General features: G+C 47.0%; 3 protein-coding genes and 3 non-coding genes across 17 annotated transcripts in view; 5 read left to right on the top strand and 1 right to left on the bottom strand.

The window, feature by feature from the left end:
• The window catches only part of Wdr43 (WD repeat domain 43), a 39,342-nt gene extending 4,226 nt beyond the window's left edge, over window positions 1-35,116 (top strand). The window contains exons 2-18 of the mRNA NM_001037791.2: window positions 3,890-4,027; window positions 4,957-5,078; window positions 8,540-8,660; window positions 10,618-10,754; window positions 12,350-12,452; window positions 15,284-15,348; window positions 16,797-16,968; window positions 18,537-18,623; window positions 19,578-19,709; window positions 20,949-21,080; window positions 24,771-24,857; window positions 26,060-26,091; window positions 26,648-26,711; window positions 28,739-28,852; window positions 29,359-29,428; window positions 33,440-33,489; window positions 33,574-35,116. Coding sequence (NP_001032880.2) covers window positions 3,890-4,027; window positions 4,957-5,078; window positions 8,540-8,660; window positions 10,618-10,754; window positions 12,350-12,452; window positions 15,284-15,348; window positions 16,797-16,968; window positions 18,537-18,623; window positions 19,578-19,709; window positions 20,949-21,080; window positions 24,771-24,857; window positions 26,060-26,091; window positions 26,648-26,711; window positions 28,739-28,852; window positions 29,359-29,428; window positions 33,440-33,489; window positions 33,574-33,747 — 1,800 coding nt within the window. The 3' untranslated portion in view covers window positions 33,748-35,116. The remainder of the gene's footprint in view (window positions 1-3,889; window positions 4,028-4,956; window positions 5,079-8,539; window positions 8,661-10,617; window positions 10,755-12,349; window positions 12,453-15,283; window positions 15,349-16,796; window positions 16,969-18,536; window positions 18,624-19,577; window positions 19,710-20,948; window positions 21,081-24,770; window positions 24,858-26,059; window positions 26,092-26,647; window positions 26,712-28,738; window positions 28,853-29,358; window positions 29,429-33,439; window positions 33,490-33,573) is intronic.
• Snord92 (small nucleolar RNA, C/D box 92) lies at window positions 9,907-9,995 on the top strand. The gene has a single exon (XR_015623590.1). It is a non-coding gene; the product is annotated as a small nucleolar RNA SNORD53/SNORD92 (small nucleolar RNA).
• Window positions 19,168-19,245, top strand: Snord53 (small nucleolar RNA, C/D box 53). The gene has a single exon (XR_015623588.1). It is a non-coding gene; the product is annotated as a small nucleolar RNA SNORD53/SNORD92 (small nucleolar RNA).
• On the top strand, window positions 19,887-19,962 carry Snord53b (small nucleolar RNA, C/D box 53B). The gene has a single exon (XR_015623589.1). It is a non-coding gene; the product is annotated as a small nucleolar RNA SNORD53/SNORD92 (small nucleolar RNA).
• Window positions 35,117-48,586: 13,470 nt separating the features above from the next.
• Togaram2 (TOG array regulator of axonemal microtubules 2) lies at window positions 48,587-109,551 on the top strand. 11 transcript variants are annotated; one of them, XM_087553069.1, is made up of 20 exons: window positions 48,587-48,833; window positions 64,015-64,153; window positions 66,677-66,775; window positions 67,765-68,052; window positions 69,112-69,308; window positions 70,021-70,211; window positions 73,973-74,019; window positions 76,212-76,375; window positions 79,252-79,402; window positions 79,622-79,786; window positions 83,239-83,395; window positions 84,274-84,379; window positions 85,549-85,784; window positions 86,699-86,857; window positions 91,399-91,516; window positions 91,851-91,945; window positions 93,576-93,792; window positions 94,540-94,756; window positions 104,134-104,220; window positions 109,065-109,551. In XM_087553069.1, the coding sequence occupies exons 2-20, from the start codon at window positions 64,126-64,128 to the stop codon at window positions 109,400-109,402; spliced, it is 3,060 nt and encodes a 1,019-aa protein (XP_087409195.1). In that variant the 5' UTR covers window positions 48,587-48,833; window positions 64,015-64,125; the 3' UTR covers window positions 109,403-109,551. The 11 variants fall into 11 exon arrangements, with proteins under 11 accessions (XP_087409195.1, XP_087409198.1, XP_087409196.1 ...); XM_087553070.1 differs by having other exon boundaries at window positions 48,643-48,833; window positions 93,600-93,792; XM_087553063.1 differs by lacking the exon at window positions 48,587-48,833 and adding an exon at window positions 52,010-52,331.
• A 12,642-nt stretch (window positions 109,552-122,193) lies between these two features.
• Window positions 122,194-130,918, bottom strand: Pcare (photoreceptor cilium actin regulator). 2 transcript variants are annotated; one of them, NM_001399236.1, is made up of 2 exons: window positions 127,011-130,918; window positions 122,194-123,220 (listed from the first exon to the last, which is right to left on the bottom strand). In NM_001399236.1, exons 1-2 carry the CDS (start codon window positions 130,613-130,615, stop codon window positions 123,013-123,015), a joined length of 3,813 nt encoding a protein of 1,270 aa, NP_001386165.1. In that variant the 5' UTR covers window positions 130,616-130,918; the 3' UTR covers window positions 122,194-123,012. The 2 variants fall into 2 exon arrangements, with proteins under 2 accessions (NP_001386165.1, XP_087409188.1); XM_087553062.1 differs by having other exon boundaries at window positions 122,194-123,223; window positions 127,011-130,887.
• Between the last annotated feature and the right edge of the window lie 10,274 nt (window positions 130,919-141,192).

Here is a 141,192-nt window from a genome sequence, read left to right as displayed (position 1 = left end):
GGCTCACAAATGCCTGCCGCTCGAGGGCCAAGGATCTAATCTAATACCCTGCCTCTGTGGGCACTTAAATACACATGTACACAACGATTTTTTAAGCCATTGTCTTTTACTAAAGTACACATTGGTCATACAAATAAATTACTAATTTGGTTGATGTGTTAGTTATATGGTGGACCTATAAGATGAACATGTTGAACGTAGTTGGCATTTACTTTGTGCATGTATGCACACGTGTGTGTGCCTGGGATTGAACTTGCTACCTAAATGCTCTAACCCTGAGCCATGTCCCAAACTCCATACTTGTTTGAGATGTGGCTATTTACTCAGTCAGGCCCATGTGGAACTCAGGAGCCCAGGCAAGCCTAGAGCCCATGATCGCCTTTCTGTTCTTCCCTACTCCAGTACTGGGTTGAGATTGTTGTAATCACCAGTGAGTGATCCTTGAAGTTGTACAAAAACCTGCAGTCTTCTGTTTTGATATATTTGTAATTTGGTGAGATGTATACTTTTTCCTTCTTAGGAAATACCTATGCTTCCAGAACTAGATTCTGAAGGTAGAACAAATAAGATTTGATGATACTGTTTAACTTTTTGTTTTATACTTTGAGAAACTTTACTGTGTATATAATTTGGTTTAGATAAAGTAAACATACATTTATTTTGATTTTTTTCAAGACTTTCTCTGTGTAGGCCTAGTTATTCTAGAACTTGCTCTGTAGATCACTCTGGCCTTGAACTCAGAGATCCACTTGCCTCCCCACTCCTGAGTGCTGGGATTAAAGGTGTCTGCTACCACCGTCCAAATATATTAGGAAAGATTTTCTTTGTGTCTACTCCCCCTCCAGATAGGAATTAACTATGTATTTCAGGATGGCCTTGCTTACAGCTGCTCTCACCTTAGCCTCTCCAGTACAGGGTGTTATGAGCCACCATGTTCAGTTAAGAGGCTCCGTCCATCCGTCCGTCCATTCTTTCTTTCTTTCTTCCTATATTCTATATTCTATATTCTATTTTTTGAGATAGACTTTTACTATGTAGCTCTGGCTGTCCTGTCCTGTCCTGTCCTGTCCTGTCCTGGATCTTGCTATATAGGTGATACTCGCCCTTGAAGTCCCAGAGCTGCCTCTGCCTGTGCCTCTGCCTCTGCCTCTGCCTCTTAAGTAAGTGCTTGAAGTAAAGAGAGCCCTTTTAGACAGTTTAGATAGCCTGGGCTGGCTTCAAGCTCTTCTGTAATGGAGACTAGGGCTATGCCACACAGGAGAAACATAGGTAAGGCAGTAGTGATTGTGATATGTTTCAGAATTGGGACCTTTGGGATTTTACAATATTTGCTTTTACTTTACTGAAAACCGAAAATCTGAAACTCTGGGTTAGTGGCCCCTCTCCCCCCAGGTGTTTCTGTTCTTAACTTTGTGTAGAAATCACAAATGTGCTTTGGGGCCATTTAAAATCACTTTAAAAACCATGAAACTAGTATAGGGCTTAGCATATCTCTAATTCAGAAGCTTCAGTGTTTCAAGCTTAGACTGTATTTTGTTTTTTCTTGCAACTCTTGTAACTTCTGTTGGATTTATTAGTATAGTTACATTTCTAAGGACTTGCAAAGATGTTTAAATGAAAAGTTACTTTTGTTAATTTAATTTTTTTAAAATTTATCAATGTTCTATAAATAAAATTCTTAAGATGTGTTCTTTGAAGACAACAAAAAAGAAATAGGGGTAGAGAAAAGGAAAATATGCTTTAGGAGTTGGGGGAGGGAGGAATATGCTTTAGAAATCTTGAGGGACTGGAGAAATGGTTTAGTGGTTAAGAGCACTGAGGGACCTGGGTTCAGTTCCCAGCACCCACATGGCAGCTCACAGATGCCTATAACTTCAGGATCCAGTTCACAGACATACATAAAGACAAAACACCAATGCACATAAAATAAAAATCACCTATCATAAAAAAGAAATCCTTGATCAATTGATTTATCTATCATCTACCTATCACCTGTCCATCATAAAGAAATCCTTGATCAATTGATTTATCTATCATTTCTTTCCCTGTCACCTATCTGCCTGCTGCCTGCCTGCCTTAATTATTTTGAGAGGCTTATGGAGCTTAGGCAAGCCTGGTACTGTTGGCCTTGCTTAGAAACCTCCCAGGTGCTGGATGACAGGCATTCTGTTCTATTGCTGCTTCTGTCCCTTAGTATGCTTACCTGCATAGGCAATGCTGTAGTTTTCATCAGTGATTTTTTTTTTAAGATTTATTTATTATATATAAGTACACTGCAGCTGTCTTCAGACACACCAGAAGAGGGCATTGGATCCCATTACAGATGGTTGTGAGCTACCATGTGGTTGCTGGCATTTGAACTCAGGACCTCAGGAAGATCAGTCAGTGCTCTTAACCACTGAGTCATCTCCCAGCCCTCATCAGTGATCCTTGAATTGAGTGGATTTGTGTTTGTTTTTGGGTTTCTGTGCTGTAGAGCCAAGACCCTCCCTGGGTAAGAGAAGTTCCTTTCCTAGAGTATTAGTCTTTCTTCATGCCAAAAGAATGGACTTCTTGAGCTTCCTTACACTAAAATTTAAATAATTAAATAAGTTGGAAAGGTCTAAGAAATTAGTGGAAGGGGTTGGAGCCCAGCCGTTAAGAAAGAGCATTTCTGGGGTTGGGGATTTAGCTCAGTGGTAGAGCGCTTGCCTAGGAAGCGCAAGGCCCTGGGTTCGGTCCCCAGCTCCGAAAAGAAGAACCAAAAAAAAAAAAAAAAAAAAAAAACAAAGAGCATTTCTCTTCTAGAGTATTTGAGTTATGTTCCCAGGCGCACACGGCAGCTGACAACCACTGTACCTCTAGTGCCCTGGGCATCTGATGTCCTCTCTGGCCTCTCTGGATAGATATCAGGCACACACGATGCACATACATGTTTGTGGGCTCAAACATTCTTATAAAGTTTATGGAGGAAGTTAATAAAATAGAATTTTCAGCATCACAAGCTGTGATGTAATGTTACTCTTAAGTTGAGATCATTGTTGTTTTTCAAGTGTTGAGACAGGCTCTCATGTAGCCAAGGGTGGCCTTGAACTGAGCCTCCTGCCTCTCCTGAGTGTTGGGCTTAGATGGTTGGTATACCAAAGCCTGCTCACTAATTACTTTTGATAGCCATATGTGAGCTGTATTGTGTCAACTTGGAAATAAAGAAGCTTGATGATGTCATTTTCCCACTAGATAGATGCATGCGTCTTCAAAGTCAGTAGAAGCAGCAACCTTTCAGGAAAATACCAGCCACTGACCAGGTCATGCTGCTACTCAAAACGATTGGTTGACTCAGATTGAAGTTAATGTATGTGAATATAAAAAGTTTGTGTTTTCTTGAAAGTGAAGCTAGAGCTTGAGGAAAACGGAAGAGTTGGCTGCTTGGGCCTGGATGTATAGGTTCACAGCCTTGGTGTGTATCTCTTTCCTTGGACCTGCTAGGAAGAATTGTTGGCGTTTAAGAAGAAGGAATGTTGGGTCTGTTGAGAGAGAACTGAGAGCAAATGAAGTGATGTGATTTGCTGCCTTACCTCTTCTATTTATCTATCTATCTATCTATCTATCTTTCTTTCTTTCTTTCTTTCTTTCTTTCTTTCTTTCTTTCTTTCTTTTAGCCTTACCTCTTTCCCCCCTCCCCCCCCCACCCCCCGGAGCTGGGGACCGAACCCAGGGCCTTGTGCTTCCTAGGTAAGCGCTCTACCACTGAGCTAAATCCCCAGTCCCTGCCTTACCTCTTTTTAGAGGGGTGGAAAATGGGCCAGGAAACCTAAGTGGTGCACAGGCACTGGAGTTTATGTATTAGTGATATTTTGGTATATATTTGAAACACTAAGTTAAAATCTTATTTTTACTTTTTTTCCCACAGGAAAGTCATCAAAGGAAAAAAAGGAAATCAGAAGCTATAGGAACGAATGACCAGGCTGACTTGTTGGCTCTTGGTACAGCAGTTGGTAGCATTTTATTGTATAGCACAGTAAAAGGAGAGTTGCACAGTAAATTAATAGTAAGTATATTTCTGTATTTATGTAAAAGATGTGATAAAAACTAATTATTAGAGGTTATTAAAAATACTTCAAAATATTGACGAGCTCTATGTAGCAACAGTTTCCCATTCCATTAAAACAACTACATGATATTTGTTAAAGACTGTAGTAGGTAATGCCTACTGGTGACTTAGAGTACAGAGAATTTTTTTTTTCTCGGAGCTGGGGACCGAACCCAGGGCCTTGCGCTTCCTAGGCAAGCGCTCTACCACTGAGCTAAATCCCCAACCCTGAGAACTTTTGACTAAAGTCAAAAGGTATCAGAAGGACTTGGAAGTCAGCACGGGTAGCAGCTTCAGGAAGACCATTGCTGTCCATAGGAGTTGACTCGCTAACACTGGGAACCAGGTGCTCTGTGGGCTTGGGACACACATTTCAGGAGAGTGCTGCTACTTCCTGATGTCTCCAAAGGGAGAGAGAACACGTTCCTCTGGGTTTAGGAAAATTGTTGGCTTCAGTTTGTCCCACCACAGGTGAAGAAGCCTAACTGTTGGGATGGTGCATATAAGAGGACGAGAGAAATAGGCTCTGTCTGTCCTTCCAGCCATGTCTCCTTGAAACATGTAGACAGTGGCTCCCTCTGCCAGGCAGAAAGAGCTGTGCTGCGGCTCAGCCCAGAGTCTCACACTGTAGAAGTGTGGGCCAGGCGTTTAGTCTGGTACCCTTTGAGGATGTAGAAGTGGGTTTTTTACTATGGAAAAACAGGGAAACAACATTTTCAGATCTTGCTGGTTTACCTCATTTGTTTGTTGGGATACTTAATAACACAAGTAAGATGTAGTTAAGGTCTTAGTTTAAGGACTAAGATTTTGAGGTAAATGTTTTATCATTCCAGGATTCATATTACTATGTAAGACTTTATTTCTTTGTTTTGTTTTTTAATCTGTAGAGTGGTGGGCATGAAAAAAGAGTCAATTGCATACAGTGGCATCAAGACAATGACTGCCTGTATAGTTGTTCAGATGATAAGTACATTGTGGAGTGGAGTACACAGATGTGCAGAGTGAAGTGGTGAGTGCTGCCGGTGCCTGGGAGTGGAAGCTGCCCAGCATCTTTTGGGCCCCAGTAGGGATATATACATTCATAAGGTTATGTAGATGCTTCTCTAGGAACTTTTAGTCAGGTTGGACATACAAGTTTCTGCTGCATCCGAGTGAAATAGAGGGTTAGGGAGAATTGGGTAGTGGGAAAGCAGCTGAGTGGTATACGGTGGGAACAAGAGGTGTCTAAGAGTGGGCAAAAGAACATAGAGATGTGGCCAGAACAAAGGCCAGGGGGTAGAAAAGTAAAAGATTAACTTGGTAGTGAATAAATTAAGTTAGAGGTGGGTGCCCTAGGGAATAGACAGTAGAGGATAGAAGCATCCTTTAGGGGACTTGCCTTTGTCTTTCTGCCATCTTGGCGCCTTTGGAGGCCTGCTGGGAACAGGACTTCTAAAAAATAAGCAAGTATGTCTGGAAGGCTGTGGTGCGAGGCCATTTTTGCTGGCTACAAGGAAGACCTCGGAACCAAAGAGAGCACACGGCTCTTCTTACAATTGAAGGTGTTTATGCTCGAGATTGCTCATGTGTACAAAGCAAAACAACAAAAACAACAAAACAAAACAAAAATACAGTGACTCCTGGAGGCAAACCAAACAAAACCAGAGTGATCTGGGGAAAAGTAACTTGGGCCCATGGAAACAGTGGCATGATTTGTGCCAAATTCCGAAGCAATCTTCCTGCAAAGGCCATTGGACACAGAATCTGTGTGATGCTGTACCCATCCCGGATTTAAACTAGTGGAGAGTAAATGAATCCAAGTAGATTTGTGCTCTTGTATTTTTTTTTTTTAAAGAAGTATTCTTTAGTTAGAGAAATTGGGGTCTGAAGAGAGAAATGGTTTGGTGAGCGTTCATACAACTAAAGTGAAAAGAAAGACCCAGTGTGTGGTCACAAGGAGGGTTTGCCATCTACGGAAGGGTTGAGGCTGGAGGTTCAGGTGAGTGGACCAGTCACGCTTACATGCTGGTGTCTGACCAGAAGAAACCCATGGAAAGTCTTGACAGTGGGCTGGGTGGGGCTTACAGGTATGTGTCTAGATAAGATTGTGGTCATTCATATAGAAACTGCTTAGCATGCTAGACTTAGCATTGATTTTAATTGTAACATCATGAGCCTGGTGTGCCTCTGCTGCACAGTTAAGAAATAAATAGGTTAGATGAAAGCCTGACCTCTTTTCTGCTAAACTGCTATCTCATTAAATAATTGCATTTACAGCTGTGCTGTCCTCAGTGTTCCCCTTTCCTTCTACCTGTGGGTCTGGGATTGAATTCAGACTGTTAGGCGTGGCAGCCTGCACTTTCCCCATTGAGCCATCTCCATATCTCGTGTGTGGGTGGGGGTGGGGGTGGGGTGGGGTGGGGGCTCAGACAGACCGAGACAGACTGAGACCCTTTAACTGTCAGGATTCTGTAGAGCAGTCTTTACGGTGTCAGTTTATGTGGATTATTATTCTGCAACCCGTCAAACTCCTCCAAGGGCTATGTTCTACTCTAGTGCTTTGCTTATAAAGAAAAAATTCTTTGTTAATTCTATTTTCTATGTCTGGGTATTTTGCCTGCGTGCGTGCGTGCGTGCGTGCGTGCGTGCGTGCGTGCGTGCGTGCGTGCGTGCGTGCGTGCGTGCGTGCGTGTGAACATCACAGACTGGAAATGCCTTTGGAGGCTAGAAGAGGGGATCAGACCCCTGGGCCTGGAGTTGTAGATGGTTATGAACTGCCATGTCAGTTCTAGGAATTGAACCTGGTCTTGGAGAGTAGCCAGTGCTCTTAATCACTGACACTCTCTCTTCAGCTCTTCTCTCTACTCTGTTTCATTATGTGAGTACACTGTAGCTGTCTTCAGACACACCAGAAGAGTGAATCAGATGGTTGTGAGCACCATGTGATTGCTGGGATTTGAACTCAGGACCTCCAGAAGAGCAGTCAGTGCTCTTAACCACTGAGACATCTCTCCAGCCCTCCCTCTTTTTTAAAGAACAAGTTTTAACTCACACTGTTGCTCTGGCTGTTGAGGGATTTACTGTGTAGACAGGCTGGCCTCAATCTGCTTGACTCTGCCTCTTGAGTGCTGGGATTAAAAGTGTACTCTAGTGCTTTTTACCTGGCATAGTAGGGTGAGCCTTGGCAATCTGTAATAATGAAAAATTCTCAGAATAAGAGGTAACAGTTTCTTTGGTTGTGGTTGGCAGCAGGGCTTGCAGGGGACATTGGTATCATCCTCTACATATGGGGGCAGCTTTAGGTAGTTTTCCTGGTTTCATGACAGTGTGAGGAATTCATCGTGTGTGTGTGTGTGTGTGTGTGTGTGTGTGTGTGTGTGTGTGTGTGTGTGTGCGCGCGCGCGCGCGCGCGCCAATGTGGAGGCCAGAGTGTCTTTATCAGGTGCTTTCCATCTTTTTTTGAGACAGGGTCTCTCACTCAACCTAGAACTTGTCAGTCTGGCTATACTGGTTGATCAGTAAGCCCCAAGGGTCCTCTTGCCTTAGTGTTGTTCTTTTTAATGAATTAATTTATATTATGGTTATTTTTAATATGAGTCCTGGGGCTTGAACTCAGTTTTTGATGCTCTTGGGGCAAGCGGTTTATTTCCCAAAGCTGTCTCCTCATCCTTTGCGGTCCTTTGCCTTTTAAAAATGTCTCATCACGGTGAATATATAATGAGTGATTATTGTCAAAGAGCCTCACAGTCATGGGAAATGAGAAGAAATTGGGAAGATTGAGAAGCCAGTGAGGATAAAGGGGACTTCTGTACTTTGTTACTCCATTACTAGTGAGTTCCAGTGTTTTCAGCAGTCTTTATCTCATAACTGCCTGTTTCTAACCCTTGTTTTCATTCGAGTTCTTACTAATGCAAAGGAGCTATCACTGCATTTAAGTATTGCCCCTGGTTTATAACATACAGTTTTGATATGTGAAGAGCCAGGCTCCCCCCATTGCTTATCCCAGTATTACTATGTACAGAAAATCAGACATGTGTCCAGGACTTCATAATGCTGATCTAGGATAGAAATAACCTTTGGGGACTTCAGAGAAGCCCCATGTTGTCAAGGGAATTGAAGACTAGCCTGCCAGAGACAGCAGGACTCTAGGGAATAGGATGACCAGCAGAATAGTCCCCTAGGCATAACATTCTACCTCATGGACACAGGGCAACTCTCAATGTTACTTCCTCACTGCATTTGTCCACCCATCTCCTGATACCTACTGCAGGGGGTTTTCATTTTGTGTTTGTCAGAGAGGTCTAACGTTGTCAGGGAGGCTTTACCCAAGTGGTGTGTCTGGGGTTACTGACTTAATGTAAGGTTCTAGGGAATGCACTGGGCACAGGACCTTAAGTAGTACTTTCAATGTCTGACTTATCTTTGTCATTTGCTTTCCTTGATGAAGTTTCCTTAGTTCACTGTGATGTTTTGGTTCTCTTCACAATTCAGCAAATGGAAAGGAGACAATAGCAGCGTCAGTTCCCTGTGTATCAGCCCAGATGGAAAGATGTTACTTTCAGCTGGTCGAACAATCAAACTATGGGTTTTGGAGACCAAAGAAGTCTACAGAGTGAGTTGATCACATTGTTTTTAAAAATTACAGTTCTATAGAGCAAGTATTTTGAAGTTGGAGTCATAAGAATGTTTTTTTTTTTTTTTTTGGTTCTTTTTTTTTTTTTTTTCGGAGCTGGGGACCGAACCCAGGGCCTTGCGCTTCCTAGGTAAGCGCTCTACCACTGAGCTAAATCCCCAGCCAAGATTTTTTTTTTTTTTTTGGTTCTTTTTTAAGAATGTTGTTTTAAGATCCTACCTAGCTTAATTATTTGAAAGCTTGCCTCACATGTACAAGGCTTTGGGTTCAGTCCGAGCACCACAGTGCCCTTAGCAGCAGCGCACACGCACACATACGCTGGATACTTGCCCGAGTTGGTCGTGTGTGTCTGGTGTGTCCCTTGGGAGGTGGAGTGATTAAGTTAAGACTCTAGCTGCTGAGATAACACATAAATGATGTTCAGCCTCAAAAAAAGTAACAAAAAGCTTAGGATCTTTATTGGTAAATCAGTTAAATTGAACAGGGCTCAGTTTTGGCTCAGTTGCTAGAGTTCTTACCTATCAAGCATGCCATGGGGTTTAGTCCCTAGCACTGTGCAAAAACCATATATTGTAATGCATGGCTGTACATATTTCCACAATGAAAGCAAAAGGAGGAGGATCAGGAGTCTCAGATCATTCTTGGTTATATAGCAAGGCCAGCCTGGGGTACAAGAGATCTTTTCAGAAAAATTGAAGTTGCCAAGTAATTTGTTCAGGTAATAGAATTAGGACTGGAGTGCTTAGAGATTGAGAGCACTGTTGTTCTTCCAGAGGACCTAAGTTCAATTCCCAGCGCCACGTTTTGGTTCTAGGGGATCTGACACTTTCTCCTGGCCTCTTTGTGCATCCGGTACACAGCCATACATGTAGGCAAAGCCCCGTATACCCAAAATGATTTTAAAAATAAGTGATAGAATTAATAGATAACGTTTCTCAAATCTGATATTTTTTTACATTAAATTTAGTCTTGTTCATATACATTTTCTTTTTTTTTTTTTCGGAGCTGGGGACCGAACCCAGGGCCTTGCGCTTGCTAGGCAAGTGCTCTACCACTGAGCCAAAACCCCAACCTCATATACATTTTCAAATGAGTAAAACAAGTGGAATTTGAATTTAAAAAAACCTTCCTTATGCAGTGATTATGCTTATGTGTTTTAGTAACCAGCTTCTGTAGAGATTTGCTATCAGGAGTTTTAAGTTGTGCTTAGGGGTGCTGAATCATGGTGCTGTGATGACGTCTTAAAACTGTGGTTCTGACTCACTCACTGAGAGGAGTGTGAGGACCTACAATTCCTTGGCTGTGTCTGAGCACCAAAGCACCCCCTTAGAAATGGTAGAGTCAGGTCCAACATGGTGGTTCATGCAAGGTTGAGTCAAGTCTGGGCTGCATAGTTCTAGGACAACACAGCTTACACAGCAAGATCCTGTCCCCTTTTAAAAAAGGCAAGGGTGGGGCTGGAGAGATGGCTCAGCGGTTAAGAGCACTGACTGCTCTTCCAGAGGTCCTGAGTTCAATTCCCAGCAACCACATGGTGGCTCACAACCATCTGTAATGAGATCTGATGCCCTCTTCTGGTGTGTCTGAAGTGTACTCATATATATAAAATAAATAAATCTTTAAAAAAAAAAAAGGCAAGGGTGGGGAGGGGAGGAGCATAACCAAGATAGAGGAAGAAGGACAAAGTCTGCAAGGTTGATTCAGAAGTGAGAGAAGCTGGTAGTGGGGTAGGGCAATAGGAGAAATCTGGGTTGTGTTTTAATGTCAGGTGTGTCTTTTTCTTCTGAGAAGGAAAGATGAATAGCACAGGTAGATTTTTGTGTAGGATGAATCTTAGCTGTTCTGGCTGTAGGTGCCACTGTTACGTGTGATGTACAAGGACTAATTTTTGCACTGTTTATAGTCTGTCTCCTAAACAAGATTTAACTTCCTCTAGCACTTCACAGGACACGCAACACCTGTTTCATCGCTTAGGTTCACGACCATCAGACCTAACGAGAGCCAGCCTTTTGATGGGGTTACAGGCCTTTACTTTCTGTCTGGAGCTGTACATGACCGATTACTTAATGTCTGGTATGTAGCTGTTTTGGGTGGGGTTCAACTTTGCTTTTTAAGAATCTGTCACCGCTTATGGGGTCAGTATAGATAAGTTGGTTTATTGTATTGATTGTCAGACTTACATTGACAGAATAAGTTTGAGTTAGAATGTACCTTATTAAGAATTTAAGAGTGCTTTTTTATGTAATTTTAACATTTTTGAAATATAATTTTCACAAGAACATATTTATAAGTTAAAGTGTCTGTACATTTACTGCATATAAGTTAATTTTTTTCTGGACTAAAAATAAGATTTAGTAGGAAATAAATTCAAATACTCCTCTTAAGAAAATTTTATGTGCTTTGGTGTTTTCCTTGCATGCATATCTTTGTGAGGATGTCAAATCCCTTGGGACTGGAATTATAGACTGTTGTGAGCTGCCCAGTGTCCTCATGTGGTTTTTATGTATAGCACTGTGAGTTGTGGGTGCTGGGAATTGAACCTGGTCCTCTGGAAGAGCAGCCAGTGTTGAGCCATCTCTCCATCCCTGATCTTTCTTTTATTTTATGTGAATGGGTGTTTTGCCTACATGTAGGTCTCTTGCCTGTGTACCTAGTGTCCTCAGAGTCTAAAGAGGGTGTCAGATCTCCTTGCATTGTACCTCTAGACAGTTCTGAGCCATCATGAGAGTGCTTCAAGTTAAATCTAGGTTCTTTGGAAGAGCAGCAAATACTATTAACATTGAGCTATTACTCCAGCCCTTTAAGCATACTTTTAAGTCATATGTTAACTTTTTCTTCATCATTTAATTTGTACCTAGTTCTATTGATGTAGAGCTTAAAGTGTACAAGTGTACAGATTGAGCCTGGGAAGATAGTGTAGATTATAAGTGCTTGCTATGCAAGCATAGGGCCTGAGTTTGTTCTCCAGATACCACTTTAAAGAGTTGCGGTAGGGCTGGAGAGATGGCTCTGTGGTTAGGAGCACTGACTGCTCTTCCAGAGGTCCTGAGTTCAAACCCCAGCAACCATATGGTGGCTCACAACCATCTGTAATGAGATCTGATGCCCTCTTCTGGTGTGTCTGAAGACAGCTACAGTGTACTTATATATAGTAAGTAAATCTTTTAACAACAACAAAAAAGAGTTGTGGTAGCTGCCACACAAGTGAGGAACAGGCAGATGCGGTCTATAGAGCAAGTTAGAACAGCCAGGGCTAATTAAGTACAGAAACTCTGTCTCAAGAATAAAAAACAAACCAAAAACCAAACCCATAAACAAATACATATCCGTGAATTCACACTTAAAAAGTTAGTCAAACACAATTATGCTTGTGTGAAAAAAGTTAGTTGAACACAGTTGTGCTAGTGTGAGTGCGCACACACACACACACACACACACACACACACACACACTCTTAGGTGCGTTAAAAAAAATCTCTGTGGCTGAGAGTTGGTTCAGCAGTTAGGATACCTGCTCCTCTTACAGAGCTACCGGGCTGTAGCTCTAGTTCCAGAGAACCTGCCCCCTGGTTCCAGCTTGTGTGGACAGAGCATGCACTAGGTGCATACACCTACTTAGTTGTTCTCAGCAGTCTGCCCTCTCACTTAATGGTTGCTTTCGCTATCTAGGCAGGTCCGGTCAGAGAACAAAGAGAAGAGTGCAGTGATGTCTTTTACAGTCACAGATGAGCCAGTCTATATTGACTTGACCTTGTCAGAAAACAAAGAAGAGGTAAGTGGCTTGGTGTGAGAATTTATTTGAGGTTCTACAGAAGTTATGGGACTGAAGAGTGCATAAATTGTGGCTATGCAGATCTCCAAAACTCAGGTCAGAGCTGTGCAGGTGTGGTAGCTGCTAGTATTCCTAGCATTTGGGAAGTAAAGATTCACCAAGGGATCTTGCCCTAATAGATGAATCAGGGAGCAATTGAAGAAGACACCTAACAGCTTTGGCCCTGCATCCGTGCACATGCACTCAGGTCACACACATTTTTTTTTTCCTTTAAGTTACTGAACTTCTAAAAAGATGGTATTTGTGTAGGTGTCTCTCCGTGTGTGTGTGTGTGTGTGTGTGTGTGTGTGTGTGTGTGTGTGTGTGTCTGTCTGTCTGTCTGTCTGTCTGTCTGTCTGTCTGTCTGTCTGTGTAGGTACATGTGCCCATGCATACATGGATATTGGGTATCCTGCTGTCACTGTTACCTAATCTTTTGAGGTGGATTATAATCTTTTTTTAAAAGATTTATCTATTATATCTAAGTACACTGTAGCTGTCTTCAGACACACCAGAAGAGGACATCAGATCCCATTACAGATGGTTGTGAGCCACCATGTGGTTGCTGGGATTTGAACTCAGGACCTCTGGAAGAGCAGTCAGTGCTCTTAACCGCTGAGCCATCTCTCCAGCCCAGGAGTTTAATCTTTTGACCTTGGAGCTAGGGTGGTGATGAGCAAGTCAATGAGGTCCTCCTGTCTGCTCCCTTCCCCTTCCCAGTGCTTGGGTCACATGTGCGCATGCGATCCTGTGTGGGTTTTTATGTAGATCCTGGGGATTTGATCTCAGAAATCTTGTCAGCGTTTGTATCGTCTGAGACCTTGCTCCAGCCTGAGACAGTCTTCCTGCATATCCCCAGCTCAGCCTGATAGCTCCTGTGTACCTCAGGCTGGCCTTGAATTCATGGTAATCTCTTGCCTCAGTCTCCCAGACTCCAGGATTATAGGCAGGTACCAGAATGCCGAGGTAAATTGTCATCTTCAGGGTTGCTGTTCTGTTTTCCTTGAGGTAGGGCCTCACCTACTGCAGGCTTTCTTCAATCACTGTTGCTAATGGTAATGATCTTGGACATCTCATTCTCCTGCCTCTATTTGTAATTGCAAGGGTTAACGATATATACCACATGTCTGGTTGTAGGGATTTAGGATTGAACTTAAGATTCTGTTCATGCTAGCAAACTGCCAGACTGAGCTATCCCTCACCCGCACCTAACGCCCTTGCTGAATGCTGTTTTAATAATTCACATCTCAAATGTGGATATTAGAGAGTAACAACAGAATGTGAGCTGGGTAATTAGGTTAGCTGGATGGCCAGCGAGCCCCCAGGGTCATCTTTGTCTCTTCCTCTCTAGTGCTGGGATTAAAAAGCACATGCCACCATTACTGCTTATACCTGGGTACTAGATTGAACTCAGGTCCTTACACTTGGTTTTTATGTGGGTGTTAGGACTGAACTCCGGTCCTTACACTTGGTTTTTATGTAGGCATTAGGACTGAACTCAGGTCCTTACACTTGTGCGGCAGGCACTTAGCTGACTGAACCTACTCCTAGCTCTTACAGGCTCTTTAAAAACATTTACATACTAAACTGAATAGTGGATCAAGAAATCAAAGTCTAACTCTCACATAAATTTTAAGTAGTAATTACTAATTAGTCAAAAGGTCCAAAATAAAGCCTTGATTCTGATCTAGGGAACACTGGTTGGTTGTCAGTAGTTTGGGGTTAGATGTATCTGTTAGGGCTGTAGAAGAGGGAAGCATTAAGTGTGGTGATGTGAGGATGGCCTTTCCTTGGTGACTGTCGTTTCTTTAGGAGCATCCTTACGTCCTGAGGTCTCATCCCAGAGGCTTCCTGTGCCCTGGGGTCACTGCACTGCCGTACTCGGTGTTGCCTAGTGGGTTGGGCATTCTCTGAATTCTTGTACTAGCCATAACTTAGAATACAAATGGCAAGATGTTGGCAGTACTAAATATTAAGAAAGCTTTTCAGAACTTAAGTTCAGTCCTCTGCACAAACATGGGTGGGAGCCCCAGACCAGGGGGCTATAGGAGCCGACACAATGGGGGAGCCAGTGGGCCCTCCCTCCTTCATGGGTGCGAAGCCGTGTTTTCATCATCCTGGCTGCTGCGGCTGGGGCATTCCAGGGTCATTGAGACATTCTCTTTCTTGTTTACTTTGGAGGCTGCTTTGTGCCTGTGCCACCTTTTTGGGCTAACATTATTTTACAGTCTTCACAAGAACAGTTAAGTTGTGAGAGAGACAGATTTCGTTGACGAATTGTGTATGCCGATGTGATGGTGCACCCTTTTTTTTCTTCTTTCTTTTTTTTCGGAGCTGGGGACCGAACCAGGGCCTTGCGCTTGCTAGGCAAGCGCTCTATCACTGAGCTAAATCTCCAACCCCTGATGGTGCACCCTTTTAATCACAGCCATCCAGAGGCAGAAGAGGCTAGCCTGCTCTACGATAGTTCTAGGATAGCCAGGACTATCCACCTTCCCAGGCTTGTTTGCTTGTATGCATCTGCATGGTCAGAGGTCAGCTCTGTAGTCAGTTCTCCATTTTTATATAAATTCTAGTCGACCAAACTGAGGTTGCTGTCCTTGTATGATAAATAAATGTCTTTACCTGTTGGCTGAGCTATCTAGCTGGTCCTGGATAATGGTTTTTGCATGTGTTGCTGTTTTTGTTATCCTGGTTACTAAGGAGGCAGGACAAGAGTTCAGTTTTCATGAGCTAAACTGAAGACTGGCTATATAACTGACCGGAATTAACCAGCCATGCTTTTCTTTCAGCCTGTCAAGTTAGCTGTTGTTTGCAGAGATGGTCAAGTTCATCTGTTTGAACACGTATTAAATGGGTAAGTAAGAGGTCTTACACTTAGAATCGCTTGTTTCTATGCTCCTCTGGTTATAATCCCACCTCATGCTCTGTATTGCATTCCTTCTCGTCCTTTTAGATTGTTGTGAGAGCAGTTTGGGGTGATAGGCCATGCTATTTCTTTGTGGTTAAGAGAGTGCCTCTCCATGGGTATATATAGTGAATATTGGTGATAGTAATGAAAATTTGGGAGGGACTTGCTTGTGGGCCAGTGTGATCTGGGACTCGTTTTATCTTCCAGGGTGGTTTATTTGCCTGTGTTTGTAGGTATGTCACTCAGTGAAGTGTCCCTGTTCTGTTTTCCTGATTCCAAGGAGTAGGTAGAACTAGGAAAGAAGGGTGCACTTACTGTAGAACATTCTGGAGGGCAAGGATCTTGTCTAGAATACACAGTGCCAGGGCTTGGTCTCTGGCATACCAAGAAGGGTTAGAAATAAAAGCTCAGGAAGTTTGTGTCTCCTTACAGTTAGCTCTCTTAAAGAATAGCATTTCATGTGTAGTATTGAGGATTTGGCTCGCAGGGTGTGCCGGGAATGCTTTCCAGTCGGTAGGTAGTGCTGCTGAAGATTGTCACGGTTCTCTTTGGCACAGGTGGGCCATTGAAGTCTGTTTGTTTGTTTGTTTGTTTGTTTTGTTCTAATTATTTTACAGATGTGGGTGTTTGCCTCCATGCGTGTATGGGTGTCACTTGCATGTCTGGCGTACACTGGGGCCAGATGAAGGTGTTGGATCCCTTGGAACTTTTGAGTTGCCATGTAGAGTCTGGGAATCAAACCTGAGTCCTAAAAGAGTAGCCAGTGCTCTTGCCTGCTAAGCCATCTCTCCCTCCCCCTTGGAAGAGTTTTAGGCAGAGGATTTGTGACCTAAGTAAGGTTCAAGAGAGTTATTCTGTCCAAGATGTTAAAAATAATTTAAACAGAGGCAAAGGACGAGTTAGAGTACCAGAAAGCAGTTGGAAAGGTGACTTAGAGCTGAGATGCTAAATACTGAGGGCTTTTGGGGAAGAAGTGGGGTGGTAAGGCTGGTGCATCGGGGGAAAGGGGGTGGTTGGGGTGCAGCGAAGGGCCTCATTCCAGAGTCAGAAGGCTCTGCAACCTGAGTATGTGAGCCAGCACAGGGCAGTGCCCAGAGAAGACTGGAGGGGTGCGATCAGTTCTTAGCTGGATTATCAGACGTGAGGCTTTGAGGGTAGCTGTGTTAGGGTGCGAGTATGACGCCTGACATTCAGAACGGTGGGAGCTCATTTGGCTTTGTCTTGGTGTCTGACAGTATGGGACAGGGGGGCGAAATAGTTTGAGGGCTAGTGTTGGTAGCATGTGAAGGTTTGAAAGAGACTTGTGAGTTTTTTGGCCACTTGTGCTGTGGAGATGAGGGCAGGGTTTTGTGTTGTGACTTGATTCTCTAATCTTACTTTCCCTTTACTCCTAGACACTGCAAAAAGCCCTTGACTTCAAATTGCACAATTCAGGTGGCAACACCTGGAAAGGGCAAGAAGGCAACACCAAAGCCCATCCCTATTCTAGCTGCTGGCTTTTGCTTAGACAAAATGTCCTTACTGCTTGTGTATGGCAGTTGGTTTCAACCTACCATCGAGCGACTGGTAAGTAGATGCTGCCTCAGATACAACAATGCAGATTTCCAAACAGGTTATTTTGGTTCCTCATTGGAATACTTAGAGAAAAGTAACATTCTCCTCTAATTAGAAAACTTTCAGGGGTTGGTTTTATTTTTCAGAATTTTTTTCATTTTTCTTTACCCAACAAATATTGAGTGCTACCTCTTCCTCTTGTTATTTTGTTCTAAGGAATCTGATGTTTCCTATATAACTAACTCTAAAATAGTCCTAGTTCTTACTTCTACTGCATACTGTTTTTGACCTGGGGGTCAGCGTGAGTGACTCAGGTTGAGTTCTGCTCTTTCTTTTTTTTTTCCAGAGCTGGGGACCGAACCCAGGGCCTTGTGCTTGCTAGGCAAGCGCTCTACCACTGAGCTAAATCCCCAACCCCGAGTTCTGCTCTTAATACAGAAAATGCAATGCTTACTGGTGGCCCTTAGTGGCATCCATTGTATTCTCTGAGTAGAAAGCTACTGGAAGTGCCCTGACATTTTTATACTACAGAATATTCTGTAAAGACTTGCAAGTCCTTAGTCTTGTCCAGTAAGTGCTTAAGTTTGATTTTATAATGTTTTAGTTAGTAAGGCTCCTAGGGAGCCAGCTAAGCTCTCTTGAGTTTATTACAGAACATTCTGTTTTCTTATAATGCTAAGAGTCAAACTCAGAGAGCCTCATTCATGCTAAACCTCTGTACCTCTGACACAGGCTCTTGTTAGTAACCCTGGCTGGCCATGAGTGTGGAAGGGGCTCTACTGCTTCTGCCTCTGGGTGTTGGGATTTCAGGTGTCTGTCAATCCAAGAAATACTGTGAACAATTGACTGTATACATACATACAGTCTAATTAAACGAGGATAAGATGGTGCTGGAAACCCACCTGCTGGCGGTGCGCTCCCTTCCAATAGTAGCCTCTGTTGTCTGTCTTTGGATTTTACAGATACTAACTTTCCAGGCACGTGGTGTTTTAAAAGTGATCCTGACTAGCTCCCAAATGAGACAGAGACTATAAGATTTATTGGAAGTCCAGCCGTATTCTCTCTCCTGCTCAGCATTGGTGGACCAGCTTTTATTGATGGGGTTGGGGGGGGGGGATTGGCATTTGAATAATACAAGAATAGTATTCATATAGTGTACAGTAACATTATGCCCACATAGAACTTTCTGGGACTTAAGTAATTTTCATGTGGCTCCTGTTCCCTCATTGAGCATCGTGCCTAGACATACAGATCCCTCTCAGAACAGCTTGTTAGTTTAGTAAGCAGTGCCATCCTCAGCTTGCTTGTAGGACAGACTTGTTAGGGTAGGACTCAGTGGTTTGATCTGGATACCTTCTTGTGTAAATGAAAGCTATAAACTGATGTGCAGGTTCAAGTGGTCCATAAGCAGGGATGTGAGCACTGTACCAGGGCCTTCACGCCATGCTTCTGCTTGGCTGCCGTGTCCCAGTGCTGACTGGCCGACTGGCCGCGTGCTCTGTGAAAGCAGCGCCATGGTGACTGCTTGGTTTGACAGTCTTCTCTTTTCCTTCCGACTCCCTTTGAAAAACTTTGTCCAGGCTTTGAACTCCAAAGATACTCATATATGTTTGGAAAGAGACATTTCAAATTGCTGGGCTCCAACAGTAGAAACTGCTATAACCAAGGTGAGTACATCATAGGTTTTATGTTAAAAATAATAGATTGGTTAAATTGAGTTGAATATAGTGAGTGCTGCTGGATTCGATTGACTTCATTTATTTTTTTCTTCTGTCTTCTGAGTTAGTTTTGGTATTTGGTCTAGATTAAAACTCGTGATTCTTCAGGCTCAGTGTTGGGGTTACAGGTGTGTGCACTACCGTACCTGTCTCTTGTATTGTCTACTGCTCTCCTCTTTATGCCTCTGTCTTAGAAGTGTGGGACTGCATGTAGACATAGGCATTGCAAAGCTACCCCGCTGTGCTATTGGTGTGGTACATGGTGGTCTGGACGGGGAACTGTGTAGGATTGAATGTGATTAGCAGATTTCAGGATTGCTTATCCAAGCTTGATAGAACACAGCTGTGGTTAGCAAAATGTTTCAGGGAATATCAATCCACAGTAGTGCTGGAGTCCTTGCCACTTGGACTGTCATTGTGGCAGTCTGCTCTGAGTGTGATTGCTGTAGACATGAAGATACCTGTTGGTATGACATGGGAAGGAAGCCAACTCCTGCTGTGATGATATCCACACGGTTTCGCGTCTGGCTGAGTTTCAGAGATGACACCTTTCTCTTGGCTGTCTGAGCATGGTTGGCAAAGATTTAATTCTGGAGGTTGTAAGATGTATAACTTGAACATTTTTAAAAAATCACACAGTATTTGGTAGGCTTTATTTTTTTTTTTTCTTGGTTTGTACTCTAAATGAGATCTTGTAAACTTTAAAACCAGGGGCTTTTAAGCAGTATTTTAAGTTTATTTGCCAATGTTGAGTTAACAAGTTTGCCTTGAACTTCAGTTGTGGTGAGTACATTGCATTTGCACTGTCTGATGCAAAGGCCTTTGGGGGCTGCTTGCTTCTGTTAGTAGGAAGCACAAGAACTAAGTTACATCTTTCCCACACCCTGGTACTGTCTGTGGCAGGTGAAAACACCGGTAATGAATTCCGAAGCAAAAGTCTTGGTGCCTGGGGTTCCTGGACATCATGCTCCAATCAAGCTGCTGCCTGCCCAGCCCAAAGAGGCGGAGAACAAGAGGAAACTGGGCGGTAAAGAGGTAGTGACCGCTTGCTCGGGTTGGAGGGTTGAGAAATTGTGGGGTGTGGTAGGCCGAGCCAGAGCTGGTTTTCAAGAGACCTGCAGAGTTTACTGCTATTCTCCGGTCTTTTAACTGAAAGCAGATTTTATCATTCCTCATAGCTGGGCAGATAATTGAATAGATATAAGTCAGGGTTTGCTGTGATGACTTTCATTGGGTTTCGCATATTGCTGAGTTCCCATGATGCCTCTTCTCTTGGCTGTCTGAGCAACCCTGGCTGGTTCTATGGCCGTTGCTCTAGTACAGTGATGGTCATGGTTACTTACAGGGCTATATAAACTTTGGCGTTTTAAAAGTTGATTATTCTGTGTGTGTGTGTGTGTGTGTGTGTGTGTGTAAGTGTGTAAGTGTGTAAGTGTGTAAGTGTAAGTGTGTTCTGCCTGCCTGCCATGTGTGTTGAGGTTGAGAACAACCTGGCATAATTTTTCTCTTCTTCCACCTCATGGGCTCTGGGAATTACGTCAGGTTGGTGGGTTTGGTGGCTTCTTTGCCTTACCTGCCTGAGCCATCTTGCCAGCCCAACTCTGTTTGCGACAACCTTGAGTTGATGGAGTTGTGAGGGATAGCTGTGTTAGGGAATGCTTACATGGTGATAGCTCTTTGCTTATACCTTAGTAGTAAGATGCCAGGTCCCTTCCTTTTTTTAATCTCCCCCAGAGGACTTGTGATCTATATATTCAGGGCATGTGCCTCTCTTGTCTTTTTTTTTTTTTTTTAAGTAAAATTCTTTAAAATTTTATTTGTATAGGTGTTTTGCCTACAAGTGCATCTGCATGCTGTGTGCAGTGCCTGCAGAGGCCAGAGGAGGGCATCAGAATCATTGAAACTAGTGCTTTAATGATAGTTAGGAGTTGCCATGTGAGTGCTGGCGATCGAGCTGGGGTCCTTGGGAGAGCAGTTTAACTGCTGAGCTATCTCTTCAGTCCCCAATGTGGCTCTTAGGTAGTTGTTTTTTGTGAGACGGTGGGAACTTTTTTCACTTTTTTTTTTTTTTTTTTTTTTTGTTGGTTCTTTTTTTCGGAGCTGGGGACTGAACCCAGAGCCTTGCGCTTCCTAGGCAAGCGCTCTACCACTGAGCTAAATCCCCAACCCCTTTTTTCACTTTTCTTGCACAGTACTGCGGTGTTGAGAATGTCTCTCTGTGCAGGAGGTGTTTAGTCCTTGTCTGGCTAACTTAGCCACATTTGCATTCTATAGGCTACCATCGAGGAGCGCCTTGGTGCCATGGATCTAGATAGAAGAGGAAAGAAGGATGACCTTTTGCAGACAAACAGCTTTCCAGTCCTTCTCGCGCAGGGCTTAGAAAGCAATGACTTTGAAATGTTAAATGTAAGTATTTCTACAGACTTTCAGTGAATTGAGAAAATAAAAGCTATTGAACTGATACTCATAGAATGAGTAGTCATTGTATAGCAACACGTGACTTAATTTTTTGTCAATTTAGTCAGAGGTTAGTTATGCTTGGTGGCAATACACAGTCACCAACCTACCATGGGGATATGTTAATTCTCCTAAACCTGGAATGCATTTTCTCATAGAAATGCTATTTTGAATTGTTGGGTTATTTAGGCTTTAGTTCACAAAAGCCTGTATAAAGTGCAGCTGAACCTTAACACTCAGCATTTTAGATCACAATTTATATTTCTTTCTGTAGGAAAATGCGTTCCTGAGTTTTTACTCTGGATTCCAGAAACTTATTTCCCCTGGCCGTGAGGGGCCAATGAGGTAGAACCTTGGTGATGGGTAGGAGTTTGGGGGGGAGATTGAAGAGGGTGGGGGTTATGTTGTTTGTTGTTCAGCTCTAGAAACTTAAGGAAGCACTGATAACACCTGTGTAAGCTGGCGACGGCATGCGCGAAGCTGCTCTGCTGGGCGCTTAGACTCGAAGTTTACATGGCAGGCCCTAAGCACCGCCTGGTCAGATTAGTGTGACTTCATTCTTTCAACGCTTCCTTCATGACTTAGCAGAATTAGTGCAGTCAGTAGAGATGACTTTAAATTTGTGACCCGTGAATGCTATCTCTGATTTTCAAATTGATTTCAATGTGATTATCTAATAGTTCTTTATAAAATAATTTGTATAAAGAGGAATCCAGCAAATCTAAAAACCTTAAATTACTTTCTAAGTAGTTTCTGATGTATTTTAGGTGATTTTTAGTTTAGCATGTCTTGGAAACCTAGACAAATTTGATGAAAAATAGTCTGTATAAAACACTTTGGCAGTGCCTTTGAATGTGGTACAGATTGCCTGCGATCAATGGTTATGTGATTATGATCTGAAACCTTCCTCAACGGACGAACCAGGTTGTAGAACAGTACAATAGACCATCAGAAACCCACCTGTCAGTCATAAGCTCCCACAAATGCTTGCCTGTCCATCATGTGTTCATGCTTCTGCAGGTGGGGTAAAGCTTAGCAATGGCCAAACGCTGTTCCATCCCTAAATAGGCCTTTGGAATGCCTAGCAAGAGCTAGCAGCAATTAAGAAGTGTTTGGTTAAACATGTGAGTGCAGGTATGTCAATGGAAATCACAGGGTAAAGGAATAAATGATGGAGAATCAGCAGCATCTGCCCTTGAAGACATGTTAGATGCTGGAGATACTCGTTAATCTCAGCAGGAGAGGTGAGGCGAAGATCAAGGCCAGTCTGGTGTGCATAGCCAAGGATAGTCGGCTACACAGAGAGATCCTGTCTCAAAAAAAGACAATGGTAGATATTGTAGTACACATAGAAGGATGAGGCAGGAGGATTGTGCTTTTCTTTCTTTTTTTTTTTTTTTTTTGGTTCTTTTTTTCGGAGCTGGGGACCGAACCCAGGGCCTTGCGCTTCCTAGGTAAGCGCTCTACCACTGAGCTAAATCCCCAGCCCCGGATTGTGCTTTTCAAGCTAGCCTGTTTGTAACATAGCAAGAGGCTATTCCAGCAAACCAGCTCAAAGTGTTAGAACATGAAACAGAATATCACTGTGGCACAGCGTGCTTCAAGCTGAAAATGTGTGCTTACATCACAGAGTTTTTACCCAATGTATAAAAATAACAAGACGTCATTTAAAAAGCCAGGAGAGATATGAGCAAATGACAGTCAAATGGACAAAGGAATGTGTAGCAAGTGTTCGTTGTTAACGTTTACATTTGTTTGCTTGCTTCTTGTAAATGCCAGCGAGTGCCATAGAGGGCATGTGGAGGCAGAGGACAACTTTGGGAGTTGCTTCTGTCCTTCTATCATGTGGGTCCTAGGGGTCCTAGGGTTGAACTTCAGTTGTCAGACTGGGTAGTGAGATCGTTTGCCCTCTGAGCCATCTCACCAGCCCTTATGTGGAAAAGGGTTTGTTTTAATGACATTAATCATCACAGAAAGGCAAAACAAAATCAGTTGAGATTTTGACACCATATATCTGCTATATATTGTTTAAAATTTAAAAAGATGACATTGAATTGTCAAGATACTTTGCAGCTGAGAACCGTGCCTTGCTGTCACAGTGTGTAATGGAGTGAGTCTGCCTTAGAAAAAACTTTTGTTAAATGCGGGATGCAGCTTCTGTGCAAGTCACTGTCGTGCTCAGATCACCAAGAGGCCGATGAGCGTGTTCTTGCAGAGTCTGGTGCCTGAGTGCTCATCGCTGCGTAGACAGCTTTCTAGATCTAGCAATGCAAGGACTGTGTATGCTGCTTGCAGACTGATGACGTGGATGAATAGCTGGGCATATGTTCAGTGTCATTGTTACAGTTTCCTATCAGCATGTTATGCTTAGTAGAGTAGGTTTTTCTTGTTTGTTTTTATTGCTGATGCGCAAACTCAGGGCTCTGTGCTGGTGGGGCGCTTACTGGGTTCCGTCTTTGGTTGCTTTGTTGTTATTGTTGTTGAGTTGGTGCAGAACTGGGCAGTGTCTAGACCTGACCACTGGCAATTGTGTGCAGTTTTTCCTTCTTTTCTTTACCTTTTTATTTCTTTTTCAAGCAGTGCTGAAATCAAGCCCATGGCCTTATATATGCAGGGCAAGTAGTCTACCATACAACTTTAAAACAATTCTTTTTTTTTTTTTTCTTTTTTTCGGAGCTGGGGACTGAACCCAGGGCCTTGCGCTCGCTAGGCAAGCGCTCTACCGCTGAGCTAAATCCCCAACCCTAAAACAATTCTAAGACACTATGTTGGTGACTTGGCCAGTCAGTCTGGCCAAGTATGTGATCTTCCTACCTTAGGTAGCCTCCAGGGAGCTGGGGTAGCAGTGCCTGCCACTGCGTTAACCTCATAGTTAGCTTAGTCAAGAACTATTAGATCAGGACATTCTCTGCCTCAGTTTCCCAATGACTGTATAATAAATATTCCATATGCCTATGAAATTATGTGATGTTTAAAGATAGTATTTGGTGGAGTCGTGTTGGTGTAAAAGTCATTTTTACAAGCAAGTAAAATCTGATGGGGATTCTGAAAGGATTCTAAGGAACAGGAAGAAATAGCTGGAAGCTGACTTACTATGTCTGCCTTTGGTGCCCTGTTCCTTAGATATAAAGCCTTTGGGAAGGAAGGTCGCACGAGTCAATGAGTGGGCTCTTTTCTCACTCTCACCTTTCCTGTTCCTCTGACATAAAACACCGATCTCCTTTTTCTACAACCTAGAGTTGAATCTGGCCTTCTCCCAGAGATAAAGCCTTAAAGGGATTTGTTGAAGCACCTGTTACTGTAATCATTCGATTGGTTTACATTTTTATCAAATGACAACAGTTTAAAAGAGCTCTCTTTGAAACAGAAGCTTCCTTAGGTCACTCTGTGGACAGCTCTAATGTAGTGAAATGTAAGTTGGAGAGCATCCCTAGAGTGGCACATGCTGGTTTCTAAGTGTCTGGAGAGGCCGATGTTCTGAGTGTCACCTGCAGGCAGCTTTACCTGACTTCTCGTTTGATTTGCCCAGTTCAGTCCATGCTCTATCCCTTGGTCTCTCCAGTCCGTACATAAGCATTTTTAGGTACTGTATCCTTATTGGAAGTGTGCTTGTCTTAATTGTCAGTTATTTTTTCACAGAAAGTGCTTCAAACTAGGAATGTAAACCTGATAAAGAAGACTGTGCTGAGGATGCCCTTGCATGCTGTCATCCCACTGCTGCAGGAGGTAACTGCTGCTGTTTAAAGTGAGCCCGGGGATGCTGTGTAGACTGTGCTGGTGTGGGGTTGTAACTAAGTAGCCCACCATGGAACCCCACTTTCTTTGTTTTCTTTCTCCATTTATACCTGTGAAGTACTCTGTGTGTTTTTTTCCCTCTGTTTGGATGTGAATTGGAGAGAATATTAAGATTACCTAAGAGGACCAGCCTCTGACACCAGAGTAACTTGCATGACTCCTGCAAGAGCTAGTTCTGCCTTTTCTTCAGTAACTATTAACTGTGTTAACAAAGACGGGGAGTCGTTAGGCTAAGAGAGGGAGGGAGTGGCACAGTGCAGAAACCCAGACAGTAAGCAGCGGGGGCACCAAGTGTTGAGATGGAAACTCGGGACCAGCATTCATTCTGGGTGTCAGGGACAGTAGATTCCTCAGGCCATCAGTGTGCTGGATTCAGTTTAAGTGTTCATTTACTAGTTATAGTAGGGAAAACTTAATTTCCTTTAAAAGTTTATTTTGCAATATACTTTTATTTTCTAAAAGTATAGTTCTATTGAAATAGTAGAAGACAAGGTGTCTGTTCTTAAATGTTAGACAGAAGGACGAATGCTCTGTGACAGGAGCTGTGCTTGAGAAGTTATGTCTGTGACACGATGAAGTGCTGTGAGAGTTGTTAGCAGTGTATGCTATTTTTACACCATTGGCAGGAAAATTTAAAAACTGTAGAGACGTCAACTCATGTATTGGGTTATTGTCTGTTCCAAATTAAAATCTGCTTTCCCTGCATTTTTCCATACTTTTTATGTATTTTTAAAATGGACATACTGTTTATAAACCATGAAGTTATTAACTCTTTCCTAATATACGATGCAGTTGTTAAAATGAATAACATATTCATACATCGTCTCAGTGTCAATCCAAGAAGCATCTTGTACCCATTAGTGGTGACTGTGTACCCACCCCATGCCTTCCTGTTATAGCAGTCACAGTCTATATTTAGTTGCTGTGCGTTTGTCTGTTGAACTTTCATTCAAACCTTAACCTATATTTCTGTCATGTAATTACTCTTATGAAAATGAATTCAAATTTGTTGTGCTGAGTAAAAATAGCTTGCCAGGTGGGATAGCTTGTACACAGCCATCATTGCATTTGGGGAACTGGTGGAGAAAGCTTGTCTTCGGAGTGCTGATGTTAACTGTATTTCTCTCCTTTAGCTTACGAAGAGGCTGCAGGGACATCCCAATAGGTAAGCTGTTTCAGTGACCTGAGTTTCTGGTTTGACACAGAGACTTACTATGTAACTTACTGGCCTAGAATGCGGGTGTGCGCTGCTGCTCTGAGCTAAACGACTGTTCTGTAGAGGAATTAAGAGCAGCAGCATTCATCCGGCACACACTTTAAGCCTAGCACTCTGGAGGCACAGGCAGTGGCTCTCTGAGTTCAAGGCCGGCCTGGTCTTTATAGGTGGGCTCAAATGTGATTATAAAATGGAAAATCATTTGAGTATATTTGGATGGTTGTTACTGTCCTTGAATAAATTAATTATATGAGGTAGAGCCTGGTCTTCAGTTTTGAAATATTAATTGGGTTTGCGGGGGGTGGGACTGTCCTGCTTATTGCTAGAATCTGCAAAAGCCAATATATTACAGACATTTTTATTAGATTCACCTGTGACAGAACAGAGAGGGCCGGGGACATACAGTGTTTGGCAGGCGCCTTCCTTCACAGATCTCCTGACCTAGTTTGTTGTTTGTTTTGTATCAGTGAGCTTGCCCTTTACTTGCGTTTCTCTTCTTTGCTAGTGCTGTTTTAATGGTCCAGTGGCTGAAGTGTGTGCTGACGATTCATGCGTCATACCTGTCCACGGTAAGTCTTTTCTGAGGGTGAGTAACCGATTAGGCTTTGGTAAGGGTTAGAGACTTTTGTTTATCCATCATCATCATCATCATCATCATCATCATCATCATCATCATCATCATCATGGTTTGGGGTGGGGAGGCTCAGTCTGTAGTCCTGCCTGTCTTAGGATTTGCTCTGTAGACCAGGCTGCCCTGGGACGTAAGGAGCTCTGCCTGCCCCTGCCTCCAGAGTGCTGGGATTACAGGCGTGCACCATCACCTCCTGGGAGGAGGTAGATTCTTACAGCAAGCCTTTATCTCAGCACTTGGGAGGCAAAGGTGGCCTTCTGTGAGTTCAAGGCCAGTTTGGTCTACATAGTGTGTTTCATAATGACCAAGGCTATGTTGCACAGAGAAACCCTGTAATAAAACACCAAAATAGATAAATAAATCAAATAAATGAAAAAGATCTTAATGCCAGGAAAATCATCTTTTTCTGTTACACTGTGATTGGACTCTGCACACATTGGTATATTTGCATATGTTTGCTATGTTTTGAGTTTTTAATTTTAAAGAAATTATGTTGTATGTGTATCTCTGTGTTGGGGGTTGCCCATAGTGTGAAGTGTGGACATCAGAGGACAATGTAACTCTGTACCATGTGGGTTTTGGTGATCAAAGTCAGGTCATCAACAGCTTTACTGTGCCGTTTCACCGGCCCGCATTAAGATTTTCCTTTATTTTATTTTATGTGTCTGAGTACTTTGTCTGCATATATACATTTATGCCAGATGCCTGTGGAAGAGGGCATTGCGTATCCTGGATCTGGAGTTACCAGTGACTGAGCCACCGGGTGTGTTTTGGGACCTCAACCTCAGTCCTCTAACTGCCAAGTCCTCTCTGCAGCCCCATCCCACGGGTTTTGTTTTGTGTTGGGGCAGGGTTTCACTCTGTAGCCTGGGGCAGGCCTGGAACTCTCTGTATGGCCATCTGTTTGTACTCCCGCTGTGTCTGCTGCAGCCCAAGTGCTGCTATTAGAAGCATGAGCCATCACACACAGCTGTCAGGTTGTACCCTACAAACAAAATTATAATTTTATTTGCTTAGCAGTTTATGGTACATTTTCCTGAAAAGTTTTAGCATTTAGCTTAAGGAAAATGTTCCGTAATTAAGTTATAGGTCCCCTCTCCTTATGTGTATATATATCATATGTGTGGGACTACACACGTGCACATGTTAGATTTGTGTGGAGACCCCAGGTTGGTGTCACGAATCTTCCTTTATCACTCTTCCGCCTTACTTGAGGGAAGGTCTCATTCACACCAAGGCTTGCCAGCCCATTCTAGAAGGCTGGTGTTGGGGCGGGTGGCCACTCCTGCCTGACAGTGGCACGGGTTCTGGGGTCTGCTGGTGCAGCTCAGCCTGCCTCTCCTCTACAGGCTCACGAATGTCCTGCCTGCACTGTGGCCGGCTCTTCCTCATCTTAGCTCCTCTCCTCAGTGCTTCTAAATGGGCACACATTCTGTTGTACATCCCGGGTGAACACTGATAGGATGCTGGAGAAGGGGGGAGACAAGCAATAATTGTTTTGTGTTCCGATGTTGGGAATGAGGCCAGGAAAGTCTAACTTAAGAGCAGAGTATAGGATCCTCCCCCATCTACAGGGACAGTAGAAGGTTTCCTGCTGAATTAATTCTTCGGTGTGACTAATAGGAGTGATCTGTACAATGTTGTGGGTGAGGTTCACCTTGTCCTCCATTGCTCTGTCCTGACAGTGGGGAGGAGCTCCTGGTGCCTCAGAGCCTATGGCAAGTGTAGGTGATGTTCTGGATACTGGGCAAGAGTCAGAGGAAAGACCTCTCAGCTAAGAGATGTGCAGTGGTTATCAACCTTCTGTTGAAAGTTTGTTGTTGGAAAGGCTGTGTCCAAACCCTCGCTGTTGCTAGAACTTCTGACACCTCCTTATATAGGGCTGGCTCCTGGGCTAGGCTGAGCGTGGTGTGTCCTCTTGAGAATGTGATGATGCCGAGTGGTTACTTGTCTGTTTTGTTGTAGCTGCCTGACCTGGTGCACCAGTTGGGAACACTCTACCAGCTAATGGAAAGCAGAGTCAAAACTTTCCAGAAGCTCTCACACCTGCATGGGAAGCTCATTCTTCTCGTCACGCAAGTGAGCAAATCAGATGATCTTGGGCTCAGAGCTGGGTGTGAGAGTGGAGAGGGCAATGCAGAGTTACCCAAGCAGTAAGAGACTAAGTTCAATAAGAAGTTGGCAAGTCAGAGCCCCGGCTTTAACCTGTGACTTCCTGAGTGGCAGCAGAGAAGCCTGACTGTCCATGCCTGCTGCTTGCGCAGCACAGGCAAGCACTCACCAACTATATGCCCAGTCTCTCCCCAGTGTGCTGGGCTCAGCTTGTTACTGTGCGCAGTGAGTCACAGGGGCTCACAGGGGCTCGCTCACAGTCTGGTGCAGTGAGGACTCTCACCACTGCACGCGCAAGGCTTCTGGACACTAGAGCCATTTCCCCTTTTGTATTTGTCTTCAGTTTGTTCCAAGTTGGTTTGGGTCCTTCATTCATTTGGAGGAGGGCAGTGGGAGAGGGTGGACTGGATGCTGAGTGTGTTGTTGTCTATATGTGGAATAAGGTTATAATTGCTTTATAACTCTTCTTTCAGGTTACAGCATCAGAAAAGACGAAAAAAATGCCCTCCCCTGGACTTAAGGCAAAATTGGTGTATGAAGAAGGTAAGGGCTGGAGTAGGGCTGGCGGCCAGCGGTCTTCGTTTTCTCTCAGTCATGTGATTCCCTTACCTTTGTAGAAACGCCCATGGACTCTCTTCTTTTTAAATTAATGTTTTAGGTTAGCATTTGGAATGATGGGTTTTGTCATGGAATTTTTAAACATACATGTGTCCTCATGTAGTTTTCACCTGTTTCCCCCACCTCACTGCTTTTCCCCACATCACCTCCCCTCAACCTAGGTAGTCCTCTCTTCTGCTTTGTTACCACTCCTTGAAGAAAGACACTAACCCCAACCCCCAACACACACACCACACACACACCACACACACCGGTTCTTAGGAACGTCTTACTATTTTGCATTTATAAGTTGGCATATGTACACACGTGCATCCTTTTAAACCTAGTTTCTGCATGTAAGTGAGAATGTGAAATCTCGCCGCCACATCTCTTGAAAATAGACAAACTTCTGACAAAACCCAAGAGAAGCAAGCAACTGGCATGTGGTCTGTGACGGGTGCTAGTCAGAGAGGCTGAAGAAGAACTTGAGTGTAGGAGACTATGGTGTTGGTGAACAAGAATGACGATGACCAAAACCGACTTAAAAGCCAGTTGTTCCAAAATGTACCAAGAAATCTGCTAATACCGTGATCAGTTGAACATTCCCCTGGAGAACACTAAGCGTAGAGATGAGTTTGAAAGTACACATCTTCAATGACAAAGCACCCACGGGGTTACAAGGAATTTCCTCATCTTAAGTGGGGAAGCCAGTAACCAGTTAGCAATGTACTTTTTATTTCTTCCCAATGTCAAAGCCCTCCAGACCTTGGACTTCACATACATTATCCTTCGGCACAATAGAACCCGCAGTCGGCTGTTGTTAGTAGGTGCTGTGCACATCAGCAGGTGTCTTGAGCACCAAGACCAGCAGCGAACAGTCAGCGTTACTATACCCAAGGACTGTTCAGAAAAACCTCGTTATAGCAGCAGTCAAAACCAGGAATACTGGAAACATGTGAGGTAGAATGTTTATAGAGAATAGTAATATAATAATAATAATAATAATAATAATAATAATAATAATAATAATAATAATAATACCTCTATAAACTTAAGGCTATCCCGGTAATTTTCCCTGTATTTTAACGTTGTTAGTAACTTCCAAATTACTTTGTTTAATAATTTTGCTTGCTTGAGTCAGTCAAGAAAATCACAGGGATTGTGACATAGAGGAGGAGCAGGGCTGGAAGGCTTCTCTTGCACATCCCGACTGAGCCCTGATGTCTAGAACTGTGCCAGGCTGTTGGTAGGCGGCATCCATGGCAGGCTCAGTGTCAGGTCTGACTGCCTGTCAGGAAATGCTGCAAACACTGACTATGAGGTGCAGAAGACTGCTGTGTCACACTGGTCATTCTGCTTTTCATGCCTTAAAGCCTACGAAATGTAAAAGTGTAGTGACTTTAGAGAAGTGCAAACTACAGCATGAGTGAGGTAGTACTTCATGCAGTGACACATTTTAAATGTCAGCGTTGAGATTCGATGTTGGCAAGAGTTTGGGGTGTGGGAGCTCATGGGGGCAAGGGTATGGATTTATGTGTTTTGTATAGGGCAGCTTTGTAAGGCGTCGGGATTGAAGGTTGCTGTATTCACTTTCATTTGGATGCTTCTAAGAGTCTGACTGAGTGCTGCATCATGGCCAGCAGAGCCTAGGCATGCTTGAGGGACCTCTGATGGGTCTGTATGGTCTGATGTCTTCTGGGCTCTGACTGCTTGGAGCTAGATTTTCTTAAGAAAATTTAAATGGAGTACCAAATCTTCAAAAGTTGGAGGAAGCAGACACTTTTCTCCCCCATCCTCACCCTTTGGAAAAAATTTTTCATTAAAATAGATAGCAGGTAGACAGCATTATTTGTAATTGCATTATATATTTTGACATTTAAAAATTGGATTTTAATTTTTAATGAGATAAGTATCTCATTATGAGACTTAGCTCATAAATAAAACCATTGGGGGACCTCAGGTTTGAAAATGAGTATGTTATGACTGGAGAAAAACAACTTTAAAGCACTTCTGAAAGAAGAGTTATGTAGGTTTGACATCACGGTCTTATTTATGGAATACTGTGGTGACTACAAACAACGGTTCTTCATTAGCGGGGTCCCCTCAGCACACACAGCATGTAATCCGACCTACACAGCTTACGTACGGCTGCAGTGTTCCTCACCACTGTATAGCAGCATGCATGACAGACAGTGTATGTCACATGGTGGCTCTGTAGGGGAATGGGCTCAGATACGGCACACAGTGGCTTACAAAACTTATTTTATTTTGAATAAATAAGTGTGGCCAGGATATTTAAGTTAAAGGGTAGGAATACAGTTTTTAGGTATTAACTGCCTTACCGAAAAAAAGAAAAGCAGGGTTTTCTTTTATAGCCCTGGCTTGAACTCAGAGATCTGTCTGCCACTGTCTCCCGAGTCCTGGGGTTAGAGGCATGTACCACCACGCCTAGATTAATTTATGTGTTTGAACATTTCGCCTCATGTATGTGTGCCCAAGCTGTCGTGTTGGTACTGGCAACACAGCCTTAACTTTATCCAGTGTCAGCTTCCTTTTTTTTTTTTTCCTTTTTTTTCCTTCTTTTTTTTAAAAACCCAATTATGTATAAAATGTTTTTGCTTATTCAAACCAGCCTTGACCTGGCATTAAATCTGGTTTGTAAAAGTCTTTCGTATCTTAATGTTGGAGTGGGAATTTACTGAAGAGACACCATTTGATTCCATAGAATGCTCCTGTGTGTGATTGTGGATTTGTGTTTTGTATTTGTTTGTTTTTTAAGATTTATTTATTTCCTTTATGTATATAAATGTTCTTTCTGCATGTGTACCTGCGTGCCAGAAAAGGGCATTAGGTCACATTACAGATGGTCGTGAGCCACCATCTGGTTTCTGGGAATTGAACTCAGGACCTCTTGAAGAATGGCTCTTTAACCTTTGAAGTACTTTAGTTTGTCCTGTAAATGCTGAAATTGTTTTGAACTGGATGAAGGAGGCTGAGTTGGGTTTCCAGTCCCTTTTCATGTAATGTCCACCCCTGCAGGTGGTTTTGTCCTGCCCTCCTCAAGAGCCCGTTCAGTTTGCTCCTCTACATTCCCCAGGTGCTTAGGTAACACTGTGGCTCTGTTATTTTGCACCCCTGAGCATTTCATTTCTCAAACTGTACAATTAACGGCAGGCTGTTTTCCTGTAACTTGTGCTTTTTTGTTACGGGTCAGACCGTGCAGAAGCATTTGTTTTAGATAGATGCATAGCCCACCATTTCTTGTGTAGAATATTTACACACCCTCTGCCTATTGGTGGTCTAAAAATGATTGACTATTTTAAGATAAGATTTTATAGTCTGTTGATACTTGAAATAATGTTTCTAATCTTAGGGCTGGAGGTGGCTCAGGGGTAAAGAGCATGCTCCATTCCCAGCATCCACATCACATACTTAAAGCTGCCTGTAACTCACCTCCCTGGTGCCCTGGGTTCCTGCTGGCCCTGTTCTTACAGGTGTCTACACAAACGCACGCACATTTTATTTTATTTTAAAATAAAAATGAGTGTTAACAGTAGAAGTAGTAAACCGGGTGGTGGTGCACACCTTCATCCCAGCAGGAGGGAGGGAAGGAGGCAGGCAGAGGCAGGCAGATACATTTGAGTTTGAGGTCAGCCTGGCCAACAGAGTGAGTTTTAGGACAGGCAGGGCTACACAGTGACACCCAGTCTCAGAAACACAAGGGGCTTGGGGGTCACAGTAAAGTTAGAAGCTGAATTTGGAAGGAGTATGCCCTATACCTGTAATCTCAGTTTAGGTGACTGAAGCAGGGAGACTGCAAGCTCCAGGCCTGTCCGGGCCACACAAGCTCCTGCTTCAACCATGCGAAGCGCAGAGCGCTCGTTGGCTGCGCATTTGGTGCTCGGTGGCTCGTGTAAGCATTGCTGTCTTTAGCACTGTTCTGCTATTCTCTTTCAGAGTCTTCTGAAGAGGAGTCTGACGATGAAATTCCAGAGAAGGATTCTGATGTGAGTGGTGTTTTCTGGTCTGTCTGGTTTTTGTCCTCACTGTCGGGAAGCTTCATAAACTCCTTTCTTTGCTGTTTCCACCAGGATAATTGGGATGAGGATGAAGAGAAAGACAGTGAGAATGATGAGGCTGTCGACGAAGACAGTGAGAATGATGAGGCTGTCGACGAGGAAGATGAGGACAGAGAAGCGGCGAGTGAGAAAGAGTTGAATGGAGATTCGGATTTAGATCCTGAAAATGAGAGTGAAGAAGAGTGAAGACAGACACAGCCAGTTACACAAGAATCCTGGCTCGCCTTGCCCAGTGCTGTCTATCGCGTCCTCCCAGGGAGGCTTGCCCAGTGCCAGCAGACAAGAGGCCACCATATGCTTCCAATTCACTGAGGCGATTCCCACACCTCCTTCCTGTCCTGAGTGCCCAGACTGTAACTGTGTAAATAAGAGTGTTTCATTCAAATGTTAATAAACTTTACACAGTAAATAGACACACTTTCTGCAATGTACTGACACGAGTGTCCAATATATGGTATATTTTTATAATATAATACTCTAGTGTGCTTGGTTCTATCGGAAACTGACTTGGGGGGTACAGACATGCCATAGGGGGCAGGAATGGACGCTTGTGAAGGAGTCAGGTCTCGTCTCAGGTTAGTATCTTTCATTCGGTCCAAATGCCAAGCAGCATTAACGAATTGTTTTTAATCCGGCACGTCTCGTTTGATACATTTTCATAAAAGATGAAGGGATAACTAAAAGTTCAAGTGAAAATGGTGATTTACAGAAATAAAGTCACGGTCTCCCTAGCTTAGCACTCACTGTGATCTGATCCAGATCTGTTTGGGTGGTTGGAGGGCTTCCCCAAATAACCACTTATTTTTTAAAGTGTCATGTCAGATATTTTTTAAAACAAAACAAAATAATGGTAATTAAAGAAGCAAAGCTTCAGCCATGCTAAGGCTCTTGTCTGCAGACTGTAAAGGCTCATCAGTACACAGATGAGACCTGCTCATCATGCCATTTGTAACCCTCTGTCCTAGCTGCTTTTGAAGGTTTCCATTTTTATTTAAATGACTAATGGATCAGAGAACAATTGTTTATTTTTTTTTCTCTTTGGTTTTAGATAATAACCTTGCTGGAATTTTTTTCCAAAGAGACTATTTTTATAATTCAGTAATTTAACATTTTGGTTCCTTTTCATTACCCGCTCTTAGCAGGGCTAGGGTATCTGTTTATCTTTCAAAATGATAAATCTTACTCAAGATTTTTTATGTATGTATAAATAAGTATTTTGGTGTGCTACACAGCTTTTTCAAATTACCAGTAATTTGTCTTGTTTCTAAAGAGTGGGCCAGTACTAACTCGTTCAGTCAGGGGTGCAGATGGAGAGCTGTCGTCTGCAGAAGGACTGAGCAGATGCGAGGCTTTCCCACCTGTGACTAAGAAAAGTGCTCCCTGGGAGGACTTCCATCAGGGACAGAGCAGGCTGCACAGCCGAAGCGGGAAGGGCATCCTGGGCAAGCTGCTGGTGCGATTGATGTACAGTTGTTCTTTGTCTATAAATGGAGCTGTTTATGGCAATTTAATACCATTCTCTTTGTAAAGTGAATAAATGCTCATCTTTACCCAGCGCGTGTCTCGTGGTGTGTATAGAGAATGTACAGCCATGTGTTTGGGCTTAGGGATCACGGTGTGAAGGGTTTTAAGGTGGTTTCACGCCTAGACTTCACAGGTAAATACTTTAAGGTTTGCTGTGTAATTACATTTGCAACAGTAAAGCAATTGGCATGTTGTTTTACTCTCTCGCCAGTGACATCTGGTTATTTTTTTAGTCTCATCTGGTTGCGTTGCAACTCGGTATTCCAAGGTTCTAGGCAAACAGGAGGCATTTATGTCTAATTTAGGGATAAGGAGACAAGGGAAGTTTTTGTTTTTTGTTTTCGGTTTAGAAGAATCTACTAAGACCTACACTACTTATTTTCATGATAGGAATATTTCACTAGACAATTGGTAGTCGTGTCCTACCAGTTGAGAATGAAATTTATTTGTGTGGTGCCTTCAGTCTTCCTACTTCTTTGTTGAAAACTTTGAAGCCTGCAACCATTGTCCATGATCACATGTCCTACTTGGTCTCAGCTTGTGTTATTTTTGGTATTGGGGGGTTCATATAAATTGTGTTGTACAGTACTGGGGTTGTGTGCTGGTTGCCTTGGGTATATATAGACAACTACAGAGTATGGAATGTTTTTATGTGAGTAGATGTCAAAACTTCTGGTTGTGAGAGTTTGAATCCTTAATGTGGAAGGTTTGGAATTGATGGGTGAGTTGTGATCCCTGTGAAGGCCAATTCCCAGCATGCCTTGCTACATCGCTCACTTGACTCATCGTCCACTCTACTGGTTCTAGGTGCACAGTGTATTTATATCGATGAACAATGGCAAACTAGCCCATTCGCTTGTCATGGTTTGGATAAATAGATCTAAAGACTGAGGCCTTAAAAGCTAAGATATGCTGTGGCTCCCATCCCCTGCAACCCCAACCCCCTCGCCCTTCTTAGTGTGACTGAGGCTCGTGTGTGTGGACTCACCCTGAGCACTTTGTCTTTAACTTTCTTGGTTGAGGAGGTGTTTTGCCACAGATAAGTTATCTCAATATTTATTACAGTATTGAGCCCATGGCTTGTCGGGGAGGTAGGGATGAATGTGTAGAAAATTGGTACATAAGTGTTGAATAAAAAAAACTTAAGGAGGAAGGGAGTCTGGTAGGAAGGTGTAGGTTACATAAAACAATCTGGTTACTGAAAGATCTGAACATTGGAGGAGGTGGGTCAAGTGCACTCATTCTCTGGGAGAACCTTAGCAAAGGCCTAAGGGCAGGTCACGCTGGAAGGTCAGCAAGAGAGAAACCGTGAGTGAGGCTAGGCCAGGGAGGTGAGCACTGGCTCTGTGGTTTATGCTCAGAAATGGGAGGGAAAGGCTGTTGCTTTTGAACAGAATTCAGTTTTTCCAGTTGAGAATCCAGTTACCCAGGACAGGATGCTTAATGTGAAAACACTGGTGACTTGGACTAAGGTGGTGGTCAGGCGGTTGGAGGGGATTGTTGTTGGGCTGTTTTGAAGTTAACCTTTGTATTTGTTGGGAACGTGTGACAGGCATCAGGTCCACTGCCACAGTTCAGAAAGACTGTCTTGGTAGGACCCTGACTACTGAAATGAGCCATGTCTCGGGCATCAACCTAGCACTGCTGCCTAAGGCCCGTTTCAGCAACTTGGAGTGCTTAGCAGTGATGCTGTCAACTAGTGATGCTGGGAGAGACTAGAACGGGGATAGCAGCTCAGCATTGACACAGATGCACCATTGCTACAGAGCGGTCTCGAGATTCCACGGTGAGTAATGAGAAGCACAAGGCATGGTGTGCTCCAGCATTCCAGCAGGAAAAACAAAAGCAAAACGACACCCAGAGAGAAGTGATTGGTTCTGGCGATCTCTTCAGATCTGAATCCTTAACATCTTAGCTGAAGGTTCTCTGAACTGTGATTGACAGGTCTCCAACTGAACCCACCCAGACAATGATTTTTTTACATTTCCTTTTAAGTGACCGTTTGTTGGTCCCTCCTTTGAAGGCATCTCAGGCATACAGTTCAGATTTTTAGTCTATTGTAGTGGTCTTGACCGTGGTACTTCACAGTACTGCTTGTGCTGACAAAACTACACCAATTCACAGAGCGGTGGGTGGAATGAAGCCACAGAGGCGTTGATGGGTTAACAATTGTCAAGCTTGTTAACGTATTCAGACAGGAAGCCTGCATCACGGATGTGAGCAGTCTATCTGGTGAAAGCTGACTGGCTGAGAGCAGACTACTCAGTAGCCTTTTGATAACAGTGGGTAATTTCTGTTTTGTAAATTGTTTGAGACAATAGCATTTCTAATTAGCCCATGCAAAATGAAGTTTGCTTGAAAGTTGCTAGGAGGTACGGACATCAAATGAAAAGTACAGAAGTTGTGGGTACCTGTTGTAATCACAGTACTGAGGAGGCTGAGGCAGGAGGGTCTTAAACTCACACTGGGCAATAGCACTAAAGCTTTATCTCAAAACCCACAGAGTTGGCTTGATTGTTGTAGGTTATCATGGCTTAAAGTGGAAGAATTCCTGATCTTTACAGGTGTAAACACTTACGGTTCTTAGGAAGAGATAGCAAAAGTGTTTGCCATTGGCCTGTCCCACAACACTTGTCCGTTTCCTAGTTCCTCTTTCCTGGATCTGGGGCTGGTGGTGAGTGGAGGGAGAGTGTGGACTGTTTCAGGCAGTCATGGCGATGAGGCTTGACCTTGTAGCCTTCTTAGCTAGCCTGGTGGTCACTGTGCTAATGTTTGTCATTTGTTCATTAAGAAAAAAGGCCACAGCAGAATGCATGCCGGGTGAGTGTTCCTACTTCCTACACAGGAAAGTTGCATGGTAACCCAGTTTTGTCACTTGATGACTTTGAACCAAGTGTGTGACCTTGCGGTAGAAAGATGGACAGGAAGGTTTTCACAGCGGCTGGTGGGGAAAGCTGTAGTCGCTTCCCCATGGTGGGTTTTGATGTCTTGGCCTCCTTAAGGGCAGTGCTTGGTCTTCTCCCTCTACCCCAGTTCTCCTTTTCTAAGGGGCAGTGACTTAATTAAGATTTGCCCACATTGGGGCTGGGGATTTAGCTCAGTGGTAGAGCGCTTACCTAGGAAGCGCAAGGCCCTGGGTTCGGTCCCCAGCTCCGAAAAAAAAGAACCAAAAAAAAAAAAAAAGATTTGCCCACATTCGGTTTCCTTAGGTACCATTTAAAGCTGTTGGCTAGGGTTGTGAGCCTGGTAGTTTGTTGTGACTGCCGGTTCCCCCACAGTCTGTGTTGTTGCATCTAATGACAGATTCAGTTAGACTTTGATCTTGATAGTTATTCCCAGCCAGGCAAAGTCTTTTCCCCCCGCCTGTGGTAAATACACATGAATAAGGTGAACATTCTAACCAATTTTTAGGTGTAAAATTCTGTGTCTTGGGCTGTCACATTGTACAACTGGCAGCCTGTTTAATTGGTGACTTATAATAGATTTGGGTATAAGAAAGGAGGATCAGCAGAATATGATTCAGTTCATCATGAGAGGAGCCTACCAAGGGACAGAAAGAAACATGGAGTACCAATTCCGGGTTCACAGTACAGCATGAAAACTGTCAATGTTGACTTCATTTCTTTCCTTTTTTGGTGGGAGACAGGAGAGGAACTGCCATGCCATCTGCCTCAAGGATGCTGCAAGAACCCAGTGAGACAGTAAAGGAGAGAACCTCGGATCAAGGGTGGGCTGTTTAAGGGATTATTTTCAGAGTGACCGTTAGACATTTTCCTTCCTAGTATGGGAAGAAAAGAGTAAGGGGTAGGTTATAGAGAAAATTTCTGTTTAAGTCTGGCACTTTAAAGAAATTTAGCCCTTTGAGTAGACAAAGTCTTTCTAAAGCTAAAAACTACTGTTCTAACCATCAACAAATGCTGGAGCCATCGTGGGATTGCAAACTGGTGCAGTTAAAGAAAAAAAAAGCTAGGAATAAATTTACCATATGACCCAGCTCTACCCAAAGGTCTTACCCCACAGTCCCACTCAGCCATGACACCAATGGTCACCATCAACAACCAGCATGGCACGGTAATCAAAGGGTGCAGTAGTGACGGGCACACCTTGCTGGTAACCAACAGCTCTCTAAAAGAAGAACTCATAAAGAGGGAAGCCGTGCCTGGTACCGGAAACCAAGCTAACTAATCCGTGCTAGTGAGGTCATGGTTATTAGAGAAGAACTTACTCACTGATTTACCAAACCAGCACAATCCCTAACAATTTATAGATATTTATCCTTATGGATAGATAAGTCTAGTTTTCACCCCTCATCAAGAAAATTTCTCTTAGTACCAGATGGAGACTGCTACAGCAAACCTTACACCAATCAAAACGCAGAGTTGTGGAGCCACGCCCCAGTGGGTATACCTACAGAACACTCCCATCCGTACCTCAGCCTCAGGGTGCATTGCAGAAAAGGGCTCAGACGAGATTGTAAGAGGTAGAGGACCAGGGAGCTTTCTGTGCGCCTGTGCCTCCTGGTAACGTCAGAAGCTACAACCGTAAAGTCAGCAACATGAGCTGAATGGGACGAGGCCAAGAGACATGCCCAAGTGGGCAGAGAGCCCATGAGGCTGAAACAACACAACCGCAGAACTGAGGAAGCCAGCAATGGGAGAGCTATCGTCCCCCGGGGAAGAGCACACCGATTTGTTGGACAGCACCAACAGTCAACCCTGAAAACATACAAGTAACATTTATGTAGACCAGACAGGCATACCCGTGTACGTACATATATGTGTGCAAGAACAGCGAGAAAAGAGGCCACAAATTTGAAAGAGGGTAGGGTAGGTTTGAAGGGAGAAATGTAACTCAATTATAATTTAAAAAATGTAAAATGAAAGAAAAAACCTATATAGTTCTGAAAGTATGACATTATTGAAGAGATTTTGGAAAATACTAAACTTTCTAAAGGAAACAAAGCTCATTTTTGATAGATCTTACCATTATTCCTCTTTGGGTGAGTGTGCGCGCGCACACACACACACACACACACACACACACACACTCTCTCTCTCTCTCTCTCTCTCTCTCTCTCTCTCATGTGCACTTGCATCTCATGTCATGTATGTAGTCAGAGGACAACTCATAGGCAGATCCGTGTCAGTGGCTGACAGGCTTGGAGGTGAGTGCCTTTCGTTGTTGAGACATCAGGCCAGCCTAACATTAGAAGCTACTTAAACTAGGCAAGTGGTGTAGAATGCACGCTATTAAAGCAGTGGTTCTCAACCTGTGGGTCTTGACCCTTTGGAGGTTGTCAAGGACCCTTTCATAGGGGTTGGCTGAGGCCTTTGAAAAAAACAGATATCTCCATTACAATTCATAGCAGCAGGAAAATTACAGTTATGACATCGCAACAAGAATAATTTTAGACTTAGGGGGTCATTGCCACAGGAGGAATTATGTTAAAGATCCACAGCGTTAAGGTTGAAAGCCACTGCTCTAAAGAGAAGACAAAGGCTGTGGCTTAGGCCAGAGCCCATCACCCCTAATCCTCTTCAACTGCATGTGGAGGCAACAGCAGTTCTTTCTGACCTTGGTCCCTCTTCATCTTTCTCTGTGGATCTGCATCAGACAGATGCGCTGATGAGAGGCAATTGGTTTCTTTGTCTCCACACGGATGGTATCCTATATGTATGTAGCAGTCTGTGGTCTAACTCTTAGGCAATGCGCTTTGGAGAGCTGACCAATTTAGGAACAAAACTTCACCATTCTCAAGTGTGTCAAGATCAGTTCAGGGTGTGGGGACTCCTATACCAATTCCTGTTTGCGATGGTTTAAATATGCTTGGCCCAGGGAGTGACACTATTAGGAGGTGTGTCCTTGTCAGAGGAAGTGTGTCACTGTGGGCTTGGGCTTTGAGACCCTCTTCCTAGCTGCCTGGAAGCCAGTCTTCTCCAAGCAGCCTTCAGATGAAGATGTAGAACTCAGCTTCTCCTGCACCATGCCCGCCTGGATGCTGCCAGGCTCCTGCCTTGATGATAATGGACTGAACTTCTGAACCTGTAAGCCAGCCCCAATTAAATGCTATCCTGATAAGAGTGCATTGGTCCTGGTGTCTATTCGCAGCAGTAAAACCCTAACTAAGGCACTGTCCCACCCTGGAGTTTCAGACTGTCGGAGCATTTCCTGATCCATGACATATGGGCTGTTTTTAGTGCCCTGATAAAATAAGGGCGTTTCCCGGGCCCTTGTGCTACTGTGTAGGTGCTGTGCCAGTATCTTTCTAGGATGCTGAAACTCGACTTCAGAAAAGAGAGCTTGTTTTGATCCACCATTTTGAGGGTATGTGGCCCATCAAGGCACAGAAGGCTCGGCAGCAGGAAAACGGCAGCTGGTCACACTGCTTACCATCAGGAAGCAGGGAGAGAGGAATGCTAGCACTCATTCACTTTCTGTATCCTTTCCTGTTTATTGGGTTTGGGGCTCCAGTCTGTGCGATGGTGCTACCCGAGGAGGGGTATTCCTCTTCAGTTAAACCTCTTTGGAAATGTCCCCACAGGAGTGCCCAGAGTGTCTCCTGGGTGACTCTAAGTGCCGCAAATTTGATAAAGATGATAACGTTTGCAGATAGGTAGGAGTCTGGGTGCAGGCTTTGGTACTTGAGATTTCCATAGATCTGTCATGTTGCCTCTCATCTGGCTTCAACAGATTTCAGGTCAAGTTTCACAGGGCAAACACTCCTGACCCAAATTAAACATAAATCCTATAGAAATTAGATTTGCTCTTTGACAGTCAGTAGGCTTATGAGAATTGATTTCTTGGAATATTATAACTGAATGCATTCCTCTTTGCTTAGAAAGAACTGATTATTATTCTAACCATTTATTTAATAAATTTATTATTGTTAACCATTTAACATAACAACACATTGTTGTGTCTGTGTTGTGTCTTTATGAATATCTGTGCGAGGGAGTCAGATCTGGAACTGGAGGTACAGAGAGCTGTGTGGAAGAGCAGCCAATGCTCTAACCATTGAGCCATCTCTCCAGACCTCTCTTTTTTAACTTTGGAAAAATCATGCCTGTTGCTTCTGCCTTCATAGGTTTGGGTATTTGGGACAGATGACCAGAGCCTGCCAACTCTTACCTCATGAATGAGTGCCTCAGGAAAGGCAGGACAAATAGTTCCTTGATAGAGGTGTTCTGGAAACCTGCAACTAAAACTCCTTAGAATTGAGGCCTTCTGTTAATCTCGGTTAACGGAGAGATTTTCAGCTTGTAAAAAACCAAACGGGTGAGGTGGTGAGAGCATGGCTGTTCTCGGGACCCAGGCCTCCTTCTTCCAGCGGACATCTTGGCTGTGGATTTTGCAGTATAATCCAGTGTGCTGCTCAAGTTTCGTGAACACGGTGGAATTGCTTTTGCGCCTAGAGTCAAGGAATGCCAATGGATGTTCATTCTCTAGGCCTGTCCAGTTGCCCTGGTTTCTTTCTGGGGTCCAAGTGGAAATCGTCAAAATCAAAGTGAACCACAAGGTGTCAGTCTTCCTCCGGGCAACTCTCTTATCAGCACGCCATTACCCGCAGGAAGTGGGGCTGCCTGAGAACGCTGCCCTGGTGAACTTGTCCGCTTTCTCCTACAGCCTTCGGGAATCTCCAAGGTGCTTCCAGCTCTTTTTTTTTTTCTCTTTTTTTTCTTTTTCTTTCTTTCTTCCCCCCCGCCCCCGAAATGCATCCCAGTTTGGAGGACACAGGGTCTTCCGATTGCGCCTTCCAATTCCCTCCAGCTTCTCCGAAGTGGGCAGTGCCTCCCTCCCCCGCCCCCAAGCTGATATTCTCATGTCCTGGGCCTGAACACAGACCCAGTGGACTAGCCTGAGCAAACACCCAGCTTGGCAGAAGCAGCATGGGCGACTTGTAGTGTGTAACAGTGAAGCACCAGAGACTGCAGGCTCCCCCTCATTTCCATAATGGACAACCCCCCCACCCCCGCCCCCAGCTCACCACCCTCTCCCCGCTGCACGGACTTTGTCCATAAGAGATAGGATTACACATTCGCTCAATGGCAGCGTGAGGAATAATTTTAATTGTCACTTGGCTTCTTTTCCAAACTTTTGAAAACTTCAAGTCTACTGAAAAGTGAAAAGAATAAGTCGGGCATGCTTTTAATATCAGCATTTGGGAGTCAGAGGCAGGTGGGTCTCTAAGTTTGAGGCCATCTTGCTCTATGAAGGGACTGAGCTTGCAGAATAAACCGCAGGACAGTCAGGGTTGTACATACTGGCAGAAATAGGTCACCACTAATTTTGATCTTGAAGTAAGCAAGACCAGTGTTATCGCATGTGTCCTTCCAGACGTCTCTGTGACTGTGTGTCCGTAATACAGAGGCCAGACTGACTGCCGCGAGAGGGCTCTAATACCGTGATCCACCCGGGCTTTGCACCCCACGAGGTTCACAGGACAGCACTGCGTTTCAGAGGTGTTTATAAATATAGACTGAGAGATTTCCAGCATTACAAAAACTGAATTTCTTTTGTGTTTAGAGGTCTCTGGGTCGGCGAATGTACAAGTTTATGAGAAAAAGACATTCATTTGTAGAAACTTGCAGTGCATTTTCAGGTTCACAAGGCACTTAGTTCTTTCCTTGTTGAGGCAAGCCCTCACGTAGCCCAGGCTAGTCTCAAACTCTCAATGAGCCCTCTCCCGATCCTCCTGTCTCTGCCTCCTTAGTGTTGGGATTACCACAGTGTGTCATCGGGTTCTGGATACTTGCTTTGTGGGTTTTTTTAAATCAATTTTATTGATGTCTATGTGAATTCGCGTCTCTGTACGTGTGTCTGCCATGTGTATGCAGGTGCCCACAGAGCCCGGAACAGGGTGATGACTGTCTTGGAACTGGACTTGCTGGCAAATGTGAGCTGCCCAGCAGGGTTGCTGGGAACAGAGTTCCAGTGCCCTGGAAAGGCAGGAAGTACTTGTAACTGCTGAATCATCTTTTTAGCTCCAGGTCTTTCTTCCTTCCTTCCTTCCTTCCTTCCTTCCTTCCTTCCTTATTTATTTATTTATTTGCTTTGGACAACAGCTCATATAACCTCAACTGGCCTGGGACTTGCTTTGTGCACCAGGCTGGCTTCCTTGCCTCTGTCTTGTGAGTGGCTGACTTGGTTTTAAAAGCATTGCTTAAGTGAATGGGCAAAACCAGATAACTTTTTTTGTTTTTCAAAAAAAACAAAAAAAAAAAAACAAAAAAAAAAAACAAAAACAAAACTGGGACCTTATCTATTAATTTATTTAATATTAATAATATTATTTATTATTTTTTAAAGCAACACAAGGACAACCATTCTGCTACAAAGAAGAAAAATAAAAGAAAGAAAAAACAAAGAAAAGAAATGGTATACATTAACTCTTGGTAGCTCTTACCGCAAGCTGTCCTCTGTTGGCTCCAGCATAGTTGGCCTGGCCTGGCCTGGCCTGGCCTTCCCTTTCCTGGGAAGGAGCTGAGCATTCTGAAAACTCTACGGTGTCCCGGCCAGGCCTGCCCCTCTGTGGCCTTGGGCGAGCTGTTTACCTCCTGTGAGTGCCAATTTTTCCATCTGCACGTGGAGGACTGGATGGAGCACCTCAGACAGCTCTGGAGGGGAGTTAGAGCGGTTTGTGACATGTCTGGGAACCCGCCCTGCACAGGGCCCATGCTAGACCAAGACCACAGAGCCACCAAGTCCACAGTCCAATCAGGAATCTTCCTGTTTCAAGGACATTTGAATTTATTTAGAAGAGATTTACCTTTATTATGTTTACATTGCGTGTCTGCGTGCGGCTCTGCGCTTGTGAGTACAGGTGCCCACTGAGGTCAAATGTGTCCGATCCCCTGGAGCTGGAATTCAGATGGATGTGAGCTGCCTAATGGGGGGGCTGGAACCAAACTCAGGTCCTCTGCAAGAGCAATATGCGTTCTCAGCCACTGGGCCATCTTTGCAGCACCACCCAAACCTCGTCCATCTTAAAGGTTTGCCTACTTGACTTTGTGTGCAGGTTATTGTTATTGATATTATCGGTTATTGCTGTTAGTTTTTTCTTTTTTTCTTTTTCTTTTTCTTTTTTTTTCTTTTTTTTTAGAGCTGGGGACCGAACCCAGGGCCTTGCGCTTGCTAGGCAAGTGCTCTACCACTGAGCTAAATCCCCAACCCGCTGTTAGTTTTTTGAGACAGGGTCTCTGTTAGCCAGGTTGTCCGGTGCCCAAGGAATCCTCCTGTCTCAGCCTTTCAGGTCCTTGTTCTTCAGATGTATGCAGCCCAGCCTAGCTTTCTAATTCTGACAGTATTTTCCCTCATCCTCTGGGCTTCTCCTCCTTAAGTAAATAAATAATTAACAGAGTCTACCTAGGCTGCTGTCATCATCTGTTTGCTTGTAACACAATCCCTCAGGGTGGGTTAGTTATAAAGACAGAAGTTTTGTTTTGTCTTCTTGTCTGAGGGTCCATTGGCCTGGGTGGCCGTGTCTATTTCTCTTGCCTGCCTGGCCATGGCTATGAGAAAAGATGCTCCTTACATTCAACTGGCAGCTGACAGGTTCCAAAAATTGATTTATATCCATGGTTACTGTCACCCAGGAGAACAGTGAGAAACAAGTCTTTTCTTCCCATTCACATCAAATAGAGTCATTGCCTAAAACTACTGGGCTGCTCTCCCTTTGGCCAGTCCTGACTTGTCTTCTCCTGGAAGACATGTTTGTGTGTGTGTGTGTGTGTGTGTGTGTGTGTGTGTGTGTGTGTGTGTGGTGTGGTGTGTGTGTATGTGTGTGGTGTGTCTGTGGGTGTGGTGTGGCGCGTGTGTAGATGTGTGTTGTGTGTGTGTAGATGTGTGTTGTGTGTGTGGTATGGTGTGTGTTGTTGTGTGTGTGTGTGGTGTATGTGTGGTGTGTGTGTGTGGTGTGTGTGTGGTGTGGTGTGTGTATATTGTGTGGTGGTGTATGTGTGTGGTATGGTGTGTGTGTGTGGTGTGTGTGTGTGGTGGTGTGTGTGTGTGTGTGGTGTGTGGTGTGTGTGTGTGTGTGTGTGTGTGTGTGTGTGTGTGTGTGTGTTTGCCATCCCCACTCACTGTCTCTAGGGAGCCTGTGGTTAGGGCTTGATCCACTGGGGATCAGCAGCTTGGAAAGGAAACCAGGCAGCATCTCTCTGAACCTGAGAGATCGGAAGTGTTTGTCCGTCACTCAGGGGAGGGACTTGAAACCACTCCAATACACTTAGGATGGTGGCTGTTTATAGTTTAACAGACTGGATTGGTAGGAGACATCTTTAGCAATCTTCTCTGTGGTGGCCTCCTTTCCTGGCTCTGGTAGTGGCTTAAGGGGAGTGATGAGGTTGTTTCTGTATCTGCTGGTGGGGGGGGGGCAGAGGGAGGGAGAGAGACAGAGGCCAAGAGATAGAGAGACAGAGAGGCAGAGAGACAGAGACAGAGACAGAGAGAGAGCACCCTGGACAAATGTGTACATTTTCCTGGGGACCTGATTTTTCTTGGAGCCTTACGTGGTACAATATCTGTATTTGAACAGAATAATAAATGTATTTTCGGTTGTGCTCAAGCAGCTCTGGCCAGTTGTCTTGATCCTTTTCAATGTATGAGAGCTGTGATTCACAAGGGCTCTTTAAAACCCTGGTCTCTAGAACCTTTCCTGCACAGACAGACTGGGCTCCATGGTTGTGTGGATTTGGAATTTGCTTCACACTCCAACCCTGTTGGAGCAAAGCTGCGCCCTCCCCAGCTCACAGAGCATCCTTGAGGGAAGAAATAAGCAGAACAGGATCGACTGCCAGTTTGTCTATGCCTCCTCTGTAGAACCTTTCGTGTCTGCTTTCATATTTATTATGCAAAACTCAGCTGGGGAATAGGGAACTGGAGCGCCTCACTAGCCCTGGCCTGGCCAAGGACACGATTCAAGACACACGGGAGGAAAGCATGCGAGTTGCCTGGCGTGCAGGGGACAGCTCCTGCCCTTCCCTCCACACTCCAGAATCTCCGATCTGCAAAGGCTCTTGACAGGGTTGGTAGACAGGTGAGAGGTGATGTGGGAAGAGTCCCGGTCTACAGTGAATATTCTACACTTGATCTTAACCAAAAGGCCGAGAATCCATATAGTGAAGATTCTAGAAGGTGATCTAGCTTCTTGAGCATCTCTAAGGGTCAGGGAAACTGTATCTTTCCTTTGAGTGCTGATGTTAAAACGGTGTGTTAAGGAGTTGACCCTCCTCCACACCAAGCTCCTGCAGCCTTGTGGCCACCATGGCTAGTTATTCTGTTGCAGGATCTTTGATTCTCCAACTGTGAAGACTTTGTGCTATTTTCTGGAAAAACCTGTTTTCAGTTGTGGAGTGGCTCAGCCTTAGCACACATCTTTAATCCAAGAGCTTTCTGCTGGAATTCTGTAAACAGGATTAAAGAAAATCATGTCAAATAAAAATCCACATGTCAAGAGGAGGAGCAAGCAACCGGTTGATAGGAAGTGAACATAGATTATTAAGAAAACAAGGAAGTCAGGAGGATGGATAGAGAGACACACAGGCAGTAGAAGGGAGGGACATTCGGTTTGAAGGAGTTTTTTGTTTTTTTGAGGTGGCAGGAGAGAAGGGATTCATTCTGGGACATGGGTTGAGGAGGAGGGTCAGCCGATGCTTTCTCTGCCTCTCTGAGAAGCAGGCTCTCATGCTTTCTCTGCCTCTCTGAGCAGCAGGCTCTCACCTCAGCATCTGGCCCCCGAGTCTTCATTGGTAAAATCTAACAATCGCGATTTTGATAAAAGGCTGAGTGGTGCTATGACCAACCTCTGTGTCCCCATTCTGTCTTCACCGCTCCTCATGAGATGTGCCCTGGAGGCCCCTCCTTGGGCCTTGTCCTGGCTAGTTTTATGACAGAAGCATTAGAGAGGAGGGAGCCTCCAATGAGAAAATGCCACCATAGGATTGGGCTTCAGGGAAGCTTGTAGGGCATTTTCTTGTATAGTGATTGACAGGGAGGGCCCAGCCCACTGTGGGTGGTGCTGGTGGCTGAGCAAGTCACGAGGAGCAAGCCAGCAAGCAGCATCCCTCATGGCCTCTGCATGAGGGCCTGCCTCCAGGTTCCTGCCCTAGTGTTTTCAGTGATGGACTACAGTGTGGCCATGTAAGCTGAATAAACCTTTTCCTCCCCCGCTTGCTGTTTGATCACGGCGTTCATCACAGCAATAGAAACACTAAGTCAGACCTGCATGGTTTCTGACAGGAAATCCATTATTGTTCATAACATGGTCCTTTATAGACAATGGCCTTTCCCCTCTGGTTGCTCTCAGAATTCTTTTCTTCTCTGTCTCTAATTTTCTGAGGCCTGGTTAGGGCATGGCCTTTGCCTGGCTGTGGTCCAGGTTGGGTAAGTCAGTAGCTCGCTAACCTTCTCCCTAGAGGAGTAGCTCTCGTCTGTGTTGGGAAAAGCTCGCCGACGTCCACACTGATGACGTAATCTGGCTTCAGGTGGGTCGGATTAGGTTGTCAGGGCAGTGAGCAGGATCTGACAGGCTTTCTGGTCAGCCACCGCATTCTCTCCTCCACAGCCCCCGGGACTCCCACACAGCTGTGTGGTAGACATAACCGGGTCTAAAAGAAGAAGGACTTCACCAGTCGTTCTTGATCCTGGGCTCAGAGTGACCTCCTCTCTGGACTTCCACCTTCATTTTTTTTTTTTTTTTTGGTTCTTTTTTTCGGAGCTGGGGACCGAACCCAGGGCCTTGCGCTTCCTAGGTAAGCGCTCTACCACTGAGCTAAATCCCCAGCCCCTCCACCTTCATTTTTAACTTCTGTTCAGTTCGTACTTGTGTATCCATTGACTATGTGTTCGCACGAGTGTCTCCTCCATCATTTCTCCTCCCATCCATAATTTCCTGATGAACAAAACCCTCCTGTCTTCTGCTTTCCTATCCCGTCCCATCTGTTTAGTCTATCATGTCTGTCTGTCTGTCCCTATTCATCTATCCATTTCATCCTCTCCTATTCTATTCCACTGACCCCCCATCCCATCATCCCCCTCTGTGTATAGCTGAGGAAACATCCTCCCTTAAACCCTCTGCTGTGACCGTGGGATGGAAGTTGTTTCCCCTCTCTGACCCTGTTTGGAGGGTGGGGAGAACAGGTACATATGGCTCACCCCATGGAGGCGAGCAGTGGACCTCATAGGCCAGGCTTAGGGGTTGGGGGTTCTGGTGAGGATATAGGAATGAGATTTAGGGGACTAGGAGCAGCAAGGTCAGTTTGGAGGTGGTGCCTCTTGCCTCTGTCTCCGTCTGAGAAGTGGCATGTGGAGGTGAGGAAGAGTCCCCCTCTCTGGCTGATGGAGGTCACCCAGCATGTGGGGTTCTTAGATTTGAATGGCAGGTTGAAAGCCTGGGGAAAACATGGGCTCATCAGAAACCACAGAGTAAAATCTCTCAGGTCCCCTTGTTTGGCACTTGTGATAGGAAGGGAGTCACAGCCCAAGCGTCCTATCCCTCTGCTCCACATGTTTCACGTCACCTCCAGCCATGGCTGGGGTCATCCTGCTTTGTCATGGGAAAGTCAAGAGGATCAGAACTCCACAGTCCACAATGTTCAAAGCCCAGGTTCTACAGGCTAGACATAAGGTCTGGACTTGGGGACAGTGGCATGTGTCAGAGAAAAAGGAGTTCTTAGGGACGAACTATACCCTCTCCCACTACAATCAGAGCTCTCTCCAGTCCTGTGAGAGCCTGGCTAGTGAGTGCTATGAGATGTGACACAGTCCCCAGGAGTCACAGCATGGCAGGTGGCTGTGTGTCTGTCCTGGGAGCCAGTGGATGGAGGGAGCTATGGAGGGGATGCTCTTTGTGTGAGGTGGGTAGGAAGGGTCTTCAGGTGGAGGGAATAGAAAGGCAAGAGGAGGCAGGACAGTGGTACCCAGAGCTTACTGGGCAGGGCAGAGTTCCTAGGCTGAGCCTGTCTGTGTGATTTAAAGGTTGTCCTACACTGTACCCCAGGTGGTGTGCTTGCCCTGCTGTAGGGCATGGGGTCAGGACACCTACATCTTTCTATTGCTAGACATGGACATCCCACCACTTCGCAGATTGGCAATGGCCAAGAGGATCCTCTGTGACATATTTGCTGAAGTTTTAGGCCCTTAACAGTTGGTTCTCAACCTGTGGGTTGAGACCCCTTTGGGCAGTCAAAGGACCCTTTCACAGAAGTCAGCTAAACTATCAGAAAACACAGGTATTTACATTATGATTCATAACAGAAGTAAAATCACAGTTATGAAATATGACTAAAAATAGTTCTATGGTTGGGGATCATCACAACACGAGGAACTGTTTTAAAGCTTTACGCTGGATCGGGGTCAGAATCATTTTCCATTGACTTAAGTTGCCGGCCCAGGAAGTGACAGAGGCCTTCTTCGGAGGCTTCAAGGTGGAGGAAGTAAGTCCTTGAATGTGTCGGTGAGCTTGTGAGGCTACATCTTTAAGCTATGTACTTAATGTATTTCAAGTGCAGAACTTTCTGTGAGGCTGGCACACCTTTAGTCTTAGCATTCAGAAAGAAGGTGCAGATGCGTTTCTCTGTGGGCTCAAGGCCAGCCTGGTCTTCACAGAGAATTTCAGGTCAGCCAGGGCTACATAGAGAGTTCTAGGCGAGGCTGGTTACATAGAAAGTTTCAGAACAGTCAGGGCTGCATAGAAAGTCTCAGGACAGAACTACCTACATAGAAAGTTTTAGGACAGCCAGGTCTACATTGAGAGACCCTGTCTCGGAAAGAAAAGAAAAGAAAGAAAAGAAAAGAAAAGAAAAAAGGGAAGGAGTTTCGGTGGAGGTGATATGGCTCTGCATGCATAGTAAACCGTCTGGTCGCTCAGATCCTCCAGGGGCAGCCTGTGCTCTCTGCGGTGTCTCCTGTACCCTGGAGGAGGCCCCTCAAGCTCAGGAATTTGGCAGCAGTCAGCTTCTCCCTCAGAGGGCCCTGCTGGCGCCCTCTGGCGGGGTCACTGCTCTCTGCAAGTAGAGATCTAGTACTTTTTTTTTTTGTTTTTAATTGATATTTTTGAGACAGGGTTTCCTTTTGTAGCCCTGGTTGTCCTGGAACAGACTGACCTCAAGTTCAATCCGCCTGCCTCTGCCTCCTGAGTGCTGGGATTAAAGGCGTGCGCCGTCATCGTCCTACGGATTTTCCATTCTTACTGGCGTGCCAGGATTGGCCTCTCTTGCTCTTGGAGCTTGCTCCTTAGAGAGGCTTGGGGTGACCCCCATGGACCGCAGAGAGAAAAGCCTTGCATTGGATGCAAGCTCTTCAGCAGCTAGGCTTCCCGGGAGCAAGGCAGCCTGTCCGGACTCCTCTGCTCCCTATTCTTGTGTCTGTCAAACTGACTCCTCTCTAAGAAGTTGGAGGGGGGGGGGGCTCACCTAAAAAATCCTTAGTCTTTGCGCAAGTGGCTCTTTGAAGAGCTCTATGAAATCAATGAAACCTCCTCTCCTCCCCTGTGTGCCTTGGAGGGTGGGCTGTAGCGGATCAAGAGAGGGCAGGGCAAGGGGCGGGAGCTGTTGCTGTCTGAGGGGATGGTACACCAGCGCAGGGAGGGGCACCGTGAGGAAGCACACACAGATTGACGGACTTCATATTTCCCAAGTGTTGTGCGGGGAAACACGGCTGGGGAGGACACCACGGCTTTCTGCTATGTAAATATTTCTGGAGAGATAAACAGAGGGCCTACTTTATTCTAGACAGACCCCCATGCTGCTTCTTCTTGGCAGCTATTTAAGCCTGATATCAACTCTACGAGGACCATTTTATAGACGGGGAATCCTACCTGGGCCTCTGCTCACTAGTTTGCCTCCGTGTGCATAGATTCAGTGCCTATGGCTCCTGCCTCAGTCTGCTATACGTTTCTCGGTGCAGCCGTTACCCAGTGGATCCCAGCAGACTCTAGCATGCTTGCGTGTGTCATCCCTCCCCCATGCCTCACGGCCCTAGAGGACAGTTTGGCCTCTGGGGCATGCCCAGCACCTGGGGGAGCCACGGGGGAAATGAGACCGAGGGGAAAAGTCTTAGCTCTCTCTCTCTCCCCCACACGGGGACTTGGGCTCCTTCAGAGAGCGGTTGCCATGCAGCGGTGTTTATTCAAGAGGAGCCTGGCAGAGAGCAGGAGTGTGCCAGCAGCGGCTGTGGGCTTTCTTGTACCTGCTTGGACGGGAGGCCGTGGCCTCAGGCTCCTAAGCTGGGCCAGGGCCAAGGCAGGCCAGGTGGGTGATGCTCTCCCTGCTCTTGCCTCCCTGTATTGAGGGACGGCATAGTCTCAATAGAGACTAAGGACCCTGGATTCCTCCACTGACTGGGGATTGGCCTCTGGACGGAGAGGTGAGAGATAATGGCTTTCGTTTGTTTGCTGAGCTGTTTGGATGGGAGGGCCAAGCCTCTGGAATCCTTTTTGAAAGGGGGACGAGATCCTAACTTGGCGCAAGCAGAAAGAGTGCGTAAAGAGGGGAGAGGGAAGCTGTGTGACTGTAGGAGATCCCTGCCCCTCTCTGGGTCTCTCTAAATGAGGCCCGACTTGCTGCTGTCTGGCTGGGGTGAGCCAGGAAGATGGCTGCTCTGGGCTGTTCCCTTCCCCAGGGTTGTGACCTTAGGTGGTGGTTGGTTCTGCTCCTCTGGGCTAAATTCCCTGGGGAGGAGGGGTTCTGAGAATGATGATGGTGCTGGCAGTAGTGGGGACAGTGGCTTGGGGACCAGAGCACTGAGTTACAGTGAAGGTTTGGAACGATTCTGCTCTGGGTTTGAATTCTAACACCAGACACACTTGTTAGACATACGGGGCTGGAGTTTGCGCTTCTGAGCCTCAGTTTCCTTGTATATTCTCTTGACTCTGGTTTTGAGGGTGGAGATAGGGGGACACTTGGCCAGCCCAAGGGCAGAGTGAAGTTTTTATTCTTTTGTCAGTGTGTTTCTTGCTTGACTGATTTTGGTCTCCCAACACTATGGTTCTACTGGCCGCCATCCAGAACGATTTCCACACTGATGGTAGGGGATTTGGAAGGGTGATTTTGTTTATTTTCCGTTTGTCTTTTTTTGAGGCAGGGTAGTGCAGGCTGGCCTCAGACTTGTTAGGTAACTGAGGATGCCCTTCAATCTCTAGTACCCCTGTCTCTCCAGAGTGTGGCGATCACAAGTGTGAGCTACTGTGCCTGGCCCTCAGAAGGCCTCATTCTTCCTCAGAAGCATGAGTGGTAAACAGGGCTTCTGTCTGTCTGAGCATTGGTGAGGTAGCCATAGACCATGCTGGCACCTGGCCCCAGGTAGGGAAGCAATAGGCCCATAGCCAGAACATCTTGCTTTAGACATTGTTCCCACAACTGACTGGAGTTTAGTCCAGGGGAGAACGTGGAGGAGGACCAGGGACAGGAGGATGTAACCTGGGCTCTAAAGAGACCTGTCTCTGAAGGCACACTATCCTCTCATCATTCCCGAGGGCCACTGTTGTCAGACAGTAAAGTATTCTGTTTATAATTCAATTCACAAATGGGTTCTGGGACAGCATTAAAGAGAATCCTGCGGGGGGGGGGGGGCTCTGCCCATGTGTAGCTAGACATGGCAGACCCCAGGCCCATGGGACTTCTCTTTGTCCTTATCACAGCCACCTCCCTAGTAGGGCTTATTACTCTCTTAGTTTCCTCTTGTTTTAGTCCAAAGCCCTACCACCCACTTATACGTTCCCAAGGACCCAGTTCACGCTTGCCTTCCTGCGGTGCTTAGTAAACAGCCATAGGTAGTCTTCCTTTGGGGCCTGGTTTCCTCTGCTGCACTCGCTGCTGTGGTCATCTCTGGCACTGAATAAATACAGCAATCTTTTATTTTCCTGGCCCTGTCATGTGAAGAGCCCTCCCCAACACATCCTTCCATTTTCCCAGTGAACATTTGGATTGCTTCCAGATTCGGTGGCTAGCCGTCTCATAGCTGCTGTGAACATTCTTGTGCTTCGTCCCTGGACCAGGCACACGAGATCACCCGGGAACAGAGCTGCTGGCATGGGGTGCGTGCACCTTGAGCTTTGTGAGAGGACGCAGGCCAGAGTCCAGGTGAAGGACCATGTGCAACTTGCTTTTGGCCAGCATGGGTTCCGATCCCTCTCCACTCATGCCAGCATTTGGGACCAGTTCTCATCTTAATGCACGCCAGTCTTTGTAGAGCAGTGGGCCGCACTGTGTTTCTAGCATTTCTCTGGTCACTGTGGGAACGAGCACCTACCTTTCTTTCGCCTCCGTTTTCCTTTGCCTGTAGGTCCTGGTTTCCTTCATTCTCTGCTTTCTTAGCCCCACCCTGTGTACAGGCTGTGGGCTGCTGTCTTCTTCCTGCTCTTCCTGCTGAAGGGTCAGTCTCCAGCCAGCTTGGTTACTGTTGGTTTTTGAGATGCAGCCCTGGGCTCCAAGGCAGCTCTGGAAACTGCAATTTCCATTTGGCCTCTTTCAAGCCCTTCGGTTCTTGGCTCCATTCACCTTCCTTACCCTGGGATTTCTCTTCAATCCAAGGTTAGAATACAATGACCTTCCATGAACGCACCCTCAGAGTCTCAGGTAACAGCCGGCCTGTGGCCATGGGTCCCTGCTAGGATGGCTGATAGTCTTCTTTAAAAAAATTCATTTGCAACTCTTATTGTGCATGTATGTGTATGATATCTGCCCATGTACCCTGGCAATTACAAGAGTCAGTTCTCTCTTCCTGCTGTAGGTACGGATGGGTGACTGAACTTAGGTTGTCAGGCTTGTGCTGCGAGAACTCTTACCCTCTGAGCCATCTTGTTAGCCCAGCAGTTGGCTTTCTCAGGATAGGCCTTTGGGGAAAGAACAGAGCTGTAGCCGGAAGTTCCCTGAGGGTCTTGCTAGACCTTTCTGAGGAGCTCTGAGGAGAGTCCTAGAACGTGACAGGTAGGCATTCAGATGGATTAGTGGAAACAAGTTGCTCTGACTTCGTCTGGACCAATATTTCATCCCCTTTCGCTGGCTCCTGAGCCTCTGGGATCCGGCCTGTGCCTGTGGACCACAACTGGATAATTTGAGCTCCAGAGATGGGCAGGGTACTTGGACAGCCAAACCATGCAGGACCTGGTGTCCCGGTGACCACTGGAGAGAGAGAGGGAGAGGTCTTAGTGGGAACTGGGGAAGGGAGATTTCCCCCCTTCTCACTGAGGCCTTGCCAGCTGGTGACCACCCCATGTCCTCAGGGGTAGACCCCCCGGGGACAGGCATTGGCTCCCAGTAACCTCACGTTTACATTTATGACTGGGTACTGTGTCCCCTCTGAAGTTCACACTGAGTGACTGATAACCCTTCCCCATAAATTAGTGCTAGAGAAGGGCCTTCATGGGAGTCGTTAAGTTCAAGACATAACTATAGAGTCCTCATGAGGTGCTGAGTGCCCCACAAGGAGGAACCAGAGAGCTCATCCTTGCTCTGCTCTGTGGGAGCATCCTAAGAAGAACCCTCAGCAAATCAGCAGGTCCTCAGCGGGCCTGAATCACCCAGCACCTTGACTTTGGCATCCGCAGCCCGAAACCACAGAAATTCTATCTGTTGTTGAAGGCGGCACCCTGCAGGCTTCCACAGAGGAGCAGCAGACCAGACACACTGGGGAAGGGATAGTTGACCTCCAACCCCCTCCCAACTTGAACGTTCATAGCAGGCCCAGCAGACCCAGGTGTTGTGTCCAATGCCTTGTACGTGTTTGGATTCATCTCTCATTTATATTGGGCATCCACGTGACCCATAAAATGGGCTCGCATCCAGCAGACTTTCAAATTTGTGAATGTAAACAGAAATTAGGAGTCCTGTTGTCACTAGGGCCATAGCTCGCCTGTTCAAGTCCTTCTCCTCATCCCGAAAAGTAAAAGGATGACAGTAGTGTGTATCGAGTGGGTGTTGTCCCGTGATCGTGACACCGTGTGCGACCTGGACAAGCAGGCAAAGCAGCGTGTAGTGTGTTTGTACTCACTTTTGTTGATGGTCACAAACAGTCTAGCTTTCCTTTACGCATGGACTTTTCTGTATCTCTTCTGTTCGCTTTCAGGGCTGGGTCTCAAACCCAGCTCCTCACGCACACTAAACTACTGCTGAGTTATTTCCTTAGCTTTTCCCCTGCATCTTTTGGCCCCATGATTCTTATATCAGAATTCCCTATGTGGGAGGTTGTGGAAGCTGTTCAACTTCTATGGTCCTAGTCATGGGTACATGCCTGTCCTCTTCCTCCAGGAGCGCATGTGTATGCACACACACACACACACACACACACACACACACACACACAGTCACATTTCTTGAGTGTGTGGTGCATATTAAAAAAGGTTAGGTAAGGCGCTGTTTGTGGGTGTGGGATGTGTGTGGGTTCCTGGCAGCATGCTGCATCCTGTCTCAGCCAGTCATCACAAGGTTACCAGCCTCTACAGACTGTGCTCTTTAAAGGAGTCTCCTGGAGATTTTCTCAGCAGAACAGCACCAGATCTGTTATTCCGAGTGCCCTGCCTCAGCCGGCACCTGCTCGGCTCAGAAAACCCTGGAGATATGTCTGGCACGCTCTCTAGGGAGTATCTTTGCTTTACTCCTGACCTCAGCCAGACCGCTCAGCCTCCTGCCCTAAAGCCTTTCAATGGGTCCAGGGTCCCCTTCGGGAACTGCTGACCCAGCAGGACTCTTACCAAACAGTGCCCACTGTTGACAGAGACGGCTCCATACAGCATTCCGTGATGGGCTTTTGATTTTCAGCTCTACAGATTATGGAAAATATGCTTACTATTAAGTAACTTTTATTTTCTCTTTTTTATTTTGAGACAGTGTCTCACTAAGTTGCCCAGGCTGGCCTTAAACTTTGTTTTGTTTTGTTTTTCCAAAGATTTATTTATTTTATGTATATGAGTACGCTGCAGCTGTCTTCAGATACACCAGAAGAGGGCATCAGATCCCATTACAGATGGTTGTGAGCCACCATGTGGTTGCTGGGAATTGAACTCATGACCTCTGGAAGAGCAGTCAGTGCTCTTAAAGCCCAGCCTTAAACTTTCTCTCCTTCAGCTTCCCATCAGGCATGTTCAAAAAAATGTATAATTTATAAATTATTATATTGTATGTAACATATCAATTTTATATAGAATTTTTATAACACAAACTTTATTTATAATTTTATGCATATATGTAAAATATATTTACTTTTATTCTTTGGCAATTTCATATATATATATACAGTGTATAATGTGTCTATCCATCTCTGACCACCCAAAATTCCCCAACACACTGCCTTCCCTGCCTCACATCCTTTTAAAGGGTCCACTGAGTCTACTCTGTGCTGACTGCTGTGGCCGCCTTGATCCTGTTCAGGTAGCAGTAGCTGCAGTGCGTCAACATCCCCCTCCCCACCCTCCAGCTCCTGAATTTGTTCTTCCCTTTCTTTGATGTTCCCGATCCTGGGGAGGGGGTTTGAGGTTGGTGTCTCATTTAGGACTGAGTAGTAAGCACCTGTTATATTTCCTGCCTCCTTTATTTTAAAAATTGATTTAATTGTTTCTTTAGGGGTGTGTGTGTGTGTGTGTGTGTGTGTGTGTGTGTGTCCGTCCATCTGTCTTTCTGCTTGTCTCTGTGTGTATGTATGTGGATGCTGCAGAGCGTCTAATCCCTTGGAGCTAGAGTTCCAGGCTGCTGTGAGCTGTGGCTTCTGGGAACTGAACTGAGGTCCCCTGCAAGATCAGCAAACACTCTTAGTAGCCGAGCCAGCTCTCCAGCCCCCTCGGTTCTCTTGATGACCTCGTGAGATAGATGCTTTTAATTTCATTTCGCCATGAGACAGAAGTTCATAGAGGTTTACTGATGTGCCCGAGGCCACGGAGTCAGCAGGTGATCTGTCCGCTGGCGCCCGAGTGGCCGAGTGAACGGTCTGACACCACGGTGCGTGTCAGGCTCTGCAGAAGTGACGGCTTTTACTCTTCTGCTGCAGCTGTGTGGCCTTGACCTGCTTTCCTGACCTGTCTGAGCCTCTGTCATCTTACCTTTAAAACGAGGGTCAGAACATCTGCTTTCTTGCTCTATTTCCAAGGCGAATGTCATTCTTGGAAGCACGTCACCCAGGACCTGAAGCACAGTGACATGGGACTGAAGGGCGTTAATTTCTTTCACGTAGAGTTTTCTTGGCAAGACGGTGATGACATGCTCCCACCTTGACTTCATTTCCCTACACTACTCACACTTATTGAGGTACTGCTAGACACCAGGCACCGTGTTTGGCCCTTTGTATTCCCTTGTGAGTGTGCACACGTGTGTGAAAGTGTGTGTTAGGAGCATGTTTGTGTGTAGGTGCATGTGGACGCCAGAGGCCCACCCCAGATGTCATTCTTTGGGACTGACCACCTTGGTTTTTTGAGTCAGGGTCTTGTTGGCTGAAGGTCACTGAGTAGGCTAGGCTGGGATCCACACATCTCTGCTTTCCCAGTTACAAGGCCACTGTACCTGTCCTTTTTAAAAACAAACAAACAAGCAAACAACAAACAAACAAACAAACAACAAACAAACAAACAAACAAACAAGTTCGGAGGGTTTGAATTTGGATTCTCATGACTGCCCAGAAAGCATTTCAGCCACCAGGCCATCTCCCCGGGACCTTTTTCATACTCCTGCAGGCTGCTAGCAGGCCTTACCTTGTTATCTACCAGCCGAGCGCTCGCAGGAATATCAGCTCCATCTGTCTTATAATGGAGGATGATGGTACCGGCAGGCAGTGGGTGGCTGCAGAGACAGTGGAGGGGCCCCCGATTGTGTACGGGCGCTTTTCTCAGAACTTTCTTCTTGCTGGCCTACAAGCCGGCCTCAGTGGGAACCAGGAGCTCCGAGTGGGTGGGAGGGCCTGGGATGCCTCGTGTAGGGTGTGGTGGGTGTGGCCAGGGTGGAGGTGACTTGGCACCTGTGCTAACCAGCTTTCCATTGCTGTGACAAAATGCTTGAGAAATCTGCCTTGAAGAACAGATTTGATCTTGGCTCATGAGTTCTGAGGTTTCAGTCCATGGTCGCTAGCCAGTGTATCTGGGCTGGTGGGGAGGTAAGCATCACGTAGGATGTATAGGGCGGGGCAGAGCGGCTCGACTCATGGCGGAGGAGAACGAAAAGAGACCATGAGAGAGGAGCTGAGAACCCCCTATCTCCCTCAGTAATCAAAGATGGCGGAGGCCTGCCCGACTCCTTAAAGGTTCCACCCTCCCCTTGTCTCCAGCTCCCCCACTCGCACCCTCACCTTCTTAGACAAACGTCAAGGAATTGCCCGCTCATTGTGTCAGCTTCATGCTCTCCCATCTGTACATCATCCCCTGTCCCCAGCTCCACATCTGACATTGGATGTCTTCCTCAGTCACTGCACCAGTTGTTTTTTTGACAAGGTCTCTCACGGAAGCTGGGTCGTTCTATTTGTCTAGACCTGCGGTTCTCAACTTGTGGGTCACGACCCCCTTGGGGTCCTTTATCAGGTATCCTGCATATCAGATATTTCCATGATAATTTGCTCCAACCATAGCAAAGTTACAGTTATGAAGTAGCAAAGAAATAAGTGTATGGTCGAGGGGGTCACTATAACATGAGGAGCTGCATTAAAGGGTTGCAGCTTTAGGAAGGTTGAGAAGCACTGGTCTGGACAGTTGTCCAGCAAGCCTCTGTCTGGGCACCCTTCTCTTTCTGTGTCCCCAGCTCTGGGATTGCAGGTGTGTGCCCAGGTGTTTTTATGTGGCTTCTGGGGATTGGAACTGGAGTCCTCATGCTTCCATAGCTTACCGGGGCCGACTGAGCCGTCTCGGCTGTGCCTTTGTTAATCGCAGCTGTATTAATGCCCAGGCGCACCGATCACTAACGAGGGGTCAGACCCCACCTTAAGTGATTATCTCTGTTTATTGAATAGGGTCTGAGGTTTGCCAGGGGTCATCTCTTTGTGCAGCAGCAGAAGCTGGGCTTTAAAGGCTGTGAGCAAGGGACTTCCAGTCACACCATGCTCAGGGGCTGTGGGTGATCTCACAGACCTCGTATCCTACTATCTGGGACATGGCAGACTGGCTTGAGCTGCAGACCTCTAGTGACAGCTTGGAGATTAGAGTGATCAGGGCACCTGAGGACAGCAGGGTTTTCTCTGGAGGTCTATGGCTGGGCTGTCTCATAGAAGCAGAGGTGGGTGAGGGCTTTGAGGTGTATGGCTGCTCCTCATTTCCAGGGACAAAGCACAGAGCAAAGAAAAGAGCCTTCAATCCAGCCCACACCCTGCCTAGACTAGCAGGTAGGTCTTGATCCTGATTTTTATCTCCTGGGTTTGTGCTAGAGTTCCAGTGCAGAATCTGGAAGCTTCCATTCTTAGATTTGGTCAAAACTATTGCTTTTTAAATATGTCCTTCCAGGGACCCATTCCAGGGTCTATAACACAACCACCACCGCCTTCCCAGGCTAGAGCTCTGGGTCCCCAGACTCACAGATGTGTTTGTCCCTCCATGCCTGGACCAGTGGTTGACATCCTGAGTCTGGCCCCAGCAAGGCAGTTTTCCCTCAGTTGACTTCTCGGATGCCTACCTGCCCAGATACTGTGAGTGTCCCTCAGTCCCTCCCGGCATGACAGTGAATGCTTATTCTGACTGGTGTGACAAGGCATAAGTACTTGTCCCACACAGGGTGGCAGTGAGTGTCCATTTGCTTCTCCTGCTCTTACAGAAAGTGTTGTTCCTCCTGCCTTGGTGACAGTGTGTGTTCACATAGAAACATGGACTCACAGTGAGCCCTGGAGGAGGCCAAAGGGATATCTGAGGTAGTTATGGTGACACATACCTGGGACCTCAACACTCCAGAGGCTGAGATAGGAAGATCTTGAGTTCTAGGCTAGCCTGGACTACATACTGAGATCCTATTTCAGAAAAGAAAAATAAAAGGGTGTATGTGGAGTGAAACCGAGTTTGAACTTGAGGCCTGTCTCTTCCATGTGCAAAAACACCGTCATCAGTCTGCTCTGAAGGGTGGGAGGGCTCTCTTTATTGTAACTTTCAAGGTGGTGTGAGTGAGCGTTTGTCCCCCCCCCCAACTCCTCCCAATCGTCCTTCACCCCAGCACTGTTCCTACCAAACTATTTGCTGTTCTCTTTGGGACAGTAGGTCCCTGGGGGAACAAGGTGTGTGTGTCCCTGGCCCTGGCTCCTGTGGTCTGTCAGAGGCACAGGGGCAACCAAACTTTGTTCTTGAGCTGACGCACTCCTGAGCCAATGCTGTTTGTTTCCATTCCACTTGAAACCCGAGTCTCTTCTGTCCCATAGCCTCACTCCTGTAGCGTGGGTCACCATGGAACCCCGGTGGCCACAGCTTTAAGAGAAGGAGCAGACAATAGTTATTTGTTTGCACTGGGAAACTGAGGCTGAGAGTAAGGGATCAGCTATTGGGGACAATGTGGAGCATTGAGAAGTGAGAATAAAATCCTGCTTATGAGAATCTTTTGGCCATTTGAGGTCTTTGGGTTGAGGCTGGATGATCCCTTAGTCCAACAGGCAAAGAGTAAAACCTTCATGGCCAGAAGAGTGCTATAGTGCTGTGTGCAAACGAAGAGAGCTAGAGTGCTGTGTGCAAATGAGAGCTTAGTGAATTCTACTGAGGAGACAGGAGTGAGTTGAGTGGCATTCGAGCCAAGTCCAGAGTTCTGTCTTAGGGTCTCAGTGATCTTCCTGTGTCAGCGTGTGCAAGTGTGTGTGTGTGTGTGTGTGTGTGTGTGTGTGTGTGTGTGTGTGTGTGTGCCACTCATGGCTGTCACATGGGACATGTCTGCTTGTCCATTAGCCACTGTGGCCACCTCCTCTGGAGGCAGGTGCTGGGAGACCCCGCTCTGTAGATCCTTGGAGACTGAGGAGTTGAAGGTGCAGACCTGACTGGGGCTCATTGATGAGTATACTGTGGTAAGCCAGGCGATGGCCAATGGCTTCCTTTCTGTGAATCCTCCAGGGTGTGGAGGAATGGGGCTGCCTCAGGCTGTGGACCTTCTGACTTCCCAGAGGTAGCCGGTGTCATCAGCTGGCACGGACAGTCCCATTCACAAGGCATTGCAGTAGCAGGACTGTAAAAAAGTTACATCATCTGTGCTGGGCAACTCCAAATTGTCTGTTTAGGAAGGAGCACTTTGGGTAAACTGAGGCACCACAGTACACTACCAATAAGTACCTGGACAGCCTATGGTGAGAGCAAGTGAGCAAAGCCTTTGTTATAGGCTGAACCATAGCCCGGTGTCTCAGTCCTGTTTGAACATCAAAAATTACTTCGGACTTAAAACAGCAGGCACATCCTCCTAGCCTGCTTACTAGATAATTCAGTGGGGGCAGGCCTGTGTGGTGGTGTCTCAGTCTGTAATTTTAATCAAACTTTGGGTGATTGAAAGCTTCAGCCATGACTGAGAACCAGAATCTACAGAGTTGTCTCTCATTTACTTAGACTGTCCGCACAGTGCATCCTCTGATGAGCGTCAACTCTTAGGGCTTCCAAAGCCTTGGAGGAGTAGCCCTGAGTCTATCGGGGAAGATGGTGACCTGGCCAGTATCTTTTTTTTTTTTTTTTTAAAGATTTATTTATTTTATGCATATGAGTACACTGTAGCTGTCTTCAGACACACCAGAAGAGGGCATCAGATCTCATTACAGATGGTTGTGAGCCACCATGTGGTTGCTGGGATTTGAACTCAGGACCTCTGGAAGAGCAGTCAGTGCTCTTAACCACTGAGCCATCTCTCCAGCCCTCCTGGCCAGTATCTTAAGCCTCTTCCCCATCTTTCTGGCTAAAGGATCGGGTGTTGTCTCTGTGGAATAGAATCTTCCCCATTGGCTTGGAAGAAGCATCTTGTCTCACAGACCTTCCCGGCTGTTGTCACCACTGTGTGGTTCAATCCCCCTCATAGTCACTGAAGAAAGTTCTGAGACAGAGAACCCAACGGGCTTATGGTGTTAAGCAGGGAGACAGGCTGGGTCAGGCTGGGTCTGCCTGAGCCTCATCCAACCTGTGGGGCCAGACGTTGCCAGGCACTCCCCTGCCTTCTGGGGCCAGGCAGGGCCTGTGGCAGGCTGGCTCCCAGGGAGAAGGAAGGTTTCTCAGTTCCTGAGCTGGGTTTTGTTGCTCAACAAAAGGAAGCTGGCACAGTGCCCTTGTCTGTATCCAGACAGCATCTGGAGGGAGGCTTTCTTGGGAGTGACAATGGGAGGCTCAACTCTGCCACTAAGCTAGTCTGGCCATCCCCAGACTCGCCTGTCACCCTGTTTCAAGAAGAAATGCACACTGTATGGAGTTTCAGAGCCTGCACTGAGACCCTTCTCAAAGAAGTGAAGCCCAGTGAAGGACAGGAGTTGACGGCTGACCCCAAAGGCTTGAGGGAGATGGGGAAGAGGCTCAGAGAGAACAAGCTGGGGTAAAGAAACAGAATGTCAAGGTGGCCGAGAGGGAGAGATGTGGCTTGTCCAGTCAGGTGAGAACAAGCATCAAGGTCTTCATGCAGGTGCAGACAGGCCTCACCTGAGAGCAGCCGGTGCTGAGGCAACCCTGCCGACACCCCAAGGTTAAGCTGAGGGTTAATATTCACCAAAGGCTCCAGGCTTCGAAAGAAAATAGAAAGTACTGGAAGAAAGGGACAGAATTCTACTTTCCCCGAGGCTTGAAGGTCTCATGTCCAATTGACAAGGGGTGACAGGTTGGACTCCATTAAGACTCTTCGTAATGAGCTTTTCTCCAGGGTCATATGACCTTGGGACTCAGGACTCTTCAGGGCATTTATGAGAGAGAGCAAAGGGTCAGGACAGACAGGAGGGCACCCTGGGCCTGGCACTGACCTCCTCACCGCAGCCAGGCTTTAGCGTCACTGGATCTCACAGAGGGTTTAAAAATGTTTTGTTTTGTTCTGTTCTGTTTGCACATAGGGCCCCGGATGTCACAGACCAGCGTCCTTTGGATCCCGGAGGCCTGCACTCAGGGCCCAGGGACAACTGCTACCTCTAAGAAGCCTGGTGGGCACCTTCCCCACCCAGGGCATGGACACCCGTGATGATGTCACTCTAGGTAGGGGGACCTTGATTGGATGGGAAGCTTCCTTAGTTAGTCCAGGGGTCACGTTCTCCTAGGGAGATACAGTCAGGTGGTGCTGACCACAGGCTGATATGGGTTTCCTGACTTCAGGTGCCTTGACTGTCTACAAGGCTCCCTGGTCTTCTAGGGGTGTGGGGTGCCCTGGGGACTCTGGCTGGTTTTGTATCTGCTCTGAGACAAGGTGGGTTGGTTCCTTGAAGGGTTGTGAGCATGTGGGTGGCTGGGTCCAGGCATTCCTGTTTCTGGTGGAGATGGATTTCTCTGTGCCCCGGATGGAAAGGGTGATTGTTAAGTGTAGAGTTGCCGTTAACCTCAGAAAGGCCCAGATGTAGCAGGTGTATGTACAGGGGACTTTGGTAAAGAAGTTAGTGGCCACAAGATACATACTGCTTAGGCAGTATACTGCAGACTATGAAAACAACTTGGTAGTTAATAACTTAATCACTTCTAGCCTGGCCTCAGTCTAGTGGAGAAAGGAAAAGGGACTGAAAGCCTAAGGAAAATCTAGGGACAGGATGAAGGTATTTATGAACTCCAGAACAGTCCAAATGGGTTTGTTTTACAAGTATGAAACCGAGTCCCAGAGAGGATAGTTTATTTCCTCAAGGCTGCACAGTAATAGAAACAAGAACAACCGATACTCCCAAGTCCTGATCTGTGTGTGTGTGTGTGTGTGTGTGTGTGTGTGTGTGTGTGTATGTATGTGTTTATGTGTGTGTATATGTGTGTGTCTGTGCATGTATGTGTATGTGTATGTCTGTATGTACATGTGTGTCTGTGTGTGTCTGTGTCTGTATGTGTGTGTCTATGTGTCTGCATGTATGTGTATGTGTTGTGTGTCTGTATGTATGTGTGTGTGTCTGTATGTGTGTGTGTCTGTATGTGTGTGTCTCTGTGTCTGTATGTGTGTGTCTGTGTGTCTGTATGTGTGTGTCTGTGTGTCTGTATGTGTGTGTCTGTGTGTCTGTATGTGTGTGTGTCTGTGTAGGAGGGTGACTGAGTGTCCCCTGGATGTGGGGCTTATTTGCTGGTTGGTTGAGCCCTTAGGTGGTTCTGAGAAGTACTTAGGAGGGACTGGGCCTGAACTTGGGGTGCTGACACCTGTTAAGTGCTGGTGGAGAGGACTCGGGCCTGTGGGGCTGAAGGCAGGGGAAGGTTTCCAATTTTCATTGATTTTTTCATATGTTTTTCATATTCTTTCTTTCCCTCAACTCCTCCCAGATGATCTTTCCACCTCTCTAGCCACCCAACTCTATCATCTCTCTCTCTCTCTCTCTCTCTCTCTCTCTCTCTCTCTCTCTCTCCCCCTCAAAACAAATAATAAAAATAAATACACGAAAAACCCAAGAAGAAAAAAAATATCCAAATGCAACAAAATGAGTCAAAGAACCCACATCAGAACCAACTACACACCGTACAGCCAACTCTACACTTGACAGTCATCCGTTCTATCCCGAGCACAGGGAAATCCGTTTCCACCAGAAACAGGGGTGCCTGGGCCCAGCCACCCACATGCTCACAACCACGAGATTTCACTTGGCCACTGTCCCGGACATGAAGCCTGCCCTGGAGTTTGGTTGATGTCTCTAATGTTGCTCCACTGCAGAAAACTGATTTCCCCTTTCCTAGCAGGCATCAATTGCAAGCAGTGGTAGGTTTGATGAAGGCGTCTTAAAGGCAGACCCCCCAGCCAGCTCTCCTTTCTGTCCCTGGTTTCTGCTCTGCCTCCTCCCCTACTGGAAAGCCTCTCATCCCTGCCCTGTACCAGGGCTTGCTGTGTTATTGCTTATTCTACACCACCTGCCTGTCACTGGCTTTCCAGACCCCTCTAAGGAGGACCAGGTCAGCCTTGCTACCCTAGTCTGTGTGTACAGACCAGAATCCCCACACAGTGCAGGTACTAGGAAATGAAGGGAATTGCTGAACCAAGGAGGCAGTGGAGGGAAGACCAGAGATCAGTGCTTGAGGCCTTTGGGGGAGAGGGAGGTAATGGCTGCTCTGAACCAGTGGCTTCGCCAAGGCAAAGGGAGTTATCGGTAGTGGGTGGCAGAGAGTGGCAAGGGAGAACCTCTGTGACAGAGGCCAGGGCTACGGTCAGCAGGGATCAGTTTTACTGGCTCCTGGAGGTAGGAGACTCTGAAAGAGGCTAAAAAAGAGGCCTAACTAGGGGTCTTGACTCAAAGCTGGAGGGTGGTAGAAAGCAGGCAGAGAGGAAGAAATAAGACAAAGAGAACAAAAGCAGAGAGGGAGAAGGCATGAGGGAGGGATTTGAGGAGAGAGGGATGCTAGCGAAGGCTAGGGCTGCTAGGATTAGTGGGCTTCTTTGAGGTTACTGCCTGGCTGGTACCCCGACCAGTGGACCAGGCTCTGGTGTGAGGACTAGGTCCTTCTAGCAGAGAAGATGGTAGCGCTTATGGTTACTCCTGCTCTTCCTTTACACTCTGGTTTGGCCCCAGAGGGCTCTAAGGTACCATTCTCCTGTGACTCTGTCCCCAGCCAAAGTTGTGGCTCCGGTGGCCGTGTACTGTGGGAGTGTCCCTCGGACTAGTGTTGGCCTCCGAGCGCCCCCACCTGGAAGCATCGACTCCAGTGAAGGTGAGGACCTAGCCTGGTGACTTGGTCACACCAAATTGTTCTGCTGGCCTCTCTGAGGGCTTTGGCATGGACCGAAAGAGGATCCCCTAGAAACTACCCAGTCAAGGCTTCTGGCCACAGAAGGCCACTGGGGCTGGTCAGTGGGTTTCTGCCGAGGTGGGTGCTGTTGTGGGATATGAGGTAGCATTGAGGATGACGTTGAACAAGAGCCCAGGCTTGAGGAGGAAATGATGTCTGGTGTCTGGATGATGTTTGGACATTCTCCATCTGTGGCAGGGTTTTTTTTTGTTTTTGTTTTTGTTTTTGTTTTTTTTTTTGTTTTGTTTTTTTTGTTTTTTTTGTTTTTGTTTTTGTTTTTGTTTTTTTTTTTGTATCATGGCCCTGTTTAAAATACTCCTAGAGACAATTTTCAGGACGTTTGAGGAAGCAAAGTTCATGAAGATCATACTAAGCTGCATGATAAGTTTGAGGCTAGCCTGGGCTACATGAAACTCTGTCTAAAAGAAAAAAAAAAGCTGAAAATTATACACTCATGAGCATTTAAATATGACAGAACTTTCTTTTACCAATTTTTAGGTGAGTGGAGTGATGTCTACTTTTAAGAGTTATTTTCAGTAGTAGAGAAGCAACGCAGAGCAACACAAAGCGTTTGCTTTGTGGCAGGAAATGAGGGTGGCAGAGGGGGCCCCCAGGGATCGGTAAGAGGTGCTCTCAGTATGGATTAGCCCTCCGGGAACCTGGGGCCCCTCAAACTCCAGCAAGACGGTAGCAGGAGGCGGAGTCACAAGCATGGCAGCCCTGCTCTGCTGTTTGTCTTGACTCCACTCAGCGCCTCTGTCACCTGCTCTTCCACTCTGCTCTGGTGTCTAGCTACAGGCTGTCTAGGGCAGAGCTCAGTCTCTTTGCTCTGCGTGGAGGCAGAGCTTTTGCATCTTCCTTGAACCTATTAGCTTTGGTGGGAAAGCCACTTGTGTGTATCTCTCTCTCAGCCTCTCCGCAGCCGGTGTCAAGTGTCCTGCCAAGCAGTGAGAAGCCATCACAGCTCTTGAGTGGACATGAGGACCAGAGCAGCCTCACGCTGGATGCTCCTTTGAAAGGCTGGCAGGCCAGGAATGGCTACCCCAGGAACCTCAGAGCTCTGCCCTTGGGGCCCCACCCCTTGGCAGTTATCCCCTCCTTGGAATCAGAGGCCAGCAGTGTGGCCCGGGACACTATCCAGATTAAGGACAAACTCAAGAAGAGACGGCTGTCGGAAGGCATGGCAGCATCTTCTCAAGGTGAGCCATGGCCCAGCCACCGCCCACTCTGAGATCAAGCACTCCAGGCTACCTAGGCTATGAGGGTCAGCAGGGGTTTGAGCTTTTGGGGATCCACTGGGGCTGGTCAGTGGGTTTCTGCCGAGGTGGGTGCTGTTGTGGGATATGAGGTAGCATTGAGGATGACGTTGAACAAATGATGGAGAGAGGCTATGTGTCTTTTAGGTTAGCTTAGGGGTGTCAAGGCAGGTCCACCTCACATAGGTGGATGAAGAAGTGGGGAGGAAGAAGGAATTGATTAGCCACTGAGTCTGCCTGGCAGCACATTGGCATTTTGTGGGCACTCACAGACACATGGCTGACTTCTCTCTGGAGTGTGTTCCTTCAACTTTCATGGATTACATTGAATCATCACTTTCAAGTCTCTGACCAGCACACAGAGCAGAAACAACTGTAGGGGAGAAGATCTCTGCTGGTTTGCCATTTCGGTCCACGGTGGGGCAGGCAGGGTGGGGGAGCGCCATTCATGGAAGTGGGTGCTTATGGCTGAGGCTGGTCCTGTCAAGGTTAACCAGGAAGCTGAGTGCAAGGTTGGACCCAGAGTCTGGGCTGTAACCTTCAAAGGCCTGCCCCCAGTGACCTACTTCCTCCCATCCCTCCTCCATCTCCTGAAGCCTCCTCAGCAGCTCCAAATAGCAGAGCCAGATGGGAGAGAGTGCTCCAAGCAGGAGTCTGAGGAGGGACATTTTAGATCTGAAGGTAGGGAGGGACATGAAGGGTCATATCCCAGAGCCAGCTTGCCCTCTCTTAGCTCAACACTGCTCTAGCCTTTCCACCCATCTTTGACTTTGATTTGAATTTCTACCAAGTTGTATGGAAATGAAAAGGGACCCACAAAACCTGCTGCTTACCTAGTGTTCTGGTGGATGTTGGGAACAGGGCTGGAGTGAGCCCGGCTCTCTCCCCTCCCCTCCTCCATCATCCCTTCTCCCAGTACATGAGGCCTAAGTTAGTATAGCTATCATCCTCAGCTCTCTCTTCTCCAGGTACTAACTCGTTCCCCATCTTACCCTTGCCCAGTCTCTCTGGATCCGGTGGGAGGCCCCAAAGGAGTTCCTCTGAGGAGCACCATTCCCCGTACTGCCTCACAGAGGCTCCTGAGGGTACCCAGGCCAATGCCTCCCATCCAGAGCATCCCCACAACCCCTGAGGCCAACAGTGCCAAGGAGAAGGACCTGGACCCGCCTGGAGGCAGACCAGGAGCCGGTGCCCAGGAGGTAAGGCAGCTCTGCAGCCTCAGGTCTTTACTGCAGTTACCTTACCTGCTCTCTGTTCCTTTACCAACTCTTGTCCCTGTCCTCTGTGCATCTCTGCGAGTGTCTCAGGACAGTCCTTAAGACTAGGGTGGCATTGAGAGAGACTCTAGGCCCTCATTTCACATCTCCCTGTAGCGATCCAGACCATTATGGCTGGCCTGAGAGTGTTCAGAGGCTGCCTGAGAGGTGCAGGGGCTACAGTTCTATCTGTCCTGGAGTTGGTGGCCCCTGGGTTTTCTTTCCTCTTCATGTTTTGGGATTTTCCCAGTTTTCTGGTCATCTCTTGCTTAATGCCAACTTGTTGGCATAGGGGGACCACCTCCTTCCCGACCCTATTTTGTGCATCTGTAAAACCAGAGCTTTGAATTGGGTGTTTTAGAGGGTCCCTTCCAGCTCTACACAGTCAAGGATTTTTCTGAAACGAGAAGAAAAAAAAAATCCAAAAAATAATTAAAACAACAGAAAGGCTTTCCCAGTCTTCCTACCTGGAGTGAGTGGGAAGGGGAGATCTTCCCAGAGTCGGAGCGGGGCTAAGAGACTGAAAAGGGGAACAAGAGGACATTTCCCAGCATCCCCTCGCCCGCTGTCAGGAGCTGCTTTGTGCGAGGTTACCAGGAGCTGAAAGTACAGTGTGAGTAATGCTTCCAAGGACCAGGCTCCCTCCCCCTTGCAGGTGCAGATTTCCAGGCAATACCTGCACTGTGCAGATGAGAAGATGCACAAGTCTTTGGGCGGCATCGTGATCCCGCCCATTCCGAAGGCCCGGATGCCCACGGGGACCTCTTCCTGCAGGCCTGGCTCCCGTTCCAGCCCTTTGTGTCCAGGCCAAGATGGGCTTATGGGAACAAGGGCCCCACCTACCCGGTAAGCGGCCTACTTAATATCTCAAGTCTGTTTGCGGTCACTCCTCCTGTAACCTGTCCCACCCCAACCCCCACTCCCTTGGGCTCCTCACTGCTGAGTCACCGAGGCAGGCAGAGCTTTGAGGCACCAGGTTTGGAAAGGGTAAAATCCCCTCCCAGAAATGCCAGGCACACCGAGGCAATAGCATTGTTGCAGCTTCTGTGATCCTGAACTCTTGCTGGCTCTGAAGGTATTCATGACAAGCGACGACGTGGGCAGCCTGTTTTCTAGTTTCTTAGCGTCTACAGTTGCCATAGTGATGAATAAAATACACATTGTTTTAGGGCAAGATCACGTTCGTGGTGACTCTTTCTTATTGTGTGTTTTCTTAGATGATGGATACTAAAACCACCACTATTATCACCTATAATGTGTGTGTGTGTGTGTGTGTGTGTGTATAAAATGTATATAGTGTGTGCTCATGTGTATGCATGTTTGCATATGCATATGTGTGGGCATATGGATTTTCCATAATACTTTTGACTTCAAAAGGATCTCCATATCCAGAAGCAGTTGGCAGAGGCTCTAGGTTATCATGAATCTGCTTGTAAAGAAGACAGGTAGAGCCTTTTACATGACTATTAGCATCCAGTGGCTAGCCCAGACTGATGCCCCAGCGAGTGTGTAAGAATCCATAGGCACATGCCTGTGAGTGTATGTCTGTAATCAGGTTTGTGTATGTGTGCGTTGGTACACACACATGTGAGTGTCTGTGAGTGGGTCTGGCTCTCCTAGTGTGGTGGATTAGTTTACATTTCTATTGCTATGATAAAACGCCACAGGGTCAAGCAAGTTACAGAAGAGTTTATATGGACCGACAGTTCTAGAGGGTAAGAGTCTACTATGGTGGGGAAGCATCAGGCATCGTGGCACAGGATACTGAGAGCTCATGTCTTGACCCTCAAGCGGGAAGCAGAGCGAGAACTCCGGGAATAGCTTGAGGCTTTTGAAACCCCAGAGCCTGCCAGCAAATGGCATAGTTCCTGCAGCAAGACCACACTAGCCAAACATTCCACCCACCCTGGACCAAGTGTTCAAATGCCAAGACTGTGGGGTACCTTTGTCACATAAGCCACTACATAGGGTTGCCACACCCTCTTCCTGCATTTCTTGGGCCTGATCTTCCAAAGTCTCCCATTTCCCTCTTGCTTATTTGATCTCCTGTTCCCTGTGCTGCTTTCTCTGCACACGCCCATCCTGCGGGCTGTGGGAGCGTGTCCAGGCACTTGCTTCTGGTTAGAGCTCTTCCATTTTCTCTTCACATGCAGCTCTCCTTGCTCTGTCCAAGGCCTTTCCTCCTATCTCATGATCTTTTGGGCTGGGCTAGCCTTGGCATCTTCTCATCCTTCTCTCTGGTTTTATACCCATGTCTTGATCTGCCAGGCACTCTCCTACATGCCTTTGTCTGTTGCTTAAATTTGCCCATCCTCAAAATTCCTGGGTTTGTTTGTTTGTTTTTGTTTTGTTTTATTTATTTTTTTTTTCTGGAGTTTTTCCCCATGCCCATGACCTCCAGGATCATGGGCCTCTGGATGACTTTGCCATGGCCTGACCTGTCCCTGGAGGCCCTTCACTCTCACTGGGACTTCTGGTTTCTCATGGCATGCTGGTCAGCATTAGAGGAAGTAGGAGGAAAGGGAATGCATATTACCATAGCAACGAGAAGCACCTTGAGCTTCCCCAAATGCCCTTTGATGGAGGAGCTGTCCTTTGCATACATCTTCAGCAACCTGGCTCTGGCTTCCTGTGCTTCTGGTCCCTCACTGAGTGCCCCTCCCCGTGCCTTTCTTGCAATAACAACGCACACAGAAAGAAGCTCCCATCTGGTTCTTGTCCTTGCTGCTGCCTCCCACTTTGCACTGACAGCTGCTGCTTAACTTCATCCAAATTGTCCTGCTCTGCCTTATCCAGCTCCTTGCTGTTCAGCCTCCCTTCCGTGTTCAATCCCTGAGCAACCCTTCTGTGGTCTTCCCCTTTCTTCCCATTTTGCTGCCAGCAGCTTTGAGAGGAGCCAGCTTGGTTTGACCTCCAGGGAGCAGCCTCCCTTCTCTGGTGCTCTCTATAGGGTTCATCTGACTCCTTTGTGAGTATGCTGGTTCCTGAACCAGAGCCACTTCCTCTGTGGCACCGTTCTGTCCTGCACATCAACACGGTCCTTCCACCTCTACCTCACCTGGCTTTCATGGCTGGTGAGGACAGGAAGGGGTCACCTCTGCCTTGTCCACACAGCACGGACTGCCTGTCCACCCCCACCTCCCTTCCATTGTTTCATTGATTTAACTAATAAATCTTGGCTACTTAAATTGATTTTGTTTCTTTTTTATGTCTATTTTATTTATCTCGTCTTGTTTAAAACCTCCTTCTATTCTTTAACTTGGCACTTAATAGGTTAGGGCCCATATCTCAAAATCCTGTGATGCTAAGCTGTGAGCCTGGCAGGGATTAGTCACATAGACAACACCCGCCTTAGCCATCTGCAACTTGGCTCTCTCTTCCCCACCTCTGTAAGGCTGTCTAGCAAATAGGGGAGTTCACCCTATTGCCACTTCATTCATTCATCTGCCTAATCATTTATTCACTTGGAAAAAAACAATTGAGTACCTGCTTTCTACTAGGCGTTTTGGAAACTAGGGTGAATGAATACATTTTGGGGGGATGAGAAAGGTTTGAGGGCAAATCATTGAGTCCAAGTCCAGTGATATTGGAGGTGAGACAGGTCTCGCCAGTCTATTGGGAAGCCCAGTTGAAAAGTGTCTCAGTGAGGCTGGGATGATTTCTTGGGGGCAATTTTGAAGGAGGGACAGTGGGAGAGGGAGGAATGACAGAGACTTTTAGGAAGCTACAAAGAATCTGCTCGCGAAGCTGGCTCAGCCTACGAGGGGCCTACGAGTCCTCACCTAAGGCCTCTAAGCCCTATCTTGAAGCAACGAGGGGTCACTGAAAGCTCTTAGGAATGGGAATGAGACAGCTCTGATGTTAGAAGGCCACTGTGGGGCTGGGGAGGTGGCTTGGCAGGCAAAGTCTGTGTGACGCACACATGAGACCTGGTGGACATCAGGACCTACCGATGACCCCAGTGTGTGAGAGTTGCAGACGGAGTCCTCAGAGCAAGCTGGGCAGCCACATTAGCTGGAAGAGCAAAGCGTGGGCTCAGTGAGAGCCCTCAAAACGTAGGGGCGGGAGGGAGGGAGACACTCAGCGTTAACCTTGGCCCTCCACACACAGGCACACACACTTGCATGCATGTGCGCCTTCCTCATGTGTACTGCTCCTCAACAAACACCAATACAGCCAGGCACAGACAACACATGCCAGTGGGTAGGCAAGGACGCTAAGCAGCTAGCACATGCAGCCGGGGACAAGGCAGAGGCTGTGGTTGGAGCTGAGGGGAGAAATCCAGGTTCTCCAGCGGGCTACGCTACAGCCACAGACGTAGGTCTAACGTAAGACAGCAGGTCGCATATGGACTCTGTTACCTAGGGAATAGATGATTACAGAGCCAGGGAATTGCCCTGGGTGTGGATTCCCAGGCTGGCCTGGCTCATAGTCAACCCAGTCTTGCTGTTAAGGAGCTATATACCTCCTGCCACTCTGACAGGGAAGCTAGCCTATCTGTTTGTCCCTCTCACTACCTTCCTCCTTGGAGCAGCACCAGGCTTCTGGCCCTGGTGTCTCTGGCTAAGTGGATTTCACACAGCTCTTTTCTCTCTCTTACTTTTAAGATTGACTTGTGAGAACGGGCCTCTGGAAAAGACCCCTAAATCTCTGGGTACGTATCCCCACGAGGGCTCATCTCGTTTCTGCTCCTTTGACTGGTGCTCTGGGTTATGCGATGAGGCCAGGGGAGAGACCTCAGGGCTCTCAGGCCGGGCCTCTCACTTCACAGATGGATGGGGAAGCTGAAGTCATCGCAGTTTAGGGTGGTGGTAAGACTGCACCAGAGACCAGGAAGGCAACGGTACTTATCGGCACCCTCTCTGCCAAGCACCAGGATGCACGCCAATTCACATAGCACATGACGGTCGGGACGAGGGAGGGACGAACCAGGTGACCCAGGCTCAGGAGTTTGATCCAGGGCACCCTGAGGCTTAGTGAGCTCACAGTGCTGCTTTTGGAGGCTGTTAGGCAGCTTGGCTAGACCTGCATTCAGGGTTGCACTGTGGCAGCGTGGGCCTGGCACAGCAAGCAGAGGTGTCTCGCTCCGTCCGGGTTAAGCACACAGAGATGCCCTCACTGGACAGAGTGAAATATTAAACCACGACTCGTAAGCCTCAGGCAGTTGCCGTCAGCAGAGTCAAAGGTCAGAGGAGCAGGGCCAACCAGAGAGTGGATGTGGAGCAAGAGCAGTTTTTTTTTTAGAAGGAGGAGGAATAAGGGAAAGAGAGGAGGGAGAAGGGAGGGGAATGGTGTAAAAGGTCATCCCTTCTGGGCTGATGGTCTGCTGCTGGGAGAGATCGTGGGATGAAACTGCCCAGTGGCTGGAGAGCAATTAGGGGGCAGGAAAAGAGGCCACAGCCTATGAGGGGCACTCTGAGCTCAGACTGCACAAGACCACTGCTTTGCTGACTGGAGGGAGGGTGGCAGACTTCCTGGCAGGTCCCTGACTAGTCAGCTCAGCAAGTGAGGTGGCTGGCAGAGTGACAGGCTGTTGCCCTGGATGCTCTGAGCTGGGCCTGAGGGGCAGGCCTAGCAGGAACACCTCAAAGGCAGATACCTCTCCTGTCTCCCTGTCTCAGTTGTGTGGAATGTGTCTGGGTTGCCCGAGGCGATACACCTGAGACCTCCTATGTCCTTGTGCGCTAACCCTCAGATGGCTGGCACGGGGGTTTAGGCCAGGAGACCATGTCACCAGGTGTCCATAAACAGGGATAACCTGCCCAGACAAGGCTTTGTAGGTGTCCCTTGGGGGTGTGGGTAAGAAATTGATATATGAAAAATCTTGGAGCACAGTTTGTCTCTGGCTGTCAGCTGGGATGGCATTGCTCAACTGTGTATTCTAAGGGCTGCCATGCTGTCTCCATCTTGTGGCGTTTGTTCTCACAAATCTCGCTCTGAGCCGTTGGCCCCTGAACATCTGTGTCTCTTCCCACATCTCTGACTTCTTAACCCTTCCTCACCGTGCCACGAGCAGAGGGACACTTCATAAAGAAATGGTGGCCCAGAGTTAAGAACACTGACGGCTCTTTCAGAGGTCCTGAGTTCAAATCCCAGCAACCACATGGTGGCTCACAACCATCTGTAATGGGATCTGGTGCCCTCTTCTGGTGTGTCTGAAGACAGTGACAGTGCACTTATATATAATAAATAAATAAATTAAAAAAAGAAAAAGAAATGGTGACCAAAGAGCCCTTTCCAGTCCTGGGCATCCCCACATGGCAGCCCCAATTTCAATGAACCCCTGTAAGCTGGCTCTTTTGAGGAGGTGAATTCAAGGGCAGGAGGAAATTGGGGGACTCATTTCTATTCTGTCTGTTTTAAAATGTACCTGTAAGTCAACGGATTGGGAAATACAGGGTGACAGTGAGATGCTACGGAGTTGGTGCTGTTTGGAAAAGAAGGGGGCTGTGCTTCAGGCTCCCGCTCTGTGAAATGAGAGGACTGGACTAGTGCTCAAAAATTCTCAGGCCCCTTCCAGCTCTGCTGGATTGGTGTAATGTTTGGCAGAATTATTCTATCTGACCGACTTTCCACTCTCTGCCCATTTAAAATAAAATGTGCAGTTCTTGCTTTCTGAATGAATGAATGAGTGAGTGAATGGTTGGAGTATGACACGGCTCTTGGCATCCCTGGCAGTGCTACTCTGGAGAATATCTAACTTCCCCACTGGGGAAGAAGTGTGGGCCAGAAGGACTGAAGATGGAGGGCTTGTATAGTAAAATCCATCAGGCCCAGGGTCAGGGACCCGTTGACAGCCCGAGGTGCCACTGTCCTCAGCTCTGTCCCTGCTCTTGACTTCTCCAGCGCCAAAGCCTTTGGTCCCAGCTGTCAAAGCCAAGTCTGCTGAAGCCCCTCCAACGTCCCTGGCTTCGTCACAGTCCACCTTTACTCTGACAGCATTCTCCAGCCATGCCAAAGAAACCCGCTCCCTGACGAACGAAGAAGACCAGAGGGAGTCCAGCACCAAGGTACCAGGGAAGCAGGAGGAGGAAGCAAGCTGAGGTCCAACTGGCTGGATGCACGCACGCTTCTAAAATCTGCCGTGCAGGGCCTGCTGCTGGGGAATGAGGCAGAAACAAGCTTTGCCAGGGCTGTTTGGGGAGGAGGGCTTCAGAGACAGAGAGAAACAAAGAGGAAGTTGAAGTCGAGGGTGGGGACTCGTCGAGCCCGGAGGAAGGCAGATGGAAGACGGGGGAAGGACTGAAGAAGGTCACATGTGGGCTGGAGCGGGGCAGGATGCTGGGAAGAGGACAGAGGCTTAGCTGAGCCAGGCTGAGTAATTTGAACTGACCCCCAAGATAGCAACAGAGGGGCAGCTGACTCAGAGGCTGGTGAGCCAAAGCTGTTCTTGACAGGCTGACAAATACCTTGCACTTGGAAGGTGACCTTCGGGAAGTGGCTTCTCCTCCCCGATTGAGATGGATTTAGTCACACAGAGTCATTGTTATGGGATCCTTGTGTTCTTCCTTCCAAACAGCCATAGCAGCTTAGCTCTGAAGCAGATATTGGAAAGCCCGCCCTGAGCGTGCGCTCTGTCTCTGACACGGATGCCTCGCTGACGACATGAGAGTCAGACTCTAATGAGGGCAGCCATGGGAAATCTATGCATGACATGACTTTATCTTATAGCCCGCCTCAGCCGCTCACTCTGCAGTCATTCCACAGGCCTGGGCACTACAAGTTGTTTGGTTCCAACCATATTATCCCAACTCCGAGGTCCCACTTGCTCACAACCATCTCCTGTTCTGGCCCCACCCACCCAGTGCCCCTGCATTCCCACATATCGGGACATTCTCCTGGAACCCAGGCCACTCCCAGCAGCCCACTGACTCTCTGTTGGCCTTTTCTGGCAGCCTCAGGCCTTACCACCCCTCCGAGGTCCCAAATGCCACATCTCAATTCTCCTCTGCCTTGCGCCAGCTTTTGATTCAGCGGCTGACACATCCCTTCTGAACTTAGGGACAGAAGTGAGAAAGGAGGTGTTCTGGGGATTCATCAAGGCCAGCTCTTCTCCTCCCTCCTTTGTACACCCTTCCATCTATCTGACCTGCAGACACTGAGGACCCGAGGGCTCAGTCCTCTGGTCTCTGGGATATTTGATTATCTCAGAAGTGTGTGCTCTGGTCCATGGTACCAACTGCTGTGTCTAAAGTACTGTAGGCTAAAGACAGTCAAAGTCCTCACCGCACCTCCCCTTACCTTCAGCATCTTTACTTAAATATCTGATTAGGTCCCGAGTCTACCGGGCCTAGAACTCCTACCTTGGTATCCGTAACTCACAAAGTCTCTACCAGTGAATGGCAACTCCTAGATGCTCAGGCCAAAAACAACCAGGTCCACTTTTGGCTTCTCTTTCCCTCTCCTTGTCTCTCTCCCTATTTTGTGCATCAGCAGAACCAACTCTTGCAAACAGCTTTTGCACCCCACTGTCCCGTGCCCTCCCTTTACCCTGGTCCACCCCCATGCCCCACTCTTGCATGGATGCCCCATTATTCCCTAATGGCTTTCCATGCTCTTGATTCTCTCCACTCAATAGTCAGCATGAACAGAATCAAAGTGTTCTATGGTTGTTGATCATTGGTGGAGGCTGCATAAAGTGCCTTTTTATCCCACTTTTACAACAACAACTACAACAACAACAACTATTTCTTCTTCTTCTTCTTCTTCTTCTTCTTCTTCTTCTTCTTCTTCTTCTTCTTCTTCTTCTTCTTCTTCTTCTTTTTCTTCTTCTTCTTCTTTTTCTTCTTCTTCTTCTTCTTCTTCTTCTTCTTCTTCTTCTTCTTCTTCTTCTTCTTCTTCTTCTTCTTCTTCTTCTTCTTCTCTTCCTCCTCTTCCTCCTCTTCCTCCTCCTCCTCCTCCTCCCCCCTCCCCCCTCTTCTTCCTCCTCTTCCTCTTCTACTTCTTCTTTCTGTAACTTGCTCTGTAGACCAGCCTGGCCTCAAACTCAGAGATCCGGTGTGCATCACTACACCTGTTTCTATTTTTACATCATCTTTTTTAATGCATGACTTAAAAAAAAGATTTTATTTATTTATGTATGTGAGTACACTGTAGCTGTCTTCAGACACACCAGAAGAGGGCATCAGATCTCATTACAGATGGTTGTGAGCCACCATGTGGTTGCTGGGATTTGAACTCAGGACCTCTGGAAGAGCAGTCGGGTGCTCTTAACCACTGAGTCGTCTCTCTAGGCCTCATGGCTTCTTAAAAATATCAATCTACTTAAAGATAAAATGTTATGAAAATAAGTCTTTGGAGAAATTGCTCTCTCCCAGTGCAAGAGTTGGATCCTGTCATGCCTGTGCTCAAGACTTTAAATGACCTCTTACATCCTGACAAAGAGCAGGACCCCCTTGTTACTGGCCCTAAAAGTCAGTGTAAAGTGGATCCTGCCAGTTCCTGGCTGGCTTTAACTCAGTGCTCCCCACTTGTTCTGAGCACACCCCAACCTCAGGGACTTTGCAGTCACTCTTCTGCTAAAACATTTCTCTCCTCAAAACTGTGTGGCCTGTTTCCTGTCTTCCTTTGTGCCTCTATTTAAATTTCATGCTGAAGGGAGTCCCCTGTCTAAGGGGTTTCTTCGCTGAAATCAAAGCCGTCATCTTGTTGTTTTACTTTTCTTCTAGCGTATCTCCTATGACATTACAGACAGACTGACTATTTACTGTCTGTGCCTCACCCCTTCCGTGACACTCGCAGGGCATCAGGACTTAGCTCTTTTTTGTTCCCTCTAGGACAGTGGCTGACACATGGAAGGCAGTCTTCTGTTTCTAAATGAATGAAAAGTGTAGAAAGACAGGTTGGGTTTTCAAGGTTAATAGACATTTCCTTGACCTTGTGCCAGGTCCAAGTCACCATTTCCAAGTCTGCCCAGGAAAAGATGCGACTGAAGCAGCTGAAGGAGATGGAACTGCTTCGGAGGGCAAAGGAGCCAGAGCGGGAGCGAGAACTGGCTTCCCAGGGCTTAGGCACATGGAGAACCTCAGCAAAGGAAGGTACTGATGCATTGGGCGGGCATGTCCACTGGGAAAGCTTTCTGGACAACTCCTGGGCTCTCAACCTTCCAAAAGAGGGGCTGCCCTCACATTCTCCCCTTCCCCATTCTGACAGGACAGAGAATTACCCCTTGACACCTGCTGATGCATCCATTGCCACAGAGACATCATGCCAGGGATGTAGGGGACCTGCTTAGACCAGGATTTTTTTTCCCACAGGCCTCCTTCCTTTAAGGGGCAGTGGAACCCTGTCAGAGCCCACTGGGATGAGCAGTCCACGCAGAAACAACATAGGAGTCCTCCAGAGGAAGCGGGCTAACCGAGCCTCCCTGCCCAACATCCCTGTCAGCAAACAGGAGCCTGGCTTTGCCCGCCATGCATCAGGTGGGACTTGACCTCTGTCTGGGCCACCTCTGGGTGCTCTGGAGTATGATCAGGGGGACCCTGGCTACCTGTCTTTGTATGTTGTACAGCAGATGGCTAGGCACTTCTGCTAGCCTAGTGCGACATGTCCTAGAGAAGTCATCGGTATATGAGGACCAAAGATAGGGGCAAGGAACTACTTCCAAGGGGAGCTCTGGGAAGATTTTGGATGCCTGCCTGTGACTTCATATTGTTGGGACTGGATAGGGCTGGCTGGGACCAAGGAATCCAAGATCTAGCATGGACACCTCAGGGGACATGCCAAGGAACCAGGGGACATTCCATCACACTTTTCAAGCAGCCTCGCTTCCTTCTCCCCTCCCCTTCCCCTCCCCTCCTCTTCCCATTATCCTCCCCCTCCTCCTTCCCTTTTCCTTCCCCCTTCTCCTCCTTTTCTTCCTCCTTCTCATCTTCCCCTTCTCCTCCTCCCCCTCCCCCTCCTCCCCCTCCCCCTGCTCTTCCCCCTCCTCCCCGTCCTCTTCCTCTTCCTGCCCCCCTCCTCCTCCTCCCCCTCCTGCCTGTCCTCTTCCTCCTCCTCCTCTCCTCCTCCCCCTCTTGTTTTTTACACTAGGCATTCTAGAGTTCTTTCATTTGAAAACTTTTTTTTAAACTAAAAGTCGAAACTAATCACTCTGATTCATGTTCCCTTTTTCTGTCACGTGGCAGGTAATGATGGCCAGGTAAAGCAGAATTTTGGTATTATAAATGTTTTTGACTTGCCTTTTCCACTCTTTGAATCTTTTCGGTTGTGTGAAATAGAAGGCCTTAAGTTGGGACTCTTCTTCAGTATCTGTGGTTTTATTCCAATCGCTTGTGTGCTGGGTCGCCCTCTGTGGCCCTTGGTCTTTCCCCTCAGTCTCTCAGGGACTAGGATCACAGGTGCGTGTATCCTCCCACCCTTATCTTTGCTCTGGTTTTTGTCTTAACAAAGAGAACCATGCTTAGGTTCAGAGACTTTATGAGCTAGCTGAAATTTCATAGCTGGGGCTTTAAAGATTAATCTCCTTTTATTATAGACGCCATAGTATGTTACAAGTAGTACTAGTTTACCTGTGATTGTGACCTAAAATCCCCTTTAAAATTAATGTATTTAGGATCTAGACAGAGTCTGGACTTGAAGAGAGTGAAAAAAAGGCGAGAATTATAGGAGATATGGTTACCTAGGGCTTTAGCTTAGTGGGAGAGCATTTGTCTAGCATGTTCGAGGCCTGACCTTCTCTGTCTCTATCTCAGTCTCTGTCTCTCTCCCTGCTATCTCTCTGTGTCTCTGTCTCAGACGCTGGCTATCTCTGTCTGTCTCTCCTCTATCTCTCTATCTCTCGGTCTCTGTCTGTCTGTCTCTCTGCTTTATCTTTGTCTCTCTGTCTCTGCCTCTCTCTCTCTCATGAGAGAGGGAGAGAATGCACTGGAGTTAGCAGATGATTGGTGAGGAGCCACCATTCCCAGTTCCCTGTGACCTGGGGTGGTGTGTGTGAGAGAATGAATCACGAAAGTGATCAATACTGAGAAGCTCACACCCACCTAACCCACTGCCTTCACAGTGTAGACAGTGGGACGGAGAGTTCAAGACTCACGTCACCCACAGTGATGGTGGGCTGTTAGCCTTAGACTTTGGCCGCTGAGTCTTGGACCCAGGACGGTCTGTCTGTTCCTGTGTCACTGTTGAAGCTGCATGTGTAGATGGGTAGATTTAGGAAAAGACAACGCCTTCCTCTCATGACCTCCCTGGAAGCCAAGTCTGAATCCTCTTACGCTCCTGACAACCCTGCAAGTGTCCCTTTGTACGCTGCTTTATCAGTTACATCTGCACCTAACTTTTGGTCAGTTTGGAAGTGATGGAATTTCAGGGTTGGAACTTGGCTGTTGTTGCGTACCTAATGAGTTTCTTGAAGTTGCAGCCTGTCTCAGGAGAGGAGGTGCCCAGAGACGAGCTTGACTTCATTTCCTCAATTCACTCCTCCTGTGTGTGCAGAACATGGGGATTCCTGGACCACTGGTGGGAAGCCATACTTACAAGCACTGTTGAGAGGCTGGTGGGTGAGGGTAGGCCAAGATGGTCAACACAAACCCTAGAGACCAGAAGCTGAAGTGTCCCCTGCGGGGCCTTCTGTGTCTGGGTGTGTGTCTACGAGCAAGTCTGGGCTTAAATTCTAGGTAGGAGAGAGCGGATGTTGGAGGGTGGTGTGGAGGTAGGGAGGGCAGTTGGAGGCTGGCTACTACCGCGGTAGTAGTGGTGGTATAACACTATATTCTCCAGGAGGCTGAGGATTGAATGTTCAAGGCCAGCTGCATTGTTCAATGAGTTCAAGGCCAGCCTGGGCAATTTAGTGAGACCTTGTCTAGAGATGAAGAGATAGTAAAGACAGGGGCTGACGACGAACTCAGTGGTTCAGTCTTGACTGGTGTGTTTGAAGATTATGAGTTCACTCTCCAGTAAAATACACACACACACACACACACACACACACACACACACACACACACACACACACATGCAAGTATACTAGTGGAAGTCATTCTGAGGGAAGGGAACCAAGGAAGCCTCACAGCAGAACTAGCCAGGAAGGAAGACATGGGAGGGAGGGGAGCCCAGTGATGGCTACATGATAGAGGAGCTCATGGGGTATGTTAGGTGTCTGAAATGCCTTTCTGCTCTAGAACTTTCTGATTCTAGAACCTATCCACAAGAAAGAAAACATGTTCTGTTCTCTCTGTGTGTCTGTCTGTCTCTGTGGCTTTCTCCATGCATCTCTTTCTCTTTTTCTGTCTCTGATTCTCTTTTGCATACGTGTGTGTGTGTGTGTGTGTGTGTCTGTCTGTCTGTCTGTCTTTGACTGAACCCAGAGCCTCACACATGCTAAGCAATCATTCTACCACTGAGCCACACCCCAGCCATGCTCGTCCCTGTTTTCTGTCAGTTCCTGGAAGTGTGGCTACATCTTGACCCTGCAGGTGACAGTCTCCTCCAGTGTTTTTCACTGTCCCCTATCTTCCTTCTGCCATCTGCCCATGAGTGCTTCTATGCTCAGGCATCTCACAGGGGAGGGATGGTTCTCTGGAGAAAACTGAGCGCAGAATGCTACCTAGTGAGCAAGGAGTCTATCCGCTGCTCATTGTTATGTATCCCAAGCAAGGTAGGAAAGAACTGGAGGTGAGTCTCAGCAGCTTCCGTGCGATGCCCAGCCGCCAGTGTGTTCTGAATGTAACGAGGTTGGCACTGTATGAATAGGATGGGAGGCAGGGTAAGTGAGGTACAGCCGCTGGCTTCGCAGCCTCAAAGCTTTTCTCCCTGTGTGTGGGGCTGTACTGAGGATCAGTCTCAGTGTGTGAAGGAGTGTGTGTGTGTGTGTGTGTTTTCACACATGCGCCTCTCTGTCCTCCTGGGTGATGCTTGCTGTCTCCCTCGAATACAGCTAACTCATTACCTGCCATGCTTACCTTGGGTTCTCCTGAATGGGAGGAAGAGGAGGAAGAGGAGATGGATCTTCAAGCTCTCAGGGAGTTCAGGCCCTTCTCCAACCCAGAGCTGGGGCTGACAGAAGCCCTTCAGTGCCTCAGCAGCAATGACTGGTGAGGAGGTGCCTGCATTGTATGTCCCGTGGCTTGGTCTGTGTAGGGGTGGGATTTGGGAGGGCTACAGAAGATCTCCCACCCCCAACTTTCTGGTTCCCTCACCAGTAGGGTCTGCTGCCATGGAAAGGTGTGTGTGTGTGTGTGTGTGCAAATATGTAGGTTTATATGTTTAATATCTCTAACTTCTTGTACATGCCCTGGGCCCTTCCAAATCTGCCCGTGGACTGTTCTGTGACATGCTGTAGCCAGGCATGGTTGGTAGGAATCTGAATACAGAACAAAGAGAACAAGGAAGGTCAGAGCTTTATTTCTCTAAATCAAGTTTATTGATTTATGTGTTTTAAAACACATGTATCCCAGACTGCCCTTGAACTTGGCGAGAATGACCTTGAACTTCTATTCCTTCTGCCTCTGCCTCCTGAGCACTGGAACGATAAACATGTGCTACCACGTGCAGTTTATGTGGTGGTGGGGACCAAACCCACGACCTTGTGCATGTTAGGCAAGCATCCTAACAAAGATATATGCCCATCTAAACCAAGTACATACAGGGGTCTCCCCATGATACAAATGAGACATATGGTCTTAGTCACCTGCAAAGCAGTTACTGGTGACCTGGAACGCTTGCAGAAGCCTTCCGATCTTTAGCCCCCATTTTAAGCATTGTCTATCTTGTATCAGAGACCCAAATAGATCCTGGGTGGCCAGAGTGGAGGGCCTGCCAAGAGTCCATAAAACAGCTTACATTGACCAGCTAGCTAGGGTGTCACCCCTAGAAACCCTGCTTCTGAATCACACCCTGCTGGGAGCTGTGTGCCGAGAAACAGGGCACCTCCCTCCTCCCGTCCTGTGACAGGCCTGGCCTTGCTTCTCAGGCAAATGAAGGAGAAGGGCTTGGTGAACATCCAGCGCCTGGCGGCTTGTCACTCGGAGGTCCTCGGTACACGACTGCACGATGTGTCCTTGGCAGTGACTGCAGAGGTGAGGCCTACCCACAGCTTCTGTACTTTGCCTCTTCCCCAAATCCATACACATCCTTCCCCTGTCAGTGCTGTTCAGGTGAGTTACACAGCAGCCATGAGAGACGGCGGCTCTCTGGAGTCTATCTCTGCCTGTTCATCAGCCTCCAGCCACCGAGGTGGGAGTTCATAGCCACCCCTCGGATGCCAGCACTGAGAACTGGGTTTTCTTTATCTCGTCATCTTAGGGAGTTGAGACATTTGAAGTCATACATTCCCATTTGTCATTGCTCATTGTCTTCTGCACTTGTGACATCTGAAGAAGGATGGAGTACTCTGGGTTGATTCTCAACCTCAGGGCTGGTGTAGCATTTCCCAAGGCTTGGATCTCTGCCCAGGTCCTGCCCTGAAAGGCAGTAACGTGAGCTTGATCCCAGTCTACAGCCTTGGGAACAGACTGTCCCAGCGGGGGTGGGAGGGTGTGGTGCAGAGGACATCATGTTGACACTTGGCGGGACCGTGTCATGTGGTCGAGGGTTGGTTTCTGCCTCTGCGGCATGAGTGTGGTGTGAAGAGCAGAGTGGGCCATTTCTGTGAACCATCTGCGTCCGTCCTTTCCTCGCTACTGTGACAAAACTCTGGAGAGAAGCGCCTGGAGGGAAGATTTATTTTGGCTCACGGTCTCAGGGGGATTTCAGCATATCAGGGCAGGGGAGGCGTGGCAATCGGGAATGCTTCTATGCATGGTCGTAGGTGTGTACTATGCCCCTTGTTCACACAATGGCAGATACAGCCATCAGAGAGCCCAGTGGAGACAGGGGCCCACTATAGAGCAGTCAAAGGGCTGCCCCTGGTGACCTACTTCCATTGGTTAGGCTCCAACTCCTGAAAGTTCCCCATCTTCCTAACGCAGCACTAACCCATGGAACAAGTGTTCACAGCATGGACCTGTGGGGAAAATGTTCAATTTAAAGCAAATATACAAATGAAAATGAAATTATTAGTTCCAATGATAGCAGAGAGGGTATGTTCTGCCTGAAGATGCTGAAGTATTTTAGCTCTAGTGTGGCGGAGGATGAGGGCAGGGCCTTGGCATACATGAAGAAGTGGCAGAGGGGGCCACACAGTGTCTTTAGAGCACTTGGGAAGGTACACCTGACCTGGAGACCCCGTCTCCTCTCTCTCTCCAAGGTCACCAACCTACGCTCCAAGGTATCCCGCCTGGCCATCAGCACCCTGGGAGACCTCTTCCGAGCTTTGAAGAAGAGCATGGACCAGGAGGCTGAGGAGATTGTCCGCTGCCTTCTGCAGAAGATGGGGAACACCAGCGAGTTCATCCAGCGGGCAGCCAACCGGGCTCTGGGCGCCATGGTGGAAAATGTGACCCCTGCCCGTGCACTGGTGGCCCTCACATCTGCGGGTGTCTAGTATGTGCTGTCCCTGTGTGTGTGTCAGGGGACACTGGTGGCCTTCCTTCCGCCTCCCTCCTCTGTGTGTGTGTGTGTGTGTGTGTGTGTGTGTATGTGTGTGTGTGTGTATGTGTGTGTGTGTGTGTGTGTGTGTCAGGGGACACTGGTGGCCTTCCTTCCCCCCCTCTTCTGTGTGTGTATGTGAGAGTGTGTGTGTGTGTGTATGTGAGAGTGTGTGTGTGTGTTAGTGTGTGTGTGTGTGTGTGTGTGCGCGTGTGTGTGAGCGTGCTGAAGCATCCACACCAGGCTTCACCGAAAGTGCCTTACACATTTAGCAGAGGGAGCAAAACCCTGTACACTGTGGGCTCCTGCTACCTTTCCTAGGTGGTCTTCAGAGAAGCATGGCTGGAAGGAGAGGATGCTGTTCTCTGCTTAGGTTAGGAAGAGCACGGTGGTCATGGTAACGCTTGGGAGACAGGGCTGTAGAAGCAGCCTCAGCTGTACCCTGGGGGCTCCTGCCCCTCTCAGGGGAGCTGAGTTTCTTTCTGATGAAATGTGGACCAGGAATATAACTATCCTCTCTCAGGAGGAGGAGGAGGTGAGCTACTGTTAGGCCCGGATTTAATTTCCTCAAGTCAAAAGCGTGAATGCCCTGGAAATGGTGTGTACAGGCCCCTTTGGGGACAATCACATGGCTTCTTGTAGCTGTTCTCCCCACTCCCATTGATGCTGTGGTCAACTTTAGTCATGTCACTGGGAATGAGTACTCAAAGGCCAACCCCCTGCCCCAGTCCATGCAAGAGAGGTTTTGCAGTCATGACTGACGTGAACGTGGTTCTACAGTCTGTAGTTACAGATCGGCATGTATGTTAGTCTGAGGTCTTCATATCCCCTGTCACCAACCTGTTGTCTGTGGTTGTGTTTCCTTTTAGCCACCGGAACCCCTTAGTCCGGAAATGTACTGCCAAGCATCTCTCAGCCGTCCTGGAGCAGATTGGAGCAGAGAAACTTCTCTCGGGCTCCAGAGACAACACGGACATGCTGGTGCACAACTTAGTGAGGTTGGCCCAGGACTCTAACCAAGACACCAGGTAGGTCAGGACTTGGAACTGGGCGTGGCCAAGGTAACAAGCCACTGGTCAGGTCCCAGCCTCAGAGCTCACTGTCCTCAGAGTTTAGCAAAGTGACAATCAGATAGATGGAGGTGGGTTCTTTCCTTCCACTGTGTTCTCCGTTCCCTCCAGTGTCATGGCCAGCCTATCCAGGAATCACTCAGTGATCTTTGCCTCTCTTTCTTACCTCCTATTCCTCCACTCCTTGCAATGGGGCTTTTTGTGCCCATCTGCCCCAGCTCCAATCTCAGTCTATTCGGCTGTTTTTGCAAGGGTATTTACCAAGCACTCTTTTCACTGAGTAATCATATGAGAACTAATAGGAAAGATTAAACCCTGGTTGTGTTGAAGCTTGTCTCCTACTTGAGGAAGATACACAACAAACAATAAATATAATGAACAGTTTAGGTTATAGATACAGGGCACCAAGGCAAAAGCAAAACAAAACGAAACAAAACAAAACAAACAAAACAACAACAATAACAAAACCCAACGAAATGGAGTTGGGGATGTGAGAACAAGACTCGAGGCAGAGGCCAGGGATAACTGCAGGCACAGGAAACAGTTTAAAGGCCCCAGGTTGGAAAGAGATTGGACAAAAAGAAGGATGACCAGGTTGGGAGAAACACTAGCTCATAGTGGGCAGACACAGGTCATGAAGGACCTTGGAGGGCAAGGTCAAAGGCTGGACTGTAAGCTGTGCGGTAGGAGAGTTCTGGAGGATTTTAAAGTTTGTCTGTCTGTCTGTCTGTCTGCCTGCCTGTCTGCCTGCCTGTCTGTTTGCATGTGCATTGCGTGGGGTTAGGGCTTGAAGCAAAAGAACAGCAGGGGCTGATCGTCTCCCCAAACCAGAGTTGGGGACCAGCTGACGGCAGTTGATCTTGACCTCTTTCTGGGATGTTGTCACTGTGTCTGTTTGGATGTGAGGCTCACTGTCTAATGCCTTCATTTCAGAGATTGGGGAGTGTGGCTTGGGGATCAAGGCCACCTTTGTTGTAGAGGTCCCATTTTCCCCCAATCAGTGGGGCAGAGGTCTTGGTTACACAAGCTGCGCACACTCCAGTGTTTTCTGCAAGGTCGAAGTGTCTGTCCTTCTGTCTCCTCTACTGCCCAGGGAGTTGGACGTAGCCTCTTTGTTTGCTGAGTGGGAATCTTCTGGAATAAATCCAGTACTGCACTCTCCAGCGGCCATGCTGGATGACCCAGAGTGCCTCCCCTGAGAGCCTTCCTGATGCCTGAACTGTTATCTCCCCTCAGTCTGGCCAATGACTGGCAGTACCTACCTCTTCCTTCTTTTCCTCCTTCCCTTTTAATGGATTTAACAGGAGAAAGCGACGTCCCCCAGTGCTTCAGTGTTGTTTCTCTGACGGCTTTGCTTTTCATATGATAGCAGACAGATGGTGATTCCATGATCCTGGCAGGAGATCCTGGGAGCTGGGCCCAGAAGATGGGCTGGGCATTTGAAGGCAGAGCCATCAGGATGTGGGCTATGTGGCTTTCAAAGATACATCAAAGCTGGGGTTGGGGATTTAGCTCAGTGGTAGAGCGCTTGCCTAGGAAGCGCAAGGCCCTGGGTTCGGTCCCCAGCTCCGAAAAAAAGAACCAAAAAAAAAAAAAAAAGATACATCAAAGCTAAAGATGGCTTGTAGATTTTAAACTGAATAGCGGGATCAGTGGTGGTGCCACTCATTGAGATGAGGAATATTGCAGCGGTGGGCTTGGGGTTGTCGGTAACTGTTAGGTGGGAGGGATGGAAATCAAGACCTAAGATCTCCCTGAATCTAAAGGCTCACTGGATGACGCGGACCGTATTTCATTTTCCTCTATGGTACTCTGGTTTCTGGAGCCAAAGGACTTCCTCCTTCTCCTCACCCCTTAGGGCAAGTTCTGCATTCTGCCTATCATCTGGCGGGTCTGTGGAATGACCTTAGCCCTCTGCCTTAGTTTCATCAACTGTTTCTGTGATAGAATACTCTGACACAGGCAACTCAAAGGAGAAAAAGCATTCTTTTCCCTTTTGCCTAGAAATCCTAGGTTATAGTCCATCATTGGACAGTCAAGGCAGTAGGGACCTGAAGCATCAGTCCTGTCACGAGCACAAAGCAATGAGGTACTGCATGCATGTGCACAGTCAGCGCTCTCCTCTCCCCTGTCACTCATGCCAGGGCCTATAAGATGAGCACATCGCAGATGTGTCTTCCTGTCTTAGTGAACTCAACTAAGAATGTCCTCCCAGGTCAACCTAGCCTAGATCACTTCTCCCTGAGACATCCTTTTTTCCAAGTCAGAATGTGTTCCCTATGTTGTTCCAAGTCACCAATACTCACCAAGTCACTCAAGATGCAAAATGGGGATCCCCATTCTTTACTGAATCCTCCCAGCCATGTTGTCCTCCAGGTCATAGCATCTTTGAAACTGGCATGTATGTATCTTCTAGTTGGAGGCTTCTCCCACTTGCTGTTGGCCGGCCAGTGACTGCGATCTGGGTTTTGTTTTCTATCTGCATATCTGCAAACTTGGTGGTGGCTGTTGATGATTGCATGGACTTTGAAATTAAAGTTCGTACCGTAGGGATGGTGCTAGGAATGTTTCCTCGCTTGTTGACTGGGGGTTTCTGTTCAGAAGTCCCTTTGGGTGCTGTTGAGAGAATGCTGAGCTAATTTCTGTCTCAAATGCCTTAGAAGTGCAGTATAGTCCCTCGGCACTGAGGTCACAGTCACAGCCTTGACAGAGAGCAGCACAGCAGCAGTCAGACATGAGTAAAGCAAGACTTCGTATTAGGGGAATGACCCAAACTCTACATTTTCTTGCAAAGCAGGCAAGAGTGCATGCAAGAGAAAAGAAAGGACTACGAGTCATGTGACCTTTGTTCCTCTGGAAACCTCCACACACCAGGCAGTGGCTCTGAAGACAGTGGAAACAGCTAGCATTTTCTTGCCTTGGTTTTCTTTTGTGGAAAAGAGAGAGGTGTTTTATAAATAAATGAGGTTGGATGGGACCTCATTCTTCTAGATGCTGTCTACTCTAAGCTTTGAAATCCTTCAATTTCAACTCCCTTTTCAGCTCTTCAAACTGACTGACCTTATCTTATTCCCACTCTGTTGCTTATTTCTGGACTTCATGTCTTGCCTGCTCTGTGATGGTGGCCTCCTGACAGGTCTTCAAGCCCTTAGTCTTGTCCCTCCCTATTCACTTCCTGTTAGAGTTAGAAGATTGAATTTGTTTTTAGTTTAATTCAAATATGTGTGTGTGTGTGAGAGAGAGAGAGAGAGAGAGAGAGAGAGAGAGAGAGAGAGAGAGAGAGAGAGAGAGAGAGAGAAGGGGGGTAATCACAGAAGTCAAGAAAGAATGTTGAATCCCCTGAAGTTGGAGTTATAGGCAATGAGACATCTTTACTGACTGGAGATATATTTGGATTAATGAATTTTTGGCCATTCCTTAGCTTCGCATTACTTACAGGCCAAAGCCCAGTCCCTTCACATTGTCCTAAATACAGCCTACCCCTCCCTCCGGCTTCCTTCAGTCTCTTTTCTCCAACTACATCCAGCTGTTGTGTCAGACTGTGTTGTAGACTTTAGAATGCCCCTCCCCTTTCCTTCTAGTCCTTGTGTACTTGTGAGTTCCCACCCATCCATTGAGTCCCAAACCCAAGTTCTCCTTGATTCTTGCACCCAGTCAACACTATTTACCAGGTAGAGTTGATATTCTATCCTATACCATTCCACAGACTTCTGAGTGTCCCAGACTGTGTGTGTGTTGGGGAGTTAAGAACACTTCTGATAGCTGTGCAGCAGAATATCAAATATTCTTCTATTGGATATATAACTAAATGGATGTTGGATACATTGGATAATAGCTATAATGGTTATCTATTAGAGAAACCAATGGGGGTTGCAGAGATGGCTTAGTGGTTAAGAGCACTTCCCCAGGAAGATGTATGGCTGCTCTTATGTTTATGGCCAAAGCGCCAATGGTGTCTTGCTTGTGCTTTGAGGTAGTCTGTGGGCTGGTACATCTGAGAAGTCTCCCAGGGAACCCAAATTCGATTCCCTGTACAAGCAGTGTACAGCTTACAATCACCCACACCCAGGAGTTCTGATGCTGTCTATTGGACTCTGCCGTACCTGTACGCACACATATACCTAGACAAACATACATGCACATACATTTTAGGAAATCTTGAAACTAAGGTACAAGTGAAGAATATTACACAGCTTAAGAAGATGATTAATAAGAAAGTGAAAAGTCTGGAAACTAGTTGCCCGTGAATTCTGCTATCTATTAAGATGTAAATGCATAGAAAATATATAAAAATTTAATAGTGATTTCCTCTTGGTAATGGCATTACAGATGATGTTTATTCCTTTATGAATCTAATTTTTAACTGGGTAGGGATTGCTTTCCTAATTAGAAGCATGCAAAGCTCTCCTGTTATAATTGGGAACATTGTATAAAGCTGTAGAGTGAATTTATCAGCCTCTCAGTGGCTGTCTCTCCATTTGTTCTCTCCCCGGTGGCAGGTTTTACGGCCGGAAGATGGTGAATATCTTGATGGCAAACGCAAAGTTTGATGCATTTCTGAAGCAATCCCTCCCATCTCATGACCTACGGAAAGTCATGGCGGCCATTAAACAACGGGTGAGCTGGTGGAACTCATGTGGTCAGCTCGGCCCTCCTGTAGGTCGGGGGAATGAGTCTGGGTTCCTGTGACTTTCATTTCATTATGATCATTGACAGGTGGCTTAAATGTGCTTTGTGTCTCCAGTGCTTATACTGGGAATCTTCCCTGATGTGTCTCAAGCCTCCATTCCTTCTTGTCTTAAGTAGAGATTGCAGCCCATTTACCTTCATGGCTCCAGACTGTGACCTGGGGGTGCTTTGAGGTGGAAGGATGGCTTATCCTTCTTGTTATGGTTTATACTAGTATGTCAGGCTGCCCCTTTTGGTTTACAGTCTGTGTCTGTTTCTCAAGGGAATACAAGACAATCACGAACTCCCATCTGCCAAAGGTCGAAAAGTGTTGAAGAGTCTGGTGGTGTGTGAGAACGGACTGCCTAGTCAAGAGGGGTATGGCTGTTTTTTGTGTCTCTGGGGTCCCATGGCCAAAGCTACCAATGATTTCTTTTTTTTTTTTTCTTTTCTTTTCTTTTCTTTTTTTTTTTTTTTTTTGGTTCTTTTTTTCGGAGCTGGGGACCGAACCCAGGGCCTTGCGCTTCCTAGGTAAGCGCTCTACCACTGAGCTAAATCCCCAGCCCCCAATGATTTCTTATATGCCCATGGGAGTTGGTTGTGAACTGGGGCATATCTGAAACTTAGTTACATTTCTGCAACTAGGTTTCATCATTGTATCTGTAATGGACGGATTTGTAGGGTATGGTCTCCTCCCCACAGACCCAATTCTGGCTTGGTAACATCTGCCAGGGATGTTGAGTCCAGGAGAATGCGATTCTGCTCTGTTAGGCTCTCTATTTAAGCTCAGCGTCTCTTTGTTCACTTAAATTAGCATGTCCCTTAGGTGCTTGGTTGGTCAGCCTAGGGCTAGGGTGTGTACTGGGAACAGTTAAGAACCAAGCAGGAATCCTGTGCTTGAAATGTGAACCCTTCTGCTACCTCCTGTGAGGTTTGTAGCTGACCGTAGCAGGATGCCTGGGAAGGTCCTTCTGAGCTCTTGAGTGACATCTTGTATCCCCCTACTCAACTTATCCTCCCTAGACTAGATCAGCTCCCACTTTCCTATCTTCATGCCTTCTTTCTTTGCTGTGTTGTGTCTTTGTTTACCGAGTTCCTAGAGCTTGCGTGTTAGTTCTACAGCAAGCAGCCTGCCTGTCACCTGAGACACTCTCTGACATGGTGCCCCCACACCCTCAGGGTGGACAAGCTGGCCTCCTTTCTTCATACCTCTGTCTCCTATCTCTTTGTGAGATGTTTAAGGCAAAGGCTGTGTATCCCTTTGTTCTCAGGACCCAAACACAGCTGTTGGTACTCAGTAGGCGCGAATGTGAGCTGCAGGAACAAATGAAAGAGTGGGTGACATTGGAGCCTGTCGGGCGGAACCTGGGATAGGGCAGGAGCTCTGAGACCTTGGCTTTGAACTAAGTGTGGGAGGTGGGAATCCTGTATAGCTCCTCTCTCATGCTGGCTGAGACAGTCTAGGCTCTGACGGACATGCTATCCATTCCAATGTGAGGGGCAGGTATCTTCTCTCTTCCTGTTCTGTGTGAGAGCCAAGCCAACAAGGGGCAGGGTATGAGAACCAACAGAGGTGGGATGTGATGGCCTCCAGAATCTTGATCCTTTCTTTATTCTTAGGTTAAACATATTCTAGCTGGGCTTGTGGCGGGGTGGGCTTCTCTATGGCAGGGTACTGTCTAGCACGCATTAGATCATCCCTGGGTTAATCTCGCCCTCAACACTTGGACAAATCATCTGTCCATGGTACATGCTTACTTAGCCTCCATACCCTCAACTCTTTACATGCCCCCAGAAAAGGTCAAAACCAGAAAGAGAGACCTTGCTTATTGTCCTTTGAGAAAAAAAAGAGACGCCCAGAGGCCCCCACGTGCAGTGTCCCCAAGCAGCATTTAGAAAAGAGGCCAGGGTTAGACTCCGCTGTAGGAGACACACTGCTTCTGTCCTAGCTGGCGGTGGGATGCAGCTTGGGATGAGAGATGTGTTCATCCCCTGGGCTCTTCCCCAGGGGTCAGCCCCTGCTTCCCCCTAGGCTTGGCTCCAATGGCCCTCGGCTGGTGGGGCTCCGCTCCTCCATGCGGGGTGGTGTGGAGATGGCAGAGCAACTGCGGGAGCTGACCAGGCTGTTGGAGGCCAAGGAGTTCCAGGCTCGCATGGAAGGCGTTGGGAAGCTCCTTGAATACTGCAAGACCAAGCCAGAACATGTTGCTGCCAACCTAGTCCAGGTGAGCTCCCACCTGTGTTCTCCCTTATTTCTCCCGTCGGTGACAACTCAATCTGGAGAGCTCTGAACCGATTTGGGGGGGGGGTTGTACGGGGAGCCCCTAAGCATTCACTTTTCAGATGGTCCTTGTAAAAGAATAGTCAGATGTGGCCGAGGTTTGAGCGCATCTTTAGAAGGCTCAGAGATTTCCTGGGTGGCTTCCACCCCTCTGCCAGAGAGGGTGCTGTCATCAATGATTGGATCGCATTCAGTTCTTTATTTGCATAATATTTGATATCAGAGCCTGTGATTGGACAGTGGCTGGACTGTAAATGAGGGACAGTCTGGGGACCTGCTAAACACCAGGAGGGGTTCCTGTTTTTCCTTGGAGTGATGCTGATGGGCAGGTGCCAACCCGGGCTGAGTCAAGTTCCCCACAAGCTGTGTGATCTGAGGAGACTCATTCTCCTCCAGGAACCTTCGTTGTTAGTGGGAAACTGGAGAGCGATAATATCAACATGGTTTGCTAAGGTCATCAGTGAACAATGGTGAAGAGGACCCACCCTGGTTCTCTGGATGATTGACACATGGAGACATGCTCAGCACATGTCTGTCCTGCCTCTTTCTGCCTGTTCCCCTTTTGAGGAGTTGAGCTCCTCAAGGCTGGGAATATGTTAGCACAGGTCTGGGGATCCACTTCAGGGATGGGGGAGGAGTCCCAGCTGACTTCTGCCAAGCCCATGGACTCGGATTTTTGTTCCCTCAATAGGTCTTTGATGCTTTTACCCCAAGGCTTCACGATTCTAACAAGAAAGTGAACCAGTGGGCGCTGGAATCCCTCGCACAGATGCTTCCCATCCTGAGAGAGAGCATCCACCCCATGCTGCTGTCCCTCATCATCGTAGCTGCAGACAACCTCAACTCTAAGAACTCTGGGATTTCCACTGCTGCCTCCACTGTGCTGGATGCCATGATGGACAGCCTGGGTGAGCATCCCACTGCAGTCCCTGTGGGGCTGTGGGAAGTCCCTGCGTCTGGGCCACCACACTCATTGTCTCAGTTAAGGTTCCAATTGCTGTGAGGAGACACCGTGACTCTTAAAGGAGAATATTTAATCGGGCCGGCTTACAGTCTCAGAGGTTTGGTTCATTGTTGTCATGACAGGAAGCATGGCAGCGTGCAGGCAGATGCGATACTGGGGAGGTAGCTGAGAATTCTGCATCTGAATCTGCAGGCGTCAGGGAGACAGTGTGACACTGGGCCTGGTTTGAGCATCGGAAACCTCAAAGCCCGTCCCCCAGTGACATCTTCCTCCAAGAAGGACATACTTCTCAGTAGTGCCACTTCCTGTGAGTCTATGGGGGCCATTTTATTCAAACTGCCGCACCCGTTTTCTTTGTGTGGGGGTCAGCTGAGTTGCAAACAACTCTGGTTAGTATGTCAGGCTGTATGGAGCAGGTATAGACATTGTAGGGCCTTCAGGATTCTGGCTGGAGGCTTTTCCATGTTCCGGTTATGTCTTAGTCAATGCTCTATTGTTGTGAAGAGACACCGTGACCATGGCAACTCTTATAAAACAAAGCATACAACCAGGGCTAGCTTACAGTGTCAGAGGGTTAGTCCATAATCGCCTTGGTGGGAAGTGGGTGGCACACAGGCAGACATAGTGCTCAAGAAATAGCTTGAGAAGCTACCCCTGGGTCCTTAGGCAGCATAAGGACAGAGACACCAGGCCTGGCTTGAGCTTTTGAAACCCCAAAGACCACCTCTGGTGACACACTTCCTCCAACAAGGCCACACCTACTAATCCTTTTCAAGTAGTGCCACTCCTTAATGACCAAGTGTTCAAATATGAGCCTGTGGGGCCATTCTTGTTCAGACTGCCACAGTCTACTGGGTATTATATGGCCAGGAATGGAGGCAAGAGAGAGGTCCTGACCTAACTTCCCTATAGTCAGTCACAGGAGGAAAATGGCCTTCTCAGGGCCACAGGGTGCTGCAAGGGTGAGTGAGGAGGGCCTGGCAAGGTTCATCTGTGCCAGGGGTTGGTAATGCACTGTAACAGAGGAGTAAAGAACATAGAAAGGAAGGATGGTGCAGTGGGTAGTCATCATGTGAAGCAAGAGCATGTCTGATGAATGCCCTTGATAGCATCTTCACTCAGTTCCCCAAAGCCGGGGGAACTTTTTGGTGGATCTCCTGTTCCTTTCCTGGCTAGGTGATGTTTAGTATATCCCTAGAGGGAAAGGCAAGCTTATAACTTAAGGTCTGTTGAGAAGGGAGTCCCTGCGTAGGGCTATGTCTGGGCCAGTGTGAAGGAACTTGTATCTGAAGATTGCCTGGGCTGTATATCTGATGCAAGGTGGCACCCGGCCTCTGGCAGTCACAAAGCACGCTGGGCAAGACACCCCTGGCATACTCACCTCACCTCCCTCCCTATGTCTCGGCCAGAACTCGGTTCCTGCGCCTGCGACAGAAGCTATGTCCTTGGCTAGAGCCACCAGAAGTTTCAGTTACAAATCAAAGGCCTGGTCAAGTCCCTTTTTGTCTCCCGAGTTCATAAATATCGTCAATTTCCACATTTTTATCTCGGAGGAAATTTATGATTTGCTGAGTTTGTGGCTGTGGAACAAACAATACAAATCGGGCCCTAAATTACAGCCCACTCGCTGCGCTGCTCTGGGTGAGTGAGGTTGCTGTTGCCGATAATCAAGGCTCTTGGTAAATCACGCCAGGCGCTGGATTTATTGGGAAAACCTACACAGAGCAGAATGGGCTTTAGGCACTTGAGGAGGATGAGCGCTCCTGTCAGGGGAGAAGGCTCTTTTAACTCCCCCGCCAAGGCCTTTAGGTTGCTCATTGCTACCAGGTTAACCTTCCTTAGCATGGAAGGACCTGGCACTTTGGACAACAGAATTTACTGGCCCCATAGTTATAAGAATCAGGTGCCCCCTACCCAAGAACCTTCTGCATCCACCTAGGATGAGGGCCCTGAAAAGCAGTCGGCCTCAGAGTAACCTGTGTATTAGTCAGATTCTGCTGCTACAACAACAATCTCCAAGGCTGGGAAGTTTATGTGAAGGAGGAGGAGGAGGAGGAAGAGGAGGAGGAGGAGGAGGAGGAGGAAGAGGAGGAGGAGGAAGAAGGGGAAGAAGAGGAGGAAGAGGAGGAAAAGGAGGAGGAAGAGGAGGAAGAGGAGGAAGAGGAGGAGGAGGAAGAAGAGGAGGAGGAGAAGGAGGAGGAAGAGGAGGAAGAGGGGGAAGAAGAGGAGGAAGAGGAGGAGGAAGAGGAGGAAGAGGAGGAGGAGGAAGAAGAGGAGGAGGAGGAAGAGGAGGAAGAGGGGGAAGAAGAGGAGGAAGAGGAGGAAGAGGAGGAGGAAGAGGAGGAAGAAGGGGAAGAAGAGGAGGAAGAGGAGGAGGAAGAGGAGGAGGAAGAGGAGGAGGAGGAAGAAGAAGAAGAGAAGAAGAAGAAGAAGAAGAAGAAGAAGAAGAAGAAGAAGAAGAAGAAGAAGAAGAAGAAGAAGAAGAAGAAGAAATTTAATGTATGGTTGTAGAAGTTCAAGAGTGTGACACCAATTTCTGATCAGCTTTCATTGAGGTCTCACAGTGAAATGGCACCACAATGGTGGTGATGGCACAGTGGTGGGTGGTGTCACAATGGCAGGAGCGCCTGCGGAAGAAACTACACCTTTCCCCCAGGGAAGAAGGTCGTTCTCAGTAAATGGTTTTTGGTGTGAGTACACAATTTCAGACCCCAGGACCCACTTCAAGTGGGACAAGGCAGCATACATATCTCAAAGCCCAGTGCTCCCGTGGGGGAACAGGAGGCAGAGATGAGAGAATCCGGGGAAGCTCAGGTAGCCTAGTGAATGGAGTGGATAAACAAGAGACCCTGTCTCAAACTGGGTGGAAGGCAAGGACTGACACCTGAAAGTTACCTCTGACCTACACACACACACACACACACACACACACACACACACACACACACACACAGAGAGAGAGAGAGAGAGACAGAGACAGAGACAGACAGAGACAGAGACAGAGACACAGAGAGACACAGAGAGACAGAGAGACACAGAGAGAGACAGAGAAAGAGAGAGACAGAGAAAGAGAGAGACAGAGAGAAAGAGACAGAGACACAGAGAGAGACAGAGAGAGACTTTTTAACTTAAAGAACATTGTGGGAACATTCACTTCTCAAGGCCTATATTAATCTCCATGGGCAATGTTCCTAATGATCGCATTACTTCATGCTAACTTCCTGAAAGTCTCACCACCTTCCAGTATTTCTGAACTGAGGACCAAGCTCCTAACACAGAAACCTTGGGAGAGCAGCACGCTGCAAGCATGCATGCATGCAGTTCTTCTTGCTGGGACAAAGTCCTCTTGGATACAGCTGGAAAGAGCCCCTCTGGTCCACTAGCCAGAGGCTCTAGTACAGGGAAAATGATGCAGGGGTGTGTGTGTGTGTGTGTGTGTGTGTGTGTGTGTGTGTGTGTGTGTGTGGTCTGTCTGTCTTCTGTACTCCTTAGATCAGTGCTGAGGTTTAGAATGGAATGATGTTGGTCTCAGAGGTCCAAGGGTGTCCTATAAAACCCTCACGAAAGTTCCTGTGGAGCCTATATGATGTGTGTTATCTTAGCTCTGAGTGTGGTCCTGTTTGAGCAGGCATGGGAATGAGTCATCTGGGCCACGTGGGTTTACTGTGAAACACACCTTCTCAGTCCCTCCACCAACGTTGATCCTGAAGGTGCTCTTGACCGTAAAGTGACAAGCATAAGGATTTAGGTTAGTGACATGGAGAATTTAATCGTCCCTAGTGAATGACAAGGGTAGAACCACATTGGCCCCAGGAAAGGCTGTCATCTGCCTAGAATGAGCCGAGCTTAGCCCAGGTGACAAGTAACCAAACTTCCCACTGCTCAGGAGATTGGGTGATAGCTGCAGAGCCTTGGGCAGTAGGGACCGAAGATGACCCCGCGAAGGGAAGGCCGGCGATTCTAGTCCACTGGACTCCTCGTTTGAAGGCGCTTCCTCGCCAACCTGCTTCATTTCCTCACCGCCCCCATGGATTCTGACTCCAGACTGGAGATGCTATCTCAAATGCTGGGCAACGCTTAAACTCGGAAGGCCAGAACGGAGGCACAGCACGCTACCGTCTGTTCTCTGCTAATTGCAGGGCAGGAGGACCAAGCGCAGTGCCAAGTGAGGCTGCTGTCTTCTGGCACGAAGTCCGGATGGTACAATGAATGGGGAGGCTGCTTTTCTAGGACAACGGAGTCTGAAGATGCTCCTCCATTGTGAGATTCGGGGAGTAGCATTGCCCCAGCAGCCTTGGTTTTCCTGAGGGACGGAAGCTCGGTTGGTGTGCTAGTTTATATAACAGCTGCCGGTGTGGTGTCCGTGGCCAATCCCTTAGGGTGGAGGAAGGAGACGGGCCAGCTTCCTCCCTGATCTCTGCCCTTCATCACCCACTTCCTGCCGAAGCCGGAAGTGTTTCTCTGAATGTGAGGCTCAGTGCCTCTTTTGCAGCGAGACACTGAGCCCTGGTATCAGGGGAGTTTTTCTGAGGACTAAGGAGGCGCCAGAGCAGAGTACTTGGCCCTGTTGGACTCTGTTACTCACTCGGGTTAGTTGCAGGAGATATTTGTCTGATGAAAACCTCAGGCTGCAGACAGCGCGGTCTCCCCCAGATGACCTTGGCATTCAGGCTTCTCACAGCCAAGAGACGCTCTCTTAATTTAGCTCAGCCTCTGGCCGTTGGTGGAGAGGCCAGATAAGCTTGGGGTGCCGGTAGCCTTGGATCGAGTTTTGCTGTCTGCTCTCCGAGTGTAACCGTAAATCATATGACTGATGCTATATTGTTAACAGGCTTGACTCTGCATCCAGATGCCTCTCCAATACACCAGACACTCAAAATCCCTGCCTTCTCTAAGTGTCCATATTTGTCCAAGTTTACCCAGTGAAAAACCACCAGTGGATGTAATTTGGATATGGGCTCTTTCATTTAATTCTATTCAGGACGACATTGGTGCTACATACCTTTAATCCCAGCATTTGGGAGGCTGAGTCAGGAGGATTAATATGAGCTCAGGGCCAACCTGGGTGACATGTGACTCCTTTGGTCTAAAAAATTCAAAGAGAAAACAAATGAACACCAACCAGTGTTCAATGCCATTTTAGGCTCCCTAGTTACGTAAACACAAAAGTCTTTTTTTTTTTTTTTTTTGGCTGTGAAAGTCATGCTTTTTAATTACTGTGATATGGAAAATCCAAAGCATTTGAAAAGAATACATCCATTTATAGCCAGTGCCAACTCATAAAAGTGTGTGTGTGTGCTTGTGTGCGAGTGCCTGCCTGCCTGCCTATGTAGGTGGCACAGACAACCTCAGGCGTATTCCTTTGGGATCTGTCTACTTTGATTTTTGAGATAGCATCTCTCACTGGGATCTGGAATAGCTTCGTACCGAGTCCCAGGGATCCACCTATTTCCTTCCCTAGTGTTGGGATTCTACATCCCAGGGCACAATACCATCCCAGGTTTTTTCCCTGTGTATTCTGGGCTTCGAACTCAGGTCCTCATGGTTGTGTGGTAAGTGCTTTTCCAACTGGCCCATCTCCCTAACCCTTAGAAGAGTTTTCTTTCAGGAAAGTGTGAAAAACATGGCAGTGTGCACAGCGGCTTGATGGTCGCCTGTGAACAGTCATCGTAAGTCAGTAACTGAATACGTTACCGTCTTCCACGTGGCCCACACTGGGTGTGGCCATCCGGGAAACACTACGCAGAGGGGACCTGATGTCCTGCCTAAGCACGGGTGTCTGGGGCAGCCTGTGGCTCGAGAGTCGCCATATGAAATGCTCATGCTCTGATTTGCTTAGACAGGATGCAAATTCAAGTGTATGCCGTCATGATTCCATTCACAAATGTGCACAGGCAGATCTCCGGGAGATACACACTGAGACCCAGTCACAAACCGAGACAAAGCAAACGAAAAAACAAAACTAAAGTAAAAGATGCTAAAATTTAAGGGTTTTTGTTGTTGAATTTCTTATTTGTTTTTCTGACTTAAACTTCCGACTTCTGTGGCTTTCAAGTAGTCCGAAGATAAAATGTCCTGGTGGCCTCAGGGCTGCTCTAAGTGAAAGAAGTCTGATAACGCACAGGGATCCCTCTGTCCCTTTGTAGAGAGGGGGACCGAGGGAGATCAGGGTCTCTGATCAACTAGCCAGGCCTGCTTTCTTTTCGTAGCACAGTATCTTATATTCTTTTCACTGCACAGCAAGTCTTGACCTCCTTGGGAGGCAAAAATAACCCTCTGGAAATGTGGGCCAAGCTAATGGAGTAAACAACTTTAGCCTTTCAAATATTAGGGTCCAACATCATCCTTACCATCATCATCACCACCACCACCACACTACCACCATCATCATCACCATCATCATCACCACCACCACTACACCAGCATCATCACCACCACCACCACCACCACCATCATCATCCTCTCTCTGAATGATGCTTAGAACAGAACCACCTCAGGGCCCTTGCACATGCTAGGCAAGTATTCTATTGCTGATCTACCACAAGTCACATCAAGATTCTGGTCTTTTATTTGATTTTTCCATTGAGAGAATTTTAGGGCAGTAACAAAACTTATTATAAATAGCAGATACATTATATGAATGGAGCTGATCGTCAATATTATGTTAAGCCATCGAATTCGAACAGGAACTCAATGAGAAAGGAACTGGGATTATCCCCGTTTTACAGATAGGTAAGTCAACGCATAGAGAGAGGGATTGGCTCATACAAGTGTTATGTAGAGAAGTAAGATGTAGTCTCTAGGCAACTTGTGCCCAGAATTTGTACCCATTCATTATGCTTTCCTGTCTCACTAAACTTGAATGTGATCCAAGGAGGTGAGCCTTACAGAGGTGACCAAACCAAGACAGACCAAGTGTGTGTGTGAGCTACTCAAGCATTCACAAACTAGCCAGGAAAAACTACTCTGTAAACATTTACCAGGCAAGGTATGCTCTGAAAGCACTTACTAATCACATGCACTCAGCCAGAATTTTTCAAGCACCTATATTCTGCAAGTATTTCTCAACTACATGCACCCTGCAAGCATTTATGAAGCACCTGCTGTATGCTGGCTGCCACAGGAGCACGGTCTGGTTGATCTGCTGGTGTTTATTTTCAAGGACTTCCCAGGAGCACTTCTCTCTGGCCCCAGACAACTGTGCCAAGGGCCAGGAGCCCTGTGGGGGAGGACTGGGGAGGCAGAAGTGCTTTCACCGCGCTACATCAGACTGCCCACTTATTAAACCCAGGCTCCTTGACCTCAGGCGCTTTGCCTTGCTATCTCTTCCCCTAAGTCCCACTAAAACTGAGATCCTTCTGTGGTGGAGGCACAACATCAGGAGTTTCTTAGGTCAGGGCCTTTGCCCCCGAGGACGGATATACACTTTGCTGCAGGGACAGTGCGGTTATCAGGGTGGGATTCTAATAGAAAAGATGGTTTTGGCTTCCTTTCTTGTTCGCACACAGGGGTGCGTTCCTGCTTTCCACCTTGGGCACACATGCCCTCGCTAGAGGCTATACCTACTCTTGGACTTTCTGCCTCCAAACCCTGAGCCAAATAAAGTTTTATTGTTTACAAATTGCTCGTTCTTTTTTTATTTTTAAATTACGGAAGCAGAGAATTGACTAAGGCATCAGGACACACACGCCTGCCCTGCCCTGCCCCCACCCCCTGCCCAACCCCCTGGTGTGGGCAAGCCACAGCCCTCAGAAGGCCAAGTCACTACTCACCTTACCTTCTATTAAGTCATTCCATGGCTGTTGTGGTTGCAAAATGCTGGGAGCTGAGCATGCTGGGTGCTGGGCAAAGCAGTGCCTCCAGGCTCATGGCAGGAGCAGTGGGGTGGTAGCAGGTCTGAGCTTTGTGCCTTCTTTGCACAGACCAAGGGTGCTGCTTTACCCTTCTGGGTGCTCTGGCTACATGAGCACAATTTCCCACCCTGGCTTATGGTTCATTTCAAACCAAAGAAACCTAGCAGTGGGTAGGGAGACTCCTTTTCACTGCTTCTGGGCTCCAAGTCCATCGCATAAAGGGCACCAGGCAGTGCTCACTGTGGGAATAAATGACTATCTGCCATGGGGTGTCCTAAAGAGCAGAGTGTGAGTTCCGACTAAATGAAAGCTTTGACTTCTGAGTGCTATCCCCAGCCCTGTGATGGCCTTTGTGTGAGCATCCAGGAGTGCCTCAGTTCACCCTGAAGCTATAAATACATTTATGTCTACTTACCCATTGCCTTCACCGATTGCCAACACCACCATTGTGTGTCTTCTGTCTGCCAGTCATTCATCTACCAACTTTTATCTCAAACCTCACCTTAAGCCAATTTAGAAAATCGCAGACTGTGGGAGTAAATGGCGGACCGTTTGGGAGTCAATCTAACTGCTTGAGACCGCCCACTCTTCCCCCATATCCTGTGTTCATTCTAAGGCTGGTCCCAGGATGGGATGATAGGCCAGTGGGTAAGATACTTGTCACAAAAGCACAAGGACCTGATCAGGTGCCCAGATCGATCTGGATGCACACGTTTGTTTTCCCAGCAGGCGGGTCCCGGAAGCTTACGGGTGAGGGAGAGCATCTGCCTCAATCAGGTGCAAGTGAAGGACCAACACCTGAGGTTATCCTCTGACCTCCACACTTGTACATGTATGTGCACGTGCACACACACATACACACACATATACGTACACAGACATACACACGCCATACCCATACACACATACACACAGATATACACATACCCTTACACACACACAATCATGCAGAGACACACACACACACACACACGCAGACACACCCACACATACCATACATACATACACACAAACATACATACAAACATACACAGACATACATATATCCATACACATGCGCAAACATACACAGACATACACATGCCCATACACAAACACACAGACACATAGACACACCCACAGACAGACACATCCACACACTCATACACACATACATCTATACACACATATAAACATACACAGACACCCATAACACAGACATACATAGACATATACACACATCTATACTCACGCATGTGCACACGTACACGCGTGCGTGCACACACACATCAGCACATACATACATACATACATACATACATACATACATACATACATAATCAAGCAGTTAGATAGATCTCAAAGAGTTAATTCAGCTCCCCATAGAGCCCCTTCCTCATGAGGGCATGTGGACACCTAGCACCATGAGTGCCTGGTGTGTTGGCATGGCTGGCAACGTCATGGTCACAGGTGTCTCCATCTCTTTCAGACCACCTGTGCCTCCTGCAAGCATTTGCTGGACGCGTGCGTTTCCTGACTGGTCCTGCAGTGCTGGATGTCACAGATCGCCTCTCAGGTGAGTACCTCTGACGACACCCAGCACATGCAGCCTGTCCATCACTGTTCTCTCCTGTACTATAGTTCCTTAGGTCTCAAGGACATTTAAGAATTTTCATAGTCTGCTTTTTCTGTGACACTCTCCCCATTACCAGGTGACAGTCTTTGTTTTTGGTCAAAGTGAAGCACGAATGTAGATAACCAAATAGTTTCTAGGAATCTATTTATTTCTCTTACAAACCTGGGTTCTTCTAGCCCAGTGAGAACCTTTTTAAAAAAGTGTGTGTGTGTGTGTGTGTGTGTGTGTATTATGTGTGTGTGTGCGCACACATAGGTGTGGGCACGTGCACATAGAGGAAGCCACTTAGGGATTCTGAGAGAGGGTCTCTCATGACCTGGAACTTGATAAGTAGGCTAGGTTGGCTGGAGTTTACTCTTCAGCATGAGCCACCACACCTGTTTATTTAGTTATTCATTACCATCTATTTATTTAGTTACTTATTTATCCTCTCATCTATCATCTATCTATCTATCTATCTATCTATCTATCTATCTATCTATCTATCATCTATCATCTATCTATCATCTATCAATCTATTTATCATCTATCTATCATCTATCTATCTATCATCTATCTATCTATCATCTATCTATCTATCTATCTATCATCTATCAATCTGTTTATCATCTATCAGATATCTATCATCTATCAATTTATTATCTATCTATCATCTATCTATCATCTATCAATCTATTTATCATCTATCTATCTATCATCTATCTATCATCTATCAATCTATTTATAATCTATCTATCTATTATCAATCTATCAGTTATCTATATCTCTATCTATCATCTATCCATCTATTTACCTATCATCTATCAATCTATCAATTTACCCATCTATCCATCTATTTATCTATCATTTATCATTCAATCTATCTATCATCTATCTATCTATCTATCTATCTATCTATCTATCTATCTATCTCTATCTATCATCTATCCATCTATTTACCTATCATCTATCTATCATCTATCTCTGTGTGGTGTATTAGTTATTTTCCTGCTAGTTTGATAAAGCACCATGACTAAAATCAGTGCATGGAAGAGAGTTTATTTTGGCTTACATTTCCATAGGGATTACAGTTCACCATGACAGGGGAGGTGCGGAGGGAAGCAGCTAGAACTGGAAGCTGGGAGACTACATAGTCAAATACAAACATGAATCAGAGAGTTTATGTCTGGTGATAGTTCAGCATGAATTCTATCCCTAGAACCACATATGGAGACTTCCATGAGAAATGCCAGCTCTCCAGGCTCAGATCTGGAGCCCTCAGTCCCCAGCTGGTGCTGTTTCGAGGGATTGTGCAGCTTTCCTGAAGGAAACATCCCTGGGGGTGGGGGTGGGGGTGGGGCTGTTCTTGGGATTGTTCTCATTTCTTCTTTCTTTCATTTGTTTTGTTGTTGTTGTTGTTGTTGTTTTGTTTCTCTCATTTTAAAAATTGTTTTAAGATGCGTGTAACATGTGTTTTTACCACTATCTCCATTTAAGGAGGTTCTTTGGTATCGAATGTATCTGCGATGTTGTCTATCTGTCACTACTATCCATGTCTCTTCATCTTGTAAACCTGGAACTCTCGCTTGAGAGATGGCTCAGCAGTTAATAGCACTGACTGCTCTTCCAGAGGTCCTGAGTTCAAATCCCAGCAACCACACGGAGGCTCACAACCATCTGTAATGGGATCCAACGGTGTGTCCGAAGAGAGTGACAGCATACTCATATATATATATAAAATAAATAAATACTTTTAAACTAAAATACCCTGAAACTCTCACCATATCAAACAGTAACTCCCTGCTTCCCTCTGCCCCTGCAACCATCACTCTCCAGTCTCTGTGCGACTGACTACTGCAGGCACTTGGAGGTGGAGGTGGGCTCCCACACAACTTATCTTCTGGAGCCCGGCTTACTTCAGAGTTAACACGATGTCTTCAAGGTTCACCCATACTGTAGCAGGCATTAGAGTTTGTGTGTGCACATCCGTGTGCACGCGGGGGGAACACATATGTACATATATAGGCTAGAGGTTGACTTAGGGTATCTTCCTCAGTTGCTCTCTCTTTTTATAAGAATACATATTTACTAATTCTATGTATGTATTCTCGAGTGTGTGTCTGCACACCATATGTAAGGAGGAGCCCTGGGAGATCAGTGGATGCATTGGATCCCCTGGAATTGGACTTACATGAGGTTATAAGTCCCCGTGTGTGTGCTAGCGACTGAACCCGGGTCCCTTGTAAGAGCAATAGGTGCTCTAAACCACTGAATTAGCTTCCCAGTCTCCATCGCCTTACTTTTTGAGACAGTCTCCCTCACTGAACCTGGAGCTCATCGATTTGGCTAGATTGGCTGACCAGACAGCCCAGAGATTCTCTGGTCTTTGCTTCCCTACTGCTGGGATTACAGGTGCCTCAGTATACACATGGACCTAGCTCTTTTAAAAAAGCGTTTGTTTGCATTTAAATGTGAGTTTTGGGGGGCTGAACGTGGGCTCTCATGCTTTACTGATTAAACCGTTTGCTTAGAGCCAGGCTTCTATTTAACATCTTCAAGGCTCCTTGTAGAACCGCTCCCGTTCTAGTAAAGGCAGTCAATGAGATTTCCAGTGGATGCCTGGCTGGTCAAGTGCTAGTAAAGGTAATTTCTTTTTTTTTTTTTTATCAAGGCAATATTTTGAGGCTTTTTATTAATCAACTATATGATAAGTAGAAACTATGTAAACAGAATGACAATGAGATTTTAAATTCTTCACAGGAAAACTTCTATAGGGAACTTACCTTCCTCTACTTGTTATTTTACATGTTAAGTGGTTTATGTGTAAAGGTAATTTCTAATGGGTGACTGCAGGCTGCAAAGCTGCCTTCCAGCCATCACCTTGCCATCCGAGAGAACTGTGACCAGTGGTGGTCCCAGCAGACACCCGGATGGGGATGCAGGAACCTTGGGGTAGTCAAGCCAACATTTGCATTCTGTGATGACACTATGGAGCATTTCTGTTTCCCTGAGGGAGGGATGCAGGTCATCTGGTTCCCCTCTGTTCCGGAAATCAGAGGAGCACCCTAGGTTTTGGGAGATGTTAAGTGGATGAGGGAAGGACAAATTGGGGATTCTTTTTAAAGCTCCAGACTAGGGTTGGAGACATGGAACTCCTTGAGTTTGGAGAACAGTGTGGGCAAAGGCTTTGGAGTCAAGACAGAGTGGCCTCTGTTTCCAGCGAGGCCTTTTGGAGGCCTTTTTGAAGAAAAAGTCCTGTTTTCCTTCGAGTCTTGTTTTCCTCCTCTGAACAATGGGCTCACATCCATTCTTTTGGCATGAAGTGGAGCCTTAAGTCTGTCTTGGACTGAAGTAGTCTTCCAGAACCTTCTAGTTTCTTGGCCTTATAAATCAATGAAGCCCTGTTTTTTCATTGATGACTTTTACTAGCACTTGAGCAGGATGCCAGACAGAGTGGACGGCCCCAGACCAGCCTCCGGTCGGGGCAACCTCCCCATGAAGGCCTGGGAGGCTTTGATGTTGCCTGCGACCCTGAGACCTACCTTGGTGATAGAGTGTGCTTGGGCTTACAGGATTGTGTTCTCAGATAACCAGGTTTGGGGGTTTCTTCACCAGGATGGAGGGTCTATTTGGAGCCTGATGGCTTGCATACATTTATCCTCACAGACTGCTGCTTGGTTGTGAGGGTAGATGTCCAGACGCTGGGAAGGATCTTGTTCCTTGCCTGTGGTTTTGTATGCCAGACTGCTTCTTTAGAGAGTCCCGACTTCTCTCCCTATTCCTCAAGTTGCTGGAGTCAGGACCCTGGTACCCCTGTCAAGCCAATCTCTGTTATCTATCCTCAAGAAGCCAACTCCACAACAAGTTATAAGGAAGAATACACAAAGAAGATTTATTCAATGTGGCTACACTGGGAGGAACAACAAGGAGGCCCAGTGGCCTTCCCCGGTCTATCTTTGGGGTCAAGGTTGGAATAGAGGTATATGCAGCCACCTTGCCCCAAACCGGGTATATTTATTGTCTCCAGACTTACTGCAGGGCGGTCTAGCAGGGACCAGGGACCAGTGCCTCTTGAGGCTGTCATCAGTCCTCCACCTTTTCTTTCTATCAACACAAGATTCTTGGGGGAAATTCTAGTTTCTTAGAGGCCATTGTCTGCATAGTTGAGTAGTCAAAGAGAGGGTTATGTCCCTAGCATAACTTCACTCCGACCGGGTCACACATCGCTAGTGTAGCATCTCTTGGTGTTGGTCTGGCCCTCACAGGTGGCCATGTGGATTGACATAATGCAATATTGGCTCCTGCTTGTCGCCTGCTTGTTTAAGATACCTGACATTTATTTATTATGGGATCCTAATGATCTTGAATGGGTGGCTTAGGCCTCTGGTCCTGACTTTATGAATGTAAAAAAAGGCTCAGAGAGGAGCTGTGCCTTTCTCAGGTTCACACAGTGGCAGATGGTGGAGGTGAGACTGCGACCCACCGCATCCCCCTCACTGGGTCCGAGGGAACATGTTAGGATCGTCATGGACCTACCTCATTTGCATTGGCTTGGTGGTCCGTCCTTTCATAAAAAACAAAATTGTACTTTATGACTGTTATAAATACAAACCAATATTTCTCTTCTGGTGTTAAAATAAATTGAAACATTTGAACGGGCCTCTGATGGTCATGGGGCTTGAGCACAGTGCCTAGGTGGGAAGCCCTGCTGGGTGCCTGCTCTTCGGAGTCCGGAACTAGTGATGCCAGAGACCGGAAGAGAGAGTGTGAGGCTCAAATGACCCTCCCTCTTTTCTTTGTGACAGCGCTGGTTGCCTCGGTGTACCCCAGAAAGCCGCAGGCTGTGGAGCGGCACATCCTTCCAGTCCTCTGGTACTTCCTGAACAAAATGACCGGCAACGGCGTGCTGCCTGGGCGTGGCGGGAACGTCCGCACAGCGGTGTGCAGGCTGGCCAGGAGTCTGCAGGAGCAAATGGGGTCCCGCCTGCAGGACTTCGCTGCTAATCAGCCCCAGCAAGCCCTCAAGACACTCCAGGGACTTTTAGTCTCTGAATCTCTGGGGGACAACAACAAGGTCACCAGTGGAGGAATGGCCCCTGACATCCAGATGACTGGAGCCATCTGTCCCCAGCAGCTGGATTAAGGATGGATCTGAAATGGGCGATTATTATTTTCTACCTTATTTTATTTTTATGGCGGAGTCACCTCATGGCCTATGTTTCCCCTTAGGGTCCCCAATGTATGTATATAGTATATTTTGAAGTAGAATAAAAGAATTGCTTATTTTTCTAAGGTTTTCTTATCTTACTTTTTTTTTTTTAACCACAGAGAATTTTCCAGTAGACAGGTTTGTGAACCAAGCCAATCTCGAACTTAGGTTTAGATGTGTCCAATAGCTAGGAAAGGACCATCTAGACCCACACGTGGCAGGAATACAGCCCCTGCCTCCACATCCGTGAGCAGCCGGAAGTCCTCCTGCATCTCAGAGCCCCTAGCTGCTCACTCAGACGTGGTCTGTTTGTCATCGACTTGATTAGAAGTCATCGTATCACGGGTCTTCTAGCCTGTCATGCCTCAGCCCTGCGACATCTTGAGCTAAGTATCTGTTTATCCCATGGGACTTTCTGGGAGGATCTGCCCAGCTTGTCACAAAGCAGGAAGGACCTGACAAATGCACCACTAAATGCCTTAGCCAGAGGTCACCCATCTCAGGTGCCGCATGGCTATAGGAAATGGCACAGGCTGCTATGGATGGGCTGACTCAAGGGAATGCTGTGTTCAGTGTGGGCCAGGTTGCGAGAAAGCAGAGAAAAACATTAGTTTCTAAGGAAAACCAGGGAGAGGGGTCCTGACTATGGGAGGACGGTCTGGACATCCTTGCGATAGCCTTGGTTTGCCTTGAAGAGTTGGCAATGGTATGACTAGGACTTAAGAGCTCGGGTCACTGCCTTGAACATGCCAGGCTGCTCTGATGTGGTGAAGGCTGAAGGGGTGACATTTCACCATTGGTGGAGGACTCAGACATAGCACCACATAGGGCAGGTACAGAGAGTCAAGTCCTGAGGCTCAGCAGGTTTTCTGGCAAGGTCTGCCCACCCAGAGGAATCCCCCTGCAGCATCCATCATCTGGCCTCTGGGTTTGATGAGAGTTCTGTGCTGGTTTGAGCCTCTCCAGGGGAGCCAGACCCTGTGCCAGGTGAATGTTGGTCAGCCCCTCCCAGGCTGAGTGGGTGATTGGAAGTCAGGTTGGGGCTTGGCTTTTAATAGCCGGCTTAAGTGTGACTTCGGGTCATCCAGAGCCAGTGAGAGCAGCTGTTCACCTGATGATGACCCAGCAGGTCTTCCCGGAAGCAATCTGAGACTGGGCCAGGAGAAATACTTGCAAAGGAAGCTGTGCAGATACACTCAAAGAGGCCGAGCTGTAAATCTTTCTAAGGATTTATACAATTTAATTAACTGAGTTTGCTTATTGTCTGAGCAAGCTTTTTTACTCAGTGTGTGCGTGGGAAGGAGATGGGAGGCAGAGATCTGTATTTTCTGCTTGTCATGACCGAGGGAGAGATGAGATTATTCCAAGGTTCCTTTGAATGGTAAACACCCAGGGAAGTAGAGGCTAACAGAGATTTTTGAAGGCAGAAATGAAAGTTAACAGAGGGAGGATGGCTCGGTGGTTAAAGCGCTTGTATGCAAGAATGACAGCTGATGTTTAGATCCCCAGAAGCTAGGTTAGTGCTGGTGGATGTGTGGTCGCTGTATAATTTCAGTCTCAGAAGGCGGGATCCTCAGAGCAAGCTGGCCATCAGACTAGCCATGCTGGCAAGCTCTGGGGTGACTGAAAACCCCTGCCTCATTGAATAAGACGGGGAGCCTTCCACATACAACACACACACACATGCAGAAAGAGAGAGAGAGAGAGAGAGAGAGAGAGAGAGAGAGAGAGAGAGAGAGAATTGAAAGAAAAGGGGTTGAAGATTGATGCTATTTCCTGCCTTCTGTACTCACTTCAAACCCAAAGCTTCCTGTCTCTAGGGTTCTCTGGGTGGATGTGTTGAAAATAACTGTCAACTCTGGAAGAGTTTGCTCTGTTCTGTTTTGCTTAATGATCTCAGAGTCTAATCTATTTCTGGGAAGTCAAGGCCTCTGCAGCCCACACCCCTGGCACAGTGTTGGTTCTGGCATACCACGGGAACCCTGAATCAGGTGCGTTGGATTTGAGCTTCAGGGAAAGCCTGAGCTGCTGGGTATTGCTTATAAACCAAAGAGAAGATAGCGCTCTAACCAGGCTTCAGTCTTGGGCAACTCCTCCAAGAGCCTCATATGAACACAGTTAATAGGCAGTGAGCATTGTCCCAATAGACCCCAGAAATGGTGGCTTGGAGCTGGGCTCATCCCATTCATTGATTGGCTGTCTGACCCAGAAACTCCACCTCTAGGATTTGCTGGTTTATGATATCAATTTGACAAGCTACAGTCATCTGAGAGGAGGGAACCTCAGTTAAGAAAATGATGCCATAAGACAGGCTGTAGGCAAGCCTGTGGGGCATTTTCTTAATAAGTGATTCATGAGGAAGGAGGGGCTACTCCATTGTAAGTGAAGCCATCCCTGGGCTGGTGGTCCCAGGTTCTATAAGAAAGCAGGTTGAGCAACCCACAAGGAGCAAGCTTCCCCCATGGCCTCCGCATCAGCTCTTGCCTCCAGGTTCCTGTCCTGCTTGTGTTCCTGTCCCGACTTCCTTCAGTGATAAAGAGTGATGTAGAAACAAGCCAAACAAATCCTTTCCTCCTCAAGTTGCTTTCATTGTGTTATTTCACAACAGCAACAGTAACCCTACAAGACACAGGAGATGCTCCTGGGGGTGGGCAAATAGCTACTAGGATCCCACACTACTTCCTTTTCTGAGACAACAACTGCAGGATTTATTTAGATCATGGTTTGAGAGAGGCATGGGGGTAGGAGGGTGAGGCAGTTGGCCACATTGTATCTTCTGGCAAAGAAACAGACAGAACAATGCTGCTGTTCTGCTGGCTTACTCCTCTTTTTATGTTTAGAGTCTCAGCCCATGGAATGGTAGGGTGGTGGTTTGAATGAGAATGGTCCACATTGGCTCATATATTTGAATACTTGGTCTCCTGTTGATGGAACTGTTTGGGAAGAATTGGGAGGCGTGGCCTTGTTGGAGGAGGTGTGTCACTGGACTGTGCTTTAAAGTTTCAAAAGCCATGCTATTCCTTCTCTCCCTCCCTCCCTCTCTCTCTCTCTCTCTCTCTCTCTCTCTCTCTCTCTCTCTCTCTCTCTCTGCTTTGTGGTTGTGTGTCTCAAGGTTTAAGAGCTATTGATCCAGGGCTGCTGCCATAGTCTTTGCCATGATAGTCATGGACTCTAACTCTCAGAAACCATAAGCCTCAAATATAATTTTCTGAGTTGCCTCGGTCATGGTATCTTATTAGAAAAATAGAAAAATACCTAAGATGGGTGCCATCCATATTCAGGTTAAGTCTTTCCCACTCGGTTAAACCTCTCTGGAAATACCCTTAGAAACATGTGTCTTGGGTGTTTTTAATCCAGTCAAGGCAACAGTGAAGAGTGATCATTACAACTTCCTTTTACATCAAGCAGAATGTTTGGGATTTTAGGAAGCATTACCCCTCTCTCCTGTCGAAACCCATCTTTTTAATCTTGTTTTTGCTTCTTATGTGTTGGAGACTGATTCTAATGCTTTGTATCTGTGTGTCTAGATGCTGAAGGTCCTGTCCCCAGTTGGTTTTTGATCTGTCAATAAAGATGCCAACAGCTAATGGTTGGGAATGGGGTGGGATCTGGGCAGGGAGGTAAAGAAGAATAGAACACAGGAGCAGCAGGAGATAAAGCCGCCCAACCATGTGGGACTTTGCGTAAGTGACCACTGGATCCGAGATAGTTCCTGGGCGGGTTTGGGGGTGCAATCTGCTGGGAGCACAAAGTGGTGCAGTCAAAAACTACATGAACACCTATATTCATGTCCTTCCTTCTGTGTAAGACCGGGTCTTCTGTTCTCCTTGGTGGAGGAGAGAAAATGGAGCCTAGAAAGGGAGGTGGGAGAAAAACATAGCTTCACAATCCACCTCATGCTTCAGACTCATTTGGCTGCAGTCTAAGAGTGTAGCAGCTGGGGCCCTCCCCCAGGGTTTTGATTCAGTTGGTCTAGGGTGTGGTTCAGGTTATTTCCCTTCCTCCTTCCATCCATTCCTTCATTTATTCCTTCCTTCTTTCTGTCCTCCCCCCCCACCCTCTCCCCTTCCTTCTCCTTCTTCCTCCTCCTCCACCTCCCACCTACTTTCTTCAAGAGATTCTAATCTGTGTCCAACTTCAGGAACAACAGCACAATGTCTATGGCTCTATGGGTCGCTGGGCCTGTCAGTTGCCCTCTCATCTCTGGGTGGGGGGGGGGGGGGTCCTGGGCTTGGAGACACAGACTGAGGTCAGGTACAGAGGCCTGAGGCCTGAGCTGAAGACTACGCACTGCCACTAGCTGATGTGAGATGTTGAGACCTTTTGTCAACCTCTGTGTGCCTGAATATGTGGTAGTGGTGGTGGAGTATATATGATAATAACATCCACCTTAACGGAGCTGCTATGCAGACTAATGAGGTAACTCTTGCAAACTGTTTAGCATAAGACCCAGGGAGCCCTGACTGTGGCTGTGGTGTTGTTGGGGGAGGGGGAGGGTCTGTGCTTTGGAGACACTATCTTTGCTTTCCTTGCAGCCTTGTCCTGGAGCCTGTGAGGGCTGAGAGCAGCAAATGGTTTCTTTTGTCCTCTCTGTTACGAAGTAGGTCCCACTCACCTTTTGGGGTCCTGTCTTTTCTGCCCCTTTGTCCTTGCTTGGTAGGCATTTGTCATCTCTCGATCCCACCCCTTCCACTGGGAAGAAGACCTTGACAAGGCCTTCCTCCCTGCTGGGTCGCTCCCAACTCCTCAGGAGACTCGCAGCTGGAAGCAGAAGTATGTGGCTGGCAGAGCACTCTCCAGCTGACTGAGTTTTCCTCTCATTTTGATTCAGTTCCGTCCTGAGGAAGGAGGGGTGCAGGGGAGGGTAGCGCTCTTTCTGCTCTCCTTGTGGAGTGAGCCAAGGGAGGCTGGAGAATGAGGCAGCCTGCTAATCAAATGCCTGCCATTGTGCTGGGCTCTGTCACTCTTCTTGATGTCCTTGAAGGAAGAGGTTATTTCTCTCCTTCCCTGGAGGAACCTGGGACCCAGGGGTTCATTGAGAGTCCTCGGCCAGTATAGAGTTCTCAGGGAGTCTGGTCAAGTACAGACTATGTTCAGATCAGGCCCTACAATGTAGATAGAAAGTGGCTGGAGCTTGGTGTGTGTCCAGGCCTGTTCTCTACTGAGCTGGACCTACCAGGGTCATCTGTACCTTTAAGATATAGATATATATCTACACCTTTAAGATAGTTCCCCTCCCACCCAGATCAGCCACAGCCCTTTGAGAGGAACTGTTGAAATCACGTGTGGGATCCGGGAGTTACTCTGCTCCCAGAGATTTTCTGTCAAAACCTCAGATCAGAGAGAGCCTTTGGGTATTTGAGGCATGGTCTCTCTCTTTCCCTGACCTAGGGCTCACTGCGAATAAGGTTATATGGCCTGCCAGTGAGCCCTTGGGACCCAATTGTCTCTACCACTCTAGTTCTGCGGATACAGGTATGAATTACTGTGCCCAGCTTCTTTGTGTGAATTCTGCAGACTGAACTCAGGTCTTCGTGTTACTCGGTCAACACTTTACCCACTGAGCCATCCTCTCAGCCCAGAACCAGCCCATACAGGACCTCTGCTGTCTTCTTAAGACTCTTATTGTTAAGTTTCCAAGCGAGCCCACGTCCAAGTGGTCAGAATTTTCTAAACTAGAATCCCTAAAACATGATTGATGAAAAGCTCTGGGGAGGGGGAGAAAAGAGGAGGTCCTGATGGCTGCTTGGTTAGTCTTACTGTAGAGCTGGCTCTGGGGGAGGGGCCCAGGACTCTGCAGAGGATCAGACAGCCAGGCTGATGAGACCTAAGAGGAGGCGGGAGGTTGGAGGAGGTACTGCTGCTAGCTGGGCTACAGGGTGCTCTCTGCTTGCTCGGTGGTGGTGTTTCTGAGTCAGGGCCATGTGGGGGATGTGTTTGGTCATTATCCCTGGGCTTATTCAGGGGGTGGTCTGGTGTCTGATTCCCTGTCAACCTGGTATTCCGTTGAAGAAGGCTGTGACATCTGAAGGGTTTGGTTTGTTTTAATCATGGCTTTATAATTACCTCCTTGTGGGTTGACAGCTGTTATTAGCATCACCTTGGGCTCTCCTTGGGTTTTACGTGCAGAAAGTGATCCAGAGCTTCCGGAGCGATACCAGAAGCCTGTAACCAAACAATAGTTCTAAAAAGGCACCGGGTTTTGTAAACACAGCCAGTTCTGTCCTGTTCAAAGGAAGGGTTACAGCTAGATAAGCAATTTTCATGAAGGGCCTGCATTTTCTTTTTCTGGTGAATCTGTCACCTTTTACCATTTTGCGGGTATACTGATGCTCCCTGAAGGGGACTTGTAACAGCAACTGCTGTGTACTGTCATATTGTCACCTGGCAGCTACTCTGTGGTCACGGCAGTGAGGGGCAGTGAGGTTTTAAGACTCCTATTCACTTAATGCTAGGAGCAGTCTGTGTTTGGAGAGAGAAGAGGGGACTAGCTGGGTCCAGAGTGAGGATTATTGTTTAAAATTCTACCCAAGTTAGTTTAAGAGGAATGGATAAAATTAGGGTGGAGCTGTGGTTGGATTTGAAAATTAGCTTTCTATTTATAAATGGGTTCCACTCCCCAAGAAGGCTGTGCTGTCTCCTTCAGAAGCTGCTGCCTCAGCCCACCATGGAACCATGTAGACTAGTGATTCTCAACCTGAGGATTGAGACCTTGCAGGTGTCAAAGGACCCTCTAACGGGGTTCCATCAGAAAACAGTTATTCACATGATGATTCATAACAGTAGCAAAATTACAGTTATAAAGTAGTGGCAAAATAATTTTATGGCTGGGGGGAGGTCACCACAACCTGAAAAACTGTGTTAAAGGGTGGCAGCATTAGGAAGGTTGAGAGTCACTGTTAGAAGCTGCTTGTGGCAGGAGCGTTGGGAAGGAAGCTGTTTTGGAATTCCTGCTACTAGCTGGTGACACATCTTTGACCAGCTCTCAAACATCACTTTTTATTCATTTTTATAAGAGGTGAGGAAGAAATACTTTGTTCATAATCTGGTGGGACATAAGTTTAATGAAACAATGTAGGTAGTTGTAGTTTGGAAAGGAAGATTGTTACACACAGAGAAAAGGTATAGTCCTTGTCAGACTTTCCTCCTTCCAGCCTCTGTATCAAGGCTGCCATTTAGGGGCCAAAGTAATTGCTAACCATCTATCTGACTGACAGATCACCCCAAGACTCCGCCTGAGGTGAAGGAGCATCAGAAACTTAATTTCACCCATGTTTGGTATATTTGACACATAGACTTGGGGCTGTGAGCAAAATGTTTTTTAATCTTTTGTTTTCACATTGAAAGACATGGAAACTTTCAAAGAACCCAGTCAATTTTTACAAAGTCTGACAACTGATTTTCCTCCCTTCCCTTCCCATCTTCTTCCCTTCCTCCCTCCTTCCCTCCTCCCTCCCTCTTTCTTTAGACAAAGATTTGTTATATACCCTAGGGTATCTTGATAATTTGTGTGTGTGTGTGTGTGTGTGTGTTCCTTTATGAAGGAAGGCAGGTACAGGATTGGATGAGAAGGAAGGATGGACAGGTGAAAAGTTTTAGAAAGAGGAGAAGGAGCTGGGAGAGCATGGCGGCAGATGTTAAGATTCTTCTCTGCACAAAGATACAGGTTGTTATGAATATTTTTAAGGGATGGGTGTGTACAGGATTTGTGCTGTCTAGATGGGCAAATTATATCTTATCAATTGGATCAGAGGTTATTGTGTGGTGTGTTCTTTCATGTAGCGACTTAATTGAGTTCAAGAGACGGTACACCAATCCCGCCATGGAATCCGGATGTGTGTGCCTGGTGTGGCAACAACCCACCAAGCCAACTGTGAGTGAAAGCAGAACAGCGTGACACCGCCTGGGTTAGTGAGTACTATGGGGGCCAGCGTGGAGCTGGTATAAATTAGCACTAGTTCCAATGGTCCACCGGAGACAGAACTAGTGAGAGAGCCACTGCTCAGGTCAGAGGGAGCCTGGGGAGAAGTGTGGAACAGTATGCGAGGGAACCTGGTGCACCGTTTTTGTTGTTGTTGTTGTTGTTTTGGTTTGTTTTTACTACAATGTGTGTGTGTGTGTGTGTGTGTGTGTGTGTGTGTGTGTGTATGTATGTATGTATGTATGTATGTATGTATGTATGTATGTATGTATGTTTGCAGGCCTGGCATTCATATCTTCCTCTTCCTCCCTCTCCACTACTGGGAATAACTTTTGCTACTAGATCCAGCTCTCTGATAGCCGTTCCTTACTTTTCTTATGGGTCAGTGTGAAGCTCTGGGAAGAGGGCAATGATATTGAGTTCTTTGTCAGAATTGTGAAATAAAGGCAGACAGAGGTGAACATTCAAAACACAAAGCGCGCGCGCGCATGCACGCACGCACGCACGCACGCGCACACACACACACACACACACACACAAAGGGGGGAGAGAGAGAGAGACAGAAAGAGAGGCAATCTCTAGGATGCTCAAAAAGGTGATTTAAATAGGTGTGCCTGCCCCCCTAATCCCGGTCACCAGGAGCCATCTTGGTTTCCAAGAGTGAGCCACTTCTGTCACCCCCCCCTTCTCTAATTCTACTCTAATTCTTGGTCACACTCCCTGTCCCCCATGTGGCTATCCCATAGTTAGCTAAGGCCTGTCATCACAGCTAAGGTCTGATGCTGGTGCAAACAACAGACTTTTGGGGTGTCTAGGATGTCAGCATTCAGAGCCCTGGTTGTTGGATCAGTAGAAAGCTACTGTTATCCAACGCAGGGCCCACACGTAACCCTGGGAGTGACTTTCTGAAGTCCACAAGTGTAATCAAGCCAGCAGAGTCTGAGTTCTCCATAAAATTGAATTAGGGGAGCTGAGTGGATTAACTGTTTGCGCCTCCTCGTGTGCAATGCATCTTTAATTACATTTCATAAAAACGTCTGGATGGATTGATGGGACTTTATCTAAGCTTTAGGTAGGCACAGGAAGTAAACGGTAGTGCAATATACCATGTTCTGTTAATACAGGCTCAGAATTCATTTACTTTATGGTGGTTCAACAAAATCTTTGATGTGGGGCTACTTAAAAATATATTACCTTTGAAAAGATTTCCTTTGGAAGACAGAGTGGGTGCTTGGCAGCCCGTAAGCGGTCGACCAGATGATCAATTGACAAACATGTCAACACGCATAACTCACTGTACCAGCTCCCCTGGTACATGCAAAGCACTGGTTTATTTTAGAAGAAAGAATGCATTTCTAAGATCTTTTTCCATTCACACGGTAGGATTTATGAATCAAGCCTTGTTGAGCATCAGCTCTTTGCAATGGAAGGGGAAGAAAAATCTCTTTGGTCCGCCTGCCATGCATTTCTATCTGTTTGGATTACTTGAGGTTCTGGACTGGGTGTGTGGCAGAAGGAAAACAGATATAGCTTACGGTAAACAACAGCACAATCCACAGCGAGAGGTTATATTTCGTCGTGAGGATTGTATTTATACTTGCGAAAAGGTGTCACTGCTCTGTCAGAATACTATATTTGCACCGTTTTTTCCCTCCCTTTGTAATGCTTTTGATGGAAATAAAAGATTGTGTTTTCCCCTCGGGGCCTATCTGTTTGCTGTGTTACTAAATGTGTTGGGTAAAAGCTGGGCTGATACCTCCCTCCTTATAGCTCTGAGGTTGCCATGGGGATGGAGACTGTGTCTGCACCGCCAGAGGCGAGTTAGCCCAACTAAGACTATGGGTGGGATGCACCCCACGGATCTGTGGAGACACCTCCTTGTCTGGTATGAAGGATGGCAGATTAAAATGATGTTGCTTGCTGGTTTCTAACTCTACCCGGGAAAGTACATTCATGAGTGTTTGGTGGGTTGGACTCATTGGTTTAATAATGAACAAAAATTGTGGTTTTTCTCTCTGGAGCAAAAGAAGTGGATCTGGCCCCAGCAAGGCTCTCTGACAGAGTGGGCAAGCATAGGTAAAAGGCTCTGCAAGCCTGTGCGATGGAACCTGCCTGTCATGCTATCAGTAATGCTCTCCCTATGGAAAGCCAGAGACCTGACTCTTGGGGAAGGCCTGGTCTCTGGAAGGGATACACCTGAGTTGATGCTTTAAGTCTTGCAGCTTGAAGTGGGTTTAATTTCTTTCGAATGAAGTCTAACTCACTGGTAACTTAAGCTAGGTGAAGTTGATACGGAGACCAAGCCTCCACTGCCAGCCACCTGCTCTGGGGTCAGCTCGTCATGTCTGACCTTTGAACTTCACTGTGTCTCTTGCTCCCAGCTCCTTAACTCTCTCCTGACATGCTCTGGTAGAAGGTGACTCAGAATTCCCATAGCCTGAGGGCCACTGGGCCATATGAGTGCTTGGTCATTGCTTCCTGGGTCTAGTGGCAGTTGGGGCCTCACATTATATCACACATAAGGACATATGGCCAACCAACGAAGGATCTCAGTACGTGACAACTTCTCTAGAGGGTAAGATGCTGCATGTGCGGCTGACAGGGTACTTAGCAGCTGCTGTTCACTGCCTCTGCCTGCCACACAGCATGCAAGGGGAAGGCCTAGTTTCTGGGAGGGAGAGGCACAGCGTAAGCCCATCCCTGGTTCTTTCAGGAAGTTGTCTGGGGTGCTGACCCTCTAGGAGGTAACTTGTCTTCTGGTTTCAGGCTGTTTGCCTTCGCTCTCACAACTGCAGTAGAGGCTCTCAGACACTAATGGACTGAACCTAACCTGAACTTCTACAGTTGGGCCCTTAGATGAGGGAGGCCTGGGTTGGTGATCTGCCTTCCTCTGGGATTACCAGGTTCATCCTTGCCTCTGGGTTTCAGAAACTCCAACTTTTAAAAAACTCTTCTTCTGCTACAGCCATGTATACCCCAGTGTAGTGAGCAAGAGGTCCACGAGCTCACAGATAAGTACTGGGGAGAACACAGTCGTTACACACGCGGGCTTCCCTCTTCAGTGGAAGTAACTGACACCTGTCCCATCTGGAAGGTTCCACGGAGCCTTCGCCTCAAAACCCCAAATCCTGGGCATTGCTTACCACTCAGTAGAAACCATTCTAGTGCAAACGGTACCGGATTCTGTTAAAGAGATTGTACTTTGCAAAGGAGTTCGTTTAGCCACACCCAAAGCTTTATTGTAGTAATTGTCCTGAGGAAACTTTTTTTTTTTCAAGTTTTACTGTAAAAATAATTAAACCACTTGGCATCCGACTCCAGAAGTTTGACTCGGCACTGGCTAACTAATGTGAGCTGAACTGAATTTCCGTTTCCCTCACCTTCATCATTTCTCCGCTGTCAGGGTCCCCTACACCCCGATTTCATCTACTCTGTTTCTGTGTAATACCAACAGCTGGGGCTCTGCCTTGTCTCATTAGAACCCCAGGAATCTGCTTCTAAACCCGTGGTTCCCAGCCTTCCTAATGCTGCGACCCCTTAATACAGTTCCTCGGGTGTGGTGACCCCCAACCACATTTCATTGCTACTTCATAGCGGTAATTTTGCTGTTATGAATTGCAATATAAATATCTGATACGCAGGATATCTGACATGTGATCCCCCAAAGGGGTTGGGACCCACAAGTTGAGAACTGCTGCTCTAAGCCTGAGAAAAGGTCAAGAGCTACTTGCTGATCAGTGGTCCCTGAAGCCAGTGCATTGGGTAAGCTCTCAAAGGCCACTTGTATTGCTTGCTTCTGCTTGCCCTGATGTGCTGGGCTTGCCCTGATGTGCTGGGCTTGCCCTGATGTGCTGGGCTTGCCCTGATGTCCTGGGCTTGCCCAGTCCTGCTTGCTTGTTCCCCAAGCTGCTTGCCAACCATTTTGGGAGCTACCCAGATTGAAGGCAGTATGTTTTAGACTCCATCTCAGAACTATACTCAAGGCTCAGGTACTGCCCTGAAGTCAACACAGCAACACTAATACACACAGGCCTGCTAACAGGGACAAGTGTGGCGCCTCTTTGTCATTTAGTTAATCAATGGTGATTCACTGAAGGGATAAGCCCCATCATTCCCATTTTAATAACGTGATAATTCACATGAGATCCTTGTAGTCAGTCACAAGTCTGACCCTGGGAAGAGAAGAACAGGAAGTAGCTAGAGGCTCCAGGACCCAGTATAACATGTGCTTGAGGCCACAATCTATTTTAACAACTACAAAAAGATTTGAGGTCAATCATTTTCTCAAACTTAAAACATCAGCGTTGCAGCAGATCGGGTGCATTCAGCCTGCTCAGCTGTACCCGTGGGTGAGAATTCTTGTCTTTTGACAACCCACTGAGCAGGCACTGAATCACCCAATTACTGCAAATTCTTTTCTAGACAGAAAGTACTGCACAGCTCCCAATGGAAAAATTCCAGGATCCACAGCAAGTATCTAGCTGTTTGGCAGAAGAGGGGTTTGGGGCACGAACAGTGCTTTTTCGCTTTGCTGCCAGCTCCAGCAGACGTTCTCTGCAGATGACCTAGGAATAAACTTGGCAAGAAGCTTCAGGGAGCCAGGCATGTGAGCCTGCATCATTCCCTTCCCACCTCTGGAGAATTTGATCCACTCTGGGGCTGAGGGAAGAGAGGCTGCAAGCAGGAGCTGGAAGCTTTGTGTTTGTAGCACTGGCATGAGCAGGGGTGCAGGGGTGGGTTGGAGGGGCTGGAAACCACTCGTCTGAGTCACTCTTCTTGATGGGACACACTATGCTGACAAAAATCGGCTTAAGGGGGGAAGGCTTTATTTTGGCTCACGGGTTGGGGGATGCTTGTGGCGGGAGTTGGAGGTTGCTGGTTACATCGTATCCCCACTCAGGAAGCAGGAAAAAGTGAATGCTGGTAGCCAGTTGACTTCTTTCTGCAGTTCAGGACTCTCTGTGGAATGGTGCCAATGACAGTGGGGGTGGGTCTTCCTACCTCAGTGAACTCAATCTAGAAAATCCCTCACAGACATGACCAAACATTAACCGTCATAACATTTAACCTTAAATCGAAAAGGCTTCTCTTTATTCGTATGCCGCAGGCGGGTACAGGGGTGGAACACTCAAAGGCAATGGAACACAAAGAAGGCCACCTACGTCCGTACCCTCACATCTGTCTGACCCCCAGCTTGACCCTTGGGCTTCCCCCACCCCCGACACATTTGGTTTTCCTCTCTGTAAAACTGGAGGACACTGTTTCACAGGCTGTTGTGGTTTAAATGATTACCACCGGTTATCTTGTAAGACACATGGCCCTCTGAGCATGAATACGTTATCCCTCTAATTAAGGCCAGCACTCAGAAAGATAAAGAGTATCATCCTAGGGTCTAAAGTTTTCATTAACATTTAAACCAAGGCAGAGCAGGCTCTGGAAGTGAATCCAACTGTTGCTTAAGATTTTGGAGACCCTTTGGCGGGGGCATCTTCGAGGTCTTTCCAAGTCAACTCTGAGGTGTGGACTGGTTTGCCTGCCACCCATGGTGCAGTGTGAACATGTCTCTAGTTTTTCGTGTTCTAGGGTGACTGGCATCAGTGTATGTGACCCCACCGGCCACCCATCACGAAACTTCCTTGTGCTGGGGCTGTGACTCTGGCTGGGATCTGTCCTGGCTACGGCTCGGCCGGGCTTCTGGCTGCAACCCATGGCCCAGCACACAGAGCTCCAAAGGAGAGGTCCACTTGGTGCTACTACTCTGCAATTCTGGGACTCGGGAGTTGTTCCAAGGTGGGAGTTCTTGCTTGGCGTTCTCCTCACTGCTACTGCTGCTGCTGCCGAGAGAAAGAGAACAGGTCAGACACTCCTCTACTGTTCCTTCCGGTTCCTTCCCTGTACCTGGCTCCCCTCTGCCTCTCCCTTCCCTTCACATCCCTCTTACATCTAGCCTAGGGCTTGGCCTGGGTACCAGGTCTCTGCCTTTCCATCACTCAGCAGGCTAGATTGCTGTTTCTCGTGCCTGGTCTGGTTAGGCATGGTGAGAACCAGCTCCCAGCACTTCTACAGCAGGTTGGTTCCTGCTCTCTCCTCTGTGTTTAGAATCCTGTGGCTCGGAACTGAGCCAGAGAGGACTGACCCTTTATCTTGTTTTGTTTTTCTAAAGCACTTCTTGTTTAATAAAGGGCTAGGCTTCGTTGCTTGAATTAAAAACAACAATAACAGCAGGGTGTGGGGGAGAATCATCCCTGCTCAGCACAACTGCCGTTCCTTTCCTGAATGGAATCAAATAGAAAAGGCTTTGCCCAGTCTCACCCAGTGTTTGGCTAAACTAGAGCGTCCCTACCCCTGAGTGCCCTGACTAAGGGTCATGAAAGGGGAAGGGACCCTCACAGAGCTCCAACGCTGATTGGCTATGCTTTGGGAGAATGGGGCGTGGTTTTGACAAGCATAGAACAAGTCTGGTAGGCAGGACTAACTCTGAAAGCCACACAGGGCCGGATGCTGGCCCGGGATTGCTGGGGGAGGCTGGAGTCTGGCTGCCTGGATTGAAAGCTTGGCTCTTCCTCTTGCCGTAGGTGTGTCTGGCTGCAGGTGAATTAACCCCACTGAGTTTGAGTTTTTCCTTTGTAAACTGGAAATCATAACAGTGCCTCGCTTCTCAGGGCCCCCCAGGTACCAGTACTGCGTGAAATGGAGAAGCGCGTGCACAACTCCCATGTACAAGCTCAGTGGATAATGAGGAGTTGGCTCTGTAGTGCTGCTTTACAGGAAGTCGCACCCAGAAAGGGCTCTAGGGACCACACATCATACAGTTTCGGTACCCAAGGCTCAGAGAAGTGGGCCTTGACTAGAGAGTTCTTAGTCCCTTCTAGAGCAGAACAAGAGTTCTGCCTCCTACCTGTGCATCCCTGTGACATTCTGCCTGTGACAAAATGCTCTCCTATGCTTACCCAGCACATGGGTGTCAAACCAGTGGACAAACTGTGTTTGGAGGTGAACAACATCAGGGTGGGAGGAGGAGAGTGTGGTCAGGGTAGAGCACATATGTCAGGATCAAGAAGCCCACTGGCCTTGGAGCCACTGTCCCAGGGCTCTCCCTGAACCTGTTCAGGGCACACAGGGATCTCTAGCCCACCCTCTGTGGCTGTGGCTCTGACTCTTTGGAACTCTTAAGACAGACTGCCTACATGCTGTCCTGCTGGCCACTGGGTAGCCTGAGCCAAGCACCATGTGGGACTCCCACAATGCTCCTGCCTTACCAGTTCAGGTCAGACAATGATGAGAAGCAAGGCATGTAGGGAGAAAGCCTAGAGCCTTCTAGAGTGCTTACGACTTCAATACTTTGAGACTAGAGATATGGTCTCTCCTGGGGATTCGGTATATACTCAGTCAAAGCTCAGATCTTCCTGGGGTACTCCCAAGGACTGTTCCCGATCCCCAGGGCCACCCTTTTCCTACAAAACAGGCTTCTGCCCAGCATGGAGTGACAGAGGAGAGTCAATGACAACTTTAGGGCCCTGAAGTCTGCACGCCTGACTCAGCTGCAAGACAATATCTTTGCAAGCACCAGCTTTGGAAGCACTCTCTGGATCTCTGGCACCAACTTGTGTGGTCTTGGGGAAGCCACACCTAAGCACCTGGTACAGTTTGCTCATACGCAGGATGGTAGGAAACGATACTTGTTTTCTGTAGAGAGGCAAAGGCTCCGTGTGCTTACTTTGGACGGGTTTCTGCCTCCACGTGCAAAATGCACACCTTGGTGTAGGGTGGTTGGTAGGATGTAGGCGTTTCCCCTTCGTGTGTTCAGACTTCGTGGTCATATCCAAAGGAAGGGGAATGGGGCAAGTGATAAATTGACCTTCCACTTGATCTTGGGGGACCCTTCTTTCAAGTTACAAGTATGCTTCCTTTCTTAAACACACACACACACACACACACACACACACACACACACACACACAATTGAGATTCAGAACATGGAACGAGCCTTTTAGGCTGTTCTATTTGGAGGAGGAGAAGCCTGGGAGAAGGGCATTATTTTCTTCTTGAGCAATTTTACACTCCCGCTGTTTTAGAATGTTGGTGTTTTTAATTACTGCCCTTTCATTGTCCCTGTACTCTCAAGCTCTCCTCCTGAAGGGCACAGTTTTAGAAATCTAATATCAGAGTAAGCAGGGTTTATCGAAGTTCTTAGAAAGAAAAGAGCAGTGTTATGTTAAGATTCTTGCAAAAATAATCAATATTTCATTTCTTCCAAATGGCTGGGGAAGGTTATAGAACTATTACCATGCGCAACTTTCCCGAGATACTATCTTTATTTAAAATTGACTGCCGAGTACTTTGTAAAAAAAAAAAAAATTACCATTTATGCCTAGACACATTGTGAAGCCCGTGATGCATTCACCCAGGCAGAAATTAACTGCCGGTTGACACGGCTGCGAGCGATACCGACAGGGAGTGCCGGTGTCGGAGCATTGTCTGACCTGATCGCAAGTGCCCTGATAGAGTGTGTCTCTAATAGGCCTCCAGTTAACACGTCCCACCCCTACCCCTACATATTCTGTAACACCATCTGTCAAGCATAGGAGTTCTTCTCCTGCCTCCTGGACCCCTCAGCTGTGTGCTCTAACTGTCTGCAGGCTGGGCCAATAGCATGTATCAGCCTGTCCCTGCTGAGAAAGGCACACTGGGCATTCAGTGTGCCTGGGGCAGGAAGGGCAGCTCACCCTCTGGACCGTGGTGCTCATGAATGCCCCCACTTTACAGAAGTCTGAAGTGGGCGGTGACATGGAGCCAAGCCCTTGGAGATCTGGGAACCTGCTCCACTATTTCTAGTCCTGTCTTCAGGGCCAGCTGATCTTAAATTATAGTCCGTGGGTCCTGGGTATCTCAGAGACACTTCTGGGTGGGGCAAGTTCAAGGTTCAACCAATTTCCCTCATAATTCAAAGGAGTTCCTGGTCCATTTCTTAGGAATTCGAGGGTAATTTTGAACCAATGGATGTGTAGTATGCACAATAGAAGACCTGAGGATTCAACTGTCTTTCTACTAAGCCAGAAGACACCAACGGGTCTGCAAATGCAAGATGAAAATAGTCCTTACATCTAATCTCCACCCCCTCTCCTTCTAATGAATATGTTTATTTTTGGCCTGGCATGGTAACTCATGACCGTAATCCCAGAACTCAGGAGGCCGAGGCAGAAGGATTGAGTTTAATGCCATTTATTTTTGAGGAATGTGCTATTTTTGTGAGTGTAAAATGGGCTTATTCTTTAAAAAAGTATTTAAATATTAATCAGTTTAAACTTCTAATAAAAATAGTAGGTGTAACTCACATTTATAATGGCTACTGGGTTCTCAATAATTTTTAAGAGTTTAAAGGGTCCTGATGATTAGAGAACCCGCTAGAGGCACCAACAACACAGGGTAGCTGTTGTGTTCAGGCAGGCGGTGAGCCAGCTGCTGGGGGTGGTGTGAAAGCCCACGATCCGTGGGAGACCTGGCTGCTGGCCACACTTTATCTCTCTCTCTCCTCTCCTGCCTCTTCCTTCGGAACACAGTTTGAAATCTATTAACCCAGACGGTCCCTCTGCGTGGGCCGTGGTGTGAGGCACCTTTTACCTGTTTTGGCAGGGATGGGATTCCCAGTCTGAGCTGGGCAGCTGAAGTGGGTCGCCCTGCTGGCGCTGGCGGTCGGAAGCTGTCCTTCTGACAAAAGGCAGGGCGTCGAGGGCGTTCAGAACTGTTCTCTTCTGTGAATCTGCCCTCAGTCGTGGCCCTGCGCTGCCCCTCCAGCCTCCTGCTGGGGTCCTCAGAAGGCCCCCAGGTTCTGGTAGCGTCTGTGGATGGGATGTTGAGAATGACGATTTAGCTTCACAGAAAGCTGTGGCCGGGAAGAGTACGGAACATGTGCCCCTGGATGCTTTGTTTGTGGTACCTTCGCTGTCCTCAGAGTGACTTGAGTCCTTGGACCCTCGAGATGGAGACACTGAGGGGGATGAAGAGGAAGCAGAGGAGGGGGTGTTTGTTTCTGTCCTTTGGACAGGAGGGCTCCCTGGGGCTGGGTTGGACTGCGGGTACTGGCATGGTGGGGAAGTTGGTTTTCTTGTGGCCGGTGGGCTCAGTGTCCTGGGGCTCAGGGGTGGGCTGGGGGAGCTGAGGACAGCACGGAGGCCCGGCTGGGACGGTCCATGAGTGGAGGGCAGGCTCTGCAGCCTCCTGCCTCCTTGGGATGCCCACTGAGCTCTTGGGGGAGAGGCCTTTCTGACTCCTGGAGGGCTTCTCTCTGGACCCTTCCTGGACGCTTCTGGAGAGTGTGGATCTCGTGAAAATCTGGCTAGGCTGGGCTCCAAGGCCCTGCTTTGCCCAGATGTAGGGTTAGCGTGATGCCTGGGAATTGCCTTTTGGTGATGCTTGGAGAGGCCTGCCGTATTCTCTGGGGGTGCCTGAATCTGAGCTCCACCCTCCGCCTCTGGGCTTGGGTTAGCTGTTTGCTGAGAGTTAAGGTCCAAGGTCAACTTTCTGGAATTGCCCACATTACTGGTGCTCCCGGGCCTGGTGCCCTGTAGCCTCGGGGAGCTGCCATTGCCCTTGCTGGGGAGCAAGTCCATGGGGCTCATGGAGGCTTTCAGCTTGGGGGAAGCCCATGTTCTTTTTGGACGTCTGGCCTCCTGAAGCTCTGGTAACAGGGTCTCCTCCAGGCTACATTCTGGATGTTCCAGAGCAGTGAACGATTTGTCCATCAGGATTTCCAGAGGTGGTGGAGGGAGGTTCTGCAGGTCTTCCTCCATTTCACCGCCTATGTCTTCACCCTCAGATGCTTCCGCTGGAGGAAGGGAGGGAAAGGGTGCAGAAGGCCTCCAGCTCATGCCCAGCTTGAGAGGGTCTCTGCCTACTGCTGGAGAAATCTGGGGCTTAGGATACAGGGGGGCTAGCCCCCTGTATATAGGAAATCTGGGAGGCATGGCAGGAACACCCCACTTCCTGAGGCAGGGGCTTGTCCCCAAGTTCCTGCAGTCCCTTGGCATCCTCGGACTCTCGGTAGGACTGAAAGTTTCAATAAGCTTCTTGACTGATGTTCTGGTGGGACAGGCCCTGATGTCCCTTTCATTGTCTCCGGGAGCCCTACTGTTCTTCTTGCCACAAAAGATGGCACTTGGCAGCTTTTCAGCCTTCCCCTGGCAAGGCTGGTCACTGTCAAAGCAGGGACTACCTCTTTGGAAGATGCTCTTGTCCTGGTTGGGCAAAATGCTGAAGTTTTGGGTGAGAGAGGCCTTGAACTTGCTGATGGCACTACTGGGACTCACCCTGCAGTTGGTGGGAGGCCATAGCAGTGATGTCCTGGGTGGCAGACATTGCTCCCTGCTCTGTCCCTGCTGTGTGGCACCCAGAGCATAAAATACCTCCAGCCTCTTACTGAGGTCTGTCTGGACCCTCCTCAGCTCCTGGAGGGTGGGGTCTTCCACATGGCTCTTGAGGCATCCCTCTGATTGCGACCTCCTTTGTCTCTCAGGGGCCCTCCTGCAGCCACTGACAGATCTGGGTCTCGGAGGGACCACTGACCTCCCTTCCTCCTCCTCAGCCCAGTCCTGGGGTCTGGAAGGCACGGGGACAAACTTGATCCTTTCACTGATGGCCTCTTTCATCTTCAGAATCATTTCCTGGGCCTGGGGGCTCCTAAGCTTCGTGGAGTATGGCTGAAACAGGCTCTCCCGGGGGTCTGGTGAGGACTGTGGTCTTGAAGGAAGGGCTTTCTGTGGCTCAGGATGCAGATCCGTGCTGCCAAGTTCATCTTCCTCCTCTGGGCTGCTGTCCTCATCTCCACTCAGGTACGGAGAACCCATCAGTCCTGAGCTTCGTCGAGAAAGCTGTGTCTGCACAGGGATCTCGGTCCCCAGAGAGTCCCACGGGATGCTTTTGGCAGCCTCTGGAGGCCTGGAGGTGACTGCTTCTGGGCTAGTGCTGGAAGTGTTCGAACTCCGGGCTTCATCCTGCACTGCAGGTTGAACCTTTGCTATCCTGGGGCCTGACAGTGGACAGTCCTGGGGTCTGTCTGGACCTGTCCAGTATGGACCTTTCTGCCAGGCATGCCCTGACGGCCTGGCCTCCCCTTGGGCTGCAGTCCCTGGCTTCCATTCTCCAAGTTCTGCTGCAAAGTCCCAGCTGGCTTGCTTGCCCAGCTTCTCCACGGAGTGCACAGACTCATTGTCAGCACCGATGCCACTGTCCTCAGAGCATAAGGGTGGACCCAGCAGCCCCGGGTCACTGGAGCCACTGGTCAGACTCTCTAGCTGTCCCAGGGCCCTCAGGAGACATTCATCTATACCTCTCTTGGTACTCAGCTTACCTTCGAGGTGGCCGGCAGTGGCTCTGAGGTAGCTGCTGGAGCCTTCCAGGAAGCTCCCCGTGAGGGCGGCCACTGTGCTGTGCACCACCTGCAGCTTGTTGACTGTATACTGCAGCAGCTGTTGAAGGAGGTCTGGGTGTTCCCAGGGCTCACCCTTCCTCACCGGCCATGCCAGATCCCCTCTAACTTCCCGGAGGAGCACCTCTCCATCTTTAGAGATTTCTCCCAGAAGCTGGCTGGCCTCCTCGAAGCCCAGCAGCAGGAAGCTAAGCATGGACTGCAAGAGCTCCCAGGTCTGGCTGGCTTGCTGGACGAGGTGCACAATTGCTTCATATCTGGAAAGGCTGGTGTGCAGGTAGGCGTAAGCATGCTGGTGGGCCTTTACCAGGGACTCAGGGAAGTCCACTTTGCCTTTTGGCTCAGGAACTGTTTGGCAGCAATGGTCCTGGCTGTCTGATGGATGGCACTTTGGCTCTCTGCCCCGCTCTGAGGTCTCCCGGGGAGTGTTTTCCTTACCCTCTTTCCCAGAAAACTCTACTTCTTGTGTCCTGTGGGAGCCTTCTGTCCTGAACGAAATGTCTGTAGCCATGCGGCTTTGTGATTTGTTCATGTGGAAGGTTTGGCTTTCTGGGAGCTGACAAAGACCTTCAGTCATGTCCGGGAGCTTCCTGGAACTTGCTGTCTCCTCTGCCAGCCTCGCTCCCGGGTGCAGCTCCCCACCAGGGTCACAGAAGGTGGAACTTTGAATTAGCAAAGGGATGGGGCATTTTTGGCTGCCCCACTGACATCCTGGCAAAATCGCTTTAGGCCTCTTAAAGAACTGAATGCCACTCTTGGCGACGCTGTTGACGATGACATTGTGTGACGGTGTGCACCCCATGGCTTCAGCTTGTCACCATCTCCTACCTTCACAGTCTTTGGAGAATCCTTGGTAACAGGAAGCTGTCTGGCTGGTCTATCTGGACAGCTCCAGGCCGGATTGGAAGTCCATGGTACAAACTCCTAGACTTGGCGTCCATGCCATAGTGAAGAGGAAGACAGGCCTGATGCCCTAAGTTTTGATGCTGTTAGTGAGCATTGGGACGGTTCGGAGGGGCCCCGGTCTCACGGATTATGAGCCCGTGTTTTGCTCATGTCGTGACAGATGTGGATGGCAAGCGACGCTTTAAGCTTATTAGGTTAATCACGCCCCAGCCAGTCAGCGCCCGGCGCGTTCCAATATAGAACTTCTCAGCATTTACTATCTTGGGAACAGATTATTTTGGCACGTGCTTGTGCTTTAATTCCGTTCAGATGCCTGCCGTAGGAAACCTAGAGAAACGAGCCTAATTGCAAAAGACTTAGGAAGACATCGTGGGAGGGAAATGAGGGTTTGCTGCTCGTAAAGCCTGGGGAAGAAATGACCTTCGTAGTTTAATAAGGGCAAACCAGCTAAGGGCTCTGGTCCTCTTTTATCAGGAAGATCCAAAAGCTGGGCATGGTGATGCATGCCCGAAATTCTGGCACTTAGGGGGCTGGGGCAGGAGGATTGCTGGCGTATTTACCCAGTGTGTTCTAATCTAGCCTGGGCTACAGGGTGAAACCCTGTCTTAAAGAAACAAGAGCAGGGGCTGGAGAGTTGGCTCAGTGGTTAAGAGCACCAACTGCTCTTCCAGAGGTCCTGAGTTCAATTCCCAGCAACCACAAAATGGCTCACAGCCATCTGTAAAGAGATCCGATGCCCTCTTCTGGTGTGTCTGAAGACAGCTACAGTGTACTCATATATAATAAATGAATAAAAAAAAAAGAAACAAAAGCAAAGCAAGATAAAACAAAAATGCAGGAATAAGAAAGAACTTCAGCAATGAAAATGGAGTCAGATAGGAGGAATCATGTTCTTCCTGGTCTGGTCATACAAGCTCAAACCTAGCCAATAGGGCCCAGTGACTCAGGGCTATGGCCTTCTGGGAAAAGGTGTTTTAGTAAATGTCTATAGGAAAAACAAGCAAATCCTGGGCAGTGGCAAGTTATTTGTTCCCAAGAACATAATTGTAACACATAATGTAGTCTATCCCCCACCCCACCCCACATCCCTTTTTTGAGTGAAGGTGTCTCTATATAGCTCTGGCTGGCCTGAAACTTTTTGTGTCGACCAGGCTGGCTTTGAACTCCCAGAGATCCCCTGCCTCTGCCTCCCCAGTGCTAGGATCAGAGGCGTGCGCACTACTCCTAGCTCTGATTCCTTTTGAACATTATAACTGTTAGAGGAGTGTAGAGCAGGCACAGCCAACATGCTGGCTAACATGAAGCTGAAAACTTATTTAAGAGGTTATTATTTTATCATTATTATTTATTATTATCATTTGGCTTGATTGCACAGTTCTCAAGTGTGAATTTTATAGATGACACTATCCTGTTGTAATGTCAAAAGGTTCTAGAGAGTAAGGACTTAGAAAAGGGAGATTAATAATAATAATAATAATAATAATAATAATAATAATAATAACAACAATGTTTTATTTTTGGAACTGTGTATCTCAGGTTGGCTTTGGGCTTACGTAGCCCTATCTCAGCCCTGAGTAGATGGGATATAGCAGGTGTACAAACATGCAGGTTGAGTTTGGGAGAACGTCTGAAAACTTGTTAACTCTGCTGAGGAAGCTTTTTGTTGCTGTTGTTGTTTATTTGTTTTTGGTCTTGTTTTTGTTTTTATTAAAAATAGGGTCTTGCTATGTACCCAAGGCTAACCTGAAATTCACAACCCTCCAGCCTCAGCCTCCTGAGTGTTGGGATTATAGGTGTGTACCGCCATGCTTGGCAGAGGTCATCTTTACAATGATGTTTGATTCACTGGGTCCTTGTGGGGATTAAGTCAATCAATGCTCTGGTAACCACTTAACTTAGTCTCTTATTCCCCTTACACTCATGCAAGAGCACTTGTCATCTGAAAAAGTCATGATTTATTAAGGTCTGGTCTTTTTTGGAATTCTTTTTGGAAATGCCTGTCAACAGCGTGTTGTGAGCCCTCTGAATCTGCCTTGCTTTCTTGCTGTGCCCCACCTGTGTGGAAAGGTCCCGTTGGGTGCCTGCCTGACTCTCTGATGCCTCACCTCACTCTCTCTGCTCTTAAACACAATGGCTTCATCTTTCTGCAGAGGGCTAATCATAAGCACTTCTCATTCTTGGGCAACTAGCTTATTGTCAGCTCTGAGTCATAGGAGAAAAAGTCAATGGTGATCCCCGAGGGTCCTGAGAGCGCAGCAGGTATTCTGGCTTTGCCCTCTTTGTTGTTCCTTTCTGAGGTCTGAGGATCCAGGACACCTTTGAAGCAGAGGACCGAGGAGCCACCTCCCTGTGCAGAGTCCCATGCCAGTCACGGCTGGTGCCCCAGAGTGCATCATTAGTAAAGTTCCCTGCTCTGTTTATTTGTAGCGGTGCTCAAGGGAAGCCCAGCTGAGTCAGTACTCGGGGCTATGTAAGGCAGTGAGATGATTCATGTGTCACCTTCCTGGGCTGGGGAGTAAACATGGACCCTGTGTGGTGACCATCTTTGTGGAAAGAGCATCTGAAGGATGCTTTACGAAAACTCTGCTCCTTTTGGGATTTGAGTCTCCCACGTGAATTATCTGTGTACAGACCTTTGATCTAAATGACAGAAAGTATTTCCGAACGAATGAATGCCATCACAGTGTTTGCCCGGAGAGAGCTGTCAGCACTGCATCTTTTAGGCTGCGTTTCTCGCCTTGTACAAATAGTTTAGAAAGCTGTCTTTGTCGCCGTTCATTTTGCATCAAAACCAACTTTTATTTTTCTTTCTTATTAAGGGGGGGGGTTGTTTCAAATGATTGAAAAACAAAACAGAAACAGGAACAAAAGACCTCTCAGGGGTGAGAATGGGAAACGCTACTACTTCGGATAAAACTCATGTTTCAACATGTGCTCTATGATGCATTCATTCTAAGATTTTTTTTCCCCCAGGAGTATGAATGCGTATGTCCACAGAGAAACAAGTGTGAGACTATTCATTGCAGACATATCCACAGTATCCTCAAATTGGAGACCATATGATTGCCTGTTAACCGGGAAGGATACATTTGTTATTTGTGCAAAACAGAACGCCACTTGGCAATAAAAGGAGAAAACAAACAAAATATATACAACACAGATACATTTAAGACTGGTTATGATGATAGATGTGCTGGTCACAGTGGGTCACACTTGTAGTCCTGGATACCCAGGAGGCTAAGGCAGGAAAATCTTGAATTTAAGTCTCACCTGCCTCAAAAAGGAAAAAAACAAAGTCCATTGTGGTAGCACTCGCCTCTGATCCTAGTATGTGGGAGTCAGTGGCAGGAGGATCTCTCTGAGTTCGAGGCCAGCATGGTCTACAGAGCCAATTCCAGGTCAGCCCAGGCTACACAGTAAGACTCTGTCTCCAAAATCAAAACAAAGGGAAAACTCTGCACCCCAGCCCCCAGGAGGAACCTGGGTATGGTTGTGAGAGTCTATAATATGGAGTAGGGTGGATGAGCCAGGGGAATTATCGAGTTCTTGGTTAGTTGGGCTACAGTGTAAGTTCAAGACCAGCCTGGGCTGCATACTGACATCTTGTCTCAGAGCAAAACAAAACATAAAAAAAAAAAAGAAATATGTGAAAGACGCCAGGCATAGAAGACTACATATGAGAAGATTCCATTTATCTGGTCAAGAACAGGTGAAACTAAACTATGATTATTGATCAAAGGAATTTTTTTTTTTTTAAAGCAAGAACTATGGACTGGCTGTGGATGTGGAGAATTTCCTAGAATAGAGGAAACAGTTTATATCTTCATTTGGGTGGTGGTTATCGAGGGATATGTGTATGCATACAAATTCCTCAAGTTACACAGTGCAGTGGTGCACTTTGTGAACACTGCACGTAATTCCTAATCACGATACAGTATTGTACACTTCCTGTCAGAGAGAGTTCTAACTGTTGCTGGTTTGGATAAGGGGGCCTCTTTTCATTATCTGTTGTTATGTGAGCAGCTTAAGGTCATAAATACTCTCTCATGTTTCTGTCCTTGTCATGAAGGACTCAGTGTAGGGCTGCGTGAGTGTTCTTACAGTATAGTGGCCTGCTTTCCCTGGAACAGGAGGTCTGAGAGGGATGCAGAGAGCGCCGTGCCCTTATGTCATGAGGCCTCTTCACTTTCCTCATACTGTGGTATTCAGAAGACACTAAATGGAACCGACCAGGAAAATAAACCCTACCTTCAAAAGGTCGATAAAAAGGAGGTCATAGGTCAAGCTATGACACGAAAAATGGACTCAGCTATAGTGTAAATATTCGTTTGTAACGTGCTCGCTCCTTGTTCTTCAATGAGTTAAACTGCACTCCATTTTGATTTAAATAGCCCAGATTCAATTAGCTAGTGTGCTGGCTAGTCTTATGTCAGCTTGACACAAGCTAGAATCGTCTGTAAGGCGGGCACTTCACTTAAGGATATGCCTCCACAAGATCTGGCTGTAAGGCATTTTTTAATTAGTAAATGATGGAGGCAGGCCCAGTCCATTGTGGGTGTTGCCATCCCTGGGCTGGTGGTCCTGGGTTCTATAAGAAAGGAAACAGAGAAAGCTGTGGGAAGCCTCTGCATCAGGTCCTGCCTCCAGGTTCCTGCCCTGTATGAGTTCCTGTCCTGACTGCCTTTAATGATGGACTACAGTGAGGAAGTGTAAGCCAAATAAACCCTCTTATCCACAACGTGCTTCTGGTCATGGCGTTTCATCATAGCAATAGAAACCCTAACTAAGACAGATAACAAGAGACAGTTTCAATGTACGATGAGTTTTGATGTGAAACTTAATGTAACAAACATAATCTAGAGTTCTGTACAGATAGGATAATTTAATTTAATTTTTTTCTTTTTGGTTAGTGTCTTTTCCTCAGTGAGGTTACCATTGTGGATCATTGGTGTGCTGTGTGCATCAGTGCAATTGTATATATGTATGTATATGCATATAATAAATGTAATATCTATATTTCAGTAGTATTCCCACATGAGAAGGCTTTTGGTAAATAGCTTGACACTTCTCCTAAGACAGTGGTTCTCAATCTTGGTAATGCTGCAGCCCTTTAATACGGTTCCTCATGTTATAGTGACCCCCAACCATGAAAATTATTTTTGTTGCCACTTCATAACTGTAATTTCGCTATTGTTAAGAATCATATTGTAGGGGTTGGGGATTTAGCTCAGTGGTAGAGCGCTTGCCTAGCAACCACAAGGCCCTGGGTTCGGTCCCCAGCTCCGAAAAAAAAAAAAAAAAAAAGAATCATATTGTAAATGTTTTTAGAGGTAGAGGTTTGCCAAAGGGGTCACAACTCACAGGTTAAACACCGCTCTATTAAACCCAATTCTCAGGTAAACTAAATATTGAACTACACATAGTACAGATTATCAACGTTGAAATAATGCACTGTTGACACAGGGTAAAGGCTGGGGCAGGAAAGGTGGCTCAGAGGTTAAAAGCTCCTGCTGCTCTTGCAGAGGCCCAGAGTTCAGGTCTCAGCACCCATGTCAAGTGGATCACAATAGCACATACCTGCATTTTCATCCACCCCCACAATGTCCCTCCCCAATAAAAATCAAAACGTCTTTAAAGGTGCATTTTGTTTTCTTCATTATTGTCCATATGATGCAGGATATCATGGATAAAATCATAAAAATCACATTTCCAAACTCTCCAAGGAGAGATATAAAGTGATTCAGTCTCAAATATTGTCCTATTAATTCTTGCAAACGCCCTATAATGAATATGTTTTGTGATGTGAGATGAAAAAGGTGTGGTTGTCCATGTTGTTTTTCTTAATAAAAATACTGTTCAATCAAACAAATATATACCCTGGGTTCAGTCCCCAGCTCCGGAAACAAAACAAAACAAAACAAAACAAAACAAATATATAATTTGAGGCTAGAGTTCACATGCGCAGTGAATGGAAGACTGGATCATTGATCACAAGTAAATAAATTCAGGAAATTTCAGAGTGGTATAAACCAGAGAACTTAGTACAACTTAGTTGGATATATTTTAAGGAAAGCATTTTAAAACTGTAGACACAAAGTTTTCAAATGAAAACTTGTGTATGCATATACACAGCAGGACCATTCAAAATGAAGACAGAAAAAAAAACAATGTTTATCAACAGACGAATGTGTAAATAAGGTTTGGCATGTGCATACCCTGGAATATTTCTCAGCTGTAAAGGAGAATAAACTATTTTACACTTCGTAACTTGTATCGACTGTGAAGGCACTGTGTTAAGTGAATAGAGCTAGACATAAAAGGTTGTGTGTTGTGTACTTCATTCCTAGGAAACATACAGAATTGGCAAATCCACCACAGAGATGGGAAGCTGAGGGGTGTTGTCAGCCTAGGAGCCTAGGAGATAGGGAGTAACTGCTTGTTGGGGACAGGATTTCCTTCTGTGGCAAAGGCATATTCTAGAACTAGGTAAGTGAAAGTTGTAAATCACTGCTAATGCATTAAATGCTGCTGAAATATAAACTTAAAACAGTTAAAATGGTCAACCATGTCTTACATGTTCTTTCCCATGAAAGGGGAAATTTTAAAAAACACAAGCTTGAAGAGAAATCAAACTCTGCCTTTCATCTATGTCCGTCTGTCTGGCCATCCTATGTCTGACTTAATATGCACAGAATTTTCTCTCTATGTATTTCACAACCTAGTTTTTCTTCTAATATGTCATTGGTTTATATTCATATTGTTCAGTATACTTGATGTTTTTCTTCAGTACTGAGGACTGAGCCTTGGGCCTCACAGACATCCTGCCACCATACCATGTCCCTTGTACCTTTTCTTTCTTTGTCAGGATCTTGCTACAGAAGGTCAGGCTTTTATTTAACTTCTTGAGGATTATTGATGTATGCCATATGTAGGCTACTGCATTTCTAAATGCTAAAATATTCCATTGAATTGAAGGCTAGTTTCTTTGGTCAGACTAGTGGTGAACACTCAGGTTAGATCTATGGTGAATAATGCTGACATATCCCTCTGTGTAAAGTTTCGTCTTTTCCTGCATCTGCAGTCATTTTATTAAAAAAAAAAATCAGGACACGAACATGCTAACATTCGTGTAAATACCAAATAATCATTCTAAAAACGCCTCATAGACTTTATTATTTCAAGGATGGTTTTAGATTTATAGGACAAATGTGCAGAGTTTCTGTAATCTCCCGCCTCCCTGCCTTGTATAAATATCTCTTTTTTTTTTTAAATTTAGAGAATACTTTATTAGTTTTTGTAATCAAACCCACATAGATAAGACCTTACATATTTAATACAGTGTGTTACCCCTGTACAAATGGAAAAAACTTAAGTTCAACATTTCTAGACCAATATGGCTGTTAATTTCTGTACAGTGCCAACTCAACACAGTAAACGGGGATACTTTTTTCCAAAGTTGACAGCACAGCTAAAGTTTCAAAAAATTCAAATTATATATCTGTATATATATATTTATATTTATATAAAAAGACCAATAATAGCAGTGTGTTATGCATCAACAGCAGCAACAGCTTTTCCAGGTTCTGCAGTCATCTGAACAAAACTGTAGAGACATCCAGCACACTCCATTAAAAAAAAAAAATTAAAAAAACAAAACCCGAGAAAACAGCACAGTTCTGTTACTCTTGTGGTACCTGGCACCATTTTTTTTTTAAATTAGCTTCTCAATCATCATCTGGAAAGAAAACATTCTGAGCAACATCATTAAAAACAGCTCTGATAAAGCACGGTCACTACTACGTATCATAAAGCAGGTACAAGCTATTTTACATCCACAGAGGTATGATACAGTACTGTCCTACATCTATAATACTAGAGGATACAATTTAAAAGGCATTATTTGAGACTTGATTCTACTTTTCCAGCAGAGGGCCCAAAGGATGGTGTGACACAGCTTTGTAAAGAAACATACTCTAGACAGGATTTCCTTTCACTAGTGGCACAGTTCTAAGGATTCATTCTCTCCATGAATGTCAGCTAAAACCGTTATTAAAAAAAATGAAATATCCCTAAAACAAAACCGTATAACCACCGGATTCACATGAAGATGACCTAGTGGAGACAAGCTGGACCTCACCTTACCAACAAGCTATCAAATCTGTTATGTTTAAACAGTGAGACCTCCAAGGAAGGAGATGCCAAGTAGTGCTTCAAAGCTTCGGACCACAATCAAACACAGCATCCTTTTCAACAGAAGCAGAAGCTCATCTGAATATGCTCAAGGATGCTGACATCAACATTTAATCATCTCCTCACTCATCCAGGAAGAAGGGGAGATCAGTTACTACTGTACTTTATTGTGTTCAACCAAATCACCATGTTACAAAAATAGCAAGCTGCCATAATAAAAAATAAGGCTCCTCTATCCAGCACCAGATAGCATCATTTTACTTTCAAGCCTAGAAATTGCACACTTGTATATAAACCAACCGAAGATGAGGATTGAGAGTTCATCTTGGTGGATTTTTCCTTTGATGAATATGAAGTGTCCTTCCTTATCTTTTTTGATGACTTTTAATTGAAAATTGATTTTATTTGATATTAGAATGGCTACTCCAGCTTGCTTCTTCTGACCATTTGCTTGGAAAGTTGTTTTCCAGCCTTTCACTGTGAGGTAGTGTCTGTCTTTGTCTCATAAATATCTCTTTACCATGCTAATTTTGTTACGATTAGCAAGTCAATGACAACGCTTGTTAAATGAAGCCCATTCTTCATTCAGACTTGGAGTTTACCATGTTCTCCTTTCATTCTGGAACATCCCAGGACATATTACATTTGATAGTCATGCCTCTTTAGACTCCTCTGGGAGGTCAGTTTCTCAGAGCCCCCTTGGTTTTGGTGACCTTGACAATTCTGAGGAGTGCCAGTCAGACACAGTATAGGCTGTGTTGAGATTTCTCCGATGTATTCTCCCATGACTAGATGGGGTCATGGGTCTGGGAGAGGATGCTCGCAAAGGTAATGTGCCAGTTTCACTCCATCATGCAGTCTGTCAACATGATGTGTGACTCCTGACGGTGACCTTGCTCACCTGGTGGCCATGGTGAAGTTTATAGAGGGTGATTGTGTAGAATCGTTTCTCCTTCCCGCCCATCTGCACTGTTAGGGAATAAGTCACTGAGTACAGCTACGGATAAGGAGTGGGGAATCACACTTCCCCTGGGTGCAAGCACTTTTAGTGAGACTGCTGTAGCTCATGACTGGACTTCCCAGGAAGGTGACACCAGTTTTGATTCCTCACGTCAGTGTGAAAGCACCTGCATTATTGCAAGCTTCCTAGCTTTGGCTGTTAATCTTCACAGAAAGCCTCCATGGATTCAAGAGAGGAATTGTGCCTCCTTCTAACTTATATTTTAAAATGTGCTTTGTTCCTCACTTGGTTTTCTTCTTTCAGAAACCACCCGTGCATCCCCTTCGTTCACTAAAAGAATGCTGTGCTCATTTTTGTTAATCTTCAAGTTATTGTGCTGGGGAGATGCTCAGCAGAGAAAGGCATTTGTTGCCAAGTCTGACAATCTAAGTTCAATCCCCAGGACCGACATGGCAAAAGAAGGGAGCCAACTCCTGAAAGTTGTCATCTGACCCATACACATGGTGTCGTGGATATGCACAAGACACACTGTGATGGTTTGCATATGCTTGGCCCAGGGAATGGCACTATTAGAAGGTGTGGCCTTTTTGGAGGAAGTGTGTCACTGTGGGGTGGGCTTGGAGACCCTCCTCCTAGCTGTCTGAGGATGCCCAGTCTGTTCCTGGCTTCCTTTGGGTGAAGATGTAGAACTCTCAGCAGCTCCTGTACCAGATGCTGCCTAGATGCTGCCCTGCTCCCACCTTGATGACAATGGACTGAACCTCTGAACCTGTAAGTCAGCCCCAGTTAAATGTTGTCCTTTATAAAACTTGCACTGGACATGGTGTCTGTTCCCAGCAATAAAACCCTAACTAAGACACACACACACACACACACACACACACACACACACACACACACACACACTATAATAAAATTTAAAACTATTACTTGTTCCTAGTTATTTGTATGATTACTTTTTAAATTTTGTTTTGCCTTTAAATTTATTATATAATATAGTTAGCATTTTATATAGTTTATATAATCTCTCTTGTAATTTCTATCTCTTGTTCCTTATGTATGTGTATGTACAGGTTTGTGTGCACGTGCAGGTCTGTGTAGATACATGTGTACTCATGTCTACAAAGGCCAGAGGTCAGTGGTACTTGTCTTTCTCAACCACTCTCCACCTCAATGTTTTGAGACAGGGATTCTCACTATTCCTGATTTCAAGTTGTACTACAGAGCTATAGAAAGAAAAACAGCATTATACAAAAACAAAAGAGACATATTGATCAATGGAACCAAACTGAAGTCTAAGACATAAATTCAGACCTATGGAC

Source organism: Rattus norvegicus, chromosome 6, assembly GCF_021556685.1.
Source record: "Rattus norvegicus strain SHRSP/BbbUtx chromosome 6, alternate assembly SHRSP_T2T, whole genome shotgun sequence".
In the NCBI taxonomy this organism is placed as follows: domain Eukaryota; kingdom Metazoa; phylum Chordata; class Mammalia; order Rodentia; family Muridae; genus Rattus; species Rattus norvegicus.
Note: the sequence above shows the minus strand (reverse complement) of the source record. Positions and strands in the feature narration are given on the sequence as shown.

Excerpts from the sequence above, each read along its gene's own strand:
- Togaram2 (XM_087553063.1), top strand. The coding sequence starts at position 52,020 with ATGCTTGCGTGTGTCATCCCTCCCCCATGCCTCACGGCCCTAGAGGAC. Across the intron at positions 66,776-67,764 it reads AAGCATCGACTCCAGTGAAG|CCTCTCCGCAGCCGGTGTCA; the intron begins GTGAGGACCTAG and ends TCTCTCTCTCAG. Across the intron at positions 79,403-79,621 it reads GAGAACCTCAGCAAAGGAAG|GCCTCCTTCCTTTAAGGGGC; the intron begins GTACTGATGCAT and ends TTTTTCCCACAG.
- Pcare (XM_087553062.1), bottom strand. The coding sequence starts at position 130,615 with ATGGGGTGCACACCGTCACACAATGTCATCGTCAACAGCGTCGCCAAG. Across the intron at positions 123,224-127,010 it reads TCCCATCCCTGCCAAAACAG|CAGCAGCAGTAGCAGTGAGG; the intron begins GTAAAAGGTGCC and ends TTCTCTCGGCAG.